Source organism: Toxorhynchites rutilus, chromosome 3, assembly GCF_029784135.1.
Source record: "Toxorhynchites rutilus septentrionalis strain SRP chromosome 3, ASM2978413v1, whole genome shotgun sequence".
NCBI classification, from domain to species: domain Eukaryota; kingdom Metazoa; phylum Arthropoda; class Insecta; order Diptera; family Culicidae; genus Toxorhynchites; species Toxorhynchites rutilus.
In genome coordinates, this window is record NC_073746.1 from 214,344,394 (window position 1) to 214,461,341 (window position 116,948).

Here is a 116,948-nt window from a genome sequence, read left to right on the forward strand (position 1 = left end):
AAACAAGTGGAAGTGGATTTTACTTTTGTCACCAAAACGTCACCGTGCGTACATTCGTGGAACGAACGGGGAAATTTATTCCTACCTGGCGGTGAACATTACGAGACAATGATATGCTCATCATCAAGAACGAATACTGCAACAATTACGAATGTTGAACAATTAACTTGTTAAACAAAACAAAACTTCAGAACGTTTTCTGCACATTACCGTATCGTGTGTTGTTGCGGTATCGTCACCAAAGCGCTTAATTGAGGATAACCCATCGATTGTTTCTCTCCTAGATGTCTATAAAAACGGTTGGACTGAAAATAACGTGGGCAGAATATTACAAACGGCGTGCCAAAGTTCAGGCGCGTGGATCCTAGATGAATTATATAATGGCATGTTCCCTCCTTAAATGTAATGTTGTATAGTTTCTAATAACAGTTTTTCGTTCGTTTTCAGTTTACTCTTCTATTTTCGCTGCCATGTCTAATGGAATACTCTTTAAATCTCACTCGAATAAATACAGACATCAAGATTTCAGTACATGCTACTGTCTATTTGAGGGCAATCTTAATCGATGAAATAAATGCAGTACATAAAAAACGTATGCTAGACGGGAATGTATTTTGATTTAAACACTAGGTTATCTTAAGATAACCTTTTCGCAAACATTGACGCAGAAACCGTTATAAACACGGTGAACAAATCGATAAAAAAATATGATAGCCAGAACAAACGGTCTAGCTCGTTTCAAAAATTCAGAAGTGAACAGAATGAGTACGTTGGTGTGGGCTCCTAGCATCTCTACAGTGGCGTTGGGACTGATACCACAAACGAAGAGGTCAATACCGTCAGCAATTCTCATACATAAGTTAAAGACCCTATGCGGGCTTTCGGACAAAATGATGTGAACTCTAAGACAGCTGACTTAAGACTGGTTTATTAGTATTCTTGAAACAAGCGAGAAACGTGTTCATGCCATGCTTCTGCAGTTATCCTCATCGCCGCCGCTCATATCGTTGTTGGTGGTTTCCTCTATCTACGGTCTATGTTTATTTCTAATTCTGCATTGTCGTTGATGTCCTTATCGCTATTGGGTTTATTGCTGTTGGTGATTGCTGTTGGGATTGATCTTATCTTCGGTTTATGTTGATTTGGGTTGCACGCTTTCTGCAATCGTGTTGGATAGAATGCATTAAGTCTTCCTTCTAATGTTATTGGCTTTCCTCAGTATGAGTCGATTGTGATGACGTATCCATAACTCATATATCGGCCATTGCTTGTTGAGCATATTGTTGGTAATCTCTTACATTATAATATCATATCATCTGTGAAAATCTTACAAGTTAGCATAAAGCAATATTCAAATACTTAACAGACTTACTAATACTTGAACTTAACACTGCACCTTAAGTTCTTTTTGACGTAGGACTACGTCTTTCATTTCTATACCGGGGTGTAAAATCAAAGTTTCGAAAACGAAAGCGTTACGCCGGAGACCGAGATTTTGAGCGTTAATAGCTCCTAAACAACTGAACGAAATGGTATGATAAACACTTCATTCGAAAGATAATGACGCGTTCTATACTTGTTACTTTTTGATCCAAAAACTTGTTTCAATAGTCTTAAAATTGCTTTCAAAACAGGCTATTGAAATCACCAATCGGTATATAAGCGAGCGCCGCTCGGAAATCCACTCAGTTCTAATTGAACAGCAATTGGAGCATGTTGTCGCTGTTGTGGTGAAGCTCTTCGTTTATCATGAAAGTGCGGATGAACGGTGCCACCAAGAGCCTGTTTGTGCACCTTAGGCCAGAAGAGAATCCATCAGGAGGAGAGTGATGCCACAAACGGTTCCCCGGGAAGAGTTCGGAGCAGCCGCCACACACACACATACACGCGCGGAATTCTTCGTTTGGATGCCATTCAGCATCGAGAAAATTCCGGAAAGATCTAATCATTTCTGGAAAATAAACTGCCAGTTCCTCTGGGAATTTAAAAATACATTCGTGTGAAAGAGTTTATTTGAATGTTTTCTATCCATGTAACACTGTGACCAAATATGTTTCAATCTAGTGCTATTAACAGGTGGTTATCGAATTAGTATTAACCACTGGTGGGCTTCCAGTATCGAGAAAATGTGGAAATATCTAATCGTTGCTGAAAATAATCTGCCAGTTCCTCTGGGAATTTAAAAATACATTCATGTGAAAGAGTTTATTTGAATGTTTTCTATCCATGTAACACTGTGACCAAATATGTTTCAATCAAGTGCTATTAACAGGTGGTTATCGAATTAGTATTAACCACTGGTGGGCTTCCAGCATCGAGGAAAATGTGGAAATATCTAATCGTTACTGAAAATAATCTGCCAGTTCCTCTGGGAATTTAAAAATACATTCATGTGAAAGAGTTTATTTGAATGTTTTCTATCCATGTAACACTGTGACCAAATATGTTTCAAGCAAGTGCTATTAACAGATGGTTATCGAATTAGCATTAACCACTGGTGGGCTTCCAGTATCGAGGAAAATGTGGAAATATCTAATCGTTACTGAAAATAATCTGCCAGTTCCTCTGGGAATTTCAAAATACATTCATGTGAAAGAGTTTATTCGAATGTTTTCTATCCATGTAACACTGTGACCAAATACATTTGGTTTTGTGATTTTTCAATCAATCGCAATTAACAGGATAGCTTCTGAAGATTATTCTTCCCCATCAGTAGGATATTTGCGTATCCAATATTGTATGCACCCGCAATCGATTATTGCTCAGTCGCCGAAAGTTCCGAGCTCAGAGAGTTCATTCCCCTCTAGTTTGCCTTCCAAATTGCCATCGTAAACCACACCTTCTCTCGATTCAATCACACACAAAAAGCATACTTAAGCGATATTCTGGTGGTGAGACACATTCATTTTTCGTGAGGACATCGACAAGACAACATCGTTGCCTAACGTGCTGGAAGAGGTGGACGGCGAAGGATCGACACATACACGCGCAGAATTCTTTCCGTTTGGATGCCATTCATCATCGAGAAAGTTCCGGAAAGATCTAATCATTTCTGGAAAATAATCTGCCAGTTCCTCTGGGAATTTAAAAATACATTCATGTGAAAGAGTTTATTTGAATGTTTTCTATCCATGTAACACTGTGACCAAATATGTTTCAATCAAGTGCTATTAACAGGTGGTTATCGAATTAGTATTAACCACTGGTGGCCTTCAGTATCGAGGAAAATGTGGAAATATCTAATGGTTGCTGGAAAATAATCTGCCAGTTCCCCTTGGAATTGAAAATTACATTCAAGCGAAAGAGTTTATTTTAATGTTTTCTATCCATAAAATATCCATATAATACATTTGGGTTTGTGATTTGTCAATCAAGTACAGTTAGCAGGTTAGCTTCTGAAGATTATTCTTTAGAACAAGGTTTTTCGTATCTTATATTAGATGCATAAAACCTTGTGCCTCCAACGTAACGCTCTCGTTTTCGATGTCCCCCAAATATTCATTTATTCATTCATTCAGAATGGATTGAGATTCAACTTCAAACAAATGATCTCTAAATCAACGATAGTCCTACGTCACCCTTGCGGTTATACCATAGATATAACCCACTTCCTGTTTTTTTCCTGGTTCTGTTTTGAAAATCTTCGAACTGAAATGAAGATATTTTTAATTCCACTGTTTTAAAATACACTACTCCCGCATGTGCAAAGATGGCGTATCATAACAATAACAAAAACAAACAACCCCCGCTCCACTAACTGTAGTCCACTTCCCATTAAAGTGACGATGATGCTTCACCTAGTATACATATATATAGCCACCTTGGATATAACCCACTCATTTTTCTTTCTTTTTTTCGCTCGAAAATAAACTCATGTCAATCAACAAATGGGAAATTTTCATTTCACCCATTTTCTGATATTGAGAACTTCTAAAGTGTCGATAACAAATAAAAATGATGATACACTCCAGTCGATTAATGCTAAACATGCTCATTTTATTACTTCTTTGTAACAAATATTTGTGAGAAATGGTTTCAGTTATGAAAGAAGTGAAATCAAAGTGAAGGAACAAAATCTTTGACAGTCATTTGGTAAACACGCTTCGTATCGTTATCTCCCACATTCAAGCTGATTGAGATAAAATGGCTCAAGAAAAGTAATTCGAGTGAAATCGAAAATCATGATTCTGTCAGTGAAATCGCGACTGCTCTAGAGTTCAACATCCCCCTTTACACTCACCAAGTTTCGTGGTCTCATCAGTACTTGTTCGCATACATAGCAACGATACAGTTCGGTCTGTACGAGAAACGTGTGGCAACTGTCATGTTATTTAAGTGCTGGGAAACGACAAAACAAACCTACGAGCTGCTCAAACCTTTTTCTATGAACGATTCGTGTACCGTACACTACAACAGTACAAAGAAACAGCAGGCCCAAAAAGGGACGTCCGAGGTCGGTACGGCTGCACTATGTTATCTATGGCCTTGTTCTTACTGCAGCGGCTTGGGCGGGACGTGTGACGCTTACGATTAATCGTGTGTGTTCTTACCGATGTGTTCACATCAGGCTGACGTGTCGTAAGCGTGGTTTTGACGTGTGGCTAGCGTGCAAACGAAAACATTTCACGCCGACGATATTTATACTTCTCCGCTTCTCTCTAGTATATGTTTGTTTGTAGTGGTGACATAATTGAATTTTTTTTTTAATTTTTTACTTTTTTCACGAGTTTTTAGCCGGATACGTCCAACGATGTTAGAATATTGAAAAATAAACCAATATTCATTCTTTCATTCAAAAACACACATTGACAAATTTCATAGAACATGCCGAAGACACGCCGCTGGCAAGGTGCAATGTGAGTGAATTAAAATATCGTGGCGAGAAATGAGCACGTGGTGCTCACGCCAAGTTGACGCTCCGCTGCAGTGAGAACATGACCTTATACTCTAAGTTACATTTAATGCGACATCTAGTTAAATGAACAAACCTGTAATACGACACGTTACATGGACATTTTTACCTCAAATTCTTTTTTTATTACCACTTTCTAAACATCGAGTTCGGGGCCCAATTTTTGGCCCCACATTGAATGTCGCCAGCAGATGCGACACTGTGTCACTTGTCGCGACTGTCCATATACTCATCATTCGTGATCGACAGATTGGCTTCTCATCTCTGTAAATTCTTTTCTGAAAACTCTTTTCTGTAGCCGATTAATACGTGGGTGCTAATCACGTAGTACGGCGCTGATTCCATTCCACACTGGAACACTCTCTCAACTCAATGGAAGCGCGTCCTCGCACTATCAGCATAGAGAGAGAAAGAGAGAGAGAGAGAGAGAGAGAGAGAGAGAGAGCCGGCAATGCTCAGCTCGTGATGTTACTGCTGCTGCTACTGAAGTAGACCGATGCGATACCCAGCTGGGTGGTTACTAGGATTAGCTTCAATGCTCGCCTCGATGATCGCTGCTGTTGCCGTGAGGGAAATCTCACTTTCACGTCCGCTTGGATGATCGTCCATTGTCATCGCTCGGATTAACTTCGGTATTTGCCACTGCTGCTGCTGCTATAAGTAGACCGATGCGACGTCTAATTCGATTAGCTACCACTAAAGCACACCGATGTGAAACCCAGCTCAATTGCTGACTGCACGGATTTACTTCACTAGTGCTGCTGCTATGAAAAGATCGATGTGATACCCAGCTCAATGGCTGATTGTTCGGGTTGATTCCGAAGTTCAATTCACTGCTAGTTGCTCGTGTTGGTTCTAAAGTTGTTGCTGCTAGCTTAGGTAGGTGTTGCTCGTTCCACGTCCGTTGTAGGAATGTCCACTGCGTGGAATGGCTCATACTTTTATAGCTTGCTGATAATCTTCCTTTCATCTGATTGGTCCGTGAGTTCCATAGCGTGTTTCTTCTGTTTCTTTTTATTATTTATTATTATTATATCTTTGTATCCTGTACTCTACATCACTGTCTTCGAGAATGTCCAATTACAGGTCAAAATAGCATACAATGTGACACTGAGTGGTGTCTCGAAATGTCATAATAAATGTAAATTACTGTATACGCCAGTTATACAATTTAATGATTGATGGGTATGAAACTGTGCATAAGTTACACAACGCTAAAATTATAGATTTTGGACCTCCATCCACCAAAATGTACACTGGACATACTCTTAACTCATTACAAGTAACGCCACCTCGAACTGTGATTTCTTTATTTTTTGGACATAATCATCAAATATATTGTCATAATCATAATAGGACATATTCAACAATATTTTGTTCGAAGATATTAAAAATCAACTTACAACAAATATCTTAACGTAGTACTATGTCAACTATGTGACCATGGTTCGGATACAATCCTTAAACTTTCTCGTTTAAAAAATATAACAAACAATAGAAACGAACCTCAAATAAAATTCAAACGCAATTTAATTATTTGTTTTATGTTTGATAAAAAGGAATGCCCATGTGGATACAGGGATAGGGCATAAGAAATGTTCACGATTGTCGATTGAAACAATGCTTTTTCTGTCCACGTAGTATGTGGATGACCCCTTAGATGTATCTTTACACTTAGAAAAATCGTCGGTTGAAAACTCCCAAATACATTCCGTTATATTTACTAATTATTTCTCTCAGTTTATTATTTCGTCAACTTTTGGATTGTTTATCTTCAGTGTGTAGATGATCAACCGTGAAAAACAAACTTCAATCCGCGTTGACGACATTGAGCCTCGTTTACTAGTTTAGGGGAGCGTCAACGAATAATTGGTTTTCAGGCGGAATGAACACATTTTCAAATTTGAAATTATGAATGAAAATTAACTTTTTCGTACCAAAATAATATTTCATTTAAATGAAAAACACTTTTTTTTGGATGTGATAAAAATTGAAGATAACTTTATATTATAATGAAAAGTTTTACTAACAATGTTGGAAATGTCTACACATGGTTAAATAGATGTCAAAAACACGTGTTTCAAATTAATTATTAAATAATATTATGTAACAAATTTTATTCAAATTTTAACATTTAAAAACCGGCTTCGTGTCCTCTAATCTGATAGAGATAGACTAGTTTGGGACCCAAATTATGGCCCTTAATTGGAAATCGCCACCAGACGGCGACACTATTGCACTGTCATCGCGAATATTAAGTGCATTTTTAGATAAAACTGGGAGTCTTTTGTGAAATTGCAAAGCGAACTGGGAGTCTTTTGTGAAATTGTTTAGCGTTGATTTTTCTAAATAAATAATCAGTAGCAGACCTGAGGTAACTCATTGTAGTTACTTACAATTTTACTTTCTTTCTATTTTAAAGATCATATGATCCAACATGTGTGGTCGAACTTGTTTGTAAGTATTTCAAAAACAATGTTTTGTGTATGCGATGAAAAACTCCAAATATTCTTTCTTTCGAATGCCCTTGAGACCCAAAAACATATAAGATAATTCATTCCATATTTAGTTTCCAAGATACATTGCGACAAATAGCTAATGAACGCTGTTATCCACCCATTCTCTAAACCAGGAGTTTTCAAATGGTGCTCCGCGGGAAATTGGGCTGCGCAAAGTTATAGCAAATGCTCCCACTTGAATCTAATTCACTGGGCATCTAGTGATTTATTTTTTTATTTTTTAGTTTAGTTTTAGAATTTAGTTTATTCAGAGACAAATGTCGTGTAACTGTGATGCGCAATCGAAATAGAGTTTTTCCCATTTGTGTAATGTCATTGCAAATAGGATTTATTATATTGCTTATAAAATGCAGGTGCTCCATCAAATGCTTTTGCTATAAAAAGTGACTACCATGAAAAAAATCTGAAAACTCCTGCTCTAAACCATCGATAATATATATTATTGAAAATGTGTATTCCAGAACCCTTGGGCCGGACGAAATTCAACGCTTTTGTAAATATCAGAACTCGAATGAAATCAAACCAAAAGTACCGGAATACCGAAACGAATTCAACTGCGGCAAAAAGTTTCAGCCTTCGTATAACATTGCGCCAACAGACATTAGTCCTGTACTGATCTCAGCTGCTCATTTCGATGAAAAGAAAGACAGTGCGAAACGAATCATAGTCCCGATGATGTGGAGCATGGTTCCTAGATGGCACAAAGGAGACTATCGCAAACATGGCCTCACTACGAATAACTGCAGACTAGAGAGTCTCACAACGTCCAAACTTTATGGTCCACCACTTGAAATAGGGCAGCGATGTGTAATTCTCTGCGAGGGCTTCTACGAGTGGCAAACCACGGAACATTTAAAGGCCTGCGATAGGCCAGCATTTTACGTACATATGCCCCAAACTGGAGGCGTGAAAATGGAAGATAAATCAACTTGGAATTGTGAAGATGCTAGTCTTAATCTTCTAAAAATGGCAGGACTTTTTGACGTGTGGGAAGACGACTGTGGCGACAAGTTGTACAGTTATACCGTAATCACATTCGAATCGAACAAAAAGTTTTCTGAAATTCACCACCGTATACCGGCGATTTTAGAATCGGAGGACGAAGTGACAGCGTGGCTAGATTTCCGTCGGGTTAACGCAAATCGAGCTTTGAAAATATTAAAACCCAGTGAACTAATCCAATGGTATCCCGTATCAAACCTGGTAAACAATTCAAGGAATAAATCCGATCCATGCAACAAACCACTAAACAAAGAGAAGATGAAAAGTCGTCTCAGCTCTGAGGGTAATTTCATGAAATCGTGGTTGACTGGAAGGAAGCGGAACTCTGAGGAAAATCATGACACGCCGGATCCAGAAAAGAGGCAAAGCAAAATAATAAAACTGGAGAGCATTGAGTAACGCAAATTCCGTGAATTTATTCCATGATCATGTCCTTGTCTAGATCTTTTTTGGCTGTTTCAAGGCTTTTGCGGGAGATAAAATGTAACTTTAGATGTTGTATAGTTTGTGCATCGCCATCCCAGTTCTGAAATTTCCGAAACTCAACTTTGTGACACAAGTTTGGCAACTCCAATCCACCACCGTTGAAATCGTTGGTTTCTTTTTCCAGCGTCATTTTTATGCTGGCCTCTCGAGATGCATGCTGGTTATTTCGTTGCTTGCTAATTGACTGAACCAATTTGATTTGCTCCAACTCTTCGTCGAACCGTATGAGATATCTACAAAAGCGTAAAAATAAAATAATGACTGAAATTTCTAAGCTGTATTGTTGTACACTTACTCATCGATGAGCTGCTCAAACTCAGAGCTTGAAAGTGGTTCTGTCCTTCCATCTTCTAGGTGCTCTGCAAACCATCCAAGTTTCTTGCCAACTACGTTAGCTCTAACTGCGTGGCCAATCTTTTTCTTTTCACGATTATTTATTCTGTATAAAACGAAAATATGTTATCCTTACTAAAACGATAAGTACCAGTTTGATTCATACTTTTTAATTTTTCTTGCCAAGGCTAAGGTTTTGCGACTTTTTGGGTGCTTACACTTTGCCAATTCTTTCATTAGATGTTTAGGCTGCAATGTACACAAGTTCATAAACGATACAATGCATAAAATCTATGTTTGAACAAGTTACCATGATGAAAAATAAGGAATTTAACAGCCGCTGCCAAAAGAAAACCAACACGAGAATTCGTTCAAAATAACATGCGTTTCGGACTTCGAAGGTAAACAAATAATCAGCTGTGGAAACTGAGTACTAGGGGTGCTCAATTGGAGTATATGTTTGATTGAAGAATAGGAACATATTAGGCCTTGTTCTCACTGCAGCGAGGCGTTAGCATGGCTTGGGCGGAGCGTGTGATGCTTACGATTAAAGTGCGATTCACATACAACATCCACGTTACGTTCACGTTCCGTCACGTCACGTTGCGTCAATTATTCTTCCATGGAATTCCTATTGAAGCATTCACATACACCAGAAACGGCAAATCGAAGTTGCCGTCGCCGGTATATGTGAATGTTTGCATAAGAACTGCTTAGAAGAATAATTGACGCAACGTGACGGGACGGAACGTGAACGTGACGTGGATGTTGTATGTGAATCGCACTTAATCGTGCGTGTTCTTACCGATGTGTTCACACCAGGCTGACGTGTCGTGAGCGTGGTTTTGGCTTGTTGCTGGTGTGCAAACGAAAACACTTCACGCCGGCGATATTTGTATTTCTCCGCTTCTCTCTTGCATATGCTTGTTTGTAGTAGTGACATAATTGAAATTTTTCGCTTTTTTTTAGTTTTTACGTTTTTCACCGTCCGATTTTTGTCCCGGTTCGTCCAACGATGTTGGAATATTTAAAAATAAACCAATTTTCATTCTTTCATTCAAAAACACACATTGACAATTTGTATAAAACACGCCGAAAACACGCCGAAGACACGCCGCTGGCACAGTACAATTAGAGACGACGGTTAATCGTTCGATTGATTCAAATAATCGAATATATGAAATTATAATCGATTAATTTTGTATCGAATAATTTGAAATCAAAATATGAATAAATCGATTAATTGTCACTGTAATCGCGAAAGAAGGAATCTTTTCAAGGTTAATGCATTTTCAGGCTGAGAATTCGACATCGACAACCCGATAGACCACGCGACCAGAATGACATCGTGATACGTGATTATTTCAAGAAATAAATGTTCGTTCGATTAATCGAATATTGAAAGACAATTATTCGAATGAATCGAATATTGAAAAATGCCCCAACGATTAATCGATAATCGAATAAATTAAAAATTTAGACATCACTAGGTGCAATGTGAGTGAATTAAAATGTCGTTGGGAGCAAGGCGCTTGTATAAATGTATAACAGGTGAAGCAACATCATCACTTCAATAAGAAGGGGATTACGGTTTGTGGAGCGGGGGTTGTTTGTTTTGTTATTGCTAGGATACGCCATTTTTGCATTTTCACATGCGAGAGTAATGGATGAATTGGATGAGAATGAAATTCTACAAAATCATCTCTTATTTTCACATAAATTCGCGAAAGTCGAACGTAGTAGGCATCGTTCGAATAAGCATCGTAGCAGTTTGTAGAGAGCAGCCGGCAGCGTTCGGATGCTGTTTGTAAACAATACCGACAGCAATTCCAATATGGCTGAAAGTGCATTTCATATGATTGTTTCACCTGGTATATATAGAGGCGCCTTGGTTGGGAGAAGTGAACACGCCCCGCTCACGCCACGTTGACGCCCCGCTACAGTGAGAACATGGCCTTAACGTCGATGTTTTCATCCGCGCTGACGATAATATAGGGCGACATACAGGATTGTGATTTTTGACGTAGAACTACGTCTTTCATTAAGGGTGCCAAATCAGAAAACAGGTCACGTTTTTATGAAATAAAGTTAACGTGAAGAACTATTTTTACCGCGAACGGATTTTGGCGATTTACATACTAAACGAATCGGAAATTCTGTAAAATTTGTTTATTATGCTATACATTAGAATCCCCTGGTTTGTAAATGGTTAATACTTATGACAGACATACAGCTGTACTACCGTTGTACTTCGAAAATTGTATGTCTGTCACCATGTACAGCGCTAGAACCATGCAAGCAACTCGGTACAATCGCTGTACCTGTACCGATCTGTTTTACCGCTGTACATGGCTACAGTTGTACTGTGCGAAGCGCCATAGACGGTTAGTGGTGGGTAGCATGAACCAGCAGAATCACTTGAAAATCTTGAAAATCACTTGATAAACGTTCTTTTCATTGACTTTCTTTTAAGTTAATAACTCAGATTGGAAACTTTTTTGTTGTGTTTGATAGTTTAGACACTAAATAAAAACCTTTTTCATTGAAATATGTGGTGGAAATTGGAAAAATATCTGATTGTCAATTTGACATACGGTACAATGTACAACCAAAGTATGTCTGTCATGGTACGATGGTACCTGTACAACGCTGCACACGTACAACGCAAGTGCAGCTGTATGTCTGTCCCTGGTATAAAATTCATGAAAACTTTAAGCGTTCCCATTTTCCCATACATTTGTTCTGTCCAGTTGTGTGCTTCTTCGAACAGAGCTGTCAATAACGTGCAAATTATCGACGACCAACGGAGGGGGAATCGTAGGATTTAAAGTCTCCGTGAACAAAGGAAAAGTAGAAGAATGAAGGGGAATACTTGCCTAGAGTAAAAACATTGGATCTCGCTGAGGCAAACTTTCATTCGGCATCGGACTGTTGAGCAATCCAGTTCACTTTGCTTTCGCTGCGCTTCGATCTAAGATTGGACCCCACCAGTTATAATCCAACTTGGATATCGTCATTTGGTTTTTCTGTTCGTTTTTGGCATTATTCGTATCGTGTGTTTTTCTTTCCCCGTCATAAATTGGACGCTTCGCCTAGTGTGTGATGAGCAAGAAGAAGAGGAAGGCAGGCCCTGCAGAAAATGAACGCATTGCCAGGGGCAATAAAATTTCGAAGCAAGCGTCATCTAATGATGCACGCGTGTTGGTGCAGTGAAAAGCGCTCGTACTGAACCGAGCCTTCGCGAGTGTGACACCGCATTTCGGCGCGTCGGTCGAAAATGTAAACGCCGTTACCCAGGCAGCAACCACATTGATTGTGGCTCCCCCCGCTGGTGGTGAAGGCGGACGCTCTTGACGAACTCATCAGCGAATTCCCATCGATGGGTGTTACAGCATTGTACAAGCTGTGTGGCATAATTCAGTCTTTTTCCAAGCAGTTAACATTGTTTGTTTTCCGTCATCATAGGGGCATCGTTGGTGCCTTTGAGAATGCATCAATGCATCAAACTGACGTTATGACAAAGCAGGCGTGTAGGTTGTGCGCCAAAATTTGGAGAATACCAAGCATCTTGAATGTCGTACTGGAATGTTATAAGTTATTTGGGTTCGCGTGCCAGTCGCAAAACTGCCTTCAACTAGGATTGCATTTGCGCTAATATTGATCATAATGAAGCATTGCTACTGTTTTCGAGGTTGTTATTAACAGAAGGAGTTTATTTCGCTTGTTTAGTCACCAAGAAAGTAAATGTCGTTCTGGAATTTTGTATGTGATTAGGTTTCGCCAGTAGCAAAACTTCCTCCACTAAGGGTGACAGCTGCGCTTCTCTCGAGCATGAGAAAGTAGTGAAATTTTTTTCAAGGCCAGAACAGAAGCGTTTCTTTTGAGAATAGCGCAAAATGATGAGAAGTGTTTATATTCCTAGTAGTTTCAAGCCACCAATGTATGGCTCAGTATGCATGCTATGGCGAACGCTCGTTTGGCGCTTAGTTTACGTTGTACGAACGATGCCTGGAGGTGCGATTCCTTTGAGGCAATACTAAATTATGTGCAGCATGATATTTGATACTTGCAAGTGTTGTCATTGTTGTTGTTTCCATGCGGAGCCAAAGATACATTGGTGTAGTTATGAGATGTGGAATAATGGTGCTGGTGCAACATGTATATAATCGATTGTAGCCGAGTCTATGTCAATTGCGTTAGAGGTAAATTTTCAAACGAGACGAGCGTCAGTCTCGTTTGTTTTCATATTCCATAAGCCGAGCTTGACTAAAAATAGACGAGAAGCACGTCTGGCTCGACGACCGTTTGGCCGCTTATTGCTGTGAATGCGAAAAAAAACTATTTTATTGTATAATTGTTAATGGTTCATTTTCACCCAAGGAAAGTTTATACGGCGAGAAAAATTGGAAAAGTGAAGAAATGCTAGAAAAAGTGATTTCGCATATGCTCTACATATAGCATAGTACAGGTGTTGTTAGTCCAACTAAAATTCGCATTGGGTTGAATAAACACTCAGAAACTAAAAATTATAAAAGAAAATTACCTTTTCCACTTCAAATATGTTTCTCTATATTAAAGTAACAAGTTTTTACTGATGTGAAAAATTGATAATTGTGTTCGGTATTGGTAATTAATTATATTAAATTAGTGAGTTTTTTTTTGTTTATTTCATCCATATATAACACAGGGAGCATCTCGTCTAGGATCACAAGGAACGGTTTTCATCATATCTCGTTCCACTTCAGCATCTTTTATCTGATACGCACCATCCAACGACTGTTTACCATCCTTCTATCAGCATCACTCGGTAAACACTGGTAAAGTGAACTAACAATACCGAACAACCAAACAAAAAGGCCTTTTTCAGGGCCAACAAATCATTATCAAAGAGTTTACCGATGTTATTTTTCCAACATATCCAAGATAGCCTAACGGTATCCTACGTCAACTATGCGGTCGTGTCTCGGACACAACCCTCCTGTGACTTTTTTTGTAACCTTCTCACTTCATCAGCTCTTAACTATTCTAGTTATGAATATTTTTTCTCCGTTCCCTTTTTATCTTAGTGTTAAAGATGATAGATGTACAAATGATGATGTAATAGATAGTAAAAATATTATTTGTTTTATTTTTGCGGAGCTCGAAAAAACGTCCGAAATTCGTGTCTCAACACTAGAATATCCCCTTAAAAGTTCGTGTTCGGTACACAATTAGAAAAACAAGAAGTGGGTTTTATCTATGGTATAACCGCAAGGGTGACGTAGGACTATCGTTGATTTAGAGATCATTTGTATGAAGTTGAATCTAAATCCATTCTGAATGAATAAATGAATATTTGGGGGACTTCAAAAACGAGAGCGTTACGTTGGAGGCTCTTGGTTTTATGCATCCAATATTGGATACAAAAAACCTTGTTTTGAAGAATAATCTTCAGAAGCTGCACTTGATTGACAAATCACAAAACCAAATGTATGTGGTCGCAGTATTATATGGATAGAAAACATTAAAATAAACTCACTTGAATTTAATTTTCAATTTCAAGGGGAACTGGCAGATTATTTTTCAGCAACGATCATTTCTTTCCAGGTTTCTTCTCGATAACCAGCAAACGAAAAGAGTTGCGCGTGTGTATGTGTGTGTGTGGCGGCTGCTTCTATGTCTTCCCGAGGAACCGTATTTCGATGCTGATACTCTCTTGGTCACCTTCTCTTCTCCTTCTGATCGATCGGCTTTTCTGCGCTCTCTCACAGTTAAAACCAACTGATTGCATTTCAGGTCAGGTCAGGGCAGGTAATGAATCCCTCGATCCCTCGCCGTTCAGCTCGTTCAGTAACGATGTTGTCTTGTCGATGTCCTCAGGCGTCGTGCATAAATTACGTAACGCTAAAAATCCGGATTTTGAACCCCCTCCACCCCCCACCCCTTCGTAACGCAATTTCCTATCTCTAAAACATAGAAAGTAACGCAACATCTACCCCCTCCGCCCTTATCGCGTTACGTAATTTGTGCACGACGCCTCACGAAAAATGAATGGGTTTCACCACCAAAATATCATTTAAGTATGCTTTTCGTGCGTGATTGAATCGAGAGAAGGTGTGGTTTACGATGGCAATTTGGAAGGCAAACTAGAGGAGAATGAACTCTCTGAGTATGAAAATTTCGGCGACTGAGCAATAATCGATTGAAAATTATATTAGGCTGTCAAAAAAGTCCTGCGGTATTTCCGCGAGGTGTCTTTGTAAGCGCGTAGTTCTAGTTGTATTCATTGTATCGAGTCATACTATAGCTTGTTGGAAGGTATTTTTGCGCGCTATAAGTCCTTGACAGTGTTTTGTTTGGTAAAGTCGTTCGTGAGTTATAGTGTCGCAAATATGGAGCAAAATAAAGAGAAAATCCGACATATTTTACAGTACTACTATGACAAAGGCAAAAATGCATCTCAAGCTGCCAATAAAATTTGTGCAGTTTATGGACCCGATACAGTTTCCATTTCCACCGCACAACGATGGTTTCAACGTTTTCGTTCCGGTGTAGAGGTCGTCGAAGATGCGCCACGCTCCGGAAGGCCTGTCGTCGAAAATTGCGACAAAATCGCTGAATTAGCCGAGAAAGACCGGCATAGTAGCAGCCGTAGCATCCAAGAGCCAAGAGCTGGGGATAAGTCATCAAACCGTTATTAACCTTTTGAAGAAGCTTGGATTCACAAAGAAGCTCGATGTATGGGTGCCACACACGTTGACGCAAAAAACATCTTTGACCGTATCGACGCATGTGAATCGCTGCTGAATCGCAACAAAATCGACCCGTTTCTGAAGCGGATGGTGACTGGTGATGAAAAGTGGGTCACTTACGACAACGTGAAGGGCAAACGGTCGTGGTCGAAGCCCGCTGAAGCGGCTCAGACGGTGGCCAAGCCCTCATTAACGGCCAGGAAAGTTCTGCTGTGTGTTTGGTGGGATTGTCAAGGAATAATCTATTATGAGCTGCTTCACTATGGCCAAACGCTCAATTCGGACCAGTACTGCCAACAACTGGACCGCTTGAAGGTAGCACTCATGAATAAGAGGCCATCTTTGATAAACAGAGGCCGCATTGTCTTCCATCAGGACAACGCCAGGCCACACACTTCTTTGGTGACGCGCCAGAAGCTCCGGGAGCTCGGATGGGAGGTTCTTTTGCATCCGCCGTATAGTCCGGACCTTGCACCAAGTGACTACCACCTGTTTTTGTCCATGGCGAACGAGCTAGGTAGTCAGAAGTTAGCCACAAAAGAGGCCTGTGAAAATTGGCTATCCGAGTTTTTTGCCAATAAGGAAGCGAGCTTCTATAACAGGGGTGTTATGAAGTTGGCATCTCGTTGGGAACAAGTCATCGAACAAAACGGCGCATATTTGACTTAAAACAGATGATTGTAACTAATTTTATGAACAAATGAAAATTCAAATAAAATACCGCAGGACTTTTTTGACAGCCTAATATAATTTTCGCGATACGAAACATTTTCCGTTGCGCGCGCATACAATATTGGATACGAAAATATCCTATTGATGGGAAAGAATAATCTTCAGAAGCTTTCCAGCTAATTACAAAGCTTTCCAGCTAATTACAAAATTACGAAATCAAATGCATTCGGTCGCTGTGTTATATGGTTAGAAAACATTAAAATAAACTCTTTCGCATGAATGTATTTTTCAATTCCCAGGGAACAGGCAGATTATTTTTCAGCAACGATTAGATCTTTCCGGAATTTTCTCGATGCTGAATGGCATCCAAACGAAAATTCTCCTTTCTGTTTGGCCTGCAAAAAACTTTTCTGAACTGTAATCCATCAAATTTGGTTATATGCTAATATATTATATGCTAAGCTAATATAGCACGCTCTCCTTGGATTCGACGGGCCAGCTGAATGTCCTTGGGCATGATGTGACGCGTTTTGCGTGGATAGCACACAAATTAGTATCTTTGAATAGGCCTCCTGCAGCGTCATAACCGCGGAACTTTGGAAGCGCAAATCGGTTTTGAAGTCCTGAGCAATTCCACGAACCAAATGCTGCAAAGGTAGCTTGCGGTTCAGCAATTCGGTCGACTTCTGATAGCGACGAATTTCATGCGAAATTCCCGGTCGATAGCGATGTGGCTTCTTCACCTATCCTGCGGCTGGTGCGCTTATCCGTTTGCTTTCGTGGTGCCTTACCACCGAAAGACTAACGAGCTGTCTGCTTAGTCACGATGAAACGAGTCCTCACGGTGCGAGAGTAGAGTAAGAAATGAACAAAAGCAAGGGAAGCGTCATTTTATAAAACATAAAAGTATCGAATGTTTTCCACTGATGGGAAAAAAAAATATTCAGAAGCTTTCCTGTTAATTGCGATTGATTGAAAAATCACAAAACCAAATGTATTTGGTTGCAGTGTTATATGGATAGAAAACATTAAAATAAACTCTTTCGCATGAATGTATTTTTAATTCCCAGGGGAACTGGTAGATTATTTTTCAGCAACGATGATAACAACGAGGGTTCCGCGCGTGTGTGTGTGTGTGTGTGGCGGCTGCTCCGATGTTTCAAGCGGAACCATGGCATCACTCTCCTCCTGATGGATTCCCTTCTGGCCTTAGGTGCACAAACAGGCTCTTGGTGACACCGTTCATCAGCGCTTTCATGATAAACGAAATTAATTCACCACAACAGCGACAACATGCTCCAATCGCTGTTCAATTATAACTGAGTGGGTTTACGAGCGGCGCTCGCTTATATACCGATTGGTTATTTCAATAGCCTGTTTTGAAAGCAATATTAAGACTATTGAAACAAGTTTTTGGATGAAAAAGTAACAAGTAAAGGGTGTGTCACATCAAATTGCATCACGGAAAAAACGCTGTAGAAATTTAATTTTTAGGAATTATATCTTCAGCTTTCGCTTATAATCAGATAAGAGTGTATAGATCACGTTGGCCATGCTTCACTGTCAATTTTTCGTAAATTTGGAAAAATGTCATCGAACGAAAAAGAGCGTCGTGAATTAATCCTGCGCACTCATTTCGAGAATCCGGAGTTGTCACATCTGGACATCGGTAAGGTGCTGGGAATCGTCTAATCCACGGTCAGCAGAGTACTAAAACGATACTTCGAAAACCTAACCATCGACCGGAAGGTGAAGAACGGCAAAAATGGATGCTCCGTCAGTGAAAAAGATCACAAGCGCGTAGTTAAGCAGTTTAGACGTGATCCGAGAAGTTCGGTCCGGGATGTCGCCAATAAGCTGAATTTGTCAAGTTCATTCGTCCAGCTCAGAAGGCTCCTAACCGCGACGAAAGGCAAAACATGGTGGGGAAAACGCGAGCCCGGAAGCTGTACACCGAAATGCTGACGAAGCCGCATTGCCTGGTAATGGACGACGAAACCTACGTCAAAGCGGACTTTCGTCAGCTGCCGGGCCTGTTGTTCTTCTCCGCAGAGGACAAATTCAGCGTTCCGGAGGAGATTCGCAAGCAGAAACTATCCAAGTTTGCTAAAAAGTACATGGTGTGGCAAGCGATCTGCTCTTGCGGAAAGCGGAGCGCCCAGAAGCGCTTACTACCACTATTGAAGCAGCACGAGGGCCCGACCATCTTCTGGCCGGATCTCGCTTCGTGCCACTATTCGAAGGACGTGTTGGAGTTGTACGAAGCCAACGGGGTCACCTTCGTGTCAAAGGAAATGAACCCGCCCAACGCGCCGGAGCTTCGCCCAATAGAGAAATATTGGGCGATTATGAAGCAGGCCCTCCGGAAGAACCCAAAAGTTGTTAAATCGGAGGCGGACTTCAAGAGAAAATGGATTTCTGTTCAAAAAAACTACAACCTGTACAGAACCTTATGGACGGGGTAAAGAGGAAGGTGCGAGCATACGGGCTTGGGCTCGAAGTATGAATAAAAAGAAAATGCCAAAAGTTGTTTAATAGTTTTTATTTTACTGTCTAAAATTTTCAAAAGGATCGGTCTACTGGGCGAATTTCTACAGCGTTTTTTCCGTGATGCAATTGATGTGACACACCCTTTATATGACGCGTAGACATTTCATCTTTCGAATGAAGTGTTTATCATACCATTTCGTTCAGTTGTTTAAGAGCTATTAACGCTCAAAATCTCGGTCTCCAGCGTAACGCTTTCGTTTTCGAAACTTTGATTTTACACCCCGGTATAGAAATGAAAGACGTAGTTCTACGTCAAAAAAAACTTTGCGGTAGGGACCGCATAAAAAAGTTTCCTCAAGAAAATAACATAAATCCACGCCGTTCACCGTTCGACTCCCTTTTGTTTCCCTGCTTTGCGATGGGACGGTTTCCCTTTTCGGTTGCGCGTGTTGTGCTTTTAGGCCGTCTACACATTAGGCAACAGCAACCCGATCTATGTTGGCGATGTCAATCGCATCGCCAACTCAACTCTGCACATTGAGACAACTCGAACGCGATGAATTCGTTAAGTTTTTATCCGTCATCATAAACTGCCTAATCGCTGGCAGAGATGCCATTCATTTAACTGCCGAAAAAATCATACGGAGAGCAAATTATGAAAAATTGGTTTGAAAAAAACTACTTTACTTGGGATGTTTCTTGACACCAGGCAAAGAAAAAATAAATAAAAACTTAATTTCACAAATCATCGAATCAAATTGAATGCATACGCGGCTTCTTAAAACTACAATAGAATCAAAAGGGCACATTTGAAATACAATTTACACTATAGCAGAAAAAAAATCTGCTTATCTGGCATTCCTGGATGTACTTTTTTCGAAGGTGTTTCATCTCATATATCAAACAATAATACCATTTTTATTTAAAAAATGTACCGTTGTGTTGATATTCCTTCGTGTGTACAATAGATTTCAGAATTTCTTTTGGGTTCTGCTTTTTTTCTAAATTCTAAATATTTCTAAAAAATGGATGTATATATTTATTTTTCGTTGGAGTAATACCACAAACCAGCAAACAATATTTACAAACATAAAAAAATCATTGAAATAAGAATACAGCCGAAAAGAATTATATAAAGAAAACAGAAAAATTTTCAACAATTCTTCTAAAGAATGATTTATGTATACACTAACGCTAAATATGAAAAATTCTCCCAGGGGTCACATATTCGCAGACCGCACCTTCGCACATGGTACAATCGAGAATCAGGGATGATAACGGTTTCCCGGGAAATCTGTCCAGAATTATCCAATCTTAGGCTATCTGTTGGTATTTGTTGAATCATTATTATAACCGACGGCATCAAGCTAAAGGTGACATATTTACCTAACATACTTATTTCGGCTCGCTGATAACAACAGACAGCAACAATTGCTGTTAACTTGGAAAAAACACATCCAGCGGATTCTGTGCTTCTTGCTCAATCTCCAATATTATACGCATCCTTGACCAATTCAGCACTCTTCCCGGACGGTATATCAAGAGAACTTGCATATTGATGGCATTTCCTAACGTCAAACGAATATATATTATATATAAACTAAACCAAAGTAGCAAAATACTTACATCTCGTTCGTTCATAGAAACAGATGCGCCAATATTGTAAACACTGTTTTGCATCACCACTGACAGATATTGAAATTCAATTCGCGTTGACGGCGGAATGGTGTCGACATCTGGATACGATATTAGTTTGTATGAGGTCAACTATTCTCTATCAGATTAGTCGACCCTAAGGCAGTTATAAATTGCTAAAATTTGAATGAAATTTTTTTCTTTGCGTTATTTGCCTTCTATAAGTACGCTGTTCTGACCCCAATTTAAACTATTTTCTATCAATTTTCAGATATTCTCACCAAAACTTGCCATTATAATACAAAATTATCTTTAAACACAATTTGTGTATGATATTTTTTCACTACTTGCAAGCAAAAGTGATTTTAGTTTACCTAGAGTACTAATTTGGTTTGGTAAAAATAATTTTCATTCATAATTTTTATTTTAAAAGCACGTTCATTTCTTTTGCAAACCCATATTGTCATGCCTGCTCCCCCATTTCGTAATACGAAGCTCAATGCCGTCAACGCGGATGAACGCAGAAATCAAAACGTCAACAGCAATTGAACGAAAAGGTTGCCGACACAAATCGCGCGCGACTCGACATGCTGAGTTGAATCGAAAAAGTTGGTCCGACCAAAGTTGCCAGTTGCCTAGTGTGTATGCTCCCATTTGATTACACATGTTCTCAACTTTTTTGACAGATTCGTTAAGTTGCTTTCCAACTTAGGTTGCCTAGTGTGTAGATGGCCTTAGTTGGGTGTCGAAACTTGTCACGTTTTTATGAAATAAAGTCAACATTAATAACTATTTTTGCTGCCAACGGACTTTGACGACATACATGCCAAACGAATCGGAAACCCCCTAAGATTTCTCGCGTAACTTTTGAAAAGGTCCTATGTAACAAATGTAAACAAATCGAGTTAATGGATGCACGCTATTAGTTTTCAATCATTGAATGTATTACAAAAACAATCGTTCACGTATCTATCTTCTTCATCTTTTTGTCGCCGATACAAAAAATATCCAATGTACAGATTCGAATTTTAAGCACCCGGCTGTTACTTCGGACGCCACTTTCCTCCGACGGCCGAAACGTCCGAAGTAACAAAGCAGTCAAAACAACTCGCAGTCGTACTTCGGTCGTTTTGGAATTTGTTTCTTAGGGTGCTCATACACTGTTTGACCGAAGCCAAATATTTGACTCTTTTTGACAGATAAATTTTGTCCAACGTGTACTGATCAAATATATTCTACACAAAACACGACAAGCAAATATTCAATTATTGGATGCCTAAAATATTTTTTCAGTCTGTTCTTCGAACCTGTCGGTATATGGTTAGTTTACCTTGAATATTTCAGTTGATTTTTTCCATGTTCGGTGTTTGATATTGTTTACTACTGTTGAAAATTGAAGAGTGACAAACAAAATAGTGTTTGTACAAATATCAAATCAAACCTTATCTGTCAAAAAATATCAGTGTACGGCCACCTTTACAGGTGTTGTTATCGATTTCAGTGCAATTCAACGAGTGATAACAATAATAATCAGTCTTTAGAACGAAATGCTGATATTTGGATTGTTGTTTATTAGTTAGTTTCAAATTTTTATAGTGCAACGTAATATGTCCAATGTGCAAACGCGGGCAGTCAAAACGTCCAATGTAACATTTTTCGCTCCGAGGCTTCAACCTTAATCTCAAATCACGGAACAATAGTTACGATTGGTTTTACGAAGTTATTCTTGACAGCTAGTGGTGAAAACAGTGATAAAGATTGATAGCTTCTAAGACAATTCGCGAAATAATGTTCGGGTCTTCAACTACGTTTTTCTCGAGTTGGCGAAAATGTTACATTGGACCTTTTCAAAAGTTACGCGAGATTTGTTTTTGACGTGGGACTACGTCTAACCGGAGTATATGGGGGGTAAAATGAAAACCTAAATACAGAACATGCAGGAAAAAATGAAAGATTCCGAATGCTTATAACTCGAACATTTCTTACTGGATCGGAAAGATGTTTGCATCAATTGATAGGGAATATTTCTACGCTTCTATCGCAATTAATAAAATATTATTTTTCATTAGATAAACAATTGAATAACTGTAAAATGTTAAGCGTTATCTAAACGGCATAACTGCCTCATTTTGATTGGCCCGGTCTACGATTTCCCTAACACAGCCATCAAACCCAAGCAGCCTTGGGTAAATCAGCATTACAAATACATGAAAGTCGGGGGCATTTTTGGTCCGACTGAAATGTGTTTCCCTAACACAGAGTTAAAATCCATGTAGCGTGGGGAAATCAACATTGCAAATACATGAATGTCGGGGGAATCTTTGTTCCGACTGAAATGTGTTTCCCCAACACAGACTTCAGAACCAAGGTGTCTGAGGAAATTGGCATTGTAAATTCATGCAAGTCAGTGGCATTTTTGTTCCGACTGAAATGTGTTTGCTTAACACAGACTTCAAAACCAAAATGTCTGGGAAAATCGGCTCTGCAAATAAATGCAAGCTTCGAGTACTTTTGTACTCGCTTGCCTTTGTGCAAACTAGAATATGTTTCTTTAACACGGTCTCCTAAACTTAGGAACCTGGGAAAATCGTGCAGACACTAGAGACGAATGAACTTTCAAGTTTAAATCCTTTATAGTATAAAAAGTAGAAGTTGAAGTTTTTGATTCATGCAAGTCGAGGGTATCTCTGCACCCGCATTTTTTTTGCACTCCGCAAAGTGTTTTCCTAGCACGGATTACAAAAACGGGTACGAACACAATGCTTTGGCTCGGTTATTCATTATTGTATTGAAGGATATACCTTCATATCTTCCGCTCATTGAATTTCTACGCATACCATTTGATGATTAGGCAAAATGTTGTTAACCATTTGCTGCGATAACGCCTATTCATTAAACAATATGCGTTCGACATACATGTCAAAATCGGAACTGAGTGCCTGAAGTTCATATAATCAAGCGAATGCGCGGTTCGATAAGTACGTACACTTGAGAGATGCAAACTTCAGAAGCAAATGTAAAATAAAATAATCGTTTGAAAATTCTCCCGTTCACAAACCGTAAAAGGACTGTCATTAAATTTACTATCACAATGCATGAATTTACCTTACATGACATTTCACAATCTTTTTACTTACAAATCAAATATATTGAATTCAATTGAATTCGGGAATTGTTTCATTCCATCAAACATTTAATCAATACAAACGAATGATTGATAAGCTAAGGTAGTCCCACGTCAACCTTGCGGTTATATCATAGATATAACCCACCCATTTTTTATACTAATCTATATATTACAATCCTTTGATGTGTAAACGGTTTAAATTGATGAAAACTAGAAGCATTTCCATTTTCGATCAACGAAGGGGGATGATTTAAAATATCCGTGCACAAAGAAAATAAGAAGAAGAATAACGAAGGGAAATATTTGCCTAGAGCATAAATATTGGATCTCGCTGAGGCAAACTTTCAGTATTATTCTAGATACGAAGTTATTCGCGTTGACGGCGGAATGGTGTCGACATCTGGATACGATATTAGTTTGTATGAGGTCAACTATTCTCTATCAGATTAGTCGACCCTAAGGCAGTTATAAATTGCTAAAATTTGAATGAAATTTTTTTCTTTGCGTTATTTGCCTTCTATAAGTACGCTGTTCTGACCCCAATTTAAACTATTTTCTATCAATTTTCAGATATTCTCACCAAAACTTGCCATTATAATACAAAATTATCTTTAAACACAATTTGTGTATGATATTTTTTCACTACTTGCAAGCAAAAGTGATTTTAGTTTACCTAGAGTACTAATTTGGTTTGGTAAAAATAATTTTCATTCATAATTTTTATTTTAAAAGCACGTTCATTTCTTTTGCAAACCCATATTGTCATGCCTGCTCCCCCATTTCGTAATACGAAGCTCAATGCCGTCAACGCGGATAAACATCGCTTGTTTTTCCTTTTTTTGCATCATCACATGTCTTCGTTTCGGATTGAGCTATGGACGCGATCAAATTACTTACTCGCTGATGTTACTGGCATTGCAATTCATTACATCAAACTGACGCCATTTCGTTGAGGCTCTGAACTACACAGTTGTGTGGCGAAGCATCAAACCAGGCTATCATCTACTCACCAAGAAAATGATTGTTTTGAATGACAGTAGCAAAACTATCTCCACCAAGAATGATAGCTAGGCTGATCGAGACCGGGAATAATAATAGTTTTATTTGAGAAGATCGCAAAGCGGAGATAAGTATGTGTATATTTAGTTGCTTCAAGCCATCGATTTATGGCTTCGTGTGCGTAAGTGCGTGCTTTATAACCCGTATGTAAAAATAGCACATCTTGGCTACGCTGAAACAGGTTGGTGTAGATAGCATTCGTTTGGTTCATACCATTGGATATTTCATCGAATATGTACGTTGTGTTTGGTTGGTAAACGACTGGACTAAGCGTACCATCGGTACTTCGCGTACCTGCTGGCATAAAATAGACCCCATTCGTGGTCCTTAGCTTCCTGTCCAGTAAGTCATATCCCTACCTCCACGTGGTGCCGGCTGGGGTACGAGTAACCATAGTGAAGATCGGGTAACCAACCCCGGTGAGATCTTGGTCGTATGCTGACAGGGAAGGGGGCCTATCCGAGCGTCTGTTCACCATGGACGTGCGGCTCAAAACAGCGTCTGATCCCCATGTTAGGGGCGGCTGATCACTGTCTTCGTGCCAGCGGGGACTCTAAAAAGAGCTGTGCACGACGGTTCTCCGGCGAAACAGGGGGTTGGTGCAGGCCCTGCAAGCCATCCGTAAAAATAAAACGCACAGGAAAATTCGCAAAGAAATTCGAGACAGGACAATCGGACTAGACCTATGCAAAGAACACGGACTAGAGATTGGAAACTCGGAACATGGAACTGCTAGTCTCTCAATTTTCTTGCGAGTACCCGAATCGTAGCGCTGCAGGAGGTGTGCTGGAAAGGTTCGAGATGCAAAAACGGGTGATTGGTTGGTGGCCGATCAATGAAAGAATGTGCAGATTGAGGATGAGAGGCCACTTCTTCAATATCAGCATTATCAACGTCCACAGCCCCCATCTAGCTAGCACCGATGACGATAAAGAGGAATTCTACGCGTAGCTAGAGCGTGAATACGATAGCTGCCCAAAACACGACATCAAAATCGTCATCGGTGATTTGAAGTCTCAGGTCGGCCAAGAGGAGGAGTTCAGACCGGTAATTGGTAGGTTCAGCGGCCATCAGCGAACCAACGAAAACGGCCTAAGACTTATCGACTTCGCTGTCTCCAAGAACATGACCATACGTAGCACCTTCTTCCAGCACAGCCTCCAATACCGTTACACCTGGAGATCACCACAGCAAACAGAAACACAAATAGACCACGTTTTGATCGACGGTCGGCACTTCTCGGATATCATCGACGTCGGAACCAATCGTGGCGCTAACATCGATTCAGACCACTACCTGGTGATGGTCAAACTGCGTTCTAAACTGTCAGTCAATAACATAAGTCACCAGTGCTCACCACGGAACCACCTACGGCGACTAAAGGAGCCAAACGTTGCTGCAACATACTCGCAGCGTCTTGAAGCTGCGTTACCGGGGGTAGGCGAACTGGATGCTGTTCCCCTCGATGAATGCTGGAACACCTTAAAAGCAGCAATTAGCAGCACAGCGATTCTTAAGTTTAATTAGGTTAAGTTGAAATCATTGGGACCTTGGAGGTCTGTTGATGTAAACAATAAACAACAAATAAACAACAAACAGCAGGGACCGTCATCGGGTATGAACAACGCGAACAATGGAACGAATGGTTTGACGACGAGTGCCGAGCGCTTTTGAATGAGAAAGATGCAGCACTCGCAGCCATGCTGCAACGAGCGACTCGACAAAACGTGGAACGATACAAAGAGTGTGAGGAGATGGAGCTGCTTTATCGTTCTCGAGAAACGCGGAAGTTCTTCAAGAAACTAAACGCCTCGCACAAAGGCTTTGTGCCGCGGGCCGAAATGTACAGAAACAAGGAAGGAGGCACGGGGTACCTGGCCCATCTATGAAAAAGGCGACAAGTTGGATTGTGGGAACTATCGTGCCATAACAATCCTGAATGGTGCCTACAAAATTTTGTCTCAGATCCTCTTCCGCCGTCTATCGCCAATAGTAAGTAGATTTGTGGGAAGTTATCAGGCCGGATTCATGCCCGGTTGCTCGCCGATGGACCAGATTTTTACACTGCGGCAGATTCTCCAAAAGTGCCGCGAGTATCAAGTCCCTACACACCACATCTTCGTCGACTTCAAGGCCACATATGATACAATCGACCGACGAACACGGCCTTCCCCGAAAGCTGACAAGACTGATTCAGGCAACGATGAACGGTGTGCGATGCAGTGTGCGGATCTCAGGTGAGTTGTCGGAATTATTTGAGACACACAGGGGACTTCGACAAGGCGATGGACTCTACTGTCTGCTCTTCAACGTGGCGCTGGAAGGTGTTATGCGGAGAGCGGGCTTCAACATGATCCTTGGACTCACAAGCGCTCGGAGTTTTCGAACGCCGAGTCCTCAGAACAATATACGGTGGTGTACAGGAAAATGGAGTATGGAGAAGGAGAATGAACCACGAACTGGCGCAACTCTACGGCGAACCCAGCATCCAGAAAGTCGCCAAAGCTGGACGAGTTCGATGGGCAGGGCATGTTGCAAGATTGCCGGACAGCAGCCCTGCAAAGATGGTGTTCGCATCGAATCCGGTAGGAACAAGAAGGAGAGGAGCCCAGCGAGCGAGGTGGTTGGACCAGGTGGAGCAGGACTTGGCAAGAATCGGTGCAGCCGGGAGTTGGAGAACTGCAGCCATGGACCGGGTTCATTGGAGAAGAGTAGTGAATCAGATCTAATCTCAATAGGATGTAGAGTCATAGTAAATGAATAAAATGTACGTTGTGAAAGAGAGAAGATTCGTTGTGGTAGAACGCTTCGGCATGAATCCATGTTGATCAATGGAAATGTGTTGCTTGCAATTGGAGAATATCGGTCCCATAACTACAAGTTCAAAAAATTCGGAAACCGCGCTCAGGGCAGAGATCCGTCGATAGTTATTAACGTTCATTTTGTCCCCTTTTTGTGGATCGGAAAAACGTATGCTCTCTTCCAAAGCGACGGAAAGATACCCGTTGACAAAAAAAGGCTGAACAAAAACCGCATTGGAGCACATTTTTTAAAAATCAATGATGGGATTCCATCCGGTCCAACAGATTGCGAGGATTTCAATTTGTTGAACGCTGATTGTAATATTGAATCGTCGACATCGATGCGGAAAAAAGAGTTGTTCTGAAGTGGAACGCTTCTTGTGGCCAATACAACTCAATGTGGTTGTTTACTATCACTTCTTCTTCTTCTTATATGGCACTAACGTTCCTAGAGGAACTCCGCCGTCTCAACGTAGTATTACTTGCGTCATTTTCATTAGTACTTAGTTGAGATTTCTATGCCAAATAACACGCCTTGAATGTATTCTGAGTGGCAAGCTCTAGAATACGCGTGACCACAGTGCAAGCCAGAGGAAATTTCTTTGAAGAAAAATTTCCCCGACCAGAACGGGAATCGTACCCGAACCCCCGGCATGTTAGGTTTTGACGCTAACCACTCGGCCACGGGAGCACTGTTTACTATCACTATTGCATACAATTCGTACGACCACTTTTCTGCATCCAGTGTCTCCGCCGCCTAAAGGTGCGATTCCACTAAGACAATACTAAATAACATGTAGCATGATATTTGATACTTGCAAGTATTGCCATTGTTTTTGTTTCCATTCGGTGCTAAAAAAGATTGATGTAGTTATGAGATGTGGAATAATGGTGCTGGTGCAACAAGTAGATAATCGCCTGTAGCTGAATGTATGTCAATTGCGAAAAAGGCCACCGAAATAGCGTTCGAAGTAAATTTTCAATACATCGACATGAAACAAAGAGCGACATGCGATCAGCTTGTGTATAGTTCTGTGAGGGCAAGAATGAACCATCAGCCAATTATCGTCAACTGATCCTACAAGAAATAAAACCATTTCAGGGAAATTGACAAACCATTCTACTAAACAGTTATTTCTGAAATTTCGCAGCATTCTCCACAAAAAAACTCCGAAGTTAAGTTTGAAGTGACTTTAAACCAAATTTTATTGAATAATTCATCATCAAAACAAAGGGGTAATTTTTCATTCAAACTGAAATATCTCTGTATGAGGAGTTTCTACAGGAACGTTTTGGGGACAAGATGAAAGCTGGTTGATAAGGTTAATTGAATTTGCTGTTGAGTTGATTAGCAAAAAATTGTGTTAGTCCAGAAAATCTTTGAAAAAACAGAGAAAAATCGATTTTTCATTTCTTTCTGATATTGTTGCCCACTACACCTACACACACCAAGATGAAAATATGTACGTAAATTATTCTAATACCTGAAAGTTGTAGCTATAAAATGATGTACATCCCATCCATATGCGTTGATTTTTCACGAAGTTACAGCATGTCAAAAAAAGGAGAAAATCAGTGATATGATACTACACAGAAGAAAAAAAATCACTTTGTGTTCATCTTCAACATGTAATTTTATTTTGTTTGCAATTATCGATCATTTCATTTAAAATTTAAATTTCTATACAAGCGCTAGGTAAATATTCTTTATTTAATAGTCCTTGTTAAAGTAGTCATAATAATCGCAAGAGAAACGAGAAAAATATATTCAGCATTCATCTGGATCAATTAACACAATAAATATGTAGCCAATACAAATCGAGGACGAAACATTCTCCTCTATTTTAGTTTCTTGCGCATATATCCCACCATCAGTAGCAGATGCTGCTTACGCAGAATAGTACGATTTTTTTTCGATGTGCCAAATACGTGAAGAACAGAGATTAATATCGTAACCGAAAAAAAAAGCCGAAGTGAATGATGGCATATTCCTAGGTTAAAGGGACATTAGATTACTTTCTTTCAATGATATCAAATATCCTATTTTTCATCCCTTGTCTCAATTAATGCTAAGGGTAAATATATGCAGAATAGTGAAAATAAAAGTACGTAACGTAAACTGAAAGAAATTGATGAAACTTTTTATCGAACATTAATGGCTCAGTATATTTGTTTCTATTTCAATTGATCTTTTCTTGTTTATTTTATTTCATATTCTTTTCACACAGTTCAATGATGATAATGATCATTTTCGTTCTATTTAAAGTTTTCTAGAGAATCAAAAATTGATACCGTTATACGATTCAACATTACCAAGCTGTGGGAGATAACTTTCAATCAGAATTGAAGGATTAATTGCGAGACTGACTTTAATGTTACACAATTATACGTTGGTTCTAAAATGACAACGCATTTGTTTTTTTTTCTGTTTCCGAATTTCCTCCAACGATGTCCTGACATATATAGTACGTAATGAAACGATCGTTTGCATCTTGAAAAGTGGCAAATGGAGTCACAATGGAGGTTACCTCAATGTGTTTTACCTATGCTATTCGCGTTGATATAAATATTTTGAAAGAAACAAGAAATTCGCAGTCATCAATGTCAGTTTTTTGTTTCATCACACATTGTAGAAAGACGCTCCGGTTTGAAAAGTTCCTGACTGACAGTTGGCTTGTTCCGCGATCCTCTTTTCATTCTCTAACAGCATTCAGCTTTTCGTTTACTCAATCTTCAGCAGCGGCAATTCTACTTTGTGATTTGTGATTAGAATTGAGAATTGAGAGTGGTGATTCTTGTTATGTTCATAAATATTAATTTGCGAATTCTGGTGATTATTTTGCTTTTTTGTTTGTTTTCTTCGATAGTAATGCCTAGGATGTTATATATTTTTGCCATTATATTCTGTTTCTGTAATCGTAATTTAATTAAAGTGGTATTTCCCTTTTACTCCTTTTTTGACCCTCTTCTCTTTCCACACATTCGCCATCACTACAAGAGTTATCCACACATGTATTGATGATATTAATATTGTGTATTTTACTGCCTGGTATTTTAAATATTTTTCGCTATACAACACTACCTAGAATCTGGACCATGTTTAGATGACATTGAAGACGGGTTGTTGGCCGAAGTATTTGCCTGTTTCATTTCGCGCGCTTTGCCCGCGTTTGTTGCTTGCTGGGGTTGACGTGAGCGTCTATCAATACAGCCCACACCTCCGCCACCTCCACCAACACCAGCACATGCCATTTGCCTGGACGAATTTTTACCTTTACCTGAATGCTGTTGACCGACACACCCGCGGGGCAACACCTGTGGGGTGTGTAAATTTTGCAACTCATCCGTAACACTGCAATCGCTTTCCAACTGCTTCAAATTATCACAATTGCCGTCCTCTTTGCTACCACCGATATTGTTTGCTGCTTCATCCTGCTCCTCGGCGTCACCGTTGGACTTCCTTACATTCTTAACAACGCTACTATTATTACTCCCAATACCTAAACTCAATGAATTCAACTCATCGGTCACATCACCGTCGTTATTTCTGCTAAACAATTGGACATTAGCGATGGTTGATAACATTAAAGCTTGAACGAATTGTGATCTGAAAAGAGGAGAAGCAAAATGTACTCATTACAACTAGATGCAATCATAGGACAAAATTGTGTGGCCATTCACCTATCCGCTCTATCACGCTCTAGTTGTGCTAACTCCATGTCATCTAAGCTCGGTACCATAAAGCGGGCCATCAAGAACTGTGATTGCTGCTGAGAAATTGCGTTCGAAGCTGCCGATGTGCCACTGAGCATGTTGCAAACACCAATCCCGGAGGATACCATTGGCAAAGAAGACGAGGACGCGATTGGTGCATCGCGGGAACCTGTGGCATTGAGTGTAATGATCGAGTTGGACTGCTGCGATGTGCTGGCATTGCCGGTTGCGCTGCTACTTCCGGTTGGATTTGATCCGGAGGATACCACTGGTTGCTGTTGACGTCGCGGTAATCGTTCCAACTGTTGGCGAGCCGCCTTAAAAAAACGCAAACAAAAAAATCATTGTAGAGCGTTTCTACGAACACTTCTCATCATTGAATGTTAAGTTTTGCTCCATGCCACGATTTGACATGATAACGTTTCGACATCATGGCATAAACAGAAGTTTCGTACCACGTGTAACACCAGAAACACTCGGTAAACTTGATCTTCCGGACACGTTTACCACAACCGGAGATACATATGTAAGAAATTTTGTCTTCTGGGCAAACCGTGTAATATCGCGTAACTTCAAGAAAATCGCGTAAAAAAAGAACCCATTGTAGTTGATGGAAATGGAGATGAAATCCCTTCGGGAATAACCATACGTGTAAACAGTGATGACATTTTGACTGAAATGATACACCCGCATGCGAGTTTCATGCCTAACAGAGGATACAGTCATCACTCACCAAAGAGAAACCATGCGCTTTTCCCTTTTACCGGCGAAAATATAATGAGCCAGTATGCCCTAGTTGGCGCGAGTAAGTCACACTCTCTTACACTATCTCTACTCTTGGGAGCTTGCTAAAATATGTGCCTAGCACTGAAGCGCGCTGATGTATTGTACTGAAGAGTAAACTGAAGAGTGCAATGTCATTCGACATCTAATCTACACGCATTTTTCACCTCGGTTTACGTTTTTCAGTGAACAACAGCGCTAAGTTATTTGAAAGCCACTTCTGTTCATTTACCTGTACGCATCCACCAGAGCGCCAGCTAGAGCGCATAGGTAAGAGCACACCAAAGTATACTCTCCAGTGAATTTATCCGCTGCACTGTAGAGAGTTTGTACGTTCTCTTTCCACAGTCCAGCGCGACCGAGTGTTGAGTGAAAAAAAACTTATCTTCCATCTTCTTGCGCTCGCACTTATCTAGAACTACGCTGATTATAGACCAAAAAGGAGCGCTCTCGTTGAGGATGACGGAGGAAGTGGGTGAACTTAAGTCTCTCTTCGCTACACAGAGGATATGAATATCACTGCGTGTAAACTGACCGAGCGAGCGAGTAGGATTCGATTATCGATTAATCGTTGGGGCCTTTTTCAATATTCGATTCATTCGAATAATTGTCTTTCAATATTCGTTTAATCGAACGAACATTTATTTCTTGAAACCTTGTAACTCTGGTCGCGTGGTCTATCGGGTTGTCGATGTTAGATGGTTGGATCAAAAATGTTGGATAAAAAAAATTATATAGCCTAATTCTTAGCCTAAAAATGCATTAACCTTGAGAAAGATTCCTTCTTTCATTAATCGCGATTACAGTGACAATTATTCGATGTATTCATATTTTGATTTCAAATTATTAGATACAAAATTAATCGATTACAATTTCATATATTAGATTATTTTAATTTTTCGAACGATTAACCGACATCTCTAGACGGAAGGTAGAAGGTACATTTGGGCGATTTGAAACAAGACTGATAAGCAAAGGGTTCTCGCAGATCAAAGGAATCGCTTACAGCGAAACGTATTCACCGGTTGTTGTTTTTGAGTTGCATTGCAGAGACTTTGAGCTGTATGACATTCATTCGTCTCTTTTTCCCCACTTATACACCAGAACAACCGCTCAAAGTTACACAATACTTGTAGGTAATCATTTTTAATGAGCGCGGGCGCTTCTTATAGTTACGCTGGTACATAGTACTCTTCTTTCTTTGCTAGGTCGTTATTTTTGGTACAGATTCTGTACGGTACAAAGTACAGATTTTCGTCAAAAGGATCAGATTGGTACAGATTTTTCCCTCGGGTGAAATTTCTTACATTTGAACAAAGTTACATTAAGGTACATGCTTACTTTTACACCGCAGTATCGCTTGGTTCGGCAGCTCGAAACTTTTAATCAATGATATTATGCAATCTAGGTTCAGAAAAACTATGTATAAGCATCACCAAACACACGAATGCCGAATGAAATGTAAATATTTGTAGTGAATAAATGAGTATTTTCTATACTTTAAAATGGATTTTTCTCTACAACGAATATTTTCGATGGTACAGATTTTCGAAAGAAAAGTACAGATGAGTAAGATTTTTAACTTCTCTGGTACAGATTAAAATGTGGCAACAGTGATCCAACCTGTTAGGGTTTGAGATTTTCGTCTGACCCTAACCCCGTATGGGATATCAAGCGATAGGATAGCTGGATACACTTCCCACCTAACTAATGCATGAACCATCCTCTGAACGCATACCATCTTTAATGGCGGTTCACCTATTTCAGCTAGTAGTCTTTTAACGAGACAACTATAAAACGCACCGGTGATTATGCGAATTCCGCTGTTATAGGCTTATTCCAACATCTTAAAATGTTTATCCGCTTCACTTGCAAAAACGATACCATAAACCAGTAGGGGGATCATCCAACTTTTGAAAATACTCAAAAGGGAGTCCCGTGGGCTGCCTTTCAGCTTTCCTTTAATCCTTTTTAGAACGTTCAGGTGATCCGCAATCTTTCTGTTATTCATAAAAATGGGAGTTCTTATTGTTGAAATACTTCGTCTCCCTAGATCGATGCACTCTAAATTGCGCTTTGCAAACGATTCCTGGATTTCTGCCATAGGCCTGATGATATCAGAAGTATATTATCCGCATAGTAGATGACCTTCATTCCATCTGGGATGAAATCGAAAATCGAATTCATTGCTACCATGAAGAGTGACCGATAGGATTGCACCTTGGTGAATTCCGTTTTCAGCAATTTTTCGCTGGAGAGGCAATCCCCAACTGCTTTTTCGAAAGTTCTATCGGTTAGAAAGCTAGCAACGTATGCCATTATTCTTCCCGCATAAGCCCAGTTCATAAGCGTTGCAAGAATATGGCGCCGCCACACCTGGTCGTAAGCTTTAGTAATATCTAAGAGAGCACAAGTGCTAACATGTGGGGGCTTGAAATGCTTATGGAGGCATACTCCGAGTTCCATTAGAACGCTTTCGACTCCCCTACCAGAGCGGAATCCAAACTGCCGTTCGTCCAAGAGCTTATTTTTCCGCACCACAGTCAGTCTACTGTTGACCAAATTTCCTTCATTTTCTCCACACAGCTGAGTAGCTTTGTGGGTCTATAGCCACTGACCGTTGATACCGTTTACCAGCCTGGTGGACTCTTGAAAAGTTCTCCTTTTTTTTAACTTCACCCAGCTATCCTTCTTAGATTTCCATACACACTTTCTAGCAAGTTAAAGTTAAAGCCTCTCTCTTTATGGGATCGTAGTCTTTCAACCTTCGAAGTGCCTTAAGAGTTTTGCGTCTAAGACGTATTGGCTCTTTAACTTATTCGTTCCGCCAAGCGACCGTCTTTCTACCGGGCAGTCTACCGCTAGTGCGAGGGATGTGCTTTGCAGCAGCATTAAGCATGAGCTCACTGAGCGACCTATATCGTCCCGATACCCCACCCAGTCAGCTTAATCGAACTTTTTACCAGTGGTCCGAAACGCTAAGTTTCGCTAACTGACGGTAATAGCAGCAAATCTATCAATTGGAGAGAGTACATGAGAAAATTTACATGGAGTAGTTAAATTTGTACAACGTTGTGTCCCAAATCATAGGATGAAGTCAGACAAATGGAAAACGTACCGCATCGTGTACCGTGAACTTGTATGTTAGTTATAGGTCGTGAAAGAAACACAAAGGTTTGTCTACAACAACGGAAAGCCAAACTAAGGAACTAAAGGGTGAATCGAGATTTTCATTACATTGCGACAACATGAGTGCTATCTCTTTGGCCGAAACATATGTGGTATAATCGGTGCGGACAAGACATATCAATCTGCGTAATCACTATCAACTCATAGTATCCAATCATTCTTCAACATCTTGCTTTTTTCAGGCTCATTAGAACATCAGCTGTAACAGAGCCGGTTTTATTCGTGTACATTTATAGCTCATCGATGACTTGTGGTAAATTACACAATGTCGCCTTTTCTGTGTAAGTATATTCCTATTGTTATACTGTTCACAATTGGACCGTACGAAGCGGGACAGTTGATATGAGGGGCCTGATCACGAACCTCACTTCACCGTGAAAACGAAATGAAATGGAAATGGTAGCATCAATTACCGATGTTTCTTGTTGCAGGCAGCAGAACTTCAACGAAACAGGGATGCAAAAAATATGGCCACGAGCTCGAAATGGGCCACAAGACTACCAAATTGCAACAAAATTCGAGCAAAACCATGCTAGCCGTGTTTACTAAGTAAGCAACAAAACAGGACGTTGGAACAGAGTCCAGTGACCAGAACTCACGATCGGAGGTTGTATGGCCAGGCTTTCATTGAGTTACTAAAGCTACCTGTTCATTGACGAAGGAACTTGCGTGAGAATAGATTCCGGACAGTTTCCTGGCAAAAAATTTAGTTAGCCTCGACACGATGAGATGTAGACTTGGAAAGGTATTTGAACCTGTGGAGAAAAAACGAGGGGTTTTGTAACAAACAAGACGTTAGACTCGATGTTGTACGAAGAAAAAGCCTCAGCAACCCATCGTGCTAGAGGCGACTGAACTGAACTGAAAAGTTTAAACCCTCTTAAAGCCAAAAAGAAGAAGAAGAACTCATCGTTCTGCTTTTATGAGTTGCCACCGGTACCGGAGGTGTATGACCGGCAGAAGAGCACGACAAATTTCCAAAATTTCTTGGAATAGGGATCTACTGAAGCTGGCGAATCTGGACCGGTGCAGCGGGATGAAATCCTTCTGATCAATTGGAATTGGAATTCAAGACTTTAGGGAGAGAAATCACTCCCATCTGAACCTGCTCAGCATGAGCCCGATATACCAATCAAGTAGGCTTCCGAAGAAGATTATACGTTATGATACATGAACAGCGCTGAGTAACCACCTCGAACAAAGATATTGGAACACAGTGCACGGAAACACGATCTACCAACAACAAAGTTCTACAAAGATTGAAAGTGCTTGCCTTGCTGACTTCAAAGATATCTTTTGTCGATCACGATTAAAGTGCGATTCACATACAACATCCACGTCACGTTCACGTTCCGTCCCGTCACTTTGCGTCAATTTTTCTTCCAAGCAGTTCTTATGCAAACATTCACATACACCGGTAACGGGAACTTCGACTTGCCGTTGCTGGTGTATGTGAATGCTTCAAAAGGGATTCCATGGCATAATAATTGACGCAACGTGACGTGACGTGGATGTTGTATGTGAATTGCACTTAAAGCGAACGAATTATGATGAAAATGTTCTCACAGCGCAGGGAAGCATTGCATTGGGATTCGAGAGGCCAATGAAGATAATCACCTTGAATCAGGATTCGAATACGTTTCGCAGCGCTTTAATATGAACGAGTTCGACCCTGTCAAAATCACAATGAATGTCAGCGAGAATCTGTTGCCGAAGACCGACCAAAAGGATGTCACGATGTTTTCATTTTCGATGTATTCTTTGCCAGAAGGAAATCAGCTGCCTAAAGTCTCAAGGGGCCCGCCCGGATATTCTGTATAATTAACATTCTCAGTAGATTCAACAAAAAAAACATTGATCGAAGCACTAGACTGCCGTGGTACAGGTACAGATTTTCGGAAGAAAAGTACAGATGAGTATGATTTTTAACCTCTCTGGTACAGATTAAAATGTGGCAACAGTGATCCAACCTGTTAGGGTTTGAGATTTTTGTCTGACCCTAACCCCGTATGGCTTGATATCCCATAGGATAGGATGGCTGGATACACTTCCCACCTAACTAATGCATGAACCATCCTCTGAACACATACCATCTTTAATGGCGGTTCACCTATTTCAGCTAGTAGTCTTTTAACGAGACAACTATAAAACGCACCGGCGATTATTCGAATTCCGGCGTTATAGGCTTATTCCAACATCTTAAAATGTTTTCCGCTTCACTTGCAAAAACGATACCATAAACCAGTAGGGGATCCCCCTATCCAACTTTTGAAAATATTCAAAAGGGAGTCCCGTGGGCTTCCTTTCAGCTTTCCTTTAATCACTTTTAGAACATTCAGGTGATCCGCAATCTTTTTGTTATTAATATGTGTTTTGTGTTTTTTTTTATACCTGTATTATAGTGACTTTCAACTCATTTGGCTGGTTCGTCACTTTTACTTCCATTTTTGGAAGAATGTCGGGAGTGAGAATTGAACTCGTGACCTTTAGCGCGAGAGGCGTGGATGTTACCACTACGCCAGATCGCCTCCACGAGGGTTAATGTGAAACCGCTCGCGAATCAGCAGTGCTCTACTGTATTTAGGAAAAATAAACGAAATCAAACACTCCGTGATTTACATTACACAAAAAAACGCACAAAATGAGGCTTATGGAGATCAGTTTTTTCTCGTCATACAAAATTCAGTGATTCGTACTTTAAATGGCCAATAACGATGTCAATCACTTTTCTATTGTGAAGAAAACAAACGCCAAAAAAATATCCCTAAAACGACGTAAACAACGATCTAAGAATATCCGTTGCGCAGCGCGCACAGTTTTTGGTCGTCTCAAAAAAGTTGAGAATTAATCGCCAAAATAGGAAAAAGAAAATATTCATCTCGCTGTTGTTCAAGTGGTTCTTTCAGATAATAGCTACATATTTACCTCAATATAAACAAACACGATGCCAAACAAAAAGCATAAAAATACACCTTCAAATGCAATGGTCAACAGAACCGTACTGATCGTGGCAATAGTAAACATTTAATGAATAAAACGATTTCGTTCTCGACGCTCGGCTACGCTGAAAATAACACTCCGTTCGAGTTTTCACAAATATCTTTTAATGTTATCCATGTGCTATGAGAACTTCCTTCAACACGACCGATTTGCACACTTCTCATTTTCTCACAAAATAAATGAGTTGATTTACACAGGACACAAAGAGCGTGTTCCATTCTCGCACCTGCTTGCTGCTCGCAAGTGCTCATTGAACAAATTAATTCGAAATTTGTTTAGTTTAGAGTAAGCTTGAGCAACGGTGTGTTTATTCTTTTATGTGTCATTCTGCAGCTGCCCAATTAAGAATTGGCGAATTTTCCTCGAATCGATCCTGCGCTAGTACGATAAATTCTGCTTCATTTGGTGTCGCTGTGAGAATAAACTATTCGTACACTTTCGTTTGCTAGATCTACCAGGAATCACTCGGCGCACCGAACGTAATCTGATTTGTGTATACTCGGGAAAGACGATTTAAGACGGAGAATAACGATCTCAATCATACTTGTATGAACGCCACACAACACACGGGATTGAATAATTTCATTTTGCAATTTGAAAATGAAATTTTGGCACACTTCTGGCACTTCTGTGACAATTGCACACGTCATAAACTACTTATAAAAAGACAACCACAGACAAATGGTTGCTATGATCCTCATGGGAATTTAGTAAAAAAAACGCGGCACAGTTTTATTTATTGAGGAATACTCAATGCTAAGCATGTAATTCAACGAAAGTAATTGCGTACTGTAGTAATAAATTAGAAACCTATGAAGCTACGCTAGCCGATTTTGGGCGATTGCTTTCTTCAAATAGACCAATTGTTGACAATACAAAACGTTTTTTATTTTGTGAAGATGGGCGGAATGAATGTTTCTCATTGCTATACTTCAGCTTAGGCGGATTTGATGTTTCACGTAGTAGATTATGTCAAATGGAGGACAGGGATTATCTTGATGTTTTTTTTCATCCATTGAGCGTCGCATCGATATCTTCATCAAAACAGAGATGTACCCATATACCGCTCAGCTAAGACAATGTTTAACGTTTGTATACTCTAAAAATTAACGCTTGCATGTATATATTGTTCTTAACCCTTTCGTTACGAGCGTCGTCTATAGACGACATCCGCGCGACGTCCTGTGTGTCTGGGTGTCGTCTATAGACGACATCCGCGCGACAAGCTGTGTGACGAGCATCGTCTTTAGACGACATAAAATTCATACTGCTCTTCGATCACACCAGCGCGATATGCATACTTTTCGGCGCAGTGCTCCGTACAGGGGTAGCACTTCGGCGGAGCACACTGCCGTAATGAAAGGGTTAAATGTGCTACTTGCTTGGGATTTGTTCCTCTACTGGTAAATATACGGATGGGAGCGTACGGAGGGAGCTATATTCATACAGCCTATAATGATGGAAAACATTTTGCAGCTTTTGGTCCTAATATCAACCAGTAAAAACATCATTTTCCTAATACCGTGAATTAGTGTTCCTAATTCTAGTTATCAAATTGTTATGACAATGAATCGTTTTAAATAGATTATGTTGTAAACAAGTTAAGATGAATTTCATGCAAACTCGACTGGTCCGTTGGCAGCACCATCTCAGATAGCAGCGAAACGTTGTGGGTGTAAGTGCATGGGTCTTTTAAGCAACTTTGCATACTTGAAATATTCAAAAAAAATTAGACTACTTTTTATGAAGGGTCAAAAAATTTTTCTTGATTTTTTTTATAAAAAATTATTACTCAGAAACTATAATACCTACAAAATTATAGTCAGAGGATGAAATGTAGAAAACTGTTTAATTTTCATAAAATATGCAAAAATTGAAAAAAAGTTAACAAAATTATTTTAAAATTAAAATTCATATTCCTCAAAAACGTATTTTTTATAATTCTCAGAAAAAATATATATGAATAGCTTTTAGAATTTCCAACAAGTCGTCCATACATCGGAAGATGGGCACTTTTACAGGGAAAAAGTTTTACGAACATCAATTTGTTGAAAATTGTATGGGCTATTCATATCTATTTTTCAGAGCTTGAGCTTGAGCTTGAGCTTGGGTAGACTGTACAATTCGTAGTTGCTCTCCGTGATTGACCTGAACCAACCAAATTGCACAAAGAACACACAGAATGACGCTTGGGACTAGCAAATCATTCTCGTTGTGCAATTTTCGGTGATTCGAGCTTTAAATGGTCAATAACGACGCCGGCCACGTCCTTACAGTCACCAGGGGAAGGTAAGGAATGTTAGTATGATATTCGCCGCCCGAAGGCCAGAAGGGTCGCCTTTATAGCGTGGTTCCCTAGCGTTTATCAAGGAAGGGATAGTTGTTAGTAGGGAGAGGTAAAAATCAGGATTCACTGTGGTAAGTGATGTGATTATGTAAAGGCGAACTATCGACCACTCGACGAATCGAAAACCCTAGAACCTTGTGTTACGACACGCGACAGAAATTGTATTTAGGTATCCTGAAAAGGAAACCCTGTAATATGAATTAGACCGACTATATATTTTATTATTTATCGCGTGTACTCTTCATCCAAATCCAATCGCGACGCCGGAGAGCTATCCTTGGGAAACCTGAGTAGTTAAGCGAGAGAAATCTTTGTTTCCTATTATTTATCGTACGTACTTTTCATTAAAATAACTCTACGAATTATCTCTAGGCAACCTTTCATCGACATAATTCTCCGCGTCATCTTTGGGAAACCTGAGAATATAACCGAGAGAAATCTATATATTCTACAGAGGCTATCCATGGTTTATCTCAAGGGCCACTCGTAGGCTGTCAATCACTCGGCTACTAAAAGAAATTTGACATTTGATTTGCCCGTTTGACGTTCAACTAGCACCGAGCAACCGACAACGCATAAATAAGCCCTTAGAAAGTAACTGAGAAATATCTCTGCTATGAAATTAACTAAAGATATATTTCGTAATTCATCAGGTCGCGAGCTTTCTAATTTTTAGATATACAACACGCGGCATCATGAATTACTTGAGAAGATAACAGGAAAATATCCTTACTATTAAACGAATTAACAACATACGATTGACTCATAGGATCGCGATCTTCTCAATTCTACAAAAAAAATCGAACTTTTTCGTCCTTGTGTCAACACCCGTTGATGGAGGGTATCTATGGGTTAACATCTATGCACACAATTACGTAATCAACTATCAGATTGTACCAAATTTGTACCAATCGCCCAAATCCAAAAGAATGATGGTCGAACAATGATTGATCACGGCACTCACAACAAACATAAGAACGGCGTAACTTAAATTCAACACAACATCGGCCAAACTGCCACGCAACTGCCTTGACTGCATGTACATATGATACATTTGCATGTACATGCAAACACAAGACCCGCAAGAGAGAACACTGGAAGCTGTGCTGCATTCAAGCTGCGTTACCATTGCGACAACGTAAGCTACAACATAAATCGAATTGAACAGTAGCACTTCACCAATCCTTTCCTCCACCAACAACTAGCCCACACTGTCAAATACAGCTGAGAAAGTGTTCGCAGTCAAGTTACGATCGAAAAGGAGATTCGATGAAGAGAAAATCGATCATGTCACTCACGTCCCTCTCCCTCTGAGCACGTTAACTATTTCCACTGCACAAAAGAGATACTGCATTCGATGCTAATTACTCCAAAGGATTATACAGACAGGGAAATGGACAGTTTGAGAGAATGTAAGAAAAGGGAACTTAGCTTCGTATCGTTGCATTCATTATAACTGGCGTAAAACCGGTTCTCATTCTCTGATGAGACTGCTCCCGCTTATACATTCGCTTAGCACTACAAACACACATAGACGAAGGCTTCGATACTCTTGATAAGAAAAAATAACGCCTCCGAAATAACAAAACTCTAGAGCAACATGTCAAAAGGGCCTATCTTCTTTGATCGATTCTCTTCATCTACATTCTCTTTCATTAATAACTCAGCGGTTAAAAGCATTTTCTGATGTGTTCTACGATAAGGAGTGTGAAAGGGAACCTCGTTTATCAAACTACATGGCAAAACTAGAGCAAAATTAGTCTGAAAGGCCGTGGATATCGAAAGAGAAAGTCGATGAAGAGAAACGATCAAAGAAGATAGACCCTTTTGACATGTTGCTCTAGAACTATTGAAAAACATTAACGCGAATGCACTAATTTGTTCATTTATCACGTTCTTTTGAATTTTTATATTCACGAATATATTTTATATGTGTGCTTTTCGGACTGCCTTAGAAACATAACTTTCATCACACCACAGATGCTTTACAAACAGAACTCAATGTAACGGAGCAACTGAAAAGCACGTCTGCACTCGTTCCTTTCTCTCACAAGACTCGCTATTCATATCTATTTTTCAGAATATAAAAACAAAACATGTTTTCGAGAGAAGTAAATTTTAGATATATAATATATATTTTTCGTCAATAAACTTTTTTTTCAAAAAATTGCTTGATTTTTTTAAATCTATATATATATATATATATATATATATATATATATATATATATATATATATATATATATATATATATATATATAAAATCTAGTGTCACTGTGTTTGTTACCGAACTGCTCCAAAACGGCTCGATCGATTTTGATGAAATTAGGCACAAAAAACTTGGTAGACATGAGAATAGGTTGTAAACTATATATATATGATATACCGATTACTATATATTTAATACCGAATAGGGTTGAAAATGGAGAAATTTTTTTTGAATGTTTTTTGCGGTTTTCTTAAATACGGCTTCTAACATACAAAATAAAACAAATTAAATACATATATTTTTAATCGCGACATTGATACTTTTGCATAAACAATATCCACATATTAAAACCGTTGTTCCTTTTTTTAATAGAATTTTGAAAAATTATTTACGTTGTTAAATGACAAACGGCGCTACGTTCGCTTCATCTAACTTGCACAATTCGTCTTAAGGTGAAGGTGAAAGCTATCCATTATAGTAGCCACGTGTAAAAATGGGGTACTAGTGTTTGTGAGAGAAGAGCAAACACACGTAAATAGATCAATTCACTTATCAGACTGTGTGGCGCTTCTTTGACACGAGTCTTTGGATACATTTGAAAGAAAAATAACAGTTCAATACTAAAGTAAAATGTATGAACGATATGTTCCGATGAACAATTGCGAATATAAATATATATAGAAGATGCATTTGCATATGAAGTAAAATTCTGATTATACGCGAGCGTAATATGAGCAAATTTATAACACATGCGAATTGGGGCTCTTTTGGTATTAACAAGTTCTTCCGCATAGTAACTCGATGTTGATAATTCCTTAATATGTTCCTTCGTTGATCGTATTGTTTCCACATATTCACGTTGGAGAGCCTTAACCCTTCTCTTCGTTGGCCGAGGCATTTTGATTGAATGTAATACTTTTCCGTTTACTGTTTCTGAAAGCATAGGCAGCCGTGGCAGTGTTCCGAGCTCTGCAATACAATTTTCTTACCCAATGTTAACGTTGCTAAAACTTACATTATAGACCCATTAAACGTAAAAATAATAATTGTATTGATATTGGGTTGGGGAAAAAGAAATGTCGTATATTGTCAATATATGGCAACACTTAAAAATATCTTGTGTTGTGCTTATCGCATCAGGTCATACTATACGGCTATTTAAAGACGACAATCTGTGCTACAAGTGTCGCTTTGACAGTGCTGTGATTGTCCTTTTCAGTCTCAAGTTATAGCGCCTCAAAGATGGAGTCCATCAAGCAAGAAGTTCGCCATATTTTACGTTTTTACTACCTGCGAGGTAAAACTGCACAAAGGCGGCCGAAAAAAATCTTATAGTTTATGGACCCGATACTGTAACGATTCGCACAGCACAGCGTTGGTTTGCTCGATTTCGTTCTGGTGTAGTAGCTGTCGAAGATACACCCCGTACTGGTAGGCCAATCGCCATGGAAACCGATAAAATCGTTGAAATCATTCGAGTAGACCGGCATCTGAGCACTCGCTCGATTGACCAGGAACTGGGTATAGACCATAAAACCGTTTGGAACCATTTGCAGAAGATTGGATTCCCAAAAAAGCTGGATGTATAGGTGCCACATGAGTTGACGCAAAAAAAGACGGGTGGGTAATGTCGGGGACATAACCGGAGTGACGTAGGACTATACAAAGGGGACAGCTTTTGTTAAATATATATTTTAAATATATTGTTTTATTTTCTTCTCCTACGTGAATACCTACCTATCTACCTGAAAAATGGATTAGTTTACTGTTTACTCTTTATGAATATGTTGATGGTTCTGAAAAGAACCTTTGGTGTTGTGTTTTTGTTATCACTCGATATTCCCATCTTGTTCGGTTAAACCTTCCTGTTTAGCTATTGCGTTTGCCACTCGCCACAGCTTTCACAGTTGGAAAATTTCTTCCTATCCAGCTTGTGACATGTTGTTCAGTAAATTACATTTAATGCGACGTGCCGGAGAAACACTTTGCCACTCACTGAAACTAATTGTTGCCTCGATGAGCGCCGAACCGAAGCTGCTCTGTTCTTGATGCGGGTTTTCTGATTGTCGTGAGCAGCTTTGCAAGCCAACTCGAGCACTCCGACGGCCGAAACTCTATAATCGCTGTTAGGTATACTGGTGCTCCGGCACCAATCCGTTCGGCCTAGTTACCCTTGCGGAGCAATCAGTGAATGCGACCAACAGGGAACTGGAGACCTGCACGGTTCGAGTGAGACTTTGCCTTTCCCTTAACTTGTCCTCCTTTGTTACGTCCACGATGCCGATGCCGTACAACCACACGGGTTTACGGTTTGAAAGAAAATAAGATATTTTTTTGGGGTCCGCGTGTTTTATACTCTAGCGGTATACAATCACAGGATAGAGACAAATCGGCAGACTCAGCCAGAGGGGCGAGTCCAACGAGACGAACGAATGAGCGTTAAAAGGGAGCGATGGCAAAAAAAATACATTCATAGAGGCGAATGAACTGAAAAGTTTAAACCCTCTTAAAGCCAAAAAGAAGAAGTAGAAGAAAATACATTCATTACGATTTGTTCGCTCGTTGGATTCACATGCAGGCTAAAAAGGTCCTTTTCAGGATCACAAAATTATCTTCAATCTAAAAAGTTTATTGTTTTGTTATCACTCGATATCCCCATCTTGTTCGGCTAAACCTTTCTGTTTAGCGATTGCATTTGCCACTCGCCACAGCTTTCACAGTTGGAAAATTTCTTCCCATCCAGCTTGTGACATATTTTACAGTAAATTACATTCAATGGCACGTCGCATTACCACCACTCAGTATCGGATTGGAGGTAATTTTAACCTGTAATTGAACATTTGCGATGACAGTGGTACAGTGTCAACTTTCAATGTGGGGTCATAATTTGGACCCCGAACTCTATGTTTACAAAAATGTCCAACTAAATATGTCGCATTACATGTCCGTCCAATTAGCTAAATGTCGAGATAAGTGTAAATTACTGTACTTTCAATCTAGAAGTAATTTAAGAATTGGTGAAAATCAATAAGCTCAGAACAACTGCCAAATTCACATACTCATCATATCCTGACAAACAAATTATGAAAAAATCAATTTGTGTTTTATTATTATTTTGGATATTGTTTTAGAAAGCATTGAACTGTATTTCCTAAACTCTTTTTTGGAAGGTTTAATGGCCCTGAAAAGCGCCTTGTTTTATGGAATGGTTCCAATTTAGAAAACTTAGTACTCGTGGTTTTGAAAAAAACCATTTCGAATGCCCTCGATGCCGCCTTGTTCTGAATTTGCCACCAAAGCAGTTTGTATAAAGAACAAACTTTTTTCTTCTGCTACCTGATGCCGTTGTCTTGTGAGGTGGCCTGACGCCACTCGCTGCCTGTTGTCTTGATGTCCACCGAACCGAATGTGGTCTGTTCCGAATGCGGGTTTTCTTATTGTCGCGAGCAGCTTTGTCAGCTAACTCGATCACTCGATATTGATATTTCACAATTATTCAATTATTTATCTCCAGAAAAATGATATGTTTATCTCCAGAAAAATGAAATGTTGAGAAATGCTCGACTTATAAGCGTTCCAAATCTTGCATTTTTTCCTACTTGTTCAGTGCCTAGATTTCCATTTCACCCCCTATATCTTCCGATTAGACGTAGTCCTACGTCAAAATCTTTTAGACCGAATCAACGCCTGCGATGCACTGCTGAAATGGAACGAACCCGACCCATTTTTGAAGAAGATGGTGACTGGTGATGAAAAGTGGATCACGTACGACAGCCTAAAGCGAAAAAAGTCGTGGTCGAAGCGCAGTGAGCCGGCCCAAACCATCGCCAAGCCGGATTGACGGCCAGGAAGGTTTTGCTGTGTGTTTGGTGGGATTGGAAGGGAATCATCCACTTTGAGCTGCTCAACTATGGCCAGATCCTCAACTCGGTTCTCTACTGTGAACAGCTTGACCGTTTGAAGCAGGCGATTGACCAGAAGTGGCCAGAAATAATCAATAGGAATGGTGTTGTTTTCCACCAGGACAACGCTCGGCCTCACACATCTTTGATGACCCGCCAGAAGCTACGGGAGCTCGGATGGGATGTCCTATTGCACCCACCGTATAGTCCGGATCTGGCTCCAAGTGATTATCATCTCTTCCGGTCCATGCAAAACGCTCTTGGTGATACTAAGTTGGCCTCAAAAGAGGCTTGCGAAAACTGGCTGTCTGAGCTGCAAATAAGGAGGGGGGGGGCTTCATAAAAGGCTTTTTCAACACACATCGGTCATACGATGCTTTTCATCTTCTTCTTCTATGGTACTAACGTTCTACGACGCCGTGAGCTATGCCAACAATTCCTAGTCGAACCATATGCACAAGTAGAGAGCGAACGATTGCGATTCATTCGACAGAATCAACAGAAGCGGCGAGAATACATAGAATACATTCACTTGCGAGGCGCTATCATGAGCGAAACCGACACAGCCTTTGATATATCCAGGCCCAATGAAAGGCGAAAAAGACGTTCGGCGGTCAACGATTCGATAAAACTGAAGAAATTCGTCACGCATTTACATCGTACTTCAAAAAGTTGGTCGTTACGCACTTCGCGCTCGGAATAGAAAAACTCGTGCCATGCTATGAAAGATGCCTTGAACGTTACGGCGATTATGTAGAAAAATAGAAAATAGAACGTAGATTTCGAAAAAATCACGAAAATCAGGCACTGAAACTTTTTTTTTAAACGACCCTTGATATCTTGACAAATATTCCGAATATTTTTGAAAGTCATGAACCATTTAGTAGGAAACATATTTTCACTACTTTCAATGCATGATTCTTAACTCTAGTTCAAATAGTTATTGTTTAATAATTCATCAAAGTTTAATGTGTAAATATTTGATCGTTAAAACATTTAAACACACTACTATTAACATATTCATTATTTTTTATTCAACAAACAACATATCCACTAGCAATAATTTATATGGCAGAACAACGTTTGCCGGGTCAGCTAGTGGAAACATAAATAATTCCCCACATTTCATTCTTTAACCAACATTACCTTTAACCCATTTCAGCGAAATTTTTTTAAAAAAAAATTTGGTATTTTTTTATGAAAATTTAAACAATCTTCATCCTTTTACCCGAATTTTGTAGGTATTATAGTTTTTGGGTTCTTCTGTAGGAAGCGATCATTTTAGTTTTGGGTTATATTGTTTTCTGAAAAACCAAGAAAATTTTTTTGGCCCTTTTATAAGTGTAGTCTAAATTTTTTTAAATATTTCAAGTATGCAAAGTTGCTTAAAAGACTCATGTGTATACACCCACAACGTTTCGCTGCTATCTGAGATGGTGCTGCCAACTCCTAGGACGAGTTGGCATGAAATTCGTCTTAAATGAGATGAAATTAATAATCGAATGAATTGCAGTAGTAATTGATCGTTTATTTCTTTTTCTGTTTCTTTTTTGTGTGTTGGCGACAAGTTTCTGCTCTTTTTTCTCTGTCTTTCATCCCTTTTCTTTTGTTTTTCCTTTTCAATTTTGACGTGGGACTACGTCTAACCGGAATATATGGAGGGTAAAATGAAAACCTAAACACAGAACATGCAGGAAAAAAAGGAAAAATTTCGAATGCTTATAGCTCGAACATTTCGTACTGGATAGGAGAGATGTTTGCATCACTTGATAGGGAATATTTCTACGCATCTATCGCAACTAACAAAATGTTGTTTTTCATTAGATAAACAATTGAATAACTGTAAAATATTAGGCGTTATCTAAACGCCCTAACTGCATCGTTTTGATTGGCCCGATTTACGGTTTCCCTAACACAGCCATCAAAACCAAGCAGTCTTGGGGAAATCGGCATTGCAAATACATGAAAGTAGGGGGACTTTTGTTCTCATCGAAAAATGTTCCCTAACACAGACTTTAAAACCAAGCAGCGAAATCGGTATTGCAAACACACGAAAGAGCCTAGAGGCGAATGAACTGAAAAGTTTAAACCCTCTTAAAGCCAAAAAGAAGAAGAAGAACACACGAAAGTAGGGGGAGCTCTTGTTCCCACCGAAATGTGTTCCCTAATAGAGATTTCTAAACCAAGGTGCCTGGAGAAATCGGTATTTCAAATTCATGCAAGTCGGGGGTATTTTTGTTCCGACTGGAATGTGTTTCCCTAACACAGACTTCAAATCCATGGAGCGTGGGGAAATCGGCGTTGCGAATTCATACAAATCGGGGGTATTTTTGTTCCGATTGAAATGTGTTTCCCTAACACAGACTTCAAAACCGAGGTTTCTGGGGAAATCGGCTCTGCAAATAAATGCAAACTGCGAGTACTTTTGTCCTCGCTTGCCTTTGTGCAGAGTGGAATATGTCTGTCCTAACATGATTTTCTAAACTTAAGAACCTGGGAAAATCGTGCAGACACTAGAAGCGAATGAACTTCCCAGTTTCAAGCAAATTCGAGATTCGAGAAGTATGTACACTTTTGGGATGTAAACTTCAGAGGGAAATGTAAAATAAAATAATCGTTTGATAATTTTTTTTTGTCTTTATTGGAAAGATTTTCAGCCTTAGGCTGGTTCATCAAACGTTTGATAATTCTTCCGTACATATATTTTGTTCTAGTCATTATACCAAACGTAAAAGGTCCGTCATTAAATTTACTTGTAATGAAGAACAATCAATCACAATAAATGAATTGACTTTACATGGCATTTGTTCATTTTTTTCACTCACAGAGCAAATATATTGAACTCAATTGGATTTTTGAAACTGTTTCATTCAATCAAGAATTTAATCAATACAAACGAATGATTGCTAAGCTAAGGTAGTTCCACGTCAACCTTGCGGTTAAATCATAGATATAACCCACTCATTTTTTTTCTTCGCTTCTTCGAGGTTTTCCATATTCAAACAGTAGCCCTGACTGGTAGCTATGACAGGTACATCTAGCTTTGCAACACGACGTTCGGTCGGAGTTTTTGTAGATACAGATGGCATACTAAATGAAGCATTGAATGCGTCATGTTATACGAGATTTTCTTTCTCCGGGTTACTTCCTATCGACGATTCCATCTTTATGGATGTTATATTTTCAGTTTCTGAAAATGTTCAAATTATGGAATACAAAACAAACTTACAGATATTTTACAATCACCTTCTGAAAATATGAATGACACCTGAATGACACCTTTTGCTTTTGCCCACACATGATAAAACATTCTATTTACTACAGCCCCTTGCCATTCTTCAACGGAACAACAACTTTCGAAAATGCTCAACTGATCCGATGATAAGAACGATTCGAGGCGCTTCACAAACGATTCGTTGTTGCACTTATCATTAAGTTCCGCTTTTTCATTCATTTCCATTGTTGGCAACACAGCTTGTGATGAAAATGCTTCACTGGATTTGGCAATAAGACTTGAGTAATTAACAGCATCAGGATCTTACGGATACAATCCACATCTCGGTGCAATTTCTTACTTCGGAAGTAATTCACCGCTATTGTCGTTCCTCCATTCTACCAAAACTTGATTTCAAAAGTTTTTTGAATGGTCGGAAAAAGCTGAGTGATTTTAGGGGAATTTGTTGGAAGACAACCCAGGGTTATGTTTGTTTTTCCGTGCATAGCTGCATCGTTTCATATGAGACATGTGACTTATGTCCATCTAGAAAGAGTGTTATAGGAAACGGTATATCCTGCTGGACAAGCCAAGTAAAAAAACACATCCTTGAGAAACAGGAAAAATATGTCTCGATTCATCAAACCCGATTTTGTTCTTGCAGCGGCCCAGCTTTCGGGTAATCTCTGCCAGATCTCTTTGGTATCCTGGATTTGTACGGGTATTTTTCTCTTGTTGGGTGTGAACCACTGCGTCCATTATTTTGAACTATTGTGGTAAGTCCCATTTTCTTGCAGCGTAGTAGAAAATGGGGCTTATCTACTTATTGATGAAGAAGAATAATCTGTCTGATGAAATTTATAATCCCGATCGGCGACACAGACCAGACTTCCTTGGGCTCCAGAACAGCCTTATCAAGGTGTTGAAGTCGGCGTCTTGCACAGCAAATGTTCCGAGGTTTCGCTTTCGGCATTACAAAAGCGACAAATATCTTGTACTAAACCTATGTTTTTGAGATGGTATTTACTCGAGCAGAATGACATGAGAAGGCTCAATTCACGATGTTCCCGACGGCGAATGGCGAGACTATCTTCTTCTGTAGGAGCATTGTACCACTGCGACCATTAGTTTGATCTATTGTGGTGCACTCCAGTCTACTATATATGCGCTGTCAATTCGTTCCATCACTCAAGGAATAAGTGATAGTCGCACTAGGACTTTGCATCTCCCCCCAAGAAGGTATGACTTCTTTTAAGAAATTCCTTACCTTTTTTGGTTCAGGAGACCATATATCGTTAGGCATAAGAATGCCCTTTCCAAGAATCCGCAGTCTTTGCTGAATCAATACAGTGGATTGACACAGTAAATGTTCCGAAGTTTCAGCATCAAAATTTTATCATCCGTTATTTTTCCAATTTTGTTGAGGTGGTACCTGCTCGGGCAATGTCTGGTCAATAGCCCAGTCAACATCCTCAGATCGGCTTTATTCAAGCTGAGTAGGCTGCGTGTTATTCTATTACAAGGTGTAATGAATAATCTTGATTGTCGTGATGTTGATAGGACTCTCCAGTTGGCTTCAATCATCGATGTTTTCCAGGATTTGAGCTCGGATTTCAGACAGGTTGCAGATAATCCGTAAAATGGCTCAGGTCCGACGAATTTAGTTGAAGATCCTAATCTTGATTGGAAATCGGCTTTTTTATTACCTTCTATACCGCAGTGTCCAGGCACCCAGTATAGATTAACTTCGTTAGTTACAGCTAGTTTTTTAAGGAAAAAATACATTCCCAAACTAGCTTTGACTGACAAGTTAATGCTTGCAATGCATTTAGAGCTGCTTGGCTATCTGAGAAAATACAGATACTGGCATACCTGTATTTCCTAGCCAAATAAATGTTCGTACATGTTAGAATAGCATGTATTTCTGCTTGAAAAACTGTAGGCCACTGTCACATTGGAATTGAGAATCTATCCCTGGTTCAGTAATCCCAGCTCCTGTAGGTTTTCCAATTTTTTACCCATCGGTGTAAAACCCGATGATCCCGGACAAGTTATAGGACCACTTTCTTTCCACACGCTGCAATTGAATTCAATCACTTTGAAAGGAAGGCTGAAGTTAGTCTCTGTTTCCATGCAGTCTTCGTTCATGATTAATATAGGGTTCAGTTGAAAATCTTTCAGGATTTGCAAGTGCCCCTTGAGATCTCATTGTTGGAATTGTTTCGTACGTTTCAGCCTAAGAGCACCTTTTTCCGCCCCAAGTTGCACATATTGGTGCAGGGGTAGAAGGTATAAAAGAGCATCTAGGGCTTTGGAGGGTGTGCTGGGTATTACTCCAGTTATTGTTAGGCATGCCAGACGTTGTAGTTTATCAAGCTTTTTCTGAGCTGATATTTGTGTTGTTTTAGGCCACCACACTAACGAAGCATAACTTAACCTGGGTCTCATAATTGCCGAGTATATCCAGTGAATCATTCTCGGTTTTAGACCCCTTTTTCCGAATAACCTACTACTACAAGCCCAAAGAGCAATTTGGGCTTTAGAAATAGCATACTCTAGGTTTCGTTTGAACTTGTTCGAAAATATGACTAATGAATCTGTTTAAAAAAAAAAACCTTGATATTTCATTATTTGAAATCAGAAAAAGCAGTCAGATACCATATTCAACAAAGTAAACAAACTATTCAAAAATATCCCAAATCGAGGAATTACGATACTCACAGTAACTTGCTGACGTTCCAATTGAATTTGCATCTGGAGTTGTTGGAGTTGTGATGGCTGTGGCGCTCCTCCACGCCGAACACTAGACAACTGCTGTAGCAGTTCTGCGATTGGGTCAACCGATTCGCGACCAGAAGGCGACAGCGTGGACAAACCTCCACCGGATGAGCTAAAGTGCATGTTCGAACGCCTTGAGCGTGGTCCACCGAGGGCCCGTCCCGAGTGTGGCATCCTCCGTACACCTCCATGTCGTATCGCTGAGGGCTCGTCGTAAAGTTTTGGTTAAGGAAACATAGGCGATATAGTCGACTTAAACTAAAAATAGAGCGGTAGGAATTAATTTACTGTTCATCGATAGTTATCCATGATATTTTAGTCTTAACCCTGAAACGATAAACGTGACCTCACTCGTGCCTAAAAAGAACGATTTGCTTTTACGAAACCCCCATAGAACCCGTATTCCACTGCATTCGAAATTTACGTAAAATATCCGATATAAAAGTTACAAGATCGGAAAGTTCATGCATCTCAGATTGCAAAAAAAAACTCCAACCAGTTTAGGGTTAGGATAATCATGTACAGTTATCGTAAACAATAAGATACCGAAATGGTAATATTTTTAAAAAGGATATCAGGAACGAGATGAGATCCCGCGAGCCGCTGCGATGTTCAAGGCTCAAATGTCCTGCGAAATCATCTGTCACTAGATTCGGGTCGCCACCAGGAAGTGCAGCACAAACAGGACACACAACTTCTAGCCCGGTATCGGTGTGCTCTGAACTGACATGTTCGAGTAGTGCTGAATCGCTAAGTCCCATCCGTTTGCAGTACGGACAGGTGAATGACTGTGGCTGATCCGGTGCTAATACTTCCCCGCCATAGTATAGCTCAAAGTCGGACCTTGTCAAAATACACTGCATTGGATGGTCTGCCGAGTGTCTCGTGCTAGTCGCTCCTTCCTCATAGCAGTTAGCGCAAAGATCATAATCGTAGCATATCAGACATTTGTAGCGACGTCCACGAAAGTTGCTTTTCAAACATGAATCACAGCTGACACCTAAAACAAAACCGAGAAAAACAGAAAGCATCAGAACAGCGTATTCGAATATACATGGAACTAGATTCCCTTTTCTATGGGCTGTTTAATTGACTCACTTACAATACATTACACTTAATTTTACATTATACCAAACGAAGATTAAAAATATTTTGCATTCTTAATTTTCAAAATCGAAACACTTTCTTCATTCGTTGTCTCTCAGGGTTTGCTCAACTTCCTATTGTCGGTTGGAGAGCGAAGATGTCCTCGGGCCATGGCACCAGTCCAATGAGGAGGAATCTGTGCCGTGAGAAGATACCTAGATGTTTTTATTCCCTTTGATCGTAAAGAGGAATGAACAAGGATCTTCGTGGTTTATCCGTTATTGATTTGTCAAATTATGTAACATAATTCGGCATCTTTCAAGTAACAAAATAATGTTTCTATTCACGACGATTCACGTCACTCAGGACGTCTCGTGCACTTTCGCGGATCCTGTATATGTTTTTCAGGTTCTTGTACTTCGGGTAAACGCACAAGAAATGTTCGACATGTAGATGTTGCCGTGGCCACATATTGGTTCCCTGGTGAAGCCGTGTGGAACCGATTAGTATCCAGTCTTTTATCTGGTCAGTACTCACTACTTGTCGCCCCCATTGAAACCTTTTACTTTCCACAGAAATTGATTTGCGATCCACCTCTCGACCCGAAAGGTGCGAAAGAGGGTTGTGCATCTCCCGTGTAAGAAATTGTCCCGTGTGACAAATTCCACCAAACCGGTCGGCCGCTTAGTTACCTGTAATACCTATGTGTCCAGGAATCTACTTTAGTGTCAGGCAATACGCACTCCCTGACCGCGTGTACCCATGGATGTCTGGACTTGGCAGTACCGATGGCGTCAATTAAACTCATCAAGTTGGAGACGACCAATAGCGACTTTGATCGTAGCTGCCACGTAGATTTCGGCTACTTCAACTAAGAAGACCTGGTAAATGTCGGCAAGTTTCTTGCTAGAAAGTAGTCTAATATATCTGTCACTTAACCCTGAATCAAATCCCTATGACCCCTCAGAACCGCCCGTGTATCTGATCTCGTGGAAACGATATTTCCTTGCTGCCATTGCCTTAATAGTCTGTTGCCTGCCGAGCTCGCCTCAAGACGGAAGTTGTTCCTGATTCCGGGACAGTTGGAACCAATCGCCCCAAACCAGACTTATTTTGCCAACTTGGGAAGTTTGGAGCGTGACACCGACTGAAAGATGGTGTTACTAAGCACAGTTGGGTGTCCTGGTTTTTGCAAGAAGTTTGTCGCCTTGGATACGATCGCCGAATCGAAAGGAGGTTGCCCCATTTTAGTGCATAAAGATACTGCTGACGTGAATGGCAGTAGCAGTACCACAAATCATCAAAATTTATTCACGAATGAAAGAATGAGCTTTTTTCCAGTTAGAGAATTCTCTTCTGTTGAAACTCGACACCATATCTGTCATAATGAGTGCACATGAGTCGAGACGCGTGAGCTTTGTCTGGTATATTGAACGAAAACAGCATGAACGAATTTCGAAAAGCCTGCATTCAGGCAAGGAAAAAAGTTCACGGTGGCACATTTTAAGAAAGAAAATGTACCTGTCAGTACGGTATATCGTATCCTGGGTTCTCTAAACATAGAGCAGAAAGTCGGAAGTGGTCGTCCGGTGACGATAATGACAAAGCAGAGGAAGACATCGTTAAAGAAGCTGTTTGACAACAAGGACGCTACCAGCCTGCGTGACACCGGTCGGAAATATGGCTGCTCCCACGTATTGATCCATCGGACTCTCAAGATGGAAGGAATCGTCTGCAGGAAGAAGACGAGGTCGCCGGAGTACACAGAGGAGCAGATTGAGACGGTTAAATCACAGTGTCGGTGGATGACCAAAAATACCGCGGGACGTCTTTCGTTCTGGACGACGAAAGCTATTTTCCGCTGTCCAAAACGCATATTCCAGGAAATGATAATTACTACTCCAGCGACAAGTCATCCACACCGCCTGAAGTGAAATACAAGTTCAAGCACAAGTTTGAAAAAAAGGTTATGTTGTACATCGCCATTTCCGACCGGGGCATTTCAAAGCCTTGGTTTAAGCCGAGCGGTCTGGCAATCAACCAACAAATCTATCGAGAAGAGTGCATCGCGACAAAGTTGCGTCGAACAGCAGACCACGGCCCTTACTCAAACATTCACTGACATTTTTTTGAAGAAAATACATTATGTTATTAATAAAAAATACTGAAATCGATAGAAATTTTTTTTTATATGTGATTGAAAAAATTCTCATTTTTTATTTAACACCCGTTATATCATTGCTGGTGATTTAGATTGACCATATAATAGGGGGTATATGCCATTTCCGACCAATCGGGAGTAAATTCATAAAACATAGCAAGAGTTATCTATACCGTCCATTGCCGAAGTTGCCAAAAACAAGAATTTTGTGTGATGAATGGCGGCCACCCTTTACCATTAATCGATTCCATTCTCTATTGGTTGACGTTGAATTTTATGTTCTGATTTTCATTAACACGCGATGATCTTCAATTTCTTTGTTACGAATATCATGACGAAAATGAAGATGCAAATAAAAAATGCATCTTGGCAAACTGATGTTGATGTTCATACCACTGGTGTTCATTGGTAGTGTTGTTTCATATTTATCGACTCTCACTTGAGCAGTACTTGTGAATACAAGACAGGCTGAAATTCGCCGAATTTACGTGTCGTAAACGTGAGTATTGTCGGCACTGGGCAGTAGACCGGAGACGGACAGTAGTGCCTTGTTGTAAATTGCTGCCAGTGCTTATGGTGCCTTGTCTCCAGCCAAACACGTCAGTTCTAGGGCATAGCTGAGGCAGCTGTTGATGATCGCTTGTTTGCTGTATCTGTCGAATCGCTGAGAGTAGTGCCATCCACTTGCACAATGGGGTTGTAGGGTCCTTTCTTCCCATTTAGTGTGTTGATCCGGCTTCAAACGTCGGCAGAGGACTGGTTTCCACCAATGGATTCCAGAAAAGCAGTCCAATTGTCTAGCTCGGCCTTCCTGATCAGCCGTTGAACATTTATGAACTGCGCTCGGTATCTGTTCATGGTCACTCCCTTCTCCAATCCATCGATCGGTTCTCGCTTGGCCGCACCCAGGAACTTCCTTTTAATCTCTCTTTTGATGCCGAACCTCGAACCAGCAGTGCAGCGCTCTCTTACTCGAGTTGGTCCCAATTTGAGGAACCTAAGATTTCAGTCACATCAACGTGAAGCAAAAACGATCGTAGTTTGAAACACGGTTTGTCGGAGGTTACGCCATTCTTAACGGAGCGTGATTGTTGGAATTAACAGGGACTTCCAATTGGTCGAGTTAGGTCAGACCGGACCATGTGACATTTTTATAATTTCGAGAAAAACGAACATAAAGTTTAATGCTCTGCAATTTTCAAAGCATTTAATTTTTTCGTTCAATATTGTTCTCAGAAATGTTAGTTACTCTCTGGCAATACTTTAATAACGTAAGATAGTTGTTAAAAAACATCAAGTATCATGCCAAAAAAGGCAGTTATTTGGCTGCCTATACGTGCATGGTCCACTCTGACTGAACCAAATGAAGCATTTTTTAAGAATTGGTTCACTATGACTGAACAATTCCGAAATATTTCTCAATCCATTAACAGTTGTAAGTCAAAGTGTGGTATTCAGCTATGAAAATTTAAGCGAGAAGGAATGTGAGTTTGGAACTGCATAAACATTTGTTTGCGTTCAGCATAATAGTCTTAGCCATCAGCTGCTGGCAATAATATGATTGCAAACATGTTAAGCATAAACTTCCCATTTTCAATCATCTCAGACAGTATTCGTCAATAGAATCGTCAAATTTGAATTCATTGTCATCGCTACATAGTACTCTAAAATAGCACATTTTGCGATCATTCACACTGAATACCAGCATTTTTCACTGATCCGTTCAGTCGGAGTGGACCAAGTTTATTTTTTAATATACTCAGAATGTGCACATTTTACAAGGTACCTACGTACATTCCGACAAGGTACCTATTAGCTTCAAGAAAATGTTTTTTGTTGGTTTGAATTCGGCGCTTGGATATTTTTTAAATTCAATATACAAATGATTGTCACATGTTCCACTCTGTCTGCACATGATATAGAGTCATTTCGTCATGGTAAATGGTACATGGTTCGCTCTGACTGCATACTATGCGGGATTTTCGTTGATCAATCATAACAATTTCGATCCGTTATTCCTGCTGTGTGCGTGATTTTCCAAATCTGATAAATGTGGTATGTAGCTTACATAATGCTTAACCAAATTTAATCAATAACTCGAAATTTTCATTTTTGCGACTTGGTCCCCTCTGACTTAACACCGACCAATTGAAAACAGTACTGTCAGCAATTGGTCCGTCTGAAGGAAACAATCGTCCAAAAGCGGACATGCTTGGCCAATAGCAGGAGAATTAGATTCCGTCAGGAAAATGCCACGGCCCCGTCACATTAACGTCATGTTAGCCCTAATAAAAATATATATTTTGGAAAAAAGTGCCACAAGTCTCACCAGAAGCTTTGCTGCGAGGCCCTTATACATACACAGCATGGTCCTGATATTAAGGAATTGCCGGCTATTTCCGTTTGTAGTAAATGACGTGGCAGGTAAAACATTTTGCCACAAGGGTTTCTATGTGCAAAATGCAAAATGTCAACAAACTATCGAACAAAACGGTGCATACCCGAACACGAATTGTTGGCTCCTGTCAGTTAATTATTAGTTCAATGTGAACGTCAAACATAAAGCCCTTAATTGCATGCAAATGTTTTACTGAACCGACTAAATCTTTTACTCATTCTTACTGGATTTACGTCCGTAAGAAATTTGATTCATTAACTTGAATCATTCGAATCCGTTTCGTTCAAATTGGATCATCGTCTAAAAGTTGTTCAATCTAATTTGAAAAAGAATCGAACAAGGAACAAAAGCATATATTCCAAATTCACACCGCTTTTCCGGATAGAGTTCATAGAGTCCGAATAGCTGAGACTAGACTAGAAGAATTGCATAGCCAATTAGCTAGTCTTTCTTGGAAAAATATTACACTTTGATTGTATTTGATTGTATTCGTATTTTATAGTTTTCATGGTCTCGGGACCAAGGGCGCTACATTTTTTTTTGTATTTTTTCTTGAAAGCTGAGCTTTTTTGTTTATAGCATATCCAAAAATCAGAGAGGCGCTTTTTAACATAGTACTGCAAAGAAAAGAAGAAGATTGAGAGCGGAGGGGAATATTTGCCTAAAGCATAAATGTTGGATCTCGCTGAGGAAACTTTCAGTATCGTTCTAGATACGAAGCAATGAACATCGTTTGTTCTTCCTCGTGTACACTTGATGCTTGATCGGCTTGATTTTTGAAAAAATGCAGTAGCATCAACGCCAGTATGTCGTATTTCCATCGAAATATGCCAGAATCTGTTTCCAATTATTTTCTCCAATATGCCGCCGATGAGCGAAGCATGAGGAAGCATCAAGAAGAAGAATTCTACACATTTTTCGATTTTGTAGTATGCGTCGAGCAGGCTAACGTAGTTGAGAACCCGATTGTAACAATTATGGACAACACTGATTTTTTTTTTCAATTCAAAATGCAATTGAAACCATCTGTGATAAATAAGATAATGCCGTCCGAAACTATCCGATGTAAAGCCAAGGATGATTTTGAGTTCTGTTATATGATGCGTTTCGATGGAGAATTTACAAGAGTGCAAATGTTCTCCAAATCCGACATTTACCCTTCAACCAGCTCAGCTCAGCTTCAATTCATCCGAAAAAGAAATTAAGCAGGTGAGAAAAGTAAACATCGTCAAGCTTTGTCCCTTGATGCCTGAATATAGAAGACATTATTGAGAGATCCTTGTAATCAACAATTACAGCAACAATTTATGAGTGTTCGGGCTCGGGCAATTATACGGTGGACTGTATTTGGTATGTATGGGATTCCATAGGCCTTTGTCGACAGGTAGGTGTCCACACAGAATTACCACGGGTGAGGTTTTTGTGTGGATCTACAATCTTGGTCGGAAATGAATGACACTGTTCGGACTTGTTTCAAATTTATTTAATTGTTGTTGTGTAAAGACAGGTTGGAATAAAACTGAACTATTACGTCTGTACTAACTCGCATATATAGCTGTTGCAACCTATTCGATATGCTACCATCGGTTAATGAGGAAAGCAATGTTGCCACGTTTGCGCTACAAATGTTACCGAGGAACCTTACTGCTAAAACCATACAATGTATATTTTAATTCTTCCGTTTAGAACAGAACATACTCCCCCCGAGTGAGACGTTATGTTTCACTGCTCTCCGGTTCGCGTTGATTGACTTCAATGGGCAAAACTGAAAGTTTTGTGATGGGACGGCGATAACTTGTATCTCCACTGCAGACATCCACAACGCGAATTAAGTTATCAGATCCAGAATGAACTGCTACTATTCGACCCAACTTCCACTGAAGTGGTGGACGATTTTTATCTTGTAAAAGCACAATCATTCCTGGTTGTATGTTTTCTGAAGTGATCTAATTTTTCTTACGAAATTGTAGGCTGTTGAGATAGTCATTTGACCAAGCATTCCAAAAATGTTGGCGCATCAGTTGAATGTGCTGCCAACGGTTGAGTCGACCAATTTTTTCATTTGTGTATGATGTGCTGGCGTGATAACTTCTGGATCCGTTGGGTCGTTAGAAATAGCGAATAGTGGTCTTGAATTAAGGATGGCTTCAATTTCGCATAGAATAGAAGCCATTTTTTCGAATGTTAACAACTCCAATGTGCAGAAGTTCGTTGTGCATTGTTCTAATTATTAATGCAGTCACAATGTTCTTGTTCGGAAGGATGAGTTGATGTTTTGATTCATTTTTTAAATTGGAGTTTTTCAGCCTTCCATCCACACGTAGTAAATTGTTGACATAAATTGGATTCAGAGGGCCAAGAATCTTGCATTGGAGACCAGACTTGAGAGGCCGAATTTCATCTCCAAACTCTATGTGCTGAATCACTCGTATGATTGTTGTCGTTGACTCTCGAATTTCTGCTACTGTCAGATGGCGTTGAATGATATGATTGTTCTTTTGATAACAGTTATTTTTGAATCGTAGAATCCAACCGATTACTTTTTGCAGCTTTCGGAAACAACTGTACTTGCTACATACCGGAAGCAATTCCAATATTGTTGCTGAATGACTCATGATCACTGGTTTCATTTCAGGTAAATCTTCTTCGGGGACGTCGTTCAGTGTTTCAAAAATGATGGTTGATGGGTAAGGAAATTGGGACCATTCCACCACATGTCGTTCTGTGCAAGGATCGTTGGTAGTTGGCCTCGGGACACCACATCTGCTGGATTATCACACGATTTCACATAGTTCCATTGATACTCTCCCGAACCATTGCGAATTTCCATCACGCAATTTTTGACGAAGGTTTGCAATCGGTCGGGATTTTTCTTCAGCAAAGCAAGTACAATTTGGCTCCACATCATTATCTGAGAAAAGTTCATTTCTACAGCATCAATTATCTTCTTCACCAGTCGTGTCAGCAGTAACGCGGTGCACAATTTCTTGCGTGGAATCGTCAATTCGTGTAGTGGGGCGACCTTCGATTTTGAACTCAACAGTCGACATTCTACTGAGCCATCGGGAAACAAACTTCGCACGTATACACATGCGCCATAAGCTAAATTGGAGGCGTATGCAAAGCCATGCAACTCTAAATCAATAGCTCCGTTGTATGTCACTTGACGAGGAATCGTTATTTTCTTAAGATAAGGAAGAGTTTGTTTTATATTGCACCACTGTTGAACGAATGATTCTTCGACTGAATCGTCCCAGCCGATCTTACATTTCCAAAGCTGTTGCACGAGTAGTTTAGCTAACACAACTGTTGGGGAATATAATCCCGATGGATCATACAGTTTTGCCACCTCGGAGTATATTCTTCGTTTCGTAGTTGGTTGTTTTTGATCTTCAATATGTTCTAACTCACCACCAATCAGTAGTTTGTCGGATAACGTCAGACCAAGTATTTTAGTCACACTATTGATAGATCGGTCTTTCCGAAGCTTCAGCGTTTCTTGTTCTTCAATAGGACAATTGTGCAATAGTTGTGTTGAATTGGAGCACCACTTGCGAATTGGAAAACCGCCTTTCGCTAGCATTCTTTTCAGTTGATTGATAGCTTTGTTAGCTTCTTCGAATGTATCTGCTCCAGCCGTCAACATAACAGTCCTTGCGAATGATATTGGATGCTATGGGAAAATTCGATTCTTCTTCTTTTGCAGCTGTATCAGACATCTAGTGGCTTGAAACGGTGCAGAGGCGGTACCATACGTTATTGTTGTCAGCTCCAATACCTTTACTGGGTCGGATGAATTTTCTCGCCAAAAACAGGAAGTGGGTTATATCTATGGTATAACCGCAAGGGTGACGTAGGACTATCGTTGATTTAGTGATCATTTGTTTGAAGTTGAATCTGAACCCAATCTGAATAAATGAATAAATGAATATTTGGCGGACTTCGAAAACGAGAGCGTTACGTTGGAGGCATATGGTCTTATGCATCCAATATTGAATACGAAAATATTCTACTGATAGGGAAGAATAATCTTCAGAAGATTTCCTGCTAATTGCACTTGATTGGAAAATCACAAAACGAAATGTATTTGGTCGCAGTATTATATGGATAGAAAACCTAGATCCTAGTTGAAGGCAGTTTTGCGATTGGCACGCGAACCCAAATAACTTATAACATTCCAGTAAGACATTCAAGATGCATGGTATGCCCCAAATAATTTTTTGGCGCTCAACCTTATCGCCTGCTTCGCCATAACGTCAGTTGAATGCATTGATGCATTCTCAAAGGCACCAACGAAAAAGACTGAATTATGCCACAAAGCTTGTTCTCTGCTGTAACACCCATCGATGCGAATTCGCTGATGACTTTGTCAAGAGCGACCGCCTTCACCACCAGCGGGGGGAGCTTGATTTTGGTTGCTGTCTGGGTAACGGCGTTTACATTTTCGACCGACGCGCCGAAATCGCCTACTTCGCTGTTGTTCGATGCGGTGTCACACTCGCGAAGGCTCGGTTCAGTGCGAGCGCTTTTCACTGCACCAACATCGCGTGCAGCAGTAGATGACGCTTGCCTCGAAATTTTATTGCCCCTGGCAATGCGTTCGTTTTTTTTGCAGGACTCGAGCCTGCCTTCCTCTTCTTCTTGCTCATCACACACTATGCGAAGCGTCCTATTTATGACGCGGAAAACAAAACACACGATACGAAAAACGAACAGAAAAACCAAACGACGATATCCAAGTTGGATTACCACTGGTGGGGTCCAATCTTAGATCGAAGCGCAGCGAAAGCAAAGTGAACTGGATTGCTCAACAGTCCGATGCCGAGTTGCTCGTTATTGACAGCTCTGTTCGGGAATACACACAAATGGACAGAACAAATGTATGGGAAAATGGAAACGCTTAAAGTTTTCATGAATTTCAACCATCTACAAACCAGAGGAATCAATTGTATAGCATATTAAACAAATCTTACGGAATTTCCGATTCGTTTAGTATGTAAATCTCCAAAATCCGTTCGCGACAAAAATAGTTATTAACGTTAACTTTATTTCATAAAAACGTGACCTGTTTTCTGATTTGGCACCCTTAATAAAAGACGTAGTTCTACGTCAAAAAAGGATCGCCGGATGTGTTGATAAGTGCAGAACTCGAGGAAGGAATTGTCCGATTTAGGGCTGTCTTTATTCTATCATATTTTCTGTATAAAACATTCATTCCATGTAACGGAGAAACATGTTATTTGCAAGTGGTTGAGAAATCTTGAACGAGAATTGTGTCTGAAAATAATCTGATATTATAATGATGAGTTTTGTTAGAAATACTAAGAATTTCATAGTAAAAAATAAATTCAACGGGGACGAATAGAAGATTGGACCCATGAACTTGCTCATAGTAAGAAAAAATTATAGGAGGTTGTGTTCAAGACACGACCGCATTGTTGACGTAGAACTACGCTGTAGTTTGATTCAAGTCGCTTGTTTATAACTGCGGATATTATTTTATAATGCTACGAAAATTTTGAAATAACCATTCTACCAGGTCGCGTTGAAATTTTTTTTTATTGTAGAATCATTTCACGATAATTGTTTGATTATTCATTCTTGTGCTCGCAGAACAATCTATAGTGGAGAAAGTTTGATGCAAAGATTGCAATGCCAGAGACATCAGCGAGTGAGTAATTTGGTCGCGTCCACAGCTCAGTCCGAAACGAAGACATATGATGGCGCAAAACAAGGAAAAATAAGCGATGTTCATGTTTTCGTATCTATAACTATATTGAAAGTTTGCCTTTCCTTCCTTTCCTTGTTGAATTTAAGAGACTTTAAACTTCTTCAGTTCATTCGTCTCTAGCTTGCAAAAAGGCCCTTGGAGAACTCTACTCTTTCCTCATATTACTCCTCCATCCCATTGCATTGAGAAAACCATTCGATCCCTCCCCGTCCAGCTCGCCCAGCAACGGTGTTGTCCAGTCGGTGTCCTCACGAAGAATGAAGTTTGCCTCAGCAAGATCCACTCTTTATACTCTAGGCAAATATTCCCCTTCGTTCTTCTTCTTTTCCTTTGTTCACGGAGATCTTACACCTACGATTTTCCCTTCGTTTCTCGTCGATAAGTTGCTCGTTATTGACAGCTCTGTTCGGGAAATCATACAAATGAACAGAACAAATGTATGAGGAAATGGGAATGCTTCCAATTTTCATCAATTTAAACCATATACATACTATGGGATTGTAATGTATAGCATATCAAACAAATCTTAGGGAATTTCCGATTCGTTTGGTATGTAAACCGCCAGAATCCGTTCACGGCAAAAATAGTTATCAACATTAACTTTATTTCATAAAAACGTGACCTGTTTTCTGATCTGGCACTCTTAATGAAAGACGTAGTTCTACGTCAAAAGTGAATGTTTGAAGGTATTGATTACAAAAAGCAAATTTTGGGCGGGACGAAGTTTGCCGGGTCAGCTAGTAGAAGATATAAAATTGTGTATAGAGGAATTATAAGCGAAAAACTATTAGTTGAAAGAATTAAAAGGAAAGGTTGAAAAATGTATACGGCAATAATACGGATAATTGAGGATGTTGGGTTATGTTATAGAAATTGCACCGATTTCTTTTAGCTAGTCACGTGTACGGTCGTTTATTTTGACGTTGCTTTAGCTGTAATTTATTTTAATTTCATTTTAACATAGTTCATAAGTTGTACATATTTTTACTTACAAAATTCGGTATGCGATAAGTTTTAAATAACCCACAATTTCAATTTTAGTTTCCGTGCACTATAAGCGCTACATAGAATTAAGGAAAGCTAGGTTAAGTTCTCAATAGGTTAAGTTATTTTAGTCTACTCACTATTTAGCATAGATTTTAATATTTTAATTTTCACTCCACAACTAGTTAAGTATAAACTGTATGGTTTGTAAGTATATTTTAGTATTTAAGTATACTTTTAAGTAATCGACAATTCTAGATTTTAAGTTGAATTCACCTCTAAAAAGCACGTTCACTCTGATCAGATTTTATCAAGAATAATTGTGACCAAGACGGGTCTATGGTACTAGGTGAGGCCGTTTCGTCACTAAGTTGGTTAGGGGAGCGGTATATGAAAACAGTACGGAAGAAAGCAGAAGGGGAATTATTTGCTTGTAGCGTGAAAGAGACAGACTGATCACGAGCGAGCTTCGGCACTAGCGTATTGTGTTTTGTTTACAAACAAAACACAGTAGACTTCCAAGATGGCTGAAGAGTGGTTTTAGCAAGTTGGCCCACCTTAGGATATACTTCTAGGCGCCTTGATTGTGACATGACGGAAAAGCGAACGATCAATCTTCCATCTCTTTGCGATTTTTGTTCTCCCTCTCGACTTTGTAACTCTGACGTCTTATAACGAATCGATGTGCCCCGACTGTAGCGTCTGAAGCCGTGTTGCCAGTACCAACAGAGGATTAAATTATTAGAAGGTAACGCAAAGACACGGAAATATCTTGCATGGTAACCCAACTTAAAAACGACTCTTTGATTTTTGGATATTGACGTAGGACTACGTCTTTCATTTCTATACCGGGGTGTGAAATCAAAGTTTCGAAAACGAAAGCGTTACGCCGGAGACCGAGATTTTGAGCGTTAATAGCTCCTAAACAACTGAACGAAATGGTAGGATAAACACTTCATTCGAAAGATAAAATGTCTACGCGTTCTATACTTGTTACTTTCTGATCCAAAAACTTGTTTCAATAGTCTTAAATTTGCTTTCAAAACAGGCTATTGAAATCACCAATCGGTATATAAGCGAGCGCCGCTCGGAAATCCACTCAGTTCAAATTGAACAGCGATTGGAGCATGTTGTCGCTGTTGTGGTGAAGCTCTTCGTTTATCATGAAAGCGCGAATGAACGGTGTCACCAAGAGCCTATTTGTGCACCTTAGGCCAGAAGGGAATCCATCAGGAGGAGAGTGATGCCACAAACGGTTCCCCGGGAAGATCTCGAAGCAGCCGCTACACACACACATACACGCGCGGAATTCTTTCCGTTTGGATGCCATTCAGCATCGAGAAAGATCCGGAAAATAATCTGCCAGTTCCTCTGGGAATTTAAAAATACATTCATGTGAAAGAGTTTATTTGAATGTTTTCTATCCATGTAACACTGTGACCAAATATGCTTCAATCAAGTGCTATTAACAGATGGTTATCGAGTTAGCATTAACCACTGGTGGTTTCCAGTATCGAGGAAAATGTGGAAATATCTAATCGTTACTGAAAATAATCTGCCAGTTCCTCTGGGAATTTAAAATTACATTCATGTGAAAGAGTTTATTTTAATGTTTTCTATCCATGTAACACTGTGACCAAATACATTTGGTTTTATGATTTTTCAATCAATCGCAATTAACCGAATAGCTTCTGAAGATTATTCTTCCCCATCAGTAGGATATTTCCGTATCCAATATTGTATGCGCCCGCAATCGATTATTGCTCAGTCGCCGAAAGTTCCGAGCTCAGAGAGTTCATTCCCCTCTAGTTTGCCTTTCAAATTGCCATCGTAAACCACACCTTCTCTCGATTCAATCACGCACAAAAAGCATACTTAAGCGATATTCTGGTGGTGAGACGCATTCATTTTTCGTGAGGACATCGACAAGACAACATCGTTGCTGAGGGTGCTGGACGGCGAAGGATCGAGATCTGCCCTGAAACGCAATCAGTTTGTTTGAAACTGTGACGGAGCACAGAGAAGCCGATCCTTCAGGAGAAGAGAAGGTGACCATCTAAGCAGCCGCTACACACACATACACGCACGGGATTCTTTCCGTTTGGATGCCATTCAGCATCGAGAAAGATCCGGAAAATAATCTGCCAGTTCCTCTGGGAATTTAAAAATTCCATGAGGAACTGGCAGTAACACTGTAACCATGTAACACTGTGACCAAATATGTTTCAATCAAGTGCTATTAACAAATGGTTATCGAGTTAGCATAAACCACTGGTGGGCTTCCAGTATCGAGGAAAATGTGGAAATATCTAATCGTTACTGAAAATAATCTGCCAGTTCCTCTAGGAATTTAAAAATACATTCATGTGAAAGAGTTTATTTGAATGTTTTCTATCCATGTAACACTGTGACCAAATACATTTGGTTTTGTGATTTTTCAATCAATCGCAATTAACAGGATAGCTTCTGAAGATTATTCTTCCCCATCAGTAGGATATTTCCGTATCCAATATTGGATGCATAAAACCTTGTGCCTCCAACGTAACGCTCTCGTTTTCGAAGTCCCCTAAATATTCATTCATTCAGAATTAATTCAGATTCAACTTCAAACAAATGATCTCTAAATCAACGATAGTCCTACGTCACCCTTGCGGTTATACCATAGATATAACCCACTTTCTGTTTTGACGTAGGACTACGTCTTTCATTTCTATACCGGGGTGTAAAATCAAAGTTTCGAAAACGAAAGCGTTACGCCGGAGACCGAGATTTTGAGCGTTAATAGCTCCTAAACAACTGAACGAAATGGTATGATAAACACTTCATTCGAAAGATAAAATGTCTACGCGTTATATACTTGTTACTTTTTGATCCAAAAACTTGTTTCAATAGTCTTAAAATTGCTTTCAAAACAGGCTATTGAAATCACCAATCGGTATATAAGCGAACGGCGCTCGGAAATCCACTCAGTTCTAATTGAACAGCGATTGGAGCATGTTGTCGCTGTTGCGGTGAAGCTCTTTATTTATCATGAAAGCGCGGATGAACGGTGTCACCAAGAGCCTGTTTGTGCACCTTAGGCCAGAAGGGAATCTATCAGGAGGAGAGTGATGCCACAAACGGTTCCCTGGGAAGACATCGCCACACACACATACACGCGCGGCTATTAACAGGTGGTTAACGAGGTGGCATTACCCACTGGTGGGCTTCCAGTATCGAGGAAAATGTGGAAATATCTAATCGTTACTGAAAATAATCTGCCAGTTCCTCTGGGAATTTTCAAAATATATTCATGTGAAAGAGTTTAATTGAATGTTTTCTATCCATGTAACACTGTGACCAAATACATTTGGTTTTGTGGTTTTTCAATCAATCGCAATTAACAGGATAGCTTCAGAAGATTATTCTTCCCCATCAGTAGGATATTTCCGTATCCAATATTGTATGCGCCCGCAATCGATTATTGCTCAGTCGCCGAAAGTTCCGAGCTCAGAGAGTTCATTCCCCTCTAGTTTGCCTTCCAAATTGCCATCGTAAACCACACCTTCTCTCGATTCAATCACACACAAAAAGCATACTTAAGCGATATTCTGGAGGTGAGACACATTCATTTTTCGTGAGGACATCGACAAGACAACATCGTTGCCTAACGTGCTGGAGGAGGTGGACGGCGAAGGATCGACACATACACGCGCAGAACTCTTTCCGTTAGGATGCCATTCAGCATCGAGAAAGTTCCGGAAAGATCTAATCATTGCTGGAAAATAATCTGCCAGTTCCTTTGGGAATTTTCAAAATATATTCATGTGAAAGAGTTTAATTAAATGTTTTCTATCCATGTAACACTGTGACCAAATATGTTTCAATCAAGTGCTATTAACAGGTGGTTATCGAGTTGGTATTAACCACTGGTGGGCTTCCAGTATCGAGGAAAATGTGGAAATAACTAATCGTTACTGAAAATAATCTGCCAGTTCCTCTGGGAATTTTCAAAATATATTCATGTGAAAGAGTTTAATTGAATGTTTTCTATCCATGTAACACTGTGACCAAATATGTTTCAATCAAGTGCTATTAACAGGTGGTTATCGAGTTGGCATTAACCACTGGTGGGCTTCCAGTATCGAGGAAAATGTGGAAATATCTAATCGTTACTGAAAATAATCTGCCAGTTCCTTTGGGAATTTTCAAAATATATTCATGTGAAAGAGTTTAATTGAATGTTTTCTATCCATAAAATATCTATATAATACATTTGGGTTTGTGATTTGTCAATCAAGTACAGTTAGCAGGTTAACTTCTGAAGATTATTCTTCAGAACAAGGTTATTCGTATCCTATATTGGATGCATATAACCTTGTGCCTCCAACGTAACGCTCTCATTTTCGAAGTCTCCCAAATATCCATTTATTCATTCATTCAGAATGGATTTAGATTCAACTTCAAACAAATGATCTCTAAATCAACGATAGTCCTACGTCACCCTTGCGGTTATACCATAGATATAACCCACTTCCTGTTTTTTATGTAGAAAATCCTCAGCTTTCAAAAAAAAATATAGAGCCCTTGGTCCCTTCCTTCCTTGTTTGTATTAGAGAGACTTCAAACTTTGCAGTTCTTTCGCCTCTACCTTGGTTCCGAGACCATGAAAACTATAAAAAACAAATACAATCAATAATAATAAAAACAAAATTCAAATTTTCTGCAAAGGTGTCAAAGAATAAATTGTAGAACGGTTAGAGAGCTCCAATTTGGTTGATAGAAATATTTAGTTTATTACTAGCTGATCAGGCAAACGTTGTTCTGCCAAATAAATTATTTCTAGTGAATATTTGGGTGTTGAATAAAACACACTAATGTATTGTAAGTGTGTTTGAATATTTTAACGATCTTAAAAATAAATCGAATGTGACCGATAAAAAACGAATTAAATGATTTGAACGAAAGGTTATATGATGTTTCTTGGTGTATTTCATTAACGTAACTGACATGTTTGATCTCTTAAAAGTTAAACGTCAACTGAAAAAAGTAATATAAATTTGTCGTAAAGAAGAAAAAATGAAATATAAAAAATCTATATTTATTGCTGTCTCCTTGTTAGAAAATACGTGCATGTGATTTTCAATATGGCTTAGTTTATAACAGCTTGGTCTAGTTCATAAATTGGAAAACAGCGATACACCAGCTAACTTCAATGGTGCTGATTAATCGGCCTGTTTGGAATCGCGTTATTTTATCGTTGCCATTCAATCGAGGAGTATTCACATCGGTAATCTTTGAAACACAGCCATATTGCTTCCTTTATTCATGGATGTTTTTATTACTCTTCACCGATTTGTAGAGCTCAATATTCATATATGCATATGAGTGATCGGATTTTACAATTCGATCGAAATCGACTTTTACACTCTTAAATTCGTTCGCCTTGTCGCGAAACAATGGTCAAAATAAGTCATCCGTATTTGTGGTTCAATTTACTCTCTATCTGATCGGCATAAGTCCGGAAATAATTCTAAATTGTTGAAATTTAAATGAAAATTATTATTCGATTTCGTTTGGATGCTAAATTTGTTTTGAATGTGTTTGAATTCTAAATTTTGCGTGTTTATTCCACCATAAATCCATTACCATTACTATTTTTGCATCATAGAAATGGTACAGGGAAACTTCGATATAACATACCCTCGTTATAACGTACCCTCGATATAACGTCACTCGATATAACGTACACATTTCCAAAGTATAAAGGAAATTTTTTTTCAATATTTTTTTTCTGATAGAACAACGAATTATCTGTATTGTGATGCTAAAACAAGTTTTGTACCTTCAATCAATCCCGAAATACAGCTGGTTTTGTGATTCCGGATTCTAAATGAATCAAGGTTTAATCAACAGTACGAAGGGAAACATCATGAGAAAGGCTGGCTTCGTCTTCTGATTGAAGTTATTCATTCACTTTACTAAAACAGCAACACAATAATGTATTATAGACTACGTTTGTGAGTACTTTATTATGCTTCGATATAACGTACAATTCGATACAACGTACAATTTTGAAAGTGAAATGTACGTTATATCGAAGTTTACCTGTACATGGAGACCAATGTTGTTTACGTCGAATTGCGTGGCAAGGTTGTCACATTTACTCAACTCGATTGGACTTGAGCTTGAACAGAATGCAAAATTGCGCTTTTTCCATTCAACAGAATACAACCAACAATATGTGGGGACGAATACGATCGAACTTCATTTTGTGTTTGAACACACGCGCAATGTCATGACAATGCATTGCGCTTTGGCCTGGCTATAACTAAAGCTGTGTCGGCGTTGCTCATGATAGTGTCTCGCAAGTGAATGTATTATTCCTCGCACCGCTTTTGTTGATTGTGTAGTAAGAATTGCAGTCGTTCAATCTCTACCTTCGCGTATATGTCGACCATAAATTGTTGGCACAGTATACGATATCTTGAATTGGCGTTTCTTGACCATGTCAAATCACCATATGATAAACATAAAATCCTTCGAGCGCGCCCTCTGTTTGTTTCGTCGCATGTTCATAAATATTAAATCAAAATGAGAAATGATGTTCATAATGAATTAAGTATCTGTGACGGGGTCTCGTTGGTCTAATGTTTATGCTTGCCACTCCAGAATACATTCAAGGCGTATTGATCGTCATAGAAATCTCAACTATTTACTAATAAAAATGACGCAAGTAGTACTACGTTGAGAAGGCAAACCTTGGGAACGTTAGTGCCATTGAAGAAGAACATAGCGAGGGTCGTATGAACGGTGTGTGTCAACGATGAATTCTCGCGTAACTTTTGAAAAGGTCCTATGTAACATTCACATCAAATCGAGAAAAACGAAGTTAAAGACCGGAACATTGTTCCGCGAATTGTTTCAAAATGAATCGATCTTTATCACTACTTTTACCACTAGCAGCCAATAATAACTTTCAAAAACCAATCGTGACTGTTGTAATGTGATTTTAGTTTGAAATTGAAGCCTCCGTGCGAAAAATGTTACATTGGACGTTTTGACTGACGGCTTTGTATATTGGACGAATTACGTTGCACAATGAAAATATGAAAATAACTACTGAACAACGATTCAAACACTTGCACTTCGTGCTAAAAGCAGATCTTTATTGTTATCACTCGTAGAACTGCATTAAAAACGATATCTACACCCGAAAATAACACAAACTCAAAATGTCCAAAGTGCGACTTCGTTTTGTTTTGATTGCTTTGTTACTTCGGACGTATCGAGCGTCAGAGGAGAGTGGCGTCCGAAGTAACAGTTGAGTGCTTAAAATTAGAATCTGTACATTGGACATATTTTGTATCGGTGATAAAAAGGTGAAAAGGATAGATACTTGAACGGTTGTTTTCGCAATGCGTTCAATGATTGAGAGCTAATCATGTGCATCCATTAACTCGATTTGTTTACATTTGTTACTTAGGACCTTTTCAAAAGTTACGCGAGAATTCCAGATTATTGTTTTTTGTGCTTTGGATCTACACACGTGCTTACCAGCTGATGTTTTATCAGGGTTGATGGCAATAGCGTGATTGTCATTTTGTAATCCGAGCAAATGTGATTAGAAGAATTTCGATTACTCATTGTGCTCAAAAAAGCTTCCAGATGCTCCCTGCTTTAGATGAATTGATGTTACTTGTGTATTTGTAGATAGATGTTCAATAAAGCGGGCGTTACGCCATCAGTCATTGAACAATTTAAATAAATTCGTTCTGTTGAAAAAACGAACAACGGTTAAATTATTAGAATATTTTTGACACAAAAATAATAAAATCGCAATTAAAAATAGGGAATTGGGTTCAAAATTTAAGGTTATGTGTATGGTATGAAGTCAAATTTTTGAAAAAAATATCCAGATCTTTTTTTCTGCATAGAGCCACCCTATTCGGTATTAAATGTATGGTTATCGGTATCCTACCGGTATCATATATAGTTTACAACCTATTCTCATACCTACCAAGTATTTTGAGTATAATTTCATCAAAATCGGTCGAGCCGTTTCGGAGGAGTTCGGTAACAAACACCGTGACACGAGATTTTTATATATATAGAAGATGTATTATGGACATCTTAAAAATCACAAACTTCAAAGTTTTTCACTTCTAAAAGATATTTAAATCAACTAAATTGAAAGTTTTCTAACGGTATCCTGTATAAAATTTTCTTTTCAGAATTGTCCTACGTAGCGTAATTTTTCAATTAGAGCCAGTTTAAGGCAAACCAGACCCGAAACAGAGAAAAGGTGTTACAAAGAATCCCTATCAGTTGCAAATCGTTGGGAGTGAATATTTTCAGAAATTGCGAATTTCGAATTTCTAGAGTGTAAGGAATTCGTGATCATATTTTGTGTCTGCCTGGCAATACCACGCCTATTGAATAGATTTTCTGCTACTAAGTGGACACCTGTATTGGATTATTAGATGTGGACAAAGGAAAAATCGGAAGATAATTGCCAAGAAGAGCATTGAAATATAACAACTTTCATGATAAAACTTTCTAAAAATCATAATCTTCTTCACCGAATCTCCCCATCATCTAAATATTTCTTCACTGTAGAGATCAAATAAGCATCAAATAATGTTTGATTGTCTGGTTTTATTATATGTGTGTTTCATTTTTCAAAATGTATTTGACAACATAATTCGTTCCGTTTCCACAAGATGACTCAAGGTGATATAAATATTCGGCGGCGGCGGTATTTGATGAATCGTGAAGTGTCGACATCTTTCAACCAAATATTGTCTACAAATCATTGGGCTTTTGCACAACAATTTCAATTTTTACTGCATTGAGATTTTCGTTGCAAATAAGCACCATGCGGCATGTTTTTTTCTGTTTCCATTGGAAGAAAAGTGCAACCGAATGCTTGTGGAAGTTTATATTGACTCTGCACCATCGGATAGATTTGAGAGAGAACCGAAAAAGTTCGAAGACGATGACATTACACGATCAAGATTGGTGTAAAACGTAAACGGAGCTTGCAGGATCATTAGCAGGAACTCGATAAGCTATTTCTAAACGACTCAAAGCCGCAGAATACATCCAAAATCCAGGAAATTGTATCCGATGCGAAATGAAAGCAAGAGATGTCGAAAGGAAATTTTGCATATCTGAAATGTAACTCGAACGGCACAAAAGGGAACCTTTGCCGCTTCCGATAACCTTTTGTTTCGATCGTTAGGCATCGAGCACAACTTACGTAACGCTAAAAATCCGGATTTTTGACCCCCTACGTAACGGAATTTGCTATCTCTAATACCCAGTAAGTAACGCAACCTTAGCCCCCTCCCTTCTTGCGTTACGTTATTTGTGCACGACGCCTTACAGAACGCTTCGATGCGGATACGCTCCACTCCAGAACAAAACCAAGTATCAAAAATTTGCTGAATTCATTATTTACATTAGAAGATGAACGATTTATTCGCGATGGATTCCGTAATTGCCAGAAGGATAGTTCAGTTCAGTTCTTTGTATTGAGAAGACTTCAAACTTTGCAGTTCATTCGCCTCTCCAGAAAGAAAGTCCCCTATATTCCGCGCGGCGAATGAGGTGCGATGGCAAAGTTTCTCGCTTTATTCTGGAAGCCACCTTACAGCTCCTATTTGATACCGGAATCGATAACATATGAGAACATGACTTCAAATCTCACCAAGTGACAAACTATAGTCACCCAATTCGCCTCCGAGAACACTGTGACTCGAAACATCTCACGTAATTCGCCGCGTAGAATATGGGGGAGTAAAAAGTAGGGGCTAGTACTTTGAATGATGTATTAATTAATTTTATTATTCAAATAAATGCGTTTTTCATGCAAAACAACGGAACGATTTAAGTTACAGAGTTTTTGTTTTTAGTTCGCGTGTCCCGTTTTTAATCCTGAACTATTTGGCCAGCCTATACTTTACTCAACGATGTAATAGTTTACATTTTGTCTAACCGAATTTTAATGTCAAGTAAACTTTCTCACAAATGTATACGGAGTTTCTATGGATAATAGGTAACGGTACTCGGTATAAATAAATATTATTAGCATGGAAGATAAGAGGACCTGTTTCAATGGGAATTAATTCGACCGCAAAGGGTTAATAAAATTATTTTTGAAAAACAATTTTTGATTTTGTTGAGTAGTTAAACATGATCAACTGATTCGGTTCTGAATACAAAATATACTAAAACAGTACGGCTCAGAATAAGTCGTTGTTTTTAAAAAAAGGTAATCCCCAATATAATATCAATCAGAAAACACATTCATCAAATCATATTTAGTCGATAGTGTTTACAACGCAAAAATTGATACCCACATATTTCACTATTGTCGGTTAAAAGCTTATGCTCGACACGACAAAGTATGCAATATAACTGTACTGGCATGATATTAAAAAAAAAAACTTGCATTCGGGAATATTTTCGCTAAATTTAGCACGCAAGAGAAAAACAAATTTCGCTTTCTCACAAAAACTGCAACTAGTCGAAATTGTATGAGTGCGGTACATATTGGTTCGTCATGAACAATTGATTCTCATATTGCCCTCGATTGCTTCTGGCAATTGACAAACCTTTCCGAGAACCCGAGAATGGCACACATTATCATAGAACATTACAAACATTGAAACATCTACGTTGTTTCCTGCCACAACAATAGACATGTCGCATTTTTCCTAGAACGGAAAAAAAGTACAAAAATAAGACTTCTTTCTTTACCTTCATGGCGACTCATTATTTTTCACTTCGAGGCCGCGCGTACGAATACACACACGATTGCAAACGCGCACGCACACACTCGCTGTCTCGAGATATGAGGACACTGTGCTGCTGCTGCTGCTTCTTCCTTCCTTTCTTGTTCGAGTGTGCTGAATATTCCTATTATTCCTGTTGGGCTCCTAATGTCACCGAACCAATTTTACTTCTGCGTTCTTCTTCCTAGATTCTTCACACCAAGTTTTATCCTGTCTTGTTAGATTTTCTTCGGATCAACTTGTTTTTTTCTGCTTGTGGGATCTCGGCTGAAATTTTCACCGATTTTCAATACGCAACTGTTCACGGATGGACTTTTCTCGCCGCTCTCCGACTTTCCCGACAAATCAAAAACGAACAGCGGTGAGCGAGAATTAGCACCACGGGTCTCACACATACAACTGGCAACACGACGCAATCACATAATCGCGTTTGCAAAATTTTCTTCCCTTTTGTCACCGTGATTTATCCCAAACAAGACAAATAGATTTGCTTCAATTTTTTTTAGCTACGACCAACGAAGCTTTCTCGATACAATATGCTTTGTTCGATATATCCGTGTTGCAGCGAAGCCCTACAGGTATTAGAAAGAAATGAGAGAAACTGAAAAATCACAAAAATTGGACGATGAAAAGACAATTCACGGGCCTGGTCGTAATGATGTGTTCGCTCTTTGGTAGGTGATCGCTACGGTTATGAATGATATGGAAAATACACACAATAAATGCTACTGAAGTTCGCCACTTTTCGCCTTTATTCTGAGAAGCAAATTTGTGACATTCCGTGCCATCAGGGCTGCTTTTACGCTATGTGAACCAAGGTGACTAGAAGTATATCCTAAGGTGAGGCCTTTTCGTCTCTAAGTTTGTTAGGAGAGCGGTATGTAAAAACAGTACGGAAGAAAGAAGAAGGGGAATTATTTGCTTGAATCGTGAAAGAGACAGACTGATCACGAGCGAACTTGGGCACAAGCGTATTGTGCTTTGTTTACAAACAAAACACAGTAGACTTCCAAGATGGCTGAAGAGTGGTTTTAGCAAGTTGGCCCACCTCAGGATATACTTCTAGGCGCCTTGATGTGAACTACACGATATTATGGTGACCAAGACGGGTCTATGGTACTAGGTGAGGCCGTTTCGTCACTAAGTGGGTTAGGGGAGCGGTATATGAAAACAGCACGGAAGAAAGTAGAAGGGGAATTATTTGCTTGTAGCGTGAAAGAGACAGACTGACAGACAGACAGACTTACAAACAAAACACAGTACACTTCCAAGATGGCTGAAGAGTGGTTTTAGCAAGTTGGCCCACCTTAGTATATACTTCTAGGCGCCTTGGTGGTGACCATAACATAAATTTTAGGCTGAGGACATAGTAAACGCGGTGCGGTGCGATGCGATGAATTGGAGCTCATACTGATCGCTTCAGATCGCGCGTTTTTTGATTTTTCATTCCATTCCATATGTAAACAACCCAGCGCAAGGATGCCAGATATGATAACACATCTTCATTCTGTAAACAGTTGAATTGTGAGATATTTAATTTGATAACAAATTGTATTTTTCTCAAAAAAGCTTCAACCGAAAATCTAAATTGAAGGTCCAGCAAATGAAACATCTTTTTTAGTACCATTTGGTAACTTTTTCTCTCAACAACTCAATTTCTATTTTTGTTCGATGAGTTCGGTTTGTAGGAGATGAGATGAAGACAAGAGGGGCTGTCCACATACCACGTGGACAGAAAAAGCACGATTTTGGACACCCCTTCCCCCTCCGTGGACAAGCGTGGACATTCCTTATATCCCTCCCCCTGTTGTCCACGTGGACACTTCTCCAGTTTTCGGAAGAAAATCAAGAGAATTCTATATTTTTCGCTTAAATTTAATTTCAAGTTTGTTTCAATTTTCTATTACATGTTACATAGTAACGATTTGTTTTAAATTCATCGATGTTGATATCATCGCGCTGTTCAAATTGTCTAAATATTGTTATGTATTACTAGTTGCGGATCGTTCCACACTCGTCACATACTCACTCAAACGAATAAACAGTATAGTGTCCAAATTCTGTTGCTGTTAATTTAACTGATCCGAAGATTTAGAATAACATTAGTTTACTATTCGCGTTTGTATTTGTATTGCCTGCATTAAACTTTGTGCTTCGTTTATGGGAAGGGATAATGACAATCGATTGGTGGATTAAACACTCTTTGAAAATATAAATTATTTATCAAAATTTACTTCTCCGTATCAAATATGTTTGCTATGTAATTTAAAATTATATTAATTTTCGAGTGGTGAAAAATTTTAAAGAAAGGTTATGTCTAATAATGATTTTAAATTATAATGATCAATTTTAGTCGTACTATCATAGTAGTTAAGTCGGGGTCAGGACTACGTGTTTCAAGTAATCAAATAACACCAAGTCAAAATTTCCATTCTAAATTGAAAGTAATATGTCTCAGAATCCGGATGATGCAACTCGATGTTGACACTGTACATTCATGATCGCGGATTGCGAAATATTTCCTCGTCTTACGGAAATCTTAACAGTTGATAATCTGAAGATACCATATCTGGTGAATAAAGCGGGTGGAGTCTTGGAAGTGCCCTTGAAGCGTTCTAGATCGTTAATTTTAATACGTTCAGCTGTGAGCAGTACTTGATGGAATTCATCGAGACTAGTTGCTTGGTAGAAGCTCAAAATGCAGATTTTCTTCCAGTCCTACCAGAGCCAGAGAACCTCCTTCGTGGTTATATTCAAATGCCCAATATTGTTTTAACTCAACATTATTTTGAATGATTTGCTCTTCACAATTTGCTACAAATATGTATTTTTGTGCTCTCGTAGTCGAGTGGTTATCGTCACACATTATCATGCTAGGGATTTGAGTTCGATTCCCGTTCTGGCCGGGGGCTTTTTCGTCAAAGAAATTTCTTCCGACTTGCACTGAGGTCGCGTGTATTGTAGAGCTTTATACTGCTGAATACATTCAAGGCGTGTTATTCGGCAAAGATATCTTAACTAAGTACTACTAATAAAAATGACGCAAGTAATACTTACCTTGAGAAGCCCAAAGTTCCACTGAGAACGTTAAAGCCATCCGAATCAAGTCATGCATTTTCGTTGCGTTTATGAAACGAATCGTAGATTGAAATGCGTTCTTTCAAATGTTCTTCGATAAAATAAACCCTTATTCCGGAGTCCGGTAGGATTTGAAATTAGCACAATATTGCGTTCTTTCATCTGACCGAGTCAAATCCAATCGAGTTGTGCAAATGTTGCAACCTTGGATTGCAGTATGCAAAAGTTGATCTCGTTCGGATTGTGATCTGTCAAATCCGATCGGGCTCCGGAATATGGGTTAATATGTAGTCCATACATTGTAGCGTTTTTCGTATCCATGCTGCACCAGGTGCTCATGAGCGGTTTCAGACATCTGTAGCGAATTCATTAATTCATGTGTCGTGTACCGAGGATTACTCTTGATAAGTGTCTCAATTTGACTGACATCAATAGCAGCATTGTAATAAAAATCCGCTACAGATAAATGCTAATGAGCTTAAAATAAACAAACGGGGTAAAAAAAATTGTTTTACAGACAACCCACTAGAAGCGTATTACAAAAATTACAATAAAGAAAAACATCATTGAAAGAAACAGATCTCAACAGATACGGCCCGTGTACCGATCAAAGATTTTGTTGTTCGTTTCAATTTTCGGAAAATCTTGGGAGTTCTCGGAAAATAAATACGAAGCCGTTTTATCATCAAGAGCAGCAGCTGAATCGAAACCTGCACATAAGTCGTGATTTTTCATACTACAAAAATTCCAACATTCTTTGTGTCTTTATCCTGACGGAATACATGGTCCTCTATCACCGATTGGAATAAATTAATCGATGCCAGTTCATGCGCGTTCCTTTCAGAATATACATCTCCTGGAAGAAATCCAGCCATATGCAAAATATGGATGTTTGACCGGGCAGCACACTCAGGCAACTCAGTCTTTTATTGTTGAATACAGAGTACTCAGGGTGGGCGTAAAGTTAAAAATATCTTGTAAATATAGAGCAAATCTCATTAAATTTTTACTATAAATATGAATGTTTTACTTAAAAATATACTTTATGTGTCCACGTGGACATTATCTAAACCCCCTCCCCCCTCACCGTGGACAAACGTGGACATTTTCGTAACCCCTACCCCCCCTAAAGTTGTCCACGTGGTATGTGGACAGCCACAGAGAAGAAATGCGAAATAATTGAAATATAGGTATATGTAAATGTAAATCGATTACAAAATCCTTTTGTTTCATCTGCTCATCATCTTTGGTAAAGCTTTGGCTTTGTATGCAATTCTTGGATTACCCATACATGCAAGCAAGACGTGAGAACAGTTTGACACTGACTCAGTTTTAAAAACGAATTCACTAATAGCAAAGTTTAAAACTATCATCACTTTCACCGTAGCGCCGCCTAGATGTAGATTTGTTCGTTAGATCGCCAATTGTGAAGTTTTGGACCGATTAAGAACCGCGATTAAGAACAAAAGGCCAGGTTTATGGGCGAATTCAAATGGACTGTGTTCGAACATCCTCCTTACTCCCCAGACCTCGCCCCTAACGACTATCGCTTATTTCCGGTGATGAAACAGGCGTACGGCGGTCAACGATTCGATAACACTGAAGAAATTCGTGACGCAGTTCATTATTCAAATAGAATACTAATTTAAAACGGAAAAGTTAATTTTCATTCATAATTTTACAAAAAATGTGTTCATTCCGCCTGAAAATCAATTATTCTTTTGAGGTCCCTTACACTAGTAAACGAAGCTCAATGCCGTCAACTCCAAGAGATTGCTAAGATGACCGCCTTTTAGTAGCCAGCATAGAAAATCATGAGCAAAGAAATCATAACCTAAAATTAAAAATGAAGTACTCCGCACGATTCTTCAGCTGTGATTTTAATTGCAAATCGTCAAGAAAGCTTCCAAACATCGTTTGCCAAAGGAAACTATCCAACGTAATCAAATATTACCCAGGGCGCTTAGAAGTATATCCTAAGGTAAGGCCGTTTCGTCAATAAGTTGGTCCGTATTCGTCGTATTCGGTCCCGTTATCCGTTCTCAGAACCTTGAGTTTCCTTCCGGTTTGGCGCTCACTCATGGCCTTGAAACTTTCATAAGCTCCAAATGCTTCTTTCTTCTGTTCCAGGAAATAGAGGAAAACATTCCGGCTCGCATCGTCGATAAACGTCATCACGTAACGACTGCCACCGAGAGAAGGAACTTCGATGGGTCCAACCAGGTCCGAGTGGACTAAATCCAGTAGCCTTTCGGCTCGCGACTCACTGGAAGGAAATGGATTACGTGCATGCTTACCCTCGATACAAGCGATGCACTCTGGGATGACGTCATTTGCCAAGTCGATGCCGTCTGCCATCGTCGCAAGCTTTCGTAGACTTCGACGATTGAGGTGTCCCAGACGTCTGTGCCAAATTCCGTTACTCGGTACCAGCAAGGCTTCCTCGTGCTTCTGGTTCAGCATATACAAGCCGCCTACCTGTGTACCAGATGCGATCACGTTGCCATTGCTCTCGTGAACTTCACACCTTTCGGCATCGAAGACCACCGTCATTCCCTTCTGGCAAATCTTGCTAATCGAAAGGAGATTCGTGGCCAATTCCGGAATCTGCAGCACTTCCTTCACTTCGATGGGTCCTTCATTGAGCTCCAGCTTGACCAGACCCTTCGCGACAGACATCATGCTACCGTTGTTCGCCGTTCCCACTGGATGCGCCATTGGCTGTTGCTTCACAAATCCAGTTTCATTCCGAGACATGTGACACGTGGCCCCGGAATCAAAGTACCACTCCTTCTGGCTTACATCGCCCATCGCAAAAACGCTGCACAAAGCTTTGCCAGACGTTTTCGATGTATTTTGCTTCTGTGGACACTTCGCTGCAAAATGCCCACGCTTCTTGCAATTGTGGCACGTGTCGTCCTTCATGGCCGCACCATTTTTGCTTCCACGCCGTCTTGAACTTGAATACAACGCTCCGTCCCCACCGGCGATTTTGGGTCCGTTCTGCAGCTTCACATCTTGCAAAATTTTTGCTTTCACCGTGTCCGACGTCAACGCAGTGCCGGATGCCTCGAGCCCCATAATCATGGGTTCGTAATGGTCCGGAAGCCCCATCAGCAACAACGCAGCCAGCCATGAGTCGTCGACCTTGAATCCGATTCCCGCAAGTTTGTGTGCCGTGGACATCAATTCATCGACGTACGACCCCACGCTGCCGTATTCGTCCAACCGAATCGACGTTAGCTTTCTCAGCAACCCGATTTTCCGTGTCAGACCATTGTCCTGGAAAGCATTCCGCAGCTTCTCCCAAGCTTCCTTGGCGTCCTTCGCGTCCTGGACCAGACTGTAGTTGGTCGTCTCCAGACTCAAACAGATCGTGGCCATCGCTCGTAAACTCGTTTCCGCGTCGACTTGCTGTCCTTCCGGCGGCGACACAGCGTTCCATGATCCCTCGCGGATGAGCGTCATCTTCATAGCGAACGCCCACGTGGTGTAATTTTCTCGTCCCTTGAGCCTCTCGATAAACGGTAACGAAACTCCGGTGATTCGTCCGCTCCCAGCAGCTTGTACTCCAGCAGCAGGAACTCCAGCACCGTTTCCATTGCCGTCTCCTCCGTGGCTCATCTTGGGTTGACTAATTACTTTAAAAAAATCTTCTTTCTTCCGGCTATGACCTGTCCTGGGCCCATAACCTTTTGCGGATAAAAATGTAAAACTAGACCGTTCAGGTTGGGTGTTAGAAGACTAATGAAAATTTTATTCAAATCAACAAACTACGTTGCTACGTTATATATAACAGAAGTACATTTCGTTGGTTACAGTTTAGGCAATGTCTACTGCGATCACAACAAAATCAGACTATATAACGCACACCAACAAACCACCGCATTCGTGAAACTGAAAACGTTTTTTTTATTACAGAGTCAGTTTGACACTGACTCAGTTTTAAAAACGAATTCACTAATAGCAAAGTTTAAAACTATCATCACTTTCACCGTAGCGCCGCCTAGATGTAGATTTGTACGTTAGATCGCCAATTGTGAAGTTTTGGACCGATTAAGAACCGCGATTAAGAACAAAAGGCCAGGTTTATGGGCGAATTCAAATGGACTGTGTTCGAACATCCTCCTTACTCCCCAGACCTCGCCCCTAACGACTAACGCTTATTTCCGGTGATGAAACAGGCGTTCGGCGGTCAACGATTCGATAACACTGAAGAAATTCGTGACGCAGTTCATTATTCAAATAGAATACTAATTTAAAACGGAAAAGTTAATTTTCATTCATAATTTTACTTTTAAAAATGTGTTCATTCCGCCTGAAAATCAATTATTCTTTTGAGGTCCCTTAAACTAGTAAACGAAGCTCAATGCCGTCAACTCCAAGAGATTGCTAAGATGACCGCCTTTTAGTAGCCAGCATAGAAAATCATGAGCAAAGAAATCATAACCTAAAATTAAAAATGAAGTACTCCGCACGATTCTTCAGCTGTGATTTTAATTGCAAATCGTCAAGAAAGCTTCCAAACATCGTTTGCCAAAGGAAACTATCCAACGTAATCAAATATTACCCAGGGCGCTTAGAAGTATATCCTAAGGTAAGGCCGTTTTGGCAAAAAGTTGGTTATGTAGGATATGAAAACAGAACGGAAGAAAGCAGAAGGGGACTTATTTGCTTGAAGCGTGAAAGAGACAGACTGATCAGGAGCGAGCTTCGGCACTAGCGTATTGGGTTTTGTTTACAAACAAAACACAGTAGACTTCCAAGGTGGCTGGAGAGTGCTTTTAGCAAGTTGGCCCACCTTAGGATATACTTCTAAGCGCCTTGATATTAACATATATGCGTGGAAACACACTAGACGGCTCACCCGCGCGATTTTCGCAATGACAAGTCGCAGCAGGAACTTGAAGTAAAACACATTAAGCGGCTCTCGGCTTATTATATTTTAGACGGATGCAAGACGAGTCTATGATACAAGGTACAACTGTTTGAATAGTAAGCGGATGAGAGATGCGGTATATAAAGACAGAATGGTGGAAAACGGAAGAGGGGATGTTTACCTGAGCAAGAGGGAGAGAGAAGTTGATCACAAACGTCTAAAATATTGCATTTCTCGACAATTTGGATGGAATTCGAGTATCCGCAGCTACATGACCGCAGAATGATTTTCACGTATTGGCTCACCTGAGAGTACATTTCTTATTGCCTTGCTTTATTTACACCTATCAAAAGCGCATAAACACTAATACTCCCACAAAACCGTTGCGGCGCATCATCTCCATCGACCCACCGCAGCGTATGAGGAACCTTACAACAGTGATATTGGAACCGCACACACCCGCCCCGCCTTATGTGTTTTATCTCATTCACATTTCATTATCGAGGCCCCGCGGCGATCTGTCATTGCAAAATCCGCGCGGGAGAGCCGTCCAGTGTGTTCTTACGCTATGACTCCAAACCTCTCCAAACATTAAACAATACGTGAGCCCCCTAAGCGCGAGCCCTGTTTTATGCTGCCTACGATCAATTTGCATTGGATGGGATAGGATTGCAAGAGCCCCGGTCAACATAGATTCATTCATGTTTTTATGGGCAGGTTATTTGAACCGTTTGCCAACGTTAAGGCCCATTTATACGTTGCTAGTAGCTGACTTCACAACGAGCAGCTACTGACCCGGTGAACTCGCTTGACAAATGGTTGACTCGCCTTGTCCGTTCACACAATGTGAGCTGCTGACAAGAAACTAGATACTAAGTACGGGTTTACCAGAGATGCCAGACGATTTTTCAAATGTCCATCAAATAGTCAGAAACAGCAATCAGGTCCGAATTTGACAGATGATTGATCCGAAATCAACTTATTTATTGGCTGTTTTCGGCTTAGGTTTTCAGTTGAATTTATCATTACACAATTTTAAATTTTATCGCGAGACACACGCTGGCCGTGTTTACAAATACTTTGTGCTGAATTTCTTTGAACTGAGGGTACTATCCGAAAAAAGCAGAAAGAAAAAAGGATTCGGGCCAGGAATTGGATGCAAAGAAAAGGAGTAACAAATACAATACTGGAGTAACTCCACGATGATGATCCCCGAGAGTACAGAGCAGTGTTGGAAATAACACCTGAAAAAGTGAAAAAACTGTTGGATTTAATTGCTCCACAAATACAACGCCAATATACACTCATGAGTGAAACTAGAAATGATGTGCCTTTCTTCTGGAATATGGAATATATATCAGATTATTGTCGCTATTTTTTAGAACCTCGAAAGCATCCATAGCTTAATTAATTCCGAAAGTATGTGGTGCTACAAATGGCAGTCTAAAAGATTTTTCAAAATTTGATTTACTTCGCGTTGACAGCAGCTTCGTGTACCAATTTGTGAAATGAAAATGATAGTAGATTCGCCGGAGGAATAAATACGTCTCAAAAACTAAAATAATGAATGAAAATATACTTTTTTCAAATCGAATATGTATTCTGTTTCTTAGAACAATACTTTTTTTTGCAAGTTGTGAGTGAATTTTGAATGAAAATTGTGCCCGATGATGATTTTATATTTAGATTCCCAATAAAACTGTCTCAATAAGAAAACGTGCCCCGCCAGTGTGCCAAACAAAATAACAACGATTCCGTTTAGAAACTATTAGGGTTTTATTTGTTTTTCCAATATTTTTCAAGTCTATAAATATCTTCGCATATTTTCAAATATCTTAAAAATAGAGACATTTGTTTACATTTGGCATCCCTGATTCGAACGCTAAATTCTGTTTTTTGACGTTTTGAGGGATGCGAGTGCGAGTAAATTCAAAAAACTTTGAAGTAGCTCGCACGCCGAATCACACATGACACTAACTGGCATGATGTGTTCACACGGTGTGAGTAGCTGCACTGCAGTAACTGACTAGATCGACTCGTATGCTTACTCGCACCGTCTGAACCCGGCTTTAAGCCCGTTTCAAAATACAGCACCTTATTTTTGATCCGTGAAGTGTTTTGGCGGAAGGAATAAAAGAATGGAAAATAAATGCATCGGTACATTCCGTTTTTAACGTCTTGAACAAAACTGTTATACAGCAAAATCATAATATGGGAATCAAACATTTATGGAATTTACTTACGCCACATTGCGACAAAAAACCTCTGTTTGAGTTAAACAACAAAGCCGTTGCAATCGATTTATCCGGATGGGTCTGCGAAAGTCTTAACGTGGTAGATTACTTTGTCCATCCACGGTTTTATTTACGGTGAATATGATTTTAACTATATAAATACGAGTATTGAAACATTCCCTTTTTTTTTTTTATTAGAAACCTGTTCTTCCGCACTTGCTACTTACTGCAAACAGGAATAATTCCCGTGTTTGTTCTGGAAGGGGCGGCTCCTCCCTTGAAGTATGGAGTTATCATCAAAAGGAACCAGATCCAATTCCGAGGAGCTCGGCCCAAAAAAACAGTTTCCTGTGACAAGGAAAACGGCGGTACCAGTCAGAACAGTCAAGGAAAAGCTGCAACGGAACAAAAGCGTAACCGTTTCCATCATGTGCTGAAACAGTGTGAGGAGTTGCTGAGTACTATGGGCCTCACTTGTGTCCAGGCACCAGGAGAGGCTGAAGCACTATGCGCGTATCTCAATAGTGATAATCTTGTTTATGGTGTGGTAAGCCAAGATTCGGATTGTTTCGCCTATGGTGCAGTCCGGGTTTTTCGAAACTTCTGCGCCACTCAAAACGGCGGCTCGGTCGATATTTATGATTTGGAAAAGATCCGAAAGGTGATGGATTTTGGACAACAGAAAATAATCGCCATGGGACTATTTTTAGGGTGTGATTATTGTCCCGAAGGAGTACCCGGCGTGGGACGAGAGGCTGTTAATAAGTTGCTAAATTGTTATGGTAGTAACGAAATACTGAAAACAATAAGAACCTGGAGAAAAACGGCCGACAGACTAACGGATTTGGAAGTGAAAGTCGAGGATAAGAACACTTGCTCGGATTGTGGCCACCATGGGAAATCCATCGCTCACCGTCGAAGCGGCTGTCAGGATTGCAGAACGAAAAGCGGATGCGATGAATCCAGATGGAAAAACCAACGTCTTCAGATCAAAGCAGAGCTGGACATAAAACGAAAGTCGTTGCAAAACCCAGACTTCCCATCAGAAGCAATCATAGATGAATTCTTGGTTCGTCCGTGTGAACTCCCGGCGTTGGATCTCAAATGGAAGCAACCAAATCTCGTTAAATTTATCGTTTGTATTAATATCGGCTCGAATCCTCTATACCGAATAAAACTATGTTATTTTCCATTGCAGCGAAATATGGGAAACTTACTGCAATGGGATGAAATCTACTGCTTTCAGAAGCTGCTTCCATTATTCACCAGATGGCAAATTATAACTTTGAGTCGGAGTCCAGCTGGGAAAGTGAGTATCATGCTCGAACCGAATTATATTAAAAAGAAACGCTCCCCCAAAGGGGTTGCCAGCTATGAAATAATCTGGAAAGACGAGAATTCGCTGTTCACCGGACTGATTGGAAATGAACAGATCCAATCGTTCTTAAGCGTTTCGGGAAATACAGAGGAAATGCTGTGGAGTACAATAGAACCGCAAGATCTGGTAGAGTTGGCCTATCCGTCATTGGTTGAATCGTTTTTAGCAACAAAAACTAAATCGAAAAAGAAAACTGCGAGAGAAAAAAAGAGGAAAGAAATTACCGAAAAGATTCCATCCAGTAATGGCAAACAAACTCAGTTAGAGCAATTTTTGGAGACAATCAACGACGAAATTGGTGAAATCGCGAGTTGTGATTCTGAGGTGAATGAACTTGGCAGTGGAATTCATTTAAAATCGGTTACAAATCCGAGTGAAGATGTTGAATCAGGTGATTTTTACATAATTCGAAATGCTGTTAGATACTGTTTAGAATATATTCTACAGACGACGATAAGGACATAAGCTATTCAGTTTATTTAGATCGAATAGCTAATGAATCACCGGATGATGCGAATGATTTCGATATGTCGGCGTTAATTGACCGTGTTTGTGATCCTAACTATGGTAAGATCTCTACGCAGCAAGATATCGTTGAACCCCGCCTGGGAGTAGAGGAACTATTAGCCATGAGTGTCCGAATTGATGATCTGGATGACCACGAAGAGGATACCAATGTGGAAAGAAGACTTCTATTAAAGGAAGACATTGTTTCCCATGTAACGGACGTGTGTGATATATCAGTGCTCAATGCGTCATCCAGTCGTCCAAGAAAGAGGAAAAGCTTCTTTTTTGAACCCCTCGACATACCACCTCCAGAATTACAGGATAATTTCAAAGAAATGGATATGTTCGAATGCTCGTTGATGCTCAAGGACCGAGTGGTGATGCCAACGGTCGATCAAATGAATCAAACAATAGTATATGACATAGATTTCTAAACAGGCAATATATTGATCGATATTCATTCCTTCGAAATTATGGTTTCGGATCGTGTGGAAGTTTGAATCCAACCATATCGGCCGTCTCGCGAACGCTCCTCTCGCCCCGACCAGTATAATGCGCGTTGATCTCCTTCAGCTTTCGAATGGATTCAAGGTAACATAAATACGTTTCCCCTATGAACTGTACTTCCTCTCTTGCTCTACAATGTTGCTGTTGTGTGGTTTCAAACTTTCTAAATTGTGAACTGATGTACTTAGCAGGAAGCGAATTCATAAAATTTTCTTCGGAGCTATTTCTTCTGATTTCGGCTAATAGATTTTTCATTAATTTACCGCCCGCTTTAGTTGTGGCCATGTTTTTCAGGTTGAAATTTTCTGGTTATGAACTCAATGTCTTCTTCGTTATATTGCGGTTCGTCAGTTTCCCAAAAGTGCTGATCTTTATCTCTGAGCGCCGCTTTGTCAAAATAGTGCAGAGAAGTGTCGTTGAAAATTTCCTTGAATTTGAAATTATTTTCAATTTTAATTTCTATACAATGATCTTTTACGTTTAAGATGAATGGAATATTTTTTCTCAACAATCTCTGAGGGTTTTTACTGACGATTTCCTCGAAACTGTTTCCTATTAAAAATACGTTTTGTAGAAATTCTAATTTCCAGTTCCGCCAAAGCAAGTTATTGCTTATCTGTTTAGGACAATGGGGCAAGTAGAATAAAGTCTTCTCTTCCGCGATATATTTTCCTTCGAGATTTTCCTCCAAAACTATTCCATCCAACTGCTCAAGTATTTGCCCCTCTTGTCGGCTGAGAATAGGATCGTAATATCGGATTTTTCCTTTAATATTCAATTCTCTTTGCAAACAGCGCACAAAGGCTAATTGGAAACGAGATATTACACATTCGGATAGTTTTCCGATTCCTAGACAGATTATTGCCTTTATATTCGCTCGTTCAAGTGGTGTAAGAAGTCTGTCGATATTCGCCTTGAAGAAAGCAGATGTTACCAAATCGCTCTCAGCCTCAGATAGTTTCCTAAAATTAATAAAAGTCCAAGTTTATATTACAAACGCATAATATATTATTTTCTAAAGCTAAAATTCACCGTAAAAAAATATTTATGTCTATATTGTGATCCTCTGTTGTAGCCCCGTTGGTTGATTGTGATTCAAAATTTGTTAATCGTTTCACTGGTCGGTTTACATAATTTTTATTTCTCGAAGAAACCAAAATAAAACCATCCGAGTCACAAGTTGGAGTGTGTTGTTTTGACATTTTGTCCGTAATACGCGCGGCATGGGGAATTTGTACTAGGAAGCGCACATAACGGTGTGTTTGCTAACTTTCCGAATGATGTTTTATCACCGCTATATTGCATTGTACAGAAAATTACTGACGTATACAATGCGGGTTGCAAACTGGGATGCAAGGTGAGAAGGTATCAGGGATGCCAGGTGATTTTTTTTTCAAATGTCTTCAAATGGTTCGAAAAAATCTAAGTGGTGCGGACTCAGTCCACTTAATTTTCAAGCAAATTCATGCATGTTTTCAAGCGATTTCTTGCAATAAATTTTCAGACCACCAGAGATGCCAGATTTACAAATATGTTTGTAAATTTACAGACATATCTGTAAAAAACTTATTTTTGTTGTAGACTTTTTGGATATAACAATATTTCACAGGTTTTTGTAAAAATAAGAGGCTCTATTCATCACATTAAAGATATTTGACTCACCATATGACATTTATCCATAGTTTTAATACAGAAAAGTTATTATATTTAGTTTATATCAATACACATGACGTTAGACCAGCGATACTCAACCTGTGGCCCGGCAGTCTTTCTGGTTGGCCAATCTGGTGTGTATGAAGTTTGGAACTTATACACATAAGCTCTTTTGCCCTGACATCATTGTAGACGAAAGAGAGTTATTCACAATTAATGAAAAATTGCATTCTCTGCAGGTAAGGAAAAATCTTGAACGAAAATTGTCTCTGATAATTATTTTCTGTTCTAGATAAGATTGTTTTGCTGAAATGCAAGTAGATTTATTGATAAATAGTTAAGTTAGGGTCAGGACTATGTCTTCTGAGTATTTAAACAACATCGAATAAAAATTTTCATTCTATATTCAACAACTTACATTCGCTTTCGGGTCTGCTTATGACAAAATATGGGTTACTGTTCGATATTGTTACCACAGACATGGTTCATGACCGTGGGGTTATCTAAAACTTGTATAGCCTTGCATGGCGGATGGAAAATATACACTGCATTTTCTTATAAATTTCATCAACGACAAGACCGCAAGCCTTGGTGGATGTCCAATATATCAACGAAGAAATACTGATTTTGACGTAGGACTACGTCTAACCGGAAGATATAGGGGGTGAAATGGAAATCTAGGCACTGAACAAGTAGGAAAAAATGCAAGATTTGGAACGCTTATAACTCGAGCATTTCTCAATAGATCGCAAAGGTTTTTGCATCAATTGATAGGAAATATATCCACGCATCTATCATAACGAATAACATTTCATTTTTCTTGAGATAAATAATTGAATAATTGTGAAATATCAAGCATTGTCAAAATGCACTATGTGCCCATTTTTGATTGGTCCATTTTGTGCTCCTCAAATCGTACCGACCAAAACGGGCAACCAGAGCAGCAGCGAAATAGAATGAAGCACGATTGGAAAGGAAAAGAAAAAAATGAACGAAACATTGGTCGCAGTCTCACACATGCGTAATTCTCGAGCCAGCCAGTCAGCTTAAAAATCCCCGCTCCGCTGCCGTAACGATCATTCTCATTCAAACCATACACCACATCGGTTCGCATCACAACACATCAACAAACCAACCCAAGCAGCCATGTCTGGACATGGTAAAGGAGGAAAAGTGAAGGGAAAGGCAAAATCCCGCTCGAACCGTGTTGATCTGGAGTTCCCCGCAAGGGTAACTCCAGGCCGAGCGCGTTAGTATCAGTGCACCAGTCCACCTAGCCGGCGTTATATAGTTTCGGCCCCCGAAGTGATCGAGTTAGCTGGCGAAACTGCTCGCGACGATAAGAAAACCCGCATTCGGAACAGAACACATTCGGTTCGGTGGACATCAAGACAACAGGCAGTTGCAGCGAGTGGCGAGTGGCAAACGCAATCGCAAAACGGCATCAGGTAGCAGAAGAAAAAAGTTTGTTCTTTATACAAACTGCTTTGGTGGCAAATCCAGAACAAGGCGGCATCTAGGGCGTTCGAAATGGTTTTTTTCAAAACCACAAGTATTAAGTTTTCTAAATTGGAACCATTCCATAAAACAAGGCGCTTTTCAGGGCCATTAAACCTTCCAAAAAAGAGTTTAGGAAATACAGTTCAATGCTTTCTAAAACATTATCCAAAATAATAATAAAACACAAATTGTTTTTTTCATAATTTGTTTGCCAGGATATGACGAGTATGTGAATTTGGCAGTTATTCTGAGCTTATTGATTTTCACCAATTCTTAAATTGCTTCTAGATTGAAAGTACAGTAATTTACACTTATCTCGACATTTAGCTAATTGGACGGACCTGTAATGCGACATATTTAGTTGGACATTTTTGTAAACATAGAGTTCGGGGTCCAAATTATGACCCCACATTGAAAGTCGACACTGTACCACTGTCATCGCAAATGTTCAATTACAGGTTAAAATTACCTCCAATCCGATACTGAGTGGTGGTAATGCGACGTGCCATTGAATGTAATTTACTGTAAAATATGTCACAAGCTGGATGGGAAGAAATTTTCCAACTGTGAAAGCTGTGGCGAGTGGCAAATGCAATCGCTAAACAGAAAGGTTTAGCCGAACAAGATGGGGATATCGAGTGATAACAAAACAATAAACTCTTTAGATTGAAGATAATTTTGTGATCCTGAAAAGGACCCTTTTTAGCCTGCATGTGAATCCAACGAGCGAACAAATCGTAATGAATGTATTTTTTTTGCCATCGCTCCCTTTTAACGCTCATTCGCTCGTCTCGTTGGACTCGTCCCTCTGGCTGAGTCTGCCGATTTGTCTCTATCCTGTGTGTGTGTCACTTTTGACGAAGATCTGAGAACCACTATACAGGGAAACTTCGATATAACGTACCCTCGATATAACGTCACTCGATATAACGTACATTTTATCTCGATATAACGTACACATTTCCAAAGTGTAAAGGAAAATTTTTTTCAATATTTTTTTTCTGATAGAACAATGAATTATCTGTATTGTGATGCTAAAACAAGCTTTGTACCTTCAATCGATCCCGAAATACAGCTGGTTTTGTAATTCCGGATTCTAAATGAATCAAGTTTTAATCAACAATACGAAGGGAAACATCATGAAAAAGGCTGGCTTCGTCTTCTAATTGAAGTTATTCATTGACTTTACTAAAACAGCAACACAATAATGTATTATAGACTACGTTTGTGAGTACTTTATTATGCTTCGATATAACGTACAATTCGATACAACGTACAATTTTGAAAGTGAAATGTACGTTATATCGAAGTTTACCTGTATTGGTTTGGCATGGAATGGCTGTATATATATATACAAAATACAATCTTACGTGCATCGCGATGCACAAAGTATTAATGAATATGTGAAAATTAACGTTAAAAGACATTTCTATAGATCTGCACACTTTTACAGACTTTTCCACATTTTTAACAGACATTCACATGTTTTTACAGACTTTTTTTTTAAAATCATCTGGCATCTCTTCCTTCCACTTTTTATCGAATATTTTCAAATCGCAGGAGTAAACATTTACGTGACTTTGACTTCGTTTGTTTTTATTTCGTCCGGAAAAACGTTATGTCAAAGAGAAGGGACATTAAAAATGCGTTGCTCAGTGAAAGGCTGAGATGCTCTCTCAGAGATGCAATGGTTAATTAAATAATTGACGGAAAAATGTAGTTCGTTCATTTTATAATTTTAATTATTTTTGCCCTTGACAACAATACCTCTTTTATGGTGTTGATTATCATAAGAAAAATAACACTCCTGATCGTTGGATCTCTTTTGACATTTCAATTGGATCTTTTTTGACAGCCGTTTTGATTCAGTCCGCACTACCTAGGAAAAAATGTCTTCACAATCATATCGAAGGAAACTAAAATACATAACATACTATAGAACAAAGTTTTACAGCTTATTCAATGTTTATTCTAACTAACATTGTTATAAAGCGCATTTCTTTAACTTACCTTGAGATTTTATCTTAATGAATGTGGACAAAAGAAATGTTTCGCACCTGCGAACTGAATTTTTTGAGTTAAGATATGATAATTGGCTTAATATACTGTTGATTGAGTGAATATCGCCCCACTTTTTCCGCAAAAACGGAACTGTGATAACTCAATTTGACCGCTTGATGTTCTCCAGAATTTGAAGTCGCTTTGTTGAGGAATTCATTCTATATACTTGTGGATTTCTTGCTTGGAAATATTTGAAAAAGCGAGTGAATGTCCCCAAGAATAGCTTTGTGCAGTGGCGATATCGTAATCAATGAGGTTTATCCGAGGTGCGAGCCATCTTGGATTTCGTATGTAAACAATCTGCAATATTTTGCAATATCTTTTTTTTGCTCTTTGTGTGTGGAATTGTTTTGGTGGGAATAAGAGCATTGAAAAGTTGAAAGGTAAGTCTTTTACGGTTAAAGTTAGGTTGGTAATATACTCTATCTTATTATATGTATCAGCTCAAGAGAATAGATCGACTTGCGGTGTCGGTCGGTGATGGAAATATTTTCCCGCGTTTTGCGGTTAGGACGTCGGTTAATTGTTCGATTGTAAGGTTTCTGGAATTTCAAGTTTTCCTATATCTAATATTCTTTGTTTCTGTGTTCTTGGTTAACAAAAACTTAATGCCTGTTTTTGATAGGGCATAAAAAGATGATATAAAAGGATTTCTAGGAACTTCCTGCGACTTGTTTTATCGCCGATATTGTTCAGCTCATAAATTATAAAAAAACCCGAAGCTGTAACTGTAAAAAAACCATAAGCCTCCGATTAATTTATAATTTACAGTTTACAATTCTTTCGCAAGTGCAATTATTTCACAAGTGTGTATATGTGTGACCATTATATTTAGTGAACAACTATATGAATATCAAACATTTGAACTTTACTTTTGCACGTATGAATCTAACGACGAATAATATATGAATCCGTTCAATCCGGTGACAAAAGGACTAAAATCAAATAACAATAGTCCGAAAATGATATTATGCATTATATTTAATAAATATTCCACGCCACTGACATTCATTTATACATTTCATTGAACAATATTCTAAAGTAGGAAAAAAAGTCACTTGTCCAAAAAAGTTACGTACGCGTGTCGGTGTCTCAGACCGAAGGTGGTGAAAAAGTGATATACGTCCCCTTCGTACCAACTTATACGATACGCTAAACGATGACGAACAACGAATGACGAAGCTAGAGAGAATCGCAATGTCGTAGTGTTGATGTTTTCTGAGAAATGAACGAATTATTAACTTCTTGGTCTCTCAGACCTATGCGCGAGTATAGAAGTGTTAACCGTCATGGTGTTTCGTCGAAATTCATCGGATATGCTAAATAATTTACGGTTGAACCATAAAAATGATTCCCTGGTGGTGGAGGAGACTGGGAAGAAGAATTCAGGGTCTGCAGGAGTAAAATGCGGACTTAAAGAAGGTGGTCTCAGCTCCCGTTCTAAAATAGTAGTATTCAAATTCAGAGTGCCGAGGAAAATATACCATACTAGTGGTCAATGATTCTATAAATGTACCTCTTTTGAACTAGTAGCTATAAGGACCAAGCAGAAATATTCAAACAAATCAGCTATTTCAACAACATTCAAAGAACAGGAAATTTTGAACAGAAAAAAATTTATGTTGGTACAATATTAATATTGTGCATCATTCTCATGGTGTGCTTTTTTTTCAATCGTCATCAAAAAATCATGAAATGGTTAATTTATCAATACACAAAAATACCATTTCATTCAAAAACAATTATTTTGCACCATGTTTATTTCAAAATTATATTTAATGTAACTTTTAAAATTATGACATCAAACTTTTTTATTATAAATATGTCTGTTCTTTTTGATTACAAGAAATAAATATTCGCTCGGTTAATCGAATACTGAAAAACAATTATTCGAATGAATCGAATATTAAAAATGACCCCACGATTAATCGACAATTGAATAAACGAAAAATTTAGACATCTCTATTTGCAGTCAAATCCCTTTCCACAGTCCTCTGTATATTTAGACCGTTTCCCCTCTCGCACTTATTGACGACACGGTCACACGTTTATTCCACACATCTTGCTAAGAACAAAAGCAAACAAGTGACACTGATGAAAATGTGAGCAAATGATACTGAGACAAAAGCCCTACTTTTTTTGACGATATTTTCGACCAACAGTTAGTATTTTATAGAAATAATATCTCTTAAAAATTCACATACGCTATCATACTGAATTGTCTTCAAAATTCTTCACAAAATCAAATGTCTCCACAGTAAGTCAAATGTCTTCAAAATGAAGACATGTCTTCAAACCTGGCATTTTGGAAGGTATGGGTACATCAAAAAGTATATGATAGAAGGTGGAATAATTTCGTTACCCTCTTAGGAAAAAAAAATAGGTATATGTGACGATTTTTTTGGTAAATACTACTAATGATTAGTCATTTTTTGCAATACAAATTAAGTGCGCTACGAATACAATGTCCCGTCACCATCACGGATGTGAATCGGTTTTTCAAAACATTCGTTCGACGTGCCCACGTGGATATTGTCTATACCCCATCTAGAGTGCCAATGAAAATGGCCATCTCGAATTTTCAAACGGGACTTCATTAAAAATGTTGATTTCTACGAAAAAATACCCTATGCAAAGTATCAGCACGGCAGTGGAACTTCATACAAATCACTCGTCGAAAAGTGTCTCCTTTTTCACCGCTTGTTTACATCGACGAATATAATTTTTTCCACTATGTTTCGTAGTAGAGTGTATGCATATTGACAGATTTCTACTACGAGGTGTTTAATGAAGGATGAAAGGTAGGAATGTTTATGTTTATATATGATTTATCGTACGATTTAATTGAATGCATAAAAGTTGTCAACATAACTGGAGTTAAGCACATTTTTAAATTTGAACAAATATTGATAAGAGATTCCCAGCAATTCTTGATGTTTATTGCGTGATTTGGTTACTGTATAAGTTGATTGAAACGAAGGTTTAGTGTAATGATTTTATTTTGAGTATTATATTCACAAACATACAAGTATGATTAATATAAATTACATGTATATGATGCGCCTAGCCAGCCCATACAAGCAAACGTGGAGGCGATATACATACATCATGGAAAAAAATAAATCGTATAATTATCGTTTATATTACATCATATACCCCATATACATGTCTATGGCCTCCAATTTCGTATGCATATGCCAGTTATACACATCATACAAGTAATGTGTCTTAGATGTATGTATATCACCTCCAATTTTAGATTTTTGACGTAGGACTACGTCTTACATTAGGGGTGCCAAATCAGAAAATAGGTCACGTTTTTATGAAATAAAGTTAACGTTAATAACTATTTTTGCTACGAACGGATTTCAACGTTTTGTATACCAATCGAATTGGAAACTTTCTAAGATTTTTTTTGTTTGATTACAATCCCATAGTCTGTATATGATTAAAATTGAATTGGAAGCATTCCCATTTTTCCATACATTTGTTTTGTCCATTTGTGTGCTTTCCCGAACAGAGCAGTCTATAACGGGTAACTTGTGCAGCCGCTAGAACAGAAACAACGAAGGGGGATAGCTAAAAGAGAAATAAACTCCACCCTTGCATAGTAAGTAAGCTGTCGCCAGCGTATAAGTATTGCATCTTCTCTGAGGAAAATTCTCAGAATATTTATGTGCCCGAAACAGCAAAAGTCGCTTATTCTGCTCCTTTTGTGTTTAATGTTTCCCCTCGAGCTGTGAACGCTAGCGAATATTTCCCTTGAAGTGCATCTGACATTGCAATTAACACAATCATCTGAGTTATGGCAAAGCAATCGAAAAAAGAGAGTACAAATGATTATAGATCGCTTCTAAACATCAGTGTTTGGTTTTTTGTGTGTAGCTTGTTTTCATTGCGCAAAACTTAGAACTTAGAAACTTTGTTAACGGTTTTGACCGAGAGTCGAGAAACGATTTTTCATAAACGGTCATTCTCGCGATGTTTCATTTTTAGCACTGCAACTGTGCACATCTGTTAGACGCGTGTTTGATGCTTGTTTAATGGCGATGCACTTCTTCTTCTTCTTCTTTTGAATTAAAGACACTTGAAACTCAGAGAGTTCATTCGTCTTTGATGGCGGTGCACGGAAGACGCCTCTCGTTAATATTCAGTGCAATGCGTGCATTGATATAAAGAAACGAATTGCGACATTTGACCAATTAGTGTATTGTTCTCGCAACCCTGCAGTCTTCAGAAAACAAACTCAGCGCTGCGCTTAAGTTTAATTCTTATCAGCGCGCACTCAAAGAAAACTCTTATTCTATCTTGGTGCGAAGAGCACAATATTCATAAGCACGACAGCGCAAAATGTACCCGGCGCAGAACTCAGATACTAAACATTTATTCTCATTTGTGTGATGCGCGTCTCATTCTACACACATTCTATACACACACATACACATCAAATTCTAGCGCCCGCTTCTAATCAAAGCATAAAAACAACAGCGCGTCCCCATACGCACCGCCTCTACAGAGAAAGCAAAGCAGACAAACAAGATTCGAGCGTAGTTTAAATTTGGACATATACACCGGTGTAAGGATACGGTGCAGAAAGGATGTTCGAACTTTAAAGCGAACGGTGTTGAAAGTAAACATTTCAACTTTGTTTCGGTGCGCGTTGATTCGTCCGGGCGCAGGTGTGCGCAAGGAGTGAGAGTTCAACTGGGTGAAAAACAAAAACAGGAAGTGGATTATATCTATGGTATAACCGCAAGGGTGACGTAGGACTATCGTTGATTTAGAGATCATTTGTTTGAAGTTGAATCTAAATCCATTCTGAATGAATGAATAAATGAATATTTGGGAGACTTCGAAAACGAGAGCGTTACGTTGGAGGCGCAAGGTATTATGCATCCAATATAGGATACGAAAAACCTTGTTCTGAAGAATAATCTTCAGAAGCTAACCTGCTAACTGTACTTGATTGACAAATCACAAACCCAAATGTATTATATGGATATTTTATGGATAGAAAACATTCAATTAAACTCTTTCACATGAATATATTTTGAAAATTCCCAGAGGAACTGGCAGATTATTTTCAGTAACGATTAGTTATTTCCACATTTTCCTCGATACTGGAAGCCCACCAGTGGTTAATACCAACTCGATAACCACCTGTTAATAGCACTTGATTGAAACATATTTGGTCACAGTGTTACATGGATAGAAAACATTCAATTAAACTCTTTCACATGAATATATTTTGAAAATTCCCAGAGGAACTGACAAATTATTTTCAGTAACGATTAGTTATTTCCACATTTTCCTCGATACTGGAAGCCCACCAGTGGTTAATACCAACTCGATAACCACCTGTTAATAGCACTTGATTGAAACATATTTGGTCACAGTGTTACATGGATAGAAAACATTCAATTAAACTCTTTCACATGAATATATTTTGAAAATTCCCAAAGGAACTGGCAGATTATTTTCCAGCAATGATTAGATCTTTCCGGAACTTTCTCGATGCTGAATGGCATCCTAACGGAAAGAGTTCTGCGCGTGTATGTGTCGATCCTTCGCCGTCCACCTCCTCCAGCACGTTAGGCAACGATGTTGTCTTGTCGATGTCCTCACGAAAAATGAATGTGTCTCACCACCAGAATATCGCTTAAGTATGCTTTTTGTGTGTGATTGAATCGAGAGAAGGTGTGGTTTACGATGGCAATTTGGAAGGCAAACTAGAGGGGAATGAACTCTCTGAGCTCGGAACTTTCGGCGACTGAGCAATAATCGATTGCGGGCGCATACAATATTGGATACGGAAATATCCTACTGATGGGGAAGAATAATCTTCAGAAGCTATCCTGTTAATTGCGATTGATTGAAAAACCACAAAACCAAATGTATTTGGTCACAGTGTTACATGGATAGAAAACATTCAAATAAACTCTTTCACATGAATGTATTTTTAAATTTCCAGAGGATTATTTTCAATAACGATTAGTTATTTCCACATTTTCCTCGATACTGGAAGCCCACCAGTGGTTAATGCCAACTCGATAACCACCTGTTAATAGCCGCGCGTGTATGTGTGTGTAGCGATGTCTTCCCAGGGAACCGTTTGTGGCATCACTCTCCTCCTGATAGATTCCCTTCTGGCCTAGGGTGCACAAACAGGCTCTTGGTGACACCGTTCATCCGCGCTTTCATGATAAATAAAGAGCTTCACCGCAACAGCGACAACATGCTCCAATCGCTGTTCAATTAGAACTGAGTGGATTTCCGAGCGCCGCTCGCTTATATACCGATTGGTGATTTCAATAGCCTGTTTTGAAAGCAATTTTAAGACTATTGAAACAAGTTTTTGGATCAAAAAGTAACAAGTATAGAACGCGTAGACATTTTATCTTTCGAATGAAGTGTTTATCATACCATTTCGTTCAGTTGTTTAGGAGCTATTAACGCTCAAAATCTCGGTCTCCGGCGTAACGCTTTCGTTTTCGAAACTTTGATTTTACACCCCGGTATAGAAATGAAAGACGTAGTCCTACGTCAAAAGTTGCACATCAGCACCGCGTTGCTTTCCGAAGACTGATCACCTCTAATGCGACACCGAGTAGTGCGTCGGTATGTCGAGGATTAGAGGTAACTTACTGTATATGCTATTTGGGCGCATCATATACCACCCAAAATATCAGATATTCGATGCTCTGTATACGATAGTTATACGATTTAATGTTTGTTGGGTTGACATACTTGGCAGCTTGGTTTGTCAAGTTCATAATTTCATGTTTACAGTTTTGAGTTAAGTGCAATTGAATGACGAAGTTGAACTAATTTATTTTTGTAACTATGCTTATCAAAACGCAAAAGACCGGTAAACAGATAATCTTTCGTTCTCAAAAGTTAAAAATAAAAAAAAGCATCTTTAACTTTCACTTCTCTTGAAACCGGAAATATTCGGACTTAAAAATAATTTTTAACGTAATATTCCAAACATACATGAATTTATAAAAATCTATAATAATCATCATAATTATCAAGAACGTTTTCCGCCATTGTTTTTTTTTTGTTGTTGTCTGTAGTAAATCGTATATACGCATGACAATAGTCGTACTATATGCATGTAGAAGTCGTATATCCATCCATCCAATCATCGTGAATACTGTTGCAAGTGGAAAATAAATGTGTGTTCGTTGCTTATGATGCGAAAATTAATAACAATATAATACAGTAATTTAAATTTAATACGGCATGCCGATGCACCACTCAGTTTCGCTTTGGAGGCGATTTTGGCCTGTGATTGAACATTGGCAATATGAGTGGTACAGTGTCGACGTCTGGTAGCAACTGTAATGTGGCGCCATAATTTGGGCCCCGAACTCGATGTTTACAAAAATGTCCAATATGACACAATGTGACACGTTTATCACATTACAGATCTGTCCAATAATTTAAATGTCGAATTAAATGTAACTTACTGTATATAAACAATATTTATTCCCAGCTGTTTTGAGGCATCTCGCACAAATTGACAATATCATTCAGTTGTCAGTGCAAGTCGGTGCGATTTTTAGAGTGTAAAAAAAGTTCATTGTTTACATAAAAGCAATCTCGAATCGGTCCCACTTTTTTGCTTGAAGTGATATTATATTAGCTCAATCTGACTTCATTTACTAGTGTCGCACACCCGTCAAAGTTTGAGTTTTTTTGAAAACAGAAAAATTACCCAAGGAGAGAGTAAAGAAAAACGGGGGTTTCAAAAAAAAAAATGATGCCAAATGTCTCCAAATTGAATGAAACGTTTTGTCAAAGATCGACACTCTGGGACTGGGAGTTATTTACCCGAATACGAGATAAAACGTATGGTTAAAATCGAAAGAACTATTTTCATAACCATACGGAACTTGCTGCAAAATGTTTTTTCTCCATAATATACCCTATGCAAAATATTAGCTCATTCGGACTTCATTTACTAGTGTTGCAGATGTCAAAATTAAAGTTTTTTTGAAAAACCAAAAAATAATTACTCCGATTTAATTATTTTTTGGTTTTTCAAAAAAACTTTTTCAGAAAAAAATGATGCCAAATTTCTTAGAATCGCACGAAACGTCGAGCTTTGCTGTTATTTCATTTATTGTTTTTCATTTATTCGATTATCGATTAATCGTTGGGGTATTACGTTGTCATTCTGGTCGCGTGGTCTATCGGGTTGTTGATGTTAGATGGTTGGATAAAAAAAATTATATAGCCTAATTCTTAGCCTGAAAATGCATTAACCTTGAGAAAGATTCGTTCATTCATTAATCGCGATTACAGTGACAATTATCCGATGTATTTATATTTTGATTTCAAATTATACGATACAAAATTAATCGATTATAATTTCAGATATTCGATTATTTGAATTAATCGAACGATTAACCGACGTCTCTAGCTGTTATCTCGAAAACACTTTTTTCGTCAGAAATCGACCTAACTAAAAAACAAGAGCCAAAAAACAGGAAGTGGGTTATATCTATGGTATAACCGCAAGGGTGACGTAGGACTATCGTTGATTTAGAGATCATTTGTTTGAAGTTGAATCTAAATCCATTCTGAATGAATGAATAAATGAATATTTGGGAGACTTCGAAAACGAGAGCGTTACGTTGGAGGCACAAGGTTTTATGCATCCAATATAGGATACGAAAAACCTTGTTCTGAAGAATAATCTTCAGAAGCTAACCTGCTAACTGTACTTGATTGACAAATCACAAACCCAAATGTATTATATGGATATTTTATGGATAGAAAACATTAAAATAAACTCTTTCACATGAATGTAATTTTAAATTCCCAGAGGAACTGGCAGATTATTTTCAGTAACGATTAGATATTTCCACATTTTCCTCGATACTGGAAGCCCACCAGTGGTTAATACTAACTCGATAACCACCTGTTAATAGTACTTGATTGAAAAATATTTGGTCACAGTGTTACATGAATAGAAAACATTCAAATAAACTCTTTCACATGAATGTATTTTTAAATTCCCAGAGGAACTGGCAGATTATTTCCCAGCAATGATTAGATCTTTCCGGAACTTTCTCGATGCTGAATGGCATCCAAACGGAAAGAATTCTGCGCGTGTATGTGTCGATCCTTCGCCGTCCACCTCCTCCAGCACGTTAGGCAACGATGTTGTCTTGTCGATGTCCTCACGAAAAATGAATGTGTCTCTCCACCAGAATATCGCTTAAGTATGCTTTTTGTGTGTGATTGAATCGAGAGATGGTGTGGTTTACGAAGGCAAACTAGAGGGGAATGAACTCTCTGAGCTCGGAACTTTCGGCGACTGAGCAATAATCGATTGCGGGCGCATACAATTTGGATACGGAAATATCCTACTGATGGGAAGAATAATCTTCAGAAGCTATCCTGTTAATTGCGACTGATTGAAAAACCACAAAACCAAATGTATTTGGTCACAGTGTTACATGGATAGAAAACATTCAAATAAACTCTTTCACATGAATGTATTTTTAAATTCCCAGAGGAACTGGCAGATTATTTTCAGTAACGATTAGATATTTCCACATTTTCCTCGATACTGGAAGCCCACCTGTGGTTAATGCTAATTCGATAACCATCTGTTAATAGCACTTGCTTGAAACATATTTGGTCACAGTGATACATGGATAGAAAACATTCAAATAAACTTTTTCACATGAATGTATTTTTAAATTCCCAGAGGAACTGGCAGATTATTTTCAGTAACGATTAGATATTTCCACATTTTCCTCGATACTGGAAGCCCACCTGTGGTTAATGCTAATTCGATAACCATCTGTTAATAGCACTTGCTTGAAACATATTTGGTCACAGTGTTACATGGATAGAAAACATTCAAATAAACTTTTTCACATGAATGTATTTTTAAATTCCCAGAGGAACTGGCAGATTATTTTCAGTAACGATTAGATGTTTCCACATTTTCCTCGATACTGGAAGCCCATCAGTGGTTAATACTTACTCGATCACCACCTGTTAATAGTACTTGATTGAAAAATATTTGGTCACAGTGTTACATGAATAGAAAACATTCAAATAAACTCTTTCACATGAATGTATTTTTAAATTCCCAGAGGAACTGGCTGATTATTTCCCAGCAATGATTAGATCTTTCCGGAACTTTCTCGATGCTGAATGGCATCCAAACGGAAAGAATTCTGCGCGTGTATGTGTCGATCCTTCGCCGTCCACCTCCTCCAGCACGTTAGGCAACGATGTTGTCTTGTCGATGTCCTCACGAAAAATGAATGTGTCTCACTTCTTCTTCTTTCTTTGTTTTTAAGAGGCTTTAAACTTTGCAGTTCATTCGCCTCTAGCCCAGTGAAGAGCCACAATAAAACCAGCCCAGAGGGGACTGGCGAAAGGGAAACCAAAAAAAAAAAATCACTCATCAGATCTGTCCGCTCGACTCTCGGTTAAAGAAGAAGGTAGGAAGGGATCCTATGCTTCATAAGATATTTAATATATGCTGTAAAGAAAAGTAAAAATTTACTGATCCGAGGACCAAAGCAGTAACGAAGCACAAGTGACCCAGCGAAAGGCGTGTTCCAAAGCTAAAAAACAAAACGGCCCTTCTCAGGAGGATAGGAAGGAAAGGAGTGGAGAGGATTTGGGTGGGATTAGTGGAGTGGGAGGGGGTGGGAGTGGTATGTGAAGGAAAGAGGGGAGGAGTGGGTGTGGGGTGGGGTGAAATGAAATGAAATACAGTTTGAATAGATAATAAAATATAGTGGTTTTGAATTTAATGGTATATAGTATAGCTGAAAAATGGAGAGGTTTATTCAATGGATTTATCCTCCTTGGTGAGTGTGGCTGTAGGAATAGGAAGTTGATTAAAGTATAATGTAATGGATAGAAGATAGATGTGGGTATGAAAGTATATATTATATTATTTGTTATTTATTATTATTGAATGTGTGTATATACATGTATGAATACCTTCCTTCCGACCCGTACATACATGTGTATACACACATAAACACGCATACATGACTGTGAAGTGGCGAACTTTAATAAGCAATTTCCAAGGTATTTAGTATTTCGGTTTAGATTTTACCAAAGAAGTCGGTTTCTTTCAGAAACGCAATTAAATTGGTTTCTTGGGTCTCGTCTCTACTGAGGATATCTCGGAGACTCTGACCTATGTTGTGTCGGACTTGAGCATCTTTGGTATGTTGACATTCAAGTAAAAGATGGCTAACGGAAACCAGAGCTTCGTTGCAAGCACATTGGGGTTTTTCGGCTCTGCAGAACAAGTGTGAGTGGGTGAAGTTAGTGTGCCCAATTCGAAGACGGGTAAGGACTTGCCTTTCCCTACTATTGAGACGGTCCTCCCAAGGGAGAGTGGAATTTTTAATTTTATGAAGATGAGTGGGACGGCTGTTTATCCAACCTATGTCCCAACTTTCACGGACTTGCTGTTTTACCCAGCGGACAATGTCAGATGGAGGACAGGGCATGTCTGGGGGTTCTATTTTGCTGGCCTTGCCGGCCAGTATGTCGGCGGCTGTGTTTCCGCGTATTCCTGAGTGACCAGGAACCCAGCAGAAGGAGATGTTTTTATTTGAAGCAGCCTCTTCTGTTTGCTTAATCCATGGGTGTTTGCTGTTTCCACTCAGAAGATCATGGAGACAGCTAGCTGAGTCGGAGAATATTGTGGTAGGAAGAAAATCATGGGTGCATTCTTGGGTAGCTATTAAAAGGGCGAAAGCTTCCGCACTGAAGATGGAGCATTGCGGTGGAAGAGAAAAGCTACCGGTGTATCTACTCTCAAAGATTCCACATCCAACTCCATCGGCACTGACTGAACCATCTGTGTATACCTGGTGATTAATTTGAAAATTGGATGCAACGAGGTTATTGAGGCAGGCTTGGACTTTTGGAGAAGGGTCTCCCGCCCGAACTGCCTTGAGAAGTTCAAGGTTAATGTTCGGCGGTTTGACGTTCCAATTTCTTCCCGTCGCAGATGAACGTTCACATATATCGGGAAGATCTTTGTTCGTGAGATTTTTGAACCATGTTTTAGCTCTATGTATTAATGGGACATTGTGGTCGCTTTCGGGGAGTGACAAGTGACGGATGGCTTTATTAGTGATGGCTTTTGTTACCAGGTGGGTGAAGGGAAGTTGCCCACTTTCTGCCATTACGGCAAGAGTAGGACTGGTGGGAAAAGCGCCAATTGCGAGCCGAATTGCTTTATTGTAAATTGGTTGAATGGTGTTTAACACCCTGTCCCCTCCACGGCTGAAGGTGCCTATTCCGTAAAGGATTTGTGGGACCAACCAAACATTTACAACATTTAGCAGCGTCTTTCTATGGCCAGAGGCTAGGTTGTCTGCGATAGCCTAGATGATGTTCAATTTCTTTCTGGTGGCTATTTTGGTCTTTTGGGAATGTGATAGGAAGTTGAGTTTCTTGTCGAAAGTAACCCCTAGTATTTTCAATGTCCTCATTGTAGGGATCGGGATTTTGTTGAGCTGAAGATAGGTTCTCCTTCTGAGAGCTTTTCCGATATGTATGTGTTTGGATTTCTCCGGGGAAATTTTAAAACCTGTTTTAAGAGCCCAGTTTTGGATGGAGTCTAAGGTTTTTTGAAGCCTCTTTCTCTGAATTAAGCCGAAGCAGCTCGTAGAGATAAGAGTGATGTCATCTGCATAGACTATGATCTTTATATGGTCCGGGATAATCTCGAATAGAGATTGCATGGCAATGTTGAAGAGGGTTGGTGAAAGTGCTGAGCCTTGTGGGAAGCCGTTTTCTGGGATTTTTATAGAAGATTGGTGGTTGTTAATAACGGTTTTGAAAGACCGGTTTTCTAGAAAACTTTTAACGAAGAGACCTAATCTCCCACGAATCCCCCAGTCGAAAAGGCTTTTCAGCACTGGGTACCTCCATGCCCGATCGAAGGCCTTGGATAAATCCAGGGAAACAATATCAATGTGGTGTAATTTTTCAGTTGCGTCGTCTAGGATTTTTTCGATTGCTACAAGGCAATCTTCTGTACCTTTTCCCGCACGGAAGGCGAATTGTCTGGGATCAATCAGCTTATTTGACTCTAGAAAAGTCGTTAAGCGTCGATTGATCATTTTTTCCAAGACTTTCCCAACACAACTTAGGAGAGTGATGGGGCGGAAATTGTCAAGAAGATGATTGTTCATGTCTGGTTTCGGGATACAGATCATTAAACCCTCTTTCCAGAAACTGGGGAGGGTTCCACTCTCCCAGACTTTGTTGAGGAGCTTCAGAAGTGCTTTTTTCCCGAGATGGGGTAGATTCTTAAGCATAGGGTAGCTGATGTCATCAGGTCCTGTGGATCCTTGTTTGACTTTGTTCAGTACCCAATCGAGCTCTTTGAGGGAGAGGTTTTTGTTGAAGTCAAATTCCACATCGGTATGAAAATCGATGGGAATTCTTTCGCATTCCGTTTTGTGGGTTAGAAAGGTTTGGTCGTAGTTTTGATTGGAGGAGGCGGAAGCAAAGAAATCTCCAAACGCCTCGGCGATGATTTTCCGGTCATTGGTGTATTGACCGTTAATTAGAAGATTATATTCTTTGCTTCTTTTCTTTCCATGAAGCCTGCCAATCTTACTCCATAACTCCTTTGTTGACGCGTTGGGATTAATTTCGCTGACGAATTTAACCCAACTGTTGTGCTTGGCTGTGTTGATAGCAGTCTTAGCTTCTTTGCGAGTCCTTTGGAACTCTGCAAGCAGAGTGGGTCTCAGTGGGCTGTCCGGATGGGCCTTTCTTAATTTGCGTAGGGCCTTACGTCGACCTTTGATCGCTGCCTTCAGCTCAGGCGACCACCATGGGACACATTTCCTGCCAGGGATGCCACTGGTTCTGGGGATGTGCACCATTGCAACTTCTAGGACAACTTTGGAGAATTCCTTGGCTGTCCAATCTAGTTTAGCGGAGAGGCGGTTTTCAATGTCAAACTGATAGCCAGCCCAGTCAGCGTATTCAAATTTCCATCTTGGCCTTGTTGAAAACTCTGGAGAAGTTTGGCCGAAGGAAGTGAAGATTGGAAAATGATCGCTTCCGCAAGTATCATTGTGGATGTTCCAAGAAAGTTTTGAAGATAGTTTGTCTGATACTATAGTGAGATCGATGGCTGAAGTAGTACCAGAATAATGGGTTCTGGTGTGTTGGCCGTTGTTAAGAAGGAGAAGAGAATGGTCGGATATGAAATCCTCAATGATGGATCCTTTTCGATCGAGGTATGCACCTCCCCAGGCGTATGAGTGGGCGTTGAAATCACCCATAAGCATGATTGGGGCGGGAAGTTGGGCGAACAGATGGTCCAGTTGGCCGCGTAGAGTGTTCGGATCGGAATCATAAGTGATGTAGATGCTAACGACGGTGATTGGAAAGGGGTGTTTAATGCGCACTACCACTGCCTGAAGATCAGTGGTAATAGGAAGAAGATCATGTGGAGTGCCATCTTTGATTGCGATTGCAACTCCGTTTTGACGTAGGACTACGTCTTTCATTTCTATACCGGGGTGTAAAATCAAAGTTTCGAAAACGAAAGCGTTACGCCGGAGACCGAGATTTTGAGCGTTAATAGCTCCTAAACAACTGAACGAAATGGTATGATAAACACCTCATTCGAAAGATAAAATGTCTACGCGTTCTATACTTGTTACTTTTTGATCCAAAAACTTGTTGCAATAGTCTTAAAATTTCTTTCAAAACAGGCTATTGAAATCACCAATCGGTGTATAAGCGAGCGCTGCTCGGAAATCCACTCAGTTCTAATTGAACAGCGATTGGAGCATGTTGTCGCTGTTGTGGTGAAGCTCTTCGTTTATCATGAAAGCGCGGTTGAACGGTGTCACCAAGAGCCTGTTGTGCACCCTAGGCCAGAAGGGAATCCATCAGGAGGAGAGTGATGCCACAAACGGTTCCCCGGGAAAACATCGCTACACACACATACACGCGCGGAATTCTTTCCGTTTGGATGCCATTCAGCATTGAGAAAGTTCCGGAAAGATCTAATCTTTTCTGGAAAATAATCTGCCAGTTCTGTTCTGTGTTCTGTTTTCTATCCATGTAACACTGTGACCAAATATTTTTCAGTCAAGTACTATTAACAGGTGGTTATCGAGTTAGTATTAACCACTAGTGGGCTTCCAGTATCGAGGAAAATGTGGAAATATCTAATCGTTACTGAAAATAATCTGCCAGTTCCTCTGGGAATTTAAAAATACATTCATGTGAAAGAGTTTATTTGAATGTTTTCTATCAATGTAACACTGTGACCAAATACATTTGGTTTTGTGATTTTACAATCAATCGCAATTAACAGGATAGCTTCAGAAGATTATTCTTCCCCATCAGTAGGATATTTCCGTATCCAATATTGTATGCGCCCGCAATCGATTATTGCTCAGTCGCCGAAAGTTCCGAGCTCAGAGAGTTCATTCCCCTCTAGTTTGCCATCGTAAACCACACCTTCTCTCGATTCAATCACACACAAAAAGCATACTTAAGCGATATTCTGGTGGTGAGACACATTCATTTTTCGTGAGGACATCGACAAGACAACATCGTTGCCTAACGTGCTGGAGGAGGTGAACGGCGAAGGATCGACACATACACGCGCAGAATTTTTTCCGTTTGGGTGCCATACAGCATCGAGAAAGTTCCGGAAAGATCTAATCATTGCTGGAAAATAATCTGCCAGTTCCTCTGGGAATTTCAAAATACATTCATGTGAAAGAGTTCATTTTAATGTTTTCTATCCATGTAACACTGTGACCAAATATTTTTCAATCAAGTACTATTAACAGGTGGTTATCGAGTTAGTATTAACCACTGGTGGGCTTCCAGTATCGAGGAAAATGTGGAAATATCTAATCGTTGCTGGAAAATAATCTGCCAGTTCCCCTTGGAATTGAAAATTACATTCAAGCGAAAGAGTTTATTTTAATGTTTTCTATCCATAAAATATCCATATAATACATTTGGGTTTGTGATTTATCAATCAAGTACAGTTAGCAGGTTAGCTTCTGAAGATTATTCTTCAGAACAAGGTTTTTTGTATCCTATATTGGATGCATAAAACCTTGTGCCTCCAACGTAACGCTCTCGTTTTCGAAGTCCCCCAAATATTCATTATTTCATTCATTCAGAATGGATTTAGATTCAACTTCGAACAAATGATCTCTAAATCAACGATAGTCCTACGTCACCCTTGCGGTTATACCATAGATATAACCCACTTCCTGTTTTTTTGAGGGGTTGGGACCCTCTTTGAAATATGTGATATATTTTGAAATGAAGTGTTTATTGAAATTGTTTGGTGTCATAGTTTCTTGAAGGGCTATAACTGTGGGATTAGAGTTCGAAATAAGCATTTTCAATTCTAGAATGTTTCGTCGGATACTTCTGATGTTCCATTGTATCCCGAATTTCTGTGTTGGAGTGAATGTGTTGGTGTTTTTGACTCTAATTCCTAAGTCTTAAATGTGTGTATGTTTGAACTATTCAAGGAGAATTAGTTCGATGGTCCTTTACCCTTGGAAAGAGAAGCTTTCTTTGAGGTGTTGGTGTCGTTTTTGTTTGGTGTAGAAGTCTTTGGAGTGTTTGTTGTGTGTGTGTTGTTTTTTGTTGAGTGTGCGTTGCTGTTATTGTTGTTTTTTGTTTGATGTGTGTTGTTGTTGTTGTTTTTTGTTGGTGTTGTGTTGTTATTTGTTGGTGGTGTAGTTCTTTGTTCGTTTTTTGTTCTTTTCTTGTCCTTGTTATTTTGGATTTCATCTTCGGATTTTTGATCTGAATCAGAAGATGATCCTTTCGCCATTTTCCGTTTATTTTTATTTTTGTTTGGAACATCAGAAGTGTCCTTTGAAATGACTGATTCGTTTTCGGATTCAGTTGTTGAGCTATCAGTTGTCGACTCTGTCATTGAGGTATCGATTGTAGTGTCAATTGGGGGTGTGCTTTCGCGGCTAGAAGAGGCCGAAGCGGCCGAGGCGCAGTTACATTTGCAATTGCAGCTGGGTGTTGGCTTTTGCAAGTTGGAGAGTCTGTCTTGCAGAACACTTGCAAAAGTTGGTCCGTTATTTTGACCGTTGAACTTTTCTTTCGCCTCTTTATAGGAGATACCATAGTCAATTCTGATTTTGGTTATATTGTTTTCAGATTGCCATACGGGGCATTTCCTGTTCGAAGAGGAATGGTCCCCTTGGCAATTCAAGCAAAATGCTGAAGCGTTGCAGGTTTTAATTCCATCCTTTTGTTCTGGATGTTCCTGTCCACAATTTCGGCAAAGCGGGTTCTCGCGTTTGCATCGCTTGCTCGTATGTCCAAATTTATAGCATTTGAAACATTGCATTGGGTTGGGATAGAAATTTCTAGTCCCAGCCCGAATAAATCCGAAGTTAATAAAATCGGGAACAACAGTTCCACGAATTGTCAAAATGAGAGTAGCGGTTGGGATAACAATGTTATTCTCCTTCCTGGTGATTCGCTTGACATCGATCACACCTTGATCGGAAAGCTCTGTCACCAGTTCGGATTCTTTGATGTCAATTACATCACGGCAAGTAACAACGCATTTACGTTGATTTAGAGTAGGGTGGTAAATTACTTCGATAGGGGTTTCATCGATCAATTTGTTGATTAAAAGGAGCTTACCAATTATATCCTCGTCCTTGGCCGTAAGGATATACTGCGTCCTCTTTTTGTCGTCCCGTTGCGGTCGCGCTGTGTAGTATTTCTTTCCTACAGCGTTGGCGATCGTCTTACTCACGACGAACGGGTTAGTCGGGATCGCGTTCTCTCCTGTGGCACGAAGTAACAGGATCTGAAGGTTGCCGTTCAGTGGGTCGGCCCACCTTGGAGCAGTACGTTGGGTAGGTTTACCCTCGTACAAATTTGTAGCCCGGCCTCCCGGAGGCCCGGAGCTACTGGAAGCCATGCTGTTGTCGGCTACCCCCTAGGTATAGCCGACAGATCGATTTATTATTTAAAGGAGAGAACACTTATGAGGGCTTTTCACTTTGGGATATTATCTAGAAAAACACTGTCACTTTTTTTATAGAGCTCTTACAAAAACCACCAATAATCGCGAACAATTTAGGGGAATAAACTTTTGAATTTGTTTTCCTTCAGTCACTTCACCGTCCGTAATGCGTGTTTTCTTTTTAGTTTTTTTGTTTATGTTAAAAATCACTACGATACTAGAAGAGAAACTGGCACCACTGCCCAAAGGAAAAAGGGGGCGTGGCGTCGGTGACGCCGCAAAAGCGCGCGCTTTTCCGGTTTGCCGGCAAGCGCCCGCTCCTAACGGTCGAAACTAGCCGTTGCTATCTGCTTCTCCTTCTGCTGCCACTTAAAAATAATTAAAGTTAACTCCTTCGGAATCGCCAGGGGGAGACGTCCTAGTCCGCTGTCCAAAACGCCAAACTGCCGAGCTGAAAAAAACGTGACCTTCTCGGTCGGAGGTTAAAATCAGTATGATGTGTCTCACCACCAGAATATCGCTTAAGTATGCTTTTTGTGTGTGATTGAATCGAGAGAAGGTGTGGTTTACGATGGCAATTTGAAAGGCAAACTAGAGGGGAATGAACTCTCTGAGCTCTCAGTGGAGGCGATCTGGCGTAGTGGTAACATCCATGCCTCTCACGCTAAAGGTCACGAGTTCAATTCTCACACCCGACATTCTTCCAAAAATGGAAGTAAAAAGTGACGAACCAGCCAAATGAGTTGAAAATCACTATAATACAGATAAAAAAAAAGACGGGTGGGTAATGTCGGGGACATAACCGGAGTGACGTAGGACTATACAAAGGGGACAGCTTTTGTTAAATATATATTTTTAATATATTGTTTTATTTTCTTCTCCTACGTGAATACCTACCTATCTACCTGAAAATAGATTAGTTTACTGTTTACTCTTTATGAATATGTTGATGGTTCTGAAAAGAACCTTTGGTGTTGTGTTTTTGTTATCACTCGATATTCCAATCTTGTTCGGTTAAACCTTCCTGTTTAGTTATTGCGTTTGCCACTCGCCACAGCTTTCACAGTTGGAAAATTTCTTCTCATCCAGCTTTGTGACATGTTGTACAGTAAATTACATTCAATGCGACATGCCGAAGCGCCACTCAGTGCCGGATTGGAGGTAATTTTAACCTGTAATTGAACATTTGCGATGACAGTGGTACAGTGTCGACTTTCAATGTGGGGTCATAATTTGGATCTCTATGTTTACAAAAATGTCCAACTAAATAAGTCGCATTACATGTCCGTCCAATTAGCTAAATGTCGAACTAATTGTAGATTACTGTACTTTAAATCTGGAAACAATTTAAGAATTGGTGAAAATTTAATAATCAGGAAAGTCCCCAACTATCAATAAGCTCAGAACAACTGCCAAATTCACATACTCATCAGATCCTGGCAAACAAATTATGAAAACATCAATTTGTGTTTTATTATTATTTTGGATAATGTTTTAGAAAGCATTGAAATTTATTTCCTAAACTCTTTTTTGGAAGGTTTAATGGCCCTGAAAAGCGCCTTGTTTTATGGAATGGTTCCAATTTAGAAAACTTAGTACTCGTGGTTTTGAAAAAAACCATTCCGAACGCCCTCGATGCCGCCTTGTTCTGGATTTGCCACCAAAGCAGTTTGTATAAAGAACAAACTTTTTTCTTCTGCTACCTGATGCCGTTTTGCGATTGCGTTTGCCACTCGCCACTCGCTGCAACTGCCTGTTGTCTTGATGTCCACCGAACCGAATGTGTTCTGTTCTGAATGCGGGTTTTCTTATCGTCGCGAGCAGCTTTGCCTGCTAACTCGATCACTTCGGGGGCCGAAACTATATAATGCCGGCTAGGTGGACTGGTGCTCTGGTACTATCGCGCTCGGCCTAGCTACCCTTGCGGGGAACTCCAGATCAACACGGTTCGAGCGGGATTTTGCCTTTCCCTTCACTTTTCCTCCTTTACCATGTCCAGACATGGCTGCTTGTGTTGGTTTGTTGATGTGTTGTGATGCGAACCGATGTGGTGTACGGTTTGAATGAGAATGATCGGTACGGCAGCGGAGCGGGGATTATTAAGCTGACTGGCTGGCTCGCGAATTACGCATGTGTGAGACTGCGACCAATGTTTCGTTCATTTTTTTCTTTTTTATTTCCAATCGTGCTTCATTCTATTTCGCTGCTGCTCTGGTTGCCCGTTTTGGTCGGTACGATTTGAGGAGCACAGAATGGACCAATCAAAAATGGGCACATAGTGCATTTGGACAATGCTTGATATTTCACAATTATTCAATTATTTATCTCAAGAAAAATGAAATGTTATTCATTATGATAGATGCGTAGATATATTTCCTATCAATTGATGCAAAAACCTTTGCGATCTATTGAGAAATGCTCGAGTTATAAGCGTTCCAAATCTTGCATTTTTTCCTACTTGTTCAGTGCCTAGATTTCCATTTCACCCCCTATATCTTCCGGTTAGACGTAGTCCTACGTCAAAAAAAACTCTCTGAGCTCGGAATTTTCGGCGACAGAGCAAGAATCGATTGCGGGCGCATACAATATTGGATACGGAAATACCCTACTGATGGGGAAGAATAATCTTCAGAAGCTATCCTGTTAATTGCGATTGATTGAAAAATCACAAAACCAAATGTATTTGGTCACAGTGTTACATGGATAGAAAACATTAAAATAAACTCTTTCATATGAATGTAATTTTAAATTCCCAGAGGAACTGGCAGATTATTTTCAGTAACGATTAGATATTTCCACATTTTCCTCGATACTGGAAGCCTACCAGTGGTTAATGCTAACTCGATAACCATCTGTTAATAGCACTTGATTGAAACATATGTGGTCACAGTGTTACATGGATAGAAAACATTCAAATAAACTCTTTCACATGAATGTATTTTTAAATTCCTAGAGGTACTGGCAGATTATTTTCCGGATCTTTCTCGATGCTGAACGGCATCCAAACGGAAAGAATTCCGTTCGTGTATGTATGTGTGCAGCGGCTGCTTCGATGGTCACCTTCTCTTCTCCTGAAGGATCGGCTTCTCTGTGCTCCCTCACAGTTTCAAACAAACTGCTTGCGTTTCAGGGCAGATCTCGATCCTTCGCCGTCCAGCGCTCTCAGCAACGATGTTGTCTTATCGATATCCTCACGAAAAATGAATGCGTCTCACCACCAGAATATCGCTTAAGTATGCTTTTTGTGCGTGATTGAATCGAGAGAAGGCGTGGTTTACGATGGCAATTTTGAAGGCAAACTAGAGGGGAATGAACTCTCTGAGCTCGGAACTTTCGGCGACTGAGCAATAATCGATTGCGGGCGCATACAATATTGGATACGGAAATATCCTACTGATGAAAAAGAATAATCTTCAGAAGTTATCCTGTTAATTGCGATTATTGAAAATTGAAATGATTAAAAATCACAAAACCAAATGTATTTGATCACAGTGTTACATGGATAGAAAACATTCAAATAAACTCTTTCACATGAATGTATTTTTAAATTCCCAGAGGAACTGGCAGATTATTTTCAGTAACGATTAGATATTTCCACATTTTCTCGATACTGGAAGCCCACCAGTGGTTAATACTAATTCGATAACCACCTGTTAATAGCACTTGATTGAAACATATTTGGTCACAGTGTTACATGGATAGAAAACATTCAAATAAACTCTTTCACATGAATGTATTTTTAAATTCCCAGAGGAACTGGCAGATTATTTTCCGGATCTTTCTCGATGCTGAATGACATCCAAACGGAAAGAATTCCGCGCGTGTATGTGTGTGTGTGTGTTTGTAGCGGCTGCTTCGAGATCTTCCCGGGGAACCGTTTGTGGCATTACTCTCCTCCTGATGGATTCCCTTCTGGCCTAAGGTGCACAAACAGACTCTTGGTGACACCGTTCATCCGCGCTTTCATGATAAATGAAGAGCTTCACCACAACAGCGACAACATGCTCCAATCGCTGTTCAATTAGAACTGAGTGGATTTCCGAGCGGCGCTCGCTTATATACCGATTGGTGATTTCAATAGCATGCTTTGAAAGCAAATTTAATACTATTGAAACAAGTTTTTGGATCAGAAAGTAACAAGTATAGAACGCGTAGACATTTTATCTTTTGAATGAAGTGTTTTTCATACCATTTCGTTCAGTTGTTTAGGAGCTATTAACGCTCAAAATCTCGGTCTCCGGCGTAACGCTTTCGTTTTCGAAACTTTGATTTTACACCCCGGTATAGAAATGAAAGAGTCCTACGTCAAATCCAAGTTTTGATCAAAAAAGATAGCAGTTTTGTGTAGGACTACGCATTTTTTTTTAATTTGTTGGTTTATCATTTCGGATATTATTTGCGAATACGTTGAATCATAAATCTTTATTGAAAAGTTTCGGGGACCCTGAAAATGTTTAATGACTTGCGTGGTTTTGTAGAATCATTTCGACAACGACAACTTTGCGAGAACAATACACTAATTGGTCATATGTCGCAATTTATTTCTTTATATCAATGCACGCATTGCACTGAGTATTTAACGAGAGGCATCTTCCGTGCATCGTCATTCAACAAGCATCAAACACGCGTCTAAGCTTGTTGCATCAGAACAGAGCCGATGCACACGAGAGCAAATACGGATGGCAACTCTTTGTTCCACCGTGGATCGATCTGCATCGCTCATGAAGGTTGCGTGGACGTAGTTATTCTAAAACAACGCAAAGATGGTCAATTGAGGACCCTGAGTTTGAACTCACGATCGATCCCTTAGTAAGCGAACGCGTAACCAAGAGGCTACGAAACCCCCAACTATGGGATTGTAATGTACAAAAATTAGAAAATTTCTGATTCGATTGGTATGCAAATCATTAAAATCCGTTCGCAGCTAAAAAAGGCTATTAACACTTTCAATACGGTAGTGTGCTCCACCGGAGTGCTACCGCTGTACGGAGCACTGCGCCGAAAAGTATGCACATCGCGCTGGTGTGATCGATCTGCAGTATCACTTTCATGTCGTCTAAAGACGAGCTCGTACACACAGCTCATCGCGCGGATGTC

The 116,948-nt window shown here is 39.5% G+C and overlaps 6 protein-coding genes and 1 long non-coding RNA gene across 7 annotated transcripts; 2 read left to right on the forward strand and 5 right to left on the reverse strand.

Moving 5' to 3' along the window:
* Positions 1 to 7,146: 7,146 nt before the first annotated feature.
* Positions 7,147 to 9,193, forward strand: LOC129776667 (abasic site processing protein HMCES). Its single transcript, XM_055782443.1, has 2 exons — positions 7,147 to 7,369; positions 7,893 to 9,193. Exons 1-2 carry the CDS (start codon positions 7,350 to 7,352, stop codon positions 8,830 to 8,832), a joined length of 960 nt encoding a protein of 319 aa, XP_055638418.1. The 5' UTR covers positions 7,147 to 7,349; the 3' UTR covers positions 8,833 to 9,193.
* LOC129776668 (translation machinery-associated protein 16 homolog) lies at positions 8,825 to 9,701 on the reverse strand. The gene is made up of 4 exons (XM_055782444.1): positions 9,563 to 9,701; positions 9,419 to 9,501; positions 9,215 to 9,358; positions 8,825 to 9,152 (listed from the first exon to the last, which is right to left on the reverse strand). The coding sequence occupies exons 1-4, from the start codon at positions 9,563 to 9,565 to the stop codon at positions 8,849 to 8,851; spliced, it is 534 nt and encodes a 177-aa protein (XP_055638419.1). The 5' UTR covers positions 9,566 to 9,701; the 3' UTR covers positions 8,825 to 8,848.
* Positions 9,702 to 20,160: 10,459 nt separating this feature from the next.
* On the reverse strand, positions 20,161 to 20,852 carry LOC129779023 (uncharacterized). The gene is made up of 3 exons (XR_008743548.1): positions 20,772 to 20,852; positions 20,532 to 20,713; positions 20,161 to 20,468 (listed from the first exon to the last, which is right to left on the reverse strand). It is a non-coding gene; the product is annotated as an uncharacterized LOC129779023 (long non-coding RNA).
* Positions 20,853 to 30,782: 9,930 nt separating this feature from the next.
* Positions 30,783 to 76,751, reverse strand: LOC129775661 (E3 ubiquitin-protein ligase KCMF1). Its single transcript, XM_055780650.1, has 5 exons — positions 76,007 to 76,751; positions 53,479 to 53,903; positions 52,847 to 53,116; positions 31,449 to 31,798; positions 30,783 to 31,374 (listed from the first exon to the last, which is right to left on the reverse strand). Exons 1-5 carry the CDS (start codon positions 76,020 to 76,022, stop codon positions 30,846 to 30,848), a joined length of 1,590 nt encoding a protein of 529 aa, XP_055636625.1. The 5' UTR covers positions 76,023 to 76,751; the 3' UTR covers positions 30,783 to 30,845.
* An 8,519-nt stretch (positions 76,752 to 85,270) lies between these two features.
* Positions 85,271 to 89,592, forward strand: LOC129778946 (flap endonuclease GEN-like). The gene is made up of 4 exons (XM_055786140.1): positions 85,271 to 86,367; positions 86,431 to 87,367; positions 87,431 to 88,001; positions 88,058 to 89,592. Exons 1-4 carry the CDS (start codon positions 86,210 to 86,212, stop codon positions 88,549 to 88,551), a joined length of 2,160 nt encoding a protein of 719 aa, XP_055642115.1. The 5' UTR covers positions 85,271 to 86,209; the 3' UTR covers positions 88,552 to 89,592.
* On the reverse strand, positions 88,541 to 88,909 carry LOC129778948 (protein FMC1 homolog). Its single transcript, XM_055786142.1, has one exon. The coding sequence runs from the start codon at positions 88,907 to 88,909 to the stop codon at positions 88,589 to 88,591; it is 321 nt and encodes a 106-aa protein (XP_055642117.1). The 3' UTR covers positions 88,541 to 88,588.
* LOC129778947 (SRR1-like protein) lies at positions 88,896 to 89,909 on the reverse strand. Its single transcript, XM_055786141.1, has 2 exons — positions 89,657 to 89,909; positions 88,896 to 89,586 (listed from the first exon to the last, which is right to left on the reverse strand). Exons 1-2 carry the CDS (start codon positions 89,824 to 89,826, stop codon positions 88,896 to 88,898), a joined length of 861 nt encoding a protein of 286 aa, XP_055642116.1. The 5' UTR covers positions 89,827 to 89,909.
* Positions 89,910 to 116,948: the final 27,039 nt, after the last annotated feature.

Coding starts and splice junctions, on each gene's coding strand:
- LOC129775661 (XM_055780650.1), bottom strand. Junction 31,799..52,846: donor TGGAACGTCAGCAAGTTACT/GTGAGTATCGTA, acceptor CGTTTTTTTAAG/GCGGCTCGCCAACAGTTGGA. Junction 31,375..31,448: donor GAGCGTGATAGAGCGGATAG/GTGAATGGCCAC, acceptor TCCTCTTTTCAG/ATCACAATTCGTTCAAGCTT.
- LOC129776668 (XM_055782444.1), bottom strand. Junction 9,359..9,418: donor TTGGCAAGAAAAATTAAAAA/GTATGAATCAAA, acceptor CGTTTTATACAG/AATAAATAATCGTGAAAAGA. Junction 9,153..9,214: donor TTTGAGCAGCTCATCGATGA/GTAAGTGTACAA, acceptor ACGCTTTTGTAG/ATATCTCATACGGTTCGACG.
- LOC129778947 (XM_055786141.1), bottom strand. CDS start 89,826: ATGTCAAAACAACACACTCCAACTTGTGACTCGGATGGTTTTATTTTG. Junction 89,587..89,656: donor GACATAAATATTTTTTTACG/GTGAATTTTAGC, acceptor TATTAATTTTAG/GAAACTATCTGAGGCTGAGA.
- LOC129778946 (XM_055786140.1), top strand. CDS start 86,210: ATGGGAATCAAACATTTATGGAATTTACTTACGCCACATTGCGACAAA. Junction 86,368..86,430: donor CATCCACGGTTTTATTTACG/GTGAATATGATT, acceptor TTTTTTTATTAG/AAACCTGTTCTTCCGCACTT. Junction 87,368..87,430: donor CAAATCTCGTTAAATTTATC/GTTTGTATTAAT, acceptor TTTCCATTGCAG/CGAAATATGGGAAACTTACT.
- LOC129778948 (XM_055786142.1), bottom strand. CDS start 88,909: ATGGCCACAACTAAAGCGGGCGGTAAATTAATGAAAAATCTATTAGCC.
- LOC129776667 (XM_055782443.1), top strand. CDS start 7,350: ATGTGTGGTCGAACTTGTTT. Junction 7,370..7,892: donor ATGTGTGGTCGAACTTGTTT/GTAAGTATTTCA, acceptor TGTGTATTCCAG/AACCCTTGGGCCGGACGAAA.